The sequence below is a fragment of the Maniola hyperantus genome, chromosome 21, assembly GCF_902806685.2.
Source record: "Maniola hyperantus chromosome 21, iAphHyp1.2, whole genome shotgun sequence".
NCBI lineage: Eukaryota > Metazoa > Arthropoda > Insecta > Lepidoptera > Nymphalidae > Maniola > Maniola hyperantus.
Genome location: NC_048556.1, coordinates 6,962,854 through 7,100,597, shown reverse-complemented (window position 1 = coordinate 7,100,597; position 137,744 = coordinate 6,962,854). Strand labels below are relative to the sequence as shown.

General features: G+C 37.3%; 2 protein-coding genes across 5 annotated transcripts; both read left to right on the top strand.

Moving 5' to 3' along the window:
• Window positions 1–18,740: 18,740 nt before the first annotated feature.
• Window positions 18,741–76,849, top strand: Sema5c (Semaphorin 5c). 4 transcript variants are annotated; one of them, XM_034980283.2, is made up of 20 exons: window positions 18,741–19,186; window positions 31,698–31,815; window positions 41,611–41,713; window positions 61,982–62,189; window positions 65,200–65,354; window positions 65,803–65,962; window positions 67,150–67,349; window positions 67,872–68,033; window positions 68,472–68,769; window positions 69,315–69,525; window positions 69,836–69,991; window positions 70,559–70,762; window positions 71,283–71,522; window positions 71,827–71,903; window positions 72,291–72,510; window positions 73,109–73,267; window positions 73,902–74,051; window positions 74,840–74,962; window positions 75,534–75,676; window positions 76,144–76,849. In XM_034980283.2, exons 2-20 carry the CDS (start codon window positions 31,719–31,721, stop codon window positions 76,375–76,377), a joined length of 3,300 nt encoding a protein of 1,099 aa, XP_034836174.1. In that variant the 5' UTR covers window positions 18,741–19,186; window positions 31,698–31,718; the 3' UTR covers window positions 76,378–76,849. The 4 variants fall into 4 exon arrangements, with proteins under 4 accessions (XP_034836174.1, XP_069361744.1, XP_069361745.1 ...); XM_069505643.1 differs by lacking the exon at window positions 18,741–19,186 and adding an exon at window positions 29,807–30,057; XM_069505644.1 differs by lacking the exon at window positions 18,741–19,186 and adding an exon at window positions 29,807–30,113.
• Window positions 76,850–93,959: 17,110 nt separating this feature from the next.
• Window positions 93,960–126,701, top strand: LOC117992561 (atrial natriuretic peptide receptor 2-like). The gene is made up of 8 exons (XM_034980285.2): window positions 93,960–94,142; window positions 117,794–117,930; window positions 121,865–122,009; window positions 122,598–122,747; window positions 123,408–123,600; window positions 124,522–124,696; window positions 125,532–125,722; window positions 125,890–126,701. The coding sequence occupies exons 2-8, from the start codon at window positions 117,795–117,797 to the stop codon at window positions 126,403–126,405; spliced, it is 1,506 nt and encodes a 501-aa protein (XP_034836176.1). The 5' UTR covers window positions 93,960–94,142; window position 117,794; the 3' UTR covers window positions 126,406–126,701.
• Window positions 126,702–137,744: the final 11,043 nt, after the last annotated feature.

The window sequence follows — 137,744 nt, the reverse complement described above, 5'->3', positions numbered from 1 at the left end:
TAAGTATGGATTTTATTTTATTTTTATAGTTCACCAACTCTTAGAGTACAACGTTTTACCTCGTTAATGAAACTGGAAATCGTTAATGAACGAGTTACGAATCGTTATTTGTTTTTTTCTGTACACATTCACAAGCCTCATGTAATGTCTAATTATTATTGGAGAATGGAAAGTAGGTATGTACATACACAGATGCTACATAGAGACAAGGGGAATGGGTGGATTGTTTCTGCAAATAAAGAATCTTGAATCTTGAATTATTTGTTGTAGATACTACCTACGGATAAAGTTCGCTTCCCTTTATGTAGGTACAGAATTACAGGACGAAGGTACGAAGGACTTGCCCTACCTTATAAGATAACGTTTAAAATAATTAATTAGTATAGGTAAATAAGATCTCTTCATTTCTAATTTTTCACCATCACCCTGAGTGAGTGAGTGAATATCAGTTAAGCTTGGCGAACAGTAAACCCGAACACACACACGCACTCACAGTATAGTCACTTACTGTTCGAAGCCTTCAATACAGGTAAGTACTTGAGGTATTTTAACAAAAATATGGCGTATAGTTTCCCGAATCAGTAACTATAGCTCTTTACCGATTAGGGTAAAATTTCGGTATTGCATAGAGCTCATTCTTTCGAGTACTTCATTATTACTACGGTACTACTACGGTATCACCTCGAAAAAATGAACTCGCCATTATTGTTAAGTGTTCTCCATATAAAAAGTTTAAATCACTTGTGGCTGAAGTTATAAGAAATTTTATACATCGTATCGAAAGACGAAACTGGCTACTGCTCCATATATTTATTTACTAAACGACAAAAAGCTAATGTCTCGGCTTTAAAGCATTTATACCTATATGTAGTGTGTACTGGGTAGGTACATATTCGTGCCTACGTATTTACGTATCGTATGAATCATTTTGATTCGTTTTTATAACACCTCTTTGACCAGGCTTTGGTAAGTGGAGTGGAATTTCTGGCAATCAGTTTTTCAAATCGAAATCGTTCTTGCGGTGTAGGAAAAGCAAGACAAGAAGGTAAGACAGGTTTACCTACTTATACTTAACCGCAAACTTCTTGGTTTTTATATTACCAGCAAGGAGATGAGGTGTCGGGTTTATTACAGCCTTTGTATTCCCAACTGTGAAAATCTATAGGCTATCAAGCTTTGACCAAATTTGTTTTCTACGCTGGAACGATAAGATTTGATAAGTACAATCGTGCAAGATTACATATGTACTTTTTAATATTTTCGATTTACATGGCAACCATTTAGAAATTTTTATTATTTGTTGTTATAGCGGCAATAGGCATTCTGTGAAAATTTCATTTCTCTACCTATTACGGTTCACGAGATATAGCCCGCTGACAGACAGACGGACGAACAGCGGAGGCTTAGAAATAGGGTCCCGTCGGCACCATTCAGGTCCGAACGGAACCTTAAAAAGCATTTAAGTAGCAGCCCGGGTGACGTCTTTATGGCTTTTGCAACGCTTTGTGGATAAAAAATTGTGGGTATTCTTACTCCCAGTGGGAGAATACTGAATTACTGAATACGTCTACCAAATCTACCAATAATAAAATTGGAAAATGATAATTATATTATATAATATAATAATATGCTATCGATGGGCTTATGGCTTTATTTATATAATAATATTAAGAATTACCTATTATCTAAGTCCTAAGATTTGAATAAATTATTTAACCTTTTTATTTTAAGGTTTGCAAAAATATGCGGATTAAACCGCGGGCATCAGCTATAAAAATAGCGAAAGGTGTGTTTGTCTAACGTTAAGTAAAGTTTCACAGGCCTTTGTATGTCAGAAAACATCTTACATTCGCGCGGTGCAAATTAAGTACAGCGCCATCTAGTAGTACATAAACAGTATTCATTTATATTGGTATGTATAGTTAGATTTGAACGTAAAATAACAAAATTCATTGGTAAATGCGTCTCTTCACATTAAAATTAAATAAATTGGGAATATTTGTCAGTGTTTTGCACAGATCCACGAATTTAATCTCGAGTCTGTTGAATTTTAAGCACGTCTTCCATAATTTATATGGTTTCGTTACTTCGTACACGATAGCTATTATAGGTTTAGTCCGCGACAGGTTGAGATGGCTATCGGGGTACGAGGCGGGGGGACGCCCCGCACGCCCGCACATCATTCGCGCTCGCCCGCACCAGGTTAGCGCGGAGGCTGTGCGAGTTTGCGGGGCATTCCCTCCCCGATTGTCATCTCGATCTGTCGCGTACTATAGGTACCACTACCAAGGTTTACTGTATAGGTATCTATGGTTTTTGTTACTGTGTTGAATGCTAAGCATGTTTTAGTAGTGATTTGTTTGGTAATGATTTTATTGTTAGAGCTAGGTATAGAGCTAGGTATACACAGACAGACAGACAGGCAACAAAGTGATCCTACAAGGGTTCCGTTTTTCCTTTTGAGGTACAGAACCTTAAAAAACCGCTTTAGTATTCCACCAGAATTTAACCAGTAGGTAGCTCTCTGGTTTAAGGTAACCCTTAAACCAATGAGTCAACCTAAGAGTTCAACTTTAAACAAATTTGTTAGTCGTTTAAAGGTTAAAAAAGTACTAAGTACTTAAGTACTTATTTCTTTTCTTATCGCCTCACAATCCACACAATAATATTATGTAACCTGCGTGGGCCACACAATTCTGCTTCCCTAAAAATATATATAAAATAGTAGAGCTGACACACAGGCATTTCCGGAACCAATTTTATATAGACTTCTTTAGATTTTCACAAACCTATTGGATAGCAAGTTTCAAAGAACACGTGTGGTCACCTAAGCTGTGATTTTATAGCTTTACCTAAAGCACAGTGAGTAATATTAGCCATTAATTACTGTATTCCAGTTAAATGTAACGATGGCCAACGTAGGCGCCGCGAGTTAATCTTAAGATTTATTGCCTGCCAGTGCAAAGCAACACGATCTTGCCTTCCGATGCGGGGAGATGCTATTACAGCGACGCCCTTCTGCTAAAGTATGGGACCACTAGGTCTCAAAATATAATTATGTAAGAGTCACCGGAGGATCCGTGAACTTTTGTCAAAGTGTTGCGTCGTGGCGACCGAATATGCTTAATTTAATACCTAAAATCATAAATACGAAACAAAATGGAAACGTGTCCAACGCGCTGCACCGAGAACTAGTGATACTAGGAACTGTACGATGGTGAAACCTTGCTTGAAGAAGCTTGGCGGTCATCATACGAAAAGCTTCTCTATCTAAAGCCACCTCTTTTAACTTCCGTAACTAAGCCCTGTCCACTTCTTTATATCGTCCAACCATTTGCGTCTTTGTCAACCTGGAGCCTTCTTTTCAATACTTGAGAATGAGAATTAGGCTTCAATTCATTTATGCAAAAATATAATATTGAAATAATAATACTGCGGGCAATTGCAGTAATTGCTTGTACAGTATGGTATAATAATATTGTAAATTGATCGCTTGAAAAGAGCAACCACCGAGTTTCTTGCTGGTTCTTCTCGGTAGGAACGGCATTTCGAACCAGTGGTAAATTAAACTAGTTGACGATTCAAAAACACTTGTAAAAGTTTACTGGAACAAAAATATATTCTATTCTATTCTACTCTATTAATTGAAACATTTTAAGCGACTACGTGGAAGAGTTCCTAAAAGAAAGCTGCGCTGGTCTACTCCTAGTCATGTCACTTGATGGCTGCCAGACCAGATTCTGTGTCGACGGTTATATTGGAGGCTTTTATAAGATTTTGAAATTTAGCATAATCGCATTTGGCGTGGATGGATGGTTTATTGCTTGCGAGTAAGTATATCAAAGGTTTGATCTTTTTACAACTTTATTGATTCTTATACTCAGGCAACTGTGGTGGTACAGTAGCTTCATAATGGCTCATAGGCTAGATGTCGTGAGTTCGATCCACAGTTGAGTAGGAAACCCCACCGGTAAATAGGTACAAACCGGTAAAAAAATGGGCCTAAAACCCCACTTTGAAAGCCTAAGCCTAAAGCTTCAATGACTCCACGATTTACGAGGATGGACTAAAATCCAAAACATTGTAGGTTCTTACCTACGTATTTTGAGCAGGCAAATAAGTAGGTGCTTAGAATATAGTCGTATCATATGACGTATATATGGAGAACATTGTTTGAAATTAATTGAAGTAGGCAGAAGTTGAATCTAAATCAAATCTTTGATACTATTTTTGCCACGGTCTAGAATTATAATATGAGCTTAGCTTAGGTCACGCTCGAACCAAATTAAAACGATTTATAGGCTAGGTACCTACCTGTTTTAATCGTTAGCAATCTACTTAACCTTTTTAAATGCTAAGGATGATTTAAACATTATAATAATGAGCTAGACATCCGTTTCCCGCTGCTTCGCGAATCTAGACTTAGGCATATTGATTTTTTACCCAACATAAAATACCTACTACCTGGTAGGTATACTTAGTACGCGACAGGTCGAGATGACAATCGGGGTATGAGGCGGGGAACGCGACGCCCCTCACACCCGCACGTCACTCCCGTTCGTCCGCACTGGGTTAGCGCGGGGGCTGTGCGGGTGTGCGGGGTGTTCCCTCCCCGATGGCTATGTCGACCTGTCGCGTAATTATATCTTGATTTTTAGCGAGCCGACTACGCAATGCGAGGGTCTAGTTACAATTTAAGTACTTATTTGATTTCCAATCAAAATTAAATTGGATGTTAACACTACCAATAAAAAGGAAAGATAATTAGTCGTTTAACACCTTTAGTTTCTTTTATTCCTTTTAAAAGTTTTGAGTGATAAAAACGTTAAGACGCGGGTGGAGTAGTGCATGCATTCAGATGGTTCCGTAAGTAGTTTTTTTTTAATTTATAGACTAGCAATTGGCTGCAATCAAACCTGCTGGCAAGTGATGATGCAGACTAACGTGGAACGCGTTTGCCCAGAGCGCTTGCTCTCGAATATTAAAATAGGAGTGGAAAACTGAAGCTGGAAGTGCCATCAATATCCTAGCGGTATGAATTAAGTACGAGAAAGTTTCAGGAAGTAAATCGTTCCTTACGTGTGAATTTTCTCCTCTAAAACAAAAAATGTTTACACCTATTTCCGTTATATTAGTCTTTGAAACCATCAAACCGATGTGACTCGAAAAACGGTTTCATTAGAAAGGCAACAATGCGACCAAAAAAGACATTAGCCAATTTTTTTTAGCGTAGTAGCACACGCTGAGTATCCGTTAGTATGTAGATATCATCATTATTATGATCAACCCATCGCCGGCTCACTACAGAGAATGGGTCTTCTCTCAGAAAGAGAGAAGACCCGTGTGAAGAGTTTTGGCCATAGTCTACCACACTAGCCAAGTGCGGATTAGCAGAGTTCACACCCCTTTGAGAATATTATGGAGAACTCTCAGGCATGCAGGTTTCCTCACGATGTTTTCATTCACCGTTAGAACAAGTGATATTTAATTATTTAAAATGCACATAAGTAACTTCGAAAAGTTAGAGATGCGTGCCCGGCATCGAACCCCCGAGCTGATTAAGAAGCGAACGTCCTAACTACTAGGCTATCAAAGCTTCACTACTTATACGTATACTTACTTAATTTTAATCATTTTAGTTCAGGATATCAGCACCAATGGCTCCACGGCATAAGATCAGAGACCGCGAGTCGCGACCCTGGGTTCATAGGTTTGTATCCCGACCTCGGCTATTGTCGTGCCCACTTGTAAAGCCTTTGCGGTTAATATGAGGTTAAAGAGAAATATTAGTTATGCTTTACAAGCTTGTTCCTTGTGAGGCAGCTTCTTGTTGGGCGTTTTGATTAGTTATGTGTTATAGGGTTGTCAGGAGCTACAATTAATATTCTACATGTACCTACCTACTAGAGCTAGGAAATAAATTGAAATTTCAAATTAAGTAGGTTATTTTAATATCTTACGTTATAAGTAAGCTTAGTTTTTCGTGTTCCTCTAGGTAACTAACTAGTCTAGATACGCAGATGAACGGAAATTTTATAGTCGAAACTCTAAAGACATGGTCTCCTAAGAATTTTATGAGCACTAAAAATACGTAGTTAGGTATAGAGATAATTTGGAAGAGGGAAATATTTTCAGAACGTGACTTTCACTAGTACCCTACCTAGGTATTGTGTATTTTTGAAAATCGAATGGTAAACTTTTGAGCAACTCGTAATTTTGAGCAAGTCAAGTACCTACCTAAGGAGAATGCTCAGCATTTTATTACAAAACAAAATGTGTAAAAATGTTGAACTAAAGTTCAATAGGTATAGCCATATCCCCGTGGATTTAGGTTTTTAATCCGTGGGAACGCTTTGATTTTCTGAGACAAAAAGTAGCCTACAAATAAATAAACAAATAAACAATCTTTTATTTCAGATTGAGTCCATATTTTTACAAACATTATTTATTAGAGTTAGTGTGTTAGTAACAATATTTCTTTATAATTATGTTAGTACTAATTGAATAAATAAAATGGCCATTTTATTTACCGTGGTTCTACCTACCGTCCGTACCGACCTATGTCCGTTTCTAGGATACTAGCTATCTGTGTACCAAATTTCGTCAAGATCAGTAGAACAGCTGATGGATCGTCAGACAAACAGACAGACAGACACACTACGCATTTATGATATTAGGTATGGATATTAAAACATTTCTACTTGTAAATATTTGGACACAAGGTTTATCGCTATGCCCAGGGATCTCTAAATAAACGTAGTAATTAACACATCAGCCCACGGATATGCACGGAGATCACGGCCGCACGCGTGATCCCCTCACTTCCTTATACGAGTAACAAGTTTAAATACGTTTGCTTAAATACTTACAAGCTGATGCCCGCGACTTCGTCCGCGTGGATTTAGGTTTTTAAAAATCTCGCGGGAACTCTATGATTTTCCGGGATGAAAAGTAGCCTATGTCCTTCCCCGGGATCGGTCGGTAGTCCAATAGACTCGGAAGCCTTTAATAATAATAATATAAGTAATAATAAATTATTTATTGATCAAAAACTACCAGTGAAAGAACTTTCAGAATCGGATCATTTATTTAGTTCCGGAGATTAGGTACTCTCTACATCTAAACTTTCCTCTTTGTAATGTTTAATTAATTCAATTTGTGACAATATATTCTTTGATTTTCCACTTGGAGAGCTTATGTAAGCTTGAGCAATTACATGTGGAAGCATAAATGTACCCGGAAAACATCGATTTCGAAGGTACTATTTGTTTAATTCTTCATAATTATTTACTGCATTTCCTATTTTTTTTAACATTTTGGTTTCACACAGTTCGATCCACCCGGGATTTCTTTACTCCAAAAGATAAAATATACCTACTTAACCATCTCCTTACGAGGTAGTAAGTTTTAGGGGATGATAGTTCATAAAAATATAATCATAACCTTGCACTTGGCGCTTGATGGCAACCCTACTTTCCAGACAAGTAACATTTGCCAACTCCTAAAAATTAATTAAAAGCGCATTTAACTTTCTCGTGTAAATACAAGCTATAACTATTTATTACCTACGTATTCTGAGACAAGACTAAATATTTTGTAGTATACTAATTACTAACTGATTTGCCCGGCTTTGCTCGGGCGAAATTTGACATAGTATTATATCTATATACTACCCATAAGTATTATACCTACTACCCATAAGTATTATAAATGCGAATGTGTGTTTGTTTGTTTGCCTTTCTATGACGCCGCAACCGAGTAACGGATCGATGTGATTTTTTCATGGATATTAAAGACCTGGAGAGTGACTTAGGCTATATTTCTTATCCCGAAAAATTAAACAGTTCCCACCGGATTTTCACAAACTTAAATGCATGCGGACGAAGTTGCAGGCGTCAGCAAGTGTATAAGTTGCTTTGCCTAAGTCTACCACGCTGGCCAAGTGCGGATTGGCGGACTTCACACACCCTTGAGAACATTATGGAGAACTCAGACATGTAGGTCTCCTCACCATGTTTTCCTTCACTGTCAAAACAGGTGATACCTACAGCTCATAGCTCCGAAAAGTTAAAAGTGCGTGCCCGGGGTCGAACCCCGGACCTCCCAACTAGTGGGCCAACATGTCTTAACCACCAGGCTATTAACGCTGAAGTCAGTGCATTAGTTTTCATCTCAAATGTTCTTTGAAGTGTACTAATGCTCAGCTGTAATACTGGATTACCGCTACATGCTAATGACGAACTGTACAAACTACTACAAGTCCGCGATAGGTTGAGATGGCAATCGAGGTATGAGGCGGGGGGACGCCCCGCGCACTTGCATGTCACCCGCGCTCGCCAGCACCGGGTTTGCGCAGGAGCTGTGCGGGTGTGCGGGGCGTTCCCTCCCCGATTGCCATTTCAACCTGTCGCGTACTATACAAAGCTTACGGTCACGGAGCGCAGTTTACCTATTAACATATTAAGTTCTTCCATTTGCTTAATGCAACTGTGTACCTACTTAGTTACTGTAGCGATGGGCACGAATTTTCATTTGATGATGTTTTTTTCACAGCGAAATCCACAGGCGATATTTCATGAAAATTGATTTTTCAATTTTCGCACTTACAATCGTTTGCTACATTAATTTAACTAGGAATTATGATCAAGATCAATAGCGCTGATTATTGACGCAGGTTGATTTTCACGAAAAATGAATTTTAGCACTCATGATCGGAAGTGCGAAAATTCGATTTTTCTTGAAACATAGCATAAAATTGCTATACTTACATTAATAAACTAGAATATGTTTTCTTTCCATTTTCTAACAGGCAGTGAGGTATCTACTTGTCTTCTCGCTCGCAGGCTCTTTAGCTCGGATCGTAGACCGTGCGACCACGAAACAATAAAGCGGGATTAAATGTAATAATTTTCAAACTTTATGAGATTTTGCTTCGTGATTTTTCAGTCTACCTATTCCCCACCCCGTTTGCCATCTCGACCTGTTGTAAGTATAGTAATTGCGTTAAATATGAAAAGGCTTTTCACGTGATTTTTCACATGATTTTTGTGAAATAGTCCAATCTGTGAATTAGTTCACCTCTGTTGTTAGACCACGATACTTATAAAGCTGACTGCAGACAGCAATAACTACTTATCGAGTTACTTGACGACTTTCCCAGTTTTAAAATCGTTTCCAAACTGATGGTAAATTGGTAGTTCCCATGATATCTCATGTTCGAATTATTAAGTTAAACCGTTAAAAATATAAATTAACGGAGATGTAACACTGTCAATCTATCGATACGAATATTACTAATGCGAAAGTATATTTGTCTATCTGCCTGTTACCTTTTCACCAGTAAGCTCATCTTGTTGATAGCTTGCATAGAATTGCTAGCAGTATTATCATAATACCTATTCGTACAAGGCACTGGAATAGCTTACACCCTGGAGACGGACATAAGATACTTTTTCTCCTGGAAAATCAAAGTTAACTTATCACACTTACTAAAATGCGGAAGCGTGCTTGTTTATGCTTCAATCACTCCACAACGGAGCACAACGGATTGACCTGATTTTTGAATGAATTTACTTACCTATAGCTTAAACCGTTGTAGTAACGTAAAAAAGGCAAATTAAGTAAGGCTCTCAAGTGACTTTTATCCCTCAAGATCAAAGAGTTAAAAAAAACCTGAATCCACGCGGATGAAGTCGCGGACATCATCTAGGTTTTATAAATCTTATCACCAATATTAGCTACTATCGAGAAAGTAACCTTATCTTTTTACTAACTACTTAATGACCTCGTAGACGCCTCGGAAATGACTCTACCAAGCTATTTTCATGAGCTTTAACACCGAGTGAAATTAAAACGTAAACATGTTCTTTCCTTTTTGCTTATATCTCAGAATTTAAATGCAGATTACGAATGCTATTAAAATATGATATTTAAAATCATTGCAGTCTTGACGGCCCACTCGATATGGTAAGCTCGCGACTTTCTACAAGTCGCCAGTTTATCAAGAACCATGTTCACAACCGGAACTACAAAACAACATTAGGCTCGAGATATTTTTTGTTACAACCAGCGACACCTCGAGAGGTCAAGGTTTTCTGGTGCCGTGTTATTTTCTCCTCGCTTCTGTTAGCCTTAGGCGCAAGTTTTATTGGTCTGTTCTGTGGGTGCTTTTAGAATCGCTCTCTTTGTACAGATAAGTACAGAATCTAGCACCGCTACGCTAACGTCTTTATACGAAATATCTACGTGCATTACAAGCTTTTAAGTCCATTAATTTTAGCCATTGCCCATTTCACTGTATCTTTCTAATTATATGCAATACCCATTATATCTAATAATTACTTATGTAAAACATCTCGTATACCTACTCAGTATTAAGTATGCAATGAGAATTAATTTTCCAATTAGAAGGCATTAATATGAGAAATAGGCGAGGTCGGGGGTTCGATCCCGGGTACGCACCTCTAACTTTTCGGAGTTATGTGCGTTTTATGTAATTAAATAAAATATCACTTGCTTTAACGGTGAAGCAAAACATCGTGAGGAAACCTGCATGCCTGAGAGTTCTCCATAATGTTCTCAAAGGTGTGTGAAGTCTACCAATCCGCACATAGCCAGCGTGCTAGACTATGGCCAAAACGATGGGTTGATCATGATGAATGAGAAATAGTACCTAGCCTGGATAGGATCATCTCTGATATTTTCCCCTTTTTAAATTTTTTTATTTTGTAAAGACTGAACGTTTAACCTAGGGAAGGTCATATTTTATTATCTAGAATCAAGATATCCAGGCAGATAAGGTATAACTGATATGATGTAATACATATTGCACTCAGGCAGATTTGCGTCATCAGTTAATTCCGGATGATCCAAGTTAAGTCTAACAAACACAACGCCAATATGGTACTTATATTTTATCTTTTTTTATGGATATTACAATCACTAAACAGACGCCGTGTGCTTTGACTGAAATACTTTTATGGGCCCAAATCTCAAATGTGGATCATTTTAAAGCCCATAGAGGATGATAGTACTTGACGCCTCCATTGCTCAACGGTTAAGTATCTGAATGAAATACGAAAGGTTCAAATCCTACCTTAGTACTCGTTTCACTATACTATCAATTTATTCCTAGCATAAGCTTTTAAGATTGTTTGTAGGGAGTAATCTCCGGAACTACTGAACCGATTTTTAAAGTTTAATTTTTTCTATTTTTCTGTAAAAATCTTAATGCGGTTCACAGAATACATCTACTTACCAAGTTTCAACAGTATAGCTCTTATAGTTTCGGAAAAAAGTGGATGTGACATACATCCAGATAGACAGACAGACATGACGAATCTATAAGGGTTCCGTTTTTTCCATTCGGCTACGGAACCCTAAAAAATGGAGATCCCTACAAAATTGTAATAAGCTACCCGTGTGAAGCCAGGGCGGGTCGCTAGTCATTTATAAAACGTAGCAAAATATTTATAGCCTATTTAAGACTGAAATAGCTCTGACGCCTACGGTGCTACCACATTTAGGAATTGGGTCTAATATCATAGCCTGTGACACCGGCCTTACCAAACACGGTAGGCAGTTTATCTGATATGCTCTTATGTTAGATCACTGATTTGAGTGATAAGTAACGTACTCTGATAAGCGGCATGGCTAGCGAGATAAGAGGTTTTGTGCAATTTAGTACCTACAGCTACAAGTTGGTAATAGGTATATATATATAAAAAGGAAAAGGTGACTGACTGACTGACTGACTGCCTGATCTATAAACGCTCAGCTCAAACTTAGAGCCTCAATAGCTCAACGGGTAAAGGAGTGGAACTGGAAGGAGGACTGAAAACCGAAAGGTTGACGGTTCAAACCCCGCCCGTTGCACTATTGTCGTACCTACTCCTAACACAAGCTTGACGCTTAGTTGGAGAGGAATGGGGAATATTAGTCATTTAACATGGCTAATATTCTTTAAAAAAAAAACTACTGGACGGATCGCGCTAAAATATGGCATGCAGATACCTATTATGACGTAGGCATCCGCTAAGAAAGGAATTTAGAAAGTTCAACTCCTAATTGGGGGAATAGGGGTTTGAAATTTGTGTAGTCCACGCGGACGAAGTCGCAAGCATAAGCTAGTATTATAATTAATTAATGTATAGTTATCTTATCATCTTGTTGTTTTAGGCGATATTTTGATAGGCGTGATAAGACAATTCTGATAAGTATTATGACTGACTGAGAACAGTAGGTAAATAGTAATGTGATTCATGCTATAAACAAAATAGGGGCCTGAAAAACAATTAAGAATGCACCGCACCAGCTTAAACGATGGAATTCCTTTCTTTTCGATGGATTTCTGCCCACTAAACCCCCTCGGTGGCCATCCATTTTTAACCGACTTCCAAAAAGGAGGTGTTTCTCAATTCGGCCCGTTTCTTTTTTTTTTGCAATAAGTACTTATATAAAAAAATATTTTTCTATAATGTTTAAGTATAGCTTAACTCTATTTGAGCTTAAATTTTTTTTACGACGTAACTACCCAATCACATGAAAATATTATATGAGCCGATTTCGACAGTTCTTTTTTATATTATGGTAAGGCAAGAGTCCCTTATTTAAATTTGGGGAAGACGGAACGGAACTTTCGCATCTATCTGAAATGTAATAGTTCCTTACGTACCAGTTGCAAGGATTTTCATCTTACGAGTGTCGAGTAGGTGAAATAGCCTAAGATTAACTGTTGATAAAATCATTAGTTTTTATGCTAGAAATAACACAAAGTAGTTAGTTTTATTTTTAACAAAATAGCGGCTAACGATGAGAATCATTGAGGTATCTTGTCTAATTACCTAGATTCTAGGTGTGCTCTTAGTTAAAATGCCTACCGCTGTGATCTAACATGCTTCGATATAAATACACACTTACTATCTCATAAATCTACATCGGATTTTGACCTAGTTTCTGGCTATGTGGAAAACTGCGTAGGTAGAGAGCTACCAAATATTGACATGAATTCCAGATTTATAGAGTCAAGATACTTGAAATGAAAAACAAGAAAATTAGCAGCCTTAGAAGAACAACCACTGTCTTTGTTATTTTCAACGATGTTCCTGGAAAAAAATATCCTATTTCAGTTTATTTACTCGTAGATAGATACATAAAATTATACTTTTCTGCCTTTTTCTGAAAGTTGAATCTGCTTTTTTTGAAGCAGTGAGTGATCTTGACTATGTGGTAGACAATAGGGGGGTGTGGGAGGTGGGTAAGATGGACGGAGGTCGGGTAGATGTGGGGAAAGATAGATTAGCAGGAAGCTGCCTCCCCTATCTCCTCTATATGAGAGCGAGGTCAGAGAAGGCGGGGGGAGGTCAAGGCCCCCCTATAGGTCCTACCTTCCCCCATCTCTCATCTCTCCCCATATCCCCCCTCTCCCCCACATGAGTAGGTAGATATGTGACAAGAAGCTCATTCCCAAAAAATGGTTGGTCCTTTAAGAGTCCCCGCAGACCACAAACTTTTTATCGGCCGATAAAAAGTTTGTGGTCTGCGGGGACTTCAATTTGTTTACTTGCTTATATGTGTACACTGCGTACATTATTCACTAATTAGAAGTGTGCTTGATAGCCTTTCCTAGACGCGGTTCTTTATCGGTAACACTCTCATATCAGACTTGACCTAATTTAGTTGTTTTGCTTTATCTATCAAGTTTACTTGTTAAAGTATCCAAAGAATCATTTAACTTCCAACTGGTTCTATTATTTTGTTTGAATCTTTTTTTATTTAACGTACAAACATACAATTTAAGTCTTCATAACAATGAAATAATTAATTAATACGAAAAAGATGTTGACCATTAATTAGATAGCTTATTGAACGAGCGAAGCGAGGTTTCTGAGTCTGCGAAATTGCACTTGTCCGTCTGGCCGTCTGTCAGAGCTTTATAACTTCTGAATTACTGAACGTAATTACTCCAAAAAACATAATATTATGAGACACTGATGGCCTTCAGCCGAATATCGCATAAAAAATATAAAAAGCTTTATTTAAGGGGGGCTCTCATACGAAATGGGCGGCTTAAAAGCGAAGATTGAATTCGACGCTATACCATATTAAAGCCATCTATTATAGATTTTTAGTGATAGAGCGCCATCTATTAAATAGATTTCTGGAAAAATCAGTTATGCTTCTTGCCCAGCTTTCATAAATTCAGTTATATCCTGTCAAAATTTCAACTCTCTATCTATTACGGTTTTCGAGATAGGTACAGCCGCTGACAGATTGACGGAAGGACGGACTTTGTAATAGGGTCCCGTTGGCACCCTTCGGGTACAGAACCTTAAAAAATACTAGAACAAGTAGGTACCTACCTATACTTGCAGTTTGCACCTTCAGTGCATTTACTAATATGGCAAGACAAGAGGCGAGTTTCCACGACTGACCCCAATCTGTACCAAAGGGATACTCACGCACTAAGGCGAAAGAAAGCTTTACTGAATTTAAGTAAGATTACGCAATACTTTATTATATTGAAACAACAATCTTATTCTGAATTTATTATTATACTGATTTAATACGGTGCAGGGCCCTTAACTTTACTATAAGGGTGTTCTTAGTTTGAAAAAACTGAAGCCAATAAATAGCTCGAGGAAAAATGCATGCTAGTCATGTTTATCACGGATAATATTAAAATAAACCGGCCAAGTGCGAGTCAGACACTTGCACAGAGGGTTCCGTACTATATAAGAAGTAAAACGGCAAGAACACTTTTGTTAACGAACCGCAAAACTAACTTTTTTTTGTTAAAGTTTATTGTTAATATCAAAAACTATGCTGGCTGGAAATTATTGTAGAATCACCAACCTATTTTTTTTTTTTTTTTTTTTTTTTTTTTAATACAATAAAACTTAAAGCTAGCCTTATCTAATTACTATATAAATCATGACCGCGTGGAATGGTGCCAAGAATACTGGCTGCATTTCCGCGCTGGACAGCCAGGCTGATCCGCTGCGCAAAAAATGAGCCAGCCCTTCTGTCACCAGTTGAGGCTATTAATCGCGGTGAAATGTCTCGTAAAAAATTTTTAGCACTAAGACTCCATGGCCCCAGGGTCTCCACGGCAAACGGCACAAAAATGTAACTCTCTATAAGAGAGGCATACTTGCGCCGCTTGCCGTTTTCAGCTGTTTCTGCTGCGGCTCCCGGTCTTGATGCTGTCTTCCTGATATGACACGGGGCCAATGTGTCAACGCAAGTTGCGTCCCACATTAGCGCCCGTCCCCGTTCCCAGGGAACCAGCGTCAATCCATCAGGTCTCTTGCCATCATCCCGACTAATCCCTGCCGGCTCAATGAGCGCAGGAATATTTATGGTGGCAAGAGCTCTTTTAATTGTATCGTTAAGAGAGCCATGCCTAAACAGCCTACCGGAGCTCCTTTGGCAAGAGAGTCCGTGGATTCCAAATTTATCAACCTCTTTTCCACACGGACATCTGTGCTGATGGCACAGTGGTGTTCCCAATCTGAGACCTAGAGCCACACGAAAACTTTCGTTATCCAACCTATTTATATAATTTGTAGTTCGTATATTGCAATAAATAAATTCTAATTCTTACTTAAATGTGGACGACGGATCTACTTCATAAGTTTTTAAACTGAATGGGTGATGCACACAACTTCCTCTGCGTGGATTTACCTTTTTTAAAAATATCATGGGAACTCTTTAATTTTTCGAGTTAAGAAATAGCCTATGTGTTATTTCAGCGTTTAATCTATCTCCATTCCATATTTTACAATATTATTTTGGGATTCTGTGCTTCGCGAAAAAGGACATGCTGTATATGCGAATGGTTGGTCTTACATAAAATTAAGCTATTTAATACTGGTTCAAAATAAATTGTATTAAGTATTTATGATTTCCTTTTGTTTTTGGTACTGGGTTTAATCAGCAGGTAGGTAACTGTAACACAAATTTGTTTTTATTATTCCGGTAAGTCAAGGTTGTCGGTCAAGGTTATCAAGCACATGCCAATATGAAGGTAGGGGCAATATTAATGTTTATAATATTTTCGTAAATCGAAAAACTATTTTTAAAATAAAAATGGAATGTGTATGTTGGATAGTACACATACATCGTTATTCGTAATCTACTTAGCTAAACAAATTTTTAAATTTAGTGGGCACCTCGAGAGGTTTCTTCTAATTTTAGAGAATTTTAGGTTGACTTTTCTTAATTTAGACATTTAGTGCATGCAAGAGAATAACTTTTGCTCTCTAAAATCTAAATCGAACAGTTTAGTGATGTCAAATTCAATTTTGAGTCAGACCTGTCATTTAAGTGTGTTTTTAGAATAGCACATCTCTAAGTCTAATATAAGAGATTTTAAATTTAGAAAAACGCCTTTAGAATCGCTACCAATACGCATCGAATTCTGTGACCTATTTTTTTTTATTCAGTAAAACAAGATACAATGTTCTACCGTGATAGCCTATAGTGGTCCAGACGTTCACCGCCTATTTGGGAGATCGGGGGGTTCGATACCCGGGCACCTCTAACTTTTCGGTGCGTTTTAATCAATTAATATCCCTTACTACTACAAACAATAGATAAATAAATCATCCACTGCGCAAGTTCAAGGTTATAGCCTGGTATCTCATTGCAAGCTGTGGCAATCACTATGTAGGTCTGCATTAGGTAATATGTATTTCTATCTTTTTGTGTAGTTTTAAGTTTATTATTTGTAACCTGTTGAATGTCCTTTAAATAAAAAATAAATAAAAAATATCTACCAGAGCGGAGATGGGATGCGACGTGTAGGTACCTATTTATTTGGCAGATTAATCAGATTTAATGACGTGCTAATTTTTTCACGTCACGTGGAATAACATTATAATTCAGTGCCCTTAATTACTTTTTTCTGAGACCAATATTTAGTGCGTAGTGTTAGACGGATAAAAACTAGGTGATTGTATTATCTATGGCGTTGCTCTGCGGAGTAGCGAATCTATGGGAAACGTCACTCTGAAATGGCGCGTTAAAAAGTGGTGTTTGCTTTTGTGTTGATATAAATAATAATTACTATGTGAACAGTGAATAAAAGCCTTCTAAAGTATATCAAAGTGGTTTTCATTCTAATAGTAGGTACCTACTATGTACTAGGTAGGTACACAGAATCCAACCCGGAGCCTTATTAAGAGAAGAGCTAGCAATCGACATGCCCAATCAACAGAACACGAAAACATTGCTTTATTTTCTTTGCACGGAGTTGACCATCTACGACCTCGACTCAAATTACAATTATTTTATTTCGTAAGATACGGCAGAAGCCTTACTATTTTTGTATATTAATTAAGTAGGTAATGTGCATAAATTATTAAGCATGATACTATCTGGAAAAACGTATTTTTAGCATCCATCGAATACTGCAGTAAGAGTTCACCGTTTAAAATTTAAAGCTATAAGGCAATGTATTTTACACAACTGCGTGTATTCTTTTGCTTAAGATCATGCAATAGGTGTTGACGGAGGTAAGCTAAGCGGTCGGTGGCCGCAAGGACGTTGGTGCGCGGGCGGTGTACGTTCAAACTTCATGATTTTTATTGTAGTGTGCGTGAATCTCGTAAGCTTTCGTGGTCTGGCGGGGATTGACGCTGGGATTTAATGTTGCTAGTATAAGAAATTTTGCTCTATTTAATGGAAGTATAAGTCCCGCAAATTGCTATTGCGCTGGAACCATGTCTCATTAACATCGAAATGACGTCATTTTGACGTCAGCAGAAATAAAAGTATACCCTCAGCTCGAAACTTCAGTCTAGTGCTGACGTCACTAAAATGGTGGCCACGCGCATCAGTAATTGACGGAACTTATTAAGAAAACATTTTTTTTTCATTTTGAATACATAGCTGTATACCAGGAAATGCATCATTTATGCAATTAGCAATAGCTAATTTGCTAGTAATTCATAAAAAGTTTCCAAAGATTTCATTGGATTGAAGTAGGTACCTACTTAATAATATTTCAGTAGGCCTTAGAATAATTTATTAATCTAAGCAGTAGGCACAACTCGAGTTGTAAATGGAAATTATTTTGTAAAGTTTAGGTTAAGATCTAATTAAGATTTATTAAGTATACGTAGAAAATAATGAAAGAAAAGGAGGAAAAGCAACGATGAGTTAAAATGCACAAATGAATCTACCGGGTGACAAAAGTCCGGCAACTGGATACCTGGTTTTGAAGAATTTTTTCTTCTGTAAAAAAGGGTTAGGTCTGAACTCGGAACTGAATTTGGAAAATATTGTCTCAATGATATGTGCTACTAATGGTTTATTATAGACTGTCCTAAAATGACCGTAGATAGGTAGAAGTCTATATAAATACTTAGCTCAGTTTGTGGATTTTACTGACAACAACCCTGGAAACTGGCCGCCATTCTTTGAAGCACGCAATGGTGTCCCAATGCCAATATCGATTTAGTCTAGATCGCATAATATGTGTCACACACACAAACGTACGAAGTATCTTTATTTTTTTAAGTTCCTACAATAAATTAACTATATGAGCTTTGCCAATCTGGATTTTATAATATCTTTTACTTTATTTTATTTTTACTGAATTAGGTAAAATACAGTTAAAAAACTTACATTTACACGTTATCTTTAATTTGTTATCATTTTATCCATGGAATCTGTTGACGAAACGCTTGCAGCACTATCGCACGCCTCTAGGCTCTACTGCGCAATGCGCATTTTCATTCACGCACACTGCTACGTAATGCGTTGAGCGTGTTGCTGTGTTGTTCGTAGCCGCTCCGTAAACTTTGTTTTTTTTTCAACTTCTCAGCGAGCCAACCACTTGCTCGGTCGTCTTTTACCTGCGTGTGCCTGTGGCTTAAAATTTATAAACTGTTTTATATTTCCTATCCTCTAAACTTAGTGCAAATACTTACACAGTTTTAAACGCGAAGTGAAACCTCGGAAAGACCAGATGTTATAACGAGCGGCATAACCTCGTTCAGTGTCAACAAAATAAAATAAACAGTGGTAACAAGTTGCTGTTTCCTAACAAAAAGTATTGTGATGAATTAAACAATGATCTAAACTGGTAATCCAGGACGAGAATGGGCTTCGTTCGATATAGGAACGTGATTATTATCAAGCGAAGAGTTTCTACTTCAGCTTCACCCACATAACGTTTATGGTAAGCAAAAAGTTTCGTGTTTTGTTTCGTAACAACCAACTTTTTTGCGAGGCGGTACCTACTCGTTAACTTTTTGTTTCATGTAGCGATGCAGCCGTTTTTTTTTAATTTTGTATCGTATTACTGGCTTGTATGAATGTTATTGCGTACAGGTTGGGATTTGCGAACCCATGCGCCCAACTTGTGAGGTTCTACTCTTCTTTTTGATTTATGGCCCTTTGTACCTACTGTTTTATAGGGTCTGCGTCCTGCAGCAAGAAGTATGTTTGACTTTGCCAGTTTTTTATTCTAATGTTTAGTTAACTGCTAAGACATGAAACATGACGTAAATATTGGGTACTTTCTAAAGATAATGTGGGTGGATGGAAACAATATTTTCTTTTTCTTAAAAATATAGAAATATCTTTAAAAATAGTTTTATCCATCCCTAGCCTTATGACCACCCAAGCCCCCTGCCAAGTTTATTAAAGCCAAGATTTCTTTTTCTTAGCGTATTTTTGCAACCTATCCCAGTCCTAAGCTTGGCTTGCTATGTTGTTGCTCAAAAATTATTTATTATAATTAATTACAAGTCTTATTAAGCGCAAATTCGATCCCTTATGAAACTTTTGAAGCTGTCTGCTGTAGGTATAGTGGGTGTATACTGTATAATAGCAATGAAGAAGCTGTATCAAAACTGTTTTAGAACTGTAATTATTGGAAACCTTGATATTGGCACAAAATGACAGTACCTATAAGTAGGTAGTATTTTTATAAATCCCGTTTAAAATCCAGAAGCTTATGCATATCCCTTAATTCAGGTTTTATACAGTTTGAGCTATAGGTATAGTCACACTAATCACACTATCACACTAATAATATTAAAAAGGCGAAAGTTTGTGTGTATGTTTGTTAGTCTTTCACACAACAATCTACTAAACAGTTATGTTATCTAATTAATGTTAAAAATATCTTCTGACACTCATACGTCATACGTCATTACGTCATATTTTATAATTAGTTTAAAATCATTACTCTTTTACGTGTAACAAAACTCTGTAACAACACAAATTGTAGTTGAATAAGTTTCAAACTATTTAGATAAGTACCTGTCTACCTATACTATCAGAGAGTCCCAAATTCCAATCATTAGTTTGACCTTATCTAAATTGCAGCGTGGCCCAGTAATGACTGTATTGCATTCATTACCTAAGTACCTATAACCTACATACCTACTTACTTAAAAAATAAGAAATGTAATATTCCTTATGTAGGTATAACAATAATTTCAAAGTCAAAGTCATTTTAGGTAGAGAGTTGAAATTTTCGCAGAATGTGTATTTCTATTGCCGCTATAACAAAAAATAATAAAAATTTCAAAATGACCGCAGTGAACATAAAAAAAAATTGCCCGGCTTGCACTTGACTAACTTTTTAGTTAAGTAGTTCACGACGTTCAGTCCCTATAGTTAGTTCACGGTCCCACCTTTTATTATTCTACTATTTCACATCAATATTACTCACACAAGACAACCTATTTACAGTCAGAGAGACTCAATCATTAGTTTGGCCTCATCTTAATTGCAGCGTAGCCTGGTGATGACTCTGAATTGCGTTCATTACGCAATTTTTTACAAGAACAATAATTTGGATTTAAGTCCCTATAGTTAGTTCACGATCCCACCTTTTATCATTCTACACTTTCACATCAATATTACTCACACAAGACAACCTATTTACAATCAGAGAGACTCAATCATTAGTTTGGCCTCATCTAAATTGCAGCGTGGCCTGGTAATGACTGTGTATTGTATTCATTGCGGGCAATTTGCATGTGTTTGAACCGTCTACTTGTGAGACTCGAGGAACGATCCTAACATGCTATTGTATTGTTAAATGAAGACATTATTGTACTGATCCTCTGCTTGCTTTTGTCTTGTCTTTATTTATAACCTTTATAACTTACACAGCTATTGGTAATTCCAAGTAGAAATTAGTTACGCAGCTCATTCCGAAAATTTTCTTATAATTAACTCACTAATTCCTTAGGTAAGTAATATCACAAAACTTTTGTTTAAATACCTATTCTAGCTTCACGTAATAAGGTGTTAATTAATAAACTATTTTATAAAGATGATAATGATTTCACTGACTCTTGTTGATTACTTACTCACAGACTGCCTGTCTACCTTTTCTCGACCGAGGCAAATTGCATCCTCCATCAAGGCAGAACGTTAGAGTTCTACACATTCCAAAGTCTAGATCTCAAGAGTCTTCTAACTGCTGCGCATAAGAGCTAAACAGCTGCAGACAAACAATAGCTGCATCGTCACTAAGCGCGGGACTCTTGCAAAGCATTGTTTAAAGTGTGGCAGGTTTTGATGTGCCTCGGCTTTCGACCACTGAGCAGTGGAAGAGCATGCATTTTTCTCTGCTCAGTGACAAAAAATATAAATGACGTAGATATTTTTTATATCGGTATTTTCAGGGATTCGGATCGGATCAGTGCGTGATCGCTCTACTCAGATATTTTTTTCTGACAAATGAAATATATACTTTAACCCTCTAACAAATAAACCTGGAATAGCGGTGGCACTGTTTTGTCTTTCTCTGTCATCAGTAATTTGACATTTGAAGGAAAAAGACAAAACAGAGTATAACTATTCCACCGCTATTCCAGGTTTATTTGTTAGAGGGTAAAATTTTAGACAGAAAATAGTTTATAATTTGAAGCCATAACGCGGCAGTTAAGTTGGCTAGCTCGTCAATCGAAAATCCTGTTTTCTTGAGCTTTCCAAGCAGTAGTTAGACACATAGTTTAGAACTATATTTTCCTAAAGCAGTTCTATATTTTGAACCTTGCCTTGAACTGCAGGAATACCGGTTTTACTGAGTGCTTGATCTTTACAGTCCTAACATTTATGGTATACACTCTTTATGGAGACAAATGTGTACATACGTGTTACATAAGTATGTACTTCACTAATCTTATGAATAGTTTTATTTCTGCAAGTAGGTATAACGTTGTTGGTTTCCCCTGAAGCGATGAATATCTATTCAGTGATAGTTCCATTCCATACCGCGATACCTCGTGTTCTCAGGATTTGTTCTGCATTCTGAGCTCGTGTTAAATTTTACAGTCGAATTTGGAACGAACTGGCGTTTAAACCATTTTATTTTCCATCAACTCAATATCGTTGATTCCAATCACAATTATCTTGTAACCTGTTAATGCGTATTACTTATCTCAATTTTAATGTTAGTATAAGTAGGTATACCTTTACCTACCCAAGCGGTATGAGACTATCAAAACTTATATCAAAACGTTTGAACAGGTTTTATTAACGCACAGCACGCACACGAAGTAGCGTCCTTTTTCTCTCAGTATGAATGACCCTTCCTGTAGTAAAGAGTCCTATACCCGACAGTTTTATAACAGGTTGAAGTCTTATAGGGAGTTTTTATAGCGGGAGAGGCGTGGACTGTATGTTGATATAATAAGTACCTATCTCATTTTATTGCTCGCGTTATAAACTTTGATTGCGTCCATGATCTTATCCAGACCAGCTTTGATCGCTGGGTTCAACGTACCTATTCTGAGTACAGTAGCTCCTTGATGGTTTACTTCTATGAGTCCATTGTTCCGTCCACTATGACTATAGGTAATGGTTGCTTTCAGGCGATATTATGTGCGTTCATTGTGACCGACATGCTGGCAGGCACGTAGCGTTTGTTTTATACAGTGATGTGAAAAAATGTTAAAGTAAATGTTTCGCACATCATACGACCATCCGATAACGATACCACGATACTTCCCATATCGGTATCAAATTCTCAACCAAACCGATATGAGACACTTAAGTAGATAATTATCATGTAAGTTCGTATCGTATCGTAATCGTAAAGTATCATTAAATTACTATCAATTAATAATTTGTTCTATTTATCCAGCAGTAACTTTCTGTCCATCTCATCATCATCTCTCAAGTTTCTCTACCCATCGCCCTAGAAATAGAATATTATCGAAGCTCGTGAAAACTGTTCGAAATTGCATTTTGTTGGCCTAAGTTGTGTAGAACGATTAATTTGTTACGTTTTATGTGCATCGATATTTATTCGAGTAATTATCTATCAAGTATTATATGTACCTATATCGAGAGTACGTTCCATGCCGCATCGCATTGGATAGGTATATATATATTTGAAAATTTATATTTGCTAATTACAAGTACCTGGTCACATATTTTGTAAATAGTTAGTACCTACCAGGCTTTCATAACTTGAAAGGCGTAGGTATAATGCCTTATAATTATTATCACGTTCGCATCTACCTACTTGTTTGATTTTGCGTGGTTTTTTCTACTGATTTTCTCAAATAATTCTAGGTAGGTAGTTGAATGTTTAGTAATACGTATACGTACTAAACAGTAAACAATGCTGTTCTATAATTATGTAACAGTAGTTGTCAAATTAAGGCTTTAACATTCAGAGAATGGAAACATTCAGTGTTGATTGAACGATCTTCGAAAGCCACGAAACGGGATTGAGGCTGTTTGTTGTGGTTCAGCTACGACTTCTGTGTATTTTATTTTAGTCTCTAGGTTTGAACTCTGAATTTTCCTAACTCATCTGATCCGAGTCCGTGAAAATACGTCCTTTTCTGTTTTGTATGGTGGCGTAGATATTTCTTATATCCGTATTTTCACGGATTCGGATCGGATGAGTGCGTGATCGCTGTAACTCTCCGATTTTCGGCACAGTTAGTGGTGGTGGGTACTTCTTGACTTTAGAGGCTTTGCACCGGTAACTTATTACAATGGGCATAATATTATATTGAAAAGTGTCATTTAAACGTGTTATTTTAATAGTAAAATTTAAAATAACCTGAAAGATGCGAGCGCGATCAGTTATGTAGAAAATGTTCATAATTTCTTTATGTGGAGGATAAAGCCAGTGTCTACATATAATGGTCTTATACAACGGCGTCTTCGCCAATAAAATCAAGAATGATATACGGGTTTATTGTGTCAATAGCTTATTGTGATATCACCACCATAAGTGGTCCGTTCCGTAGTCGTGTTAATTAACTTTCTGAAAGCACTGCGGGCGGATTGACATGCTGGGATTGTTTTTAATTGATAATATATTTTTTAATAAATGTAGGTACTGATTTCGTGTCAGATGTATAATGATTATATATCTAAATATATAAAAGGAAAAGCTGACTGACTGATCTATCAACACACAGTTCAAACTAAGTACCTACCTACTGGACGGATGTTGCTGAAATTTAGCATGCAGATAGTTATATAGACGTATTATGGGTCTCTTGATGGAATGGCACAGTAGGTAGCCTAACATCGGAACATTAAAACTATTAGATAGCTTTTTAACCGACTTCAAAAAAAGGAGGAGGTTCTCAATTCGTCGGAATCTTTTAACTTATAAGTTGCCTTATATGAAATAGCAAACTAACTAAATAGGACACATATTTTATTATATTTTATAGTATTTTATTCTTGCCTGTAGCGTGTAATTACTTACGTACACGAGTGGTTATATTATCAGCTTATCAGTTAAGAAGTTTTACTACCATTTGAGTAAACATACCTACCTACTTATAGGTACGTCTTATTTCTTATCAATACGGGTCAATCGGCTTGATGCGACTTAGTTATCAGTAATTGAAAGTGTTTCGGAAATATTTGTACTTGTATCAACGCATAATAATTATGGTGTTTTTTACCCAATCCAAAAGAGGCGAGGTTATTGGTTTTAAATTTTTATGTCACACTTAAGTCGTAGATTTCTTCGATTTTATGCTTTTTCAGGGTTCCGTACCTCAAAAAGAAAAATGAACCCTTATATAGAATCACTCGTTGTCTGTCTGTCTGTCTGTCAGTCTGTCGCGTCTGTCATGCTCATGAAAACCTATAGGGTACCGTTCCCGTTGACCTAGAATCATGAAATTTGGCAGGTAGGTAGGTCTTATAGCATCTAAAGGAATAAATCCGAAAACCGTGAATTTGTGGTTACATTACAAAAAAATACTTAACTAAAATGTGTTCATGAACAAATTATTATTATTTTCAATTTTCAAAGTAAGATAAAGATAACTATACCAAGTGAGGTACCATGTGAAAGGGTTTTATCTGTAGGTACATTTTTTTTAAACAGTTTTTTTATGTATTTAGTTTTTGATTTATCGTGCAAAATGTCGCAAAAAATACTCGAGTACGGAACCCTCCGTGCGCTGGTCTGACTCGCACTTAGCCAGTTTTTTTGATAATCTGCTCACTTAACTATGAAGACTTAAGAATTTGATTATTTTAAATTGAATTTTAAAACATGAAAAATTTGACGCATTTTTTTCACCCAAAATTTGCGCTAGCGATTTGTGAGCGTATACTTAACATCAGTTTCGTAATTTATATCGTAAGATTGAAAGATATGTTAGTTTAACTATAAGTAGTGTTTATTAACAATGTTTATCACTATAATTTTTGAGTTTAATCTCTGATTAATGCGTTAGATTACAAAACGCACATTACGACAGGATACGCATTAATTAATAACTTCCCTCCTTTCTAAATGCCATAGCTCCCGTAAAGTCGAAAGTCGTAGGCTATTTCAATGCGGTTAGGTAACGTTTCCCAAAAGGTCAGTGATCCCTAATCATCATCATCATACCAGCCTGCGGACGTCCACTATTGAAAAAAGGCCTTCCCTAGTAAGCACCACTACACCGTGTCTTCACTTTTCAGCCTTCCTTATCCAGCCGCTTCCCGCCACCCCCTTATGTATATCGCCAGTCCACTGTGCAGGAAAGTGCCCCACGGGTTACGCTACGCTTACTAGTACGCGGGCTCCACAGGACTTTCCGGTTCCAACTTCCAACGGCTATCGCCCTTACAACAAGCATGACCTGCTCACTACCACTTCAACTTGCTGATGGTTTCTTATATTCGCAGGGGAGTAGTCTTGGTTCTCCTGAGGATTTCCTCGTTCCGGATCTTATCTTTCAGTGAAAATCCTAACAAAGCTCTCTCCATAGTCTGCTGTGCGACATTGAATTTAATCCCTAATCGCTATGTGATTTATAAGTAGTAGGTATACCATAGTAATGTAAGTCAAAAAGCGATATTCTTTTACTTAATAAGATTATGCTTCTCGATTGAGAATATTCATTTTCAGTCATAGAGTCAGGAGAGTCGTTTAATACCCACAATATAACTTATTTCCTTAGCCGGACTCATCGCGATTAAGCGCAGGGCTGTCAACAAACCGTTACATGGCAGTGGCACTTACTTTAAAATTACACCTCGTTAATATACTTGTAGCCTTGGCGTTTTTCTATGAGATAACAAAGTGATTAATAGTTATTCAGTCTACTGCAATAAACTGCAGAAAACAGTCGTTCCTTCAAAATGCCACAACTCCTGTAAAGTGTAAAGCCTTAAGTAGCCAGATATTTTAACGCGATCAAGTTACATTTCTCGAAGTAGCAATGACATCGCGATTATTAAACTCAGGGTTGCCACCACTCTACCTGTTTAGAATAAACCTTTTATCGAAGGCTTTGAAATATTTAGTTTGTAAACCGAACGCGCTAAACGAAGAATGTTTAAGCATTTACGTTTTTTGTATGTCGTCTGTTGAACTCTGTACGTTCGTTGAGGAAAAAAGAGCTACGGGGGGATTCGCTAACTGAATGCTGAATAATATCACCGAGCTCATTTGACATTGGATGGTTCTACATTGCTGCTTCACTGATTGAGATTAAAATATTTTTCTTGGAAAACCTTCAGTGGATTAAAAATAAATTATGTCAAACGAGCTCTGTGGATGTGTCAACCCTACCTCAGTGGTTCCAAAGGTTTTCAACGCAATTAGGTTAAAAAGCACTTTATCTCTGTAAACACTCGGCGTCGATACACGGGTAAATAATCTTAGGCAATCAGCCCGCAGTATCGAAATAGATCACGCTATCGGCAATATCAATAAAGCTTCCGAACCCGACACACCTGTAGCTACTAGAGTGTTGAACTGGATTTGCGGACGCGCTATTACACATCTCATAAATAATATTTAATATTTTATGTGTTTACAGTAAATAAAGCATGCCTTAAGTGGGTAGAATTTCTGGAAATCATTTCTTTTGGGGTCTAGTCTCTTGGCAGGCTTGTCAGTTGTTAGCAACACGGTCTTGAAACGCACACATGTACACACACGTCTAAAGAGCACGCACGCACGCACCCTCCCTCGGCCGCCGCGCAATTTTGTCCGTACGTACGTACACAGGTGCGCACGCACGTATGCACGCTCGCACGGATGAATACACACACGTACACACACATGCACGCGCACAGACACACACACGCATACACACACACGTACTTACAACACACACGTACTTACAACACACACGCAACACATAGCATGCTAACTTTATTAATAAAAGCCGAATGTCATGTGTGGTGTACGCACTGTTCGAAGATTCCGGTCGTTGCTTAAAATCCTGCAATCCCGTTATTTCGCTGCATACACATGGAATAAGACTAAGGCCACACGATGCGTTTCCGGTGCGTTGTGGCTCCGCGCCGCACCCGTGGATTTCAGTATTGGGCACACGGGCACTGCGTTACCGCTCCAGCAGAAAGTATGGCGTTGCGCCTCACCACCCCTCCCCGTCTCGTCTCTCTGGTCCCAAGTCCGTTGCGAGTGCGTTGCGGTGCCGCACGACGCGACGTCGTAACGCATCGTGTGGTATGGTACCGCAATTCTATAACGCATCGTGTGGCTTCTCTTATAGTTTTATTTATCTACACATTAAAGTGGCTGCCTCGGTGTGTATCTAAATCAGTTGGTGCTTGATATGTAGAGCAAACCTATTAAGAGTACTTGAGGTATAATGTAATACGCAGGCGATTTTATATACATAGTTACCTTCTTAACTAGTGTTTATTTATATACGATCATGATTGTATCACAAAATCAAATAATAATCACATGACTAGTTACGTCCACGGTTCTTTAGTTAGACAGATGCAAAATGCTTTGTGCCAATAAACAAACTACTAAATTGTTATACATACCATTTTCTTATTACTTATTAAGAAAAAGTTTCCGGTGCGAGGTCGCCATTCCAGCACCTCGGGACCCCAACGTCTATCGGGTTTTCCTATATGAACTATGTGCTCTGCCCATGGTCTGTAATAGTTAAAAATATCTCCCCAATTACCGTTTTCAAAATAACATCCTGTATATGCTATGTGGCTGGATGAGGAAGGCTGAGGACCGGGTGTGGTGGCGCTCTTTAGGGAAGGCCTATGTCCAACAGTGGAAGTCCACAGGCTGATGACGATGATGATGATGATGATAGGCTATGTATTATTCCATATGTATCCAGCGGCACCCTGCGACTCGTCTGATGTCGTCCGTCCATCTAGTGGGGGGCCGGGGGCCTTCCATCACTGTGTCTTCCGGTGCGAGGTCGCCATTCCAGCAACTTGGGACCCCAACGTCTATGGCTACAATGTATTGTTGCAACAAGAATACCATTAACTCAGCCAATCACGACGAATGCGATTGTAATAATGATTGATGCAGTTTTTCCGCAATTGATTAGCAGATTATCTTTTCAAAGTAGGTTGAATACTGATTCTCTACCTGAATGCAGTACCCAACAATGATCATAATTTATAACCAGTCGTGAGAAACATCATTTTATTGCTAACTACCAGTACCTACTCGGGCGGGTCCATATCCGTTACACAAAGATCATAACAATCAATCACATCACAAGTGAAACCGTAGGAAACCCTACCTACAGTCTCACTATAATAGATACCTGTGACCTTACGTACTGATATCAAGAATACTTATAATATTACCATATGGAGTAAGCATAGTGCATTCAATATTAACAGGCGTGTTTCCACATGAGACCGTTATTAGCAATAGTCGTGGCGGGTGAATTCAAAAGTATGAACACTGGTTGGTTTGCAACAAAATATATAAGGTTGAACCGGCTCCTTTAAAAATGAATGGGCTCTATGAGTGTTTGGTTTACTACCAATATTATTTACGTTCAAGTGGAAACACGCCAGTTAATATTGAATGCACTATACTTATTAGTATACAATATTTTGTAAATGCGAAAGTGTTCGTCTATCTATTTCTCTGTTACCTTTTCGAGGGCTATATTCCCACGACTTCGTCCGCGTGGACTACACAGCCAGGCCGAAAAATTAAAGTTCCCGCGAATTTTTAAAACTCTACACCCACTGACGAAGTCACGGGCGTCAACTAGCTTCTAGTTAATTCTAGTAGGTAGGTATATGGGTATTGACTACCTACAGTATAAGTTTGTTAACTTTGGACCACAATGTAACCTTGCTGTAACAAATTGTAGCTAAATACACTCGGCCGTCGACACACACGTTGCTGTTCAAAATATTATCACGATCAAATCAAAATGCGATAGCAGGTGCGAGACCCTGAGGTAAACATCGTAACTCTCAGTATTGGAGATGACACAATCAGTCAAGAGTAGTTCTGAAAACCCTTAGAAAGCTAAGAACCTCACTCAATGATGATTGCGACTGATAATAAACGTTATAAATTACGAAGAAACTTTTCCCCACTTCATTAAAGGGAGCGATTAAGTCGTATTAATTTGTCGCAGCAATAACATTCAATCACACAGTCGGAATTCGTCGACAATATTGATTGCTTTATAGTGATGTGAAAATGTTATTTGTTTTTACAATCAGTTATTGATTATTTTCTTCCCACTACCTTCGTAAGGTCGTCAGTCGGTTGGAGTCGTCCCACACTGCGCTTGCTAATACGTGGTCTCCACTCCAGCACGTCTGTCCTAGCGGCCATCGGTACTGCAGCAGACGTGGCCTGCACACTGCCACTTCAACTGGCTAATTCGTTTGTTGTAAATAGTGTTGTAACTAAGCATGTAGTAGGATTAAAACGCTTGGCTTCCCGAATTTTTCGCATCACTAGTTAGCAAGTTACAGTTATAATACCAGATGATTGGATTTTTTGCGTTGCAAATCCGGTCGTAATAATACCACATAAGTATAATTTATTAGACTATACTACCTGCCAAACGACATATAAAATACTTGCAATCTGCTAAAATACTTTTTTAGGGCTCCGTACCCAAAGGGTGCAAACGGGATCCTATTACTAAGCCTCCGATGTCCGTCCGTCGTCAGTCCGTCCGTGTCCGTCCGTCCGTCTTTCTGTCAGCGGGCTGTATCTCGTGAACCGTAATTGTTAGAGAGTTTAATTTTTTACGCAATGTGTATTTTATTGCCGCTATAACAACAATTAATATTTTTTTTGAAATTGCTTCAATAAAAATTTAGAAAAATTAAAGTGTTATTGCTTGTACCATGGTACGGAACCCTTCGTGTGTGAGTCCAACGCGCACTTGACCAATTTTTTACATGCTGTTTTTTTCTATTGATTTTTTATACTAGGTAAGTACCTACTTGGTTCGCGTGGATTTAGGTTTATAAAAGTTCCGTGGGAACTCTTTGGCTTTCCGGTGGGCGGCTTGGAGGTCTTCACGAGCTTCATCATTCAGAAATACATATGGCGTCCAATAGGCTGTGTTTTTCTTGGACGATCCAAGTAACTAAAGTGCTCTTCTCACAGCACCTTAGCAAACGTCGGTAGGTTCGTACAATATTGCTTCGATATAACACTAAAATTACTACATATCAGTAAGATAAATAAGTCAGCTGTCTGAAGATGAGGCAAAAAAGACAAAAAAAAACTATATTTTTCATTTCATATAGATAGGGCAATGTTGATCATTATCTAACTGTCATCAGACCCCAACAGTATCTCTTGTAAAAACTAAAAAGGGACAAACGCACGTAATGATATCGCCTGTTGGCGTTAAAAATGTTGAAATAAAACATCATTTTAACTTTAAGTATAGTTTAAGTACAGATAAAACAGCGGCAGATAGATAGATAAATGAACTTGAAGATTGACAGTAGCGTGATAACATGGGAACAACTTATTTAATTAAACATTTTGACATGCCTTTTCTACTGTAGAGAATTTATATCCTAATCGAAATAACTGAGTAGGTAATTATTATTTTTTAGCAGAGACAGACGAATAAATGCCCATTTATTTGACACAGCCGTAATATATTTACGATGCAAAATTACTGTCCCCCAGTTTGCTGCAATTTTTTTGAAATTTACTCAGGCTTTCTTGAAATTAATGTACTTACCACCCTAGTTTGACAACTAGGTACATCGTGACGATGGCAATTACTTCTGATTGGCTAACTTTATTCTACTATATTGGCTAAAATGGACAGTTTGCAGCAAAAATACCATTTTAGCCAATCACAACAAACTCAGCCAACAAATACGATTTTTGCATTTGGATAATGAGAGCTATTGTCCTGCTTTGTAGTTGTTACAAAGTCTTTAATGGAAGATAGCATTTTAGATTTGCATTACTTTTATTTTTACTCTCTTTGTTCCAGAGCACATAGCCGTCAAACAGGATGTTCGGGATATACAAAGTCGCGGCGATCATATTCCTCGGCGCACTCAGCAAAGGTGAACTACCAGAGGATGACTTTAGGATAATCAACAGACAAGGTAAGGCAGTACCTATCTCTTTGGGCTGGACGCCAATAGGTTACTTTAGAGCCAGCGCGTGCCAGACCTTCGTTATTTTATATAAGCTGAAAGTTTCTCTGCCTATTGTTGCACTGGGAGGAACGTTTGTTTGTATCATGGTGGGTTTGGGAGATAACAAGTAATAAATGTGTAAAAAATCTTACGTCTATAAGTCTAATTTTTTTATAATTTCTTCGGAATAATATTAGAAATCACGTCATGCATTGCCAGACACTTAATATCATGGCAACCCCCCGACAGACACCCTTAAAGTTTAAAAGTTTAAGGGTGTCTGGCAGGGGGATTGCCACGACACTAAGTGTCTGGCAATGGCGTTATCCAGAAACCATATAGGTAGGTGTACATATCAAATTTTACCCGAGCGAAGCCGGACGTATCAGCTATTTTGAAATAAAAACAACAAAAGAAGTGAAAACAACTGTTTTTAGGGCGACCTCGTCATTAACTTGGCAGTATTCATACATAAACGAATGCGTCTTGTATTCGTGAAGCGTTTTCGTTAAGTAACTAAATCAGTTCTTTTCCTTCACCTCTAAAGAACGTGTTACAAATCCAAGGTTTATGTTACCTAAAGTAAATCTCAAGGTAACTAAGTAAACCTATTACTTTTTATTTTGGGATAGGTAAACCTAATGCCTACTCCGATCTCTGCCTTGGTGTTTCCAAACCTACCTACATTTATGAAACTAATCGCTAAGCACTACTTACTTATCTAAATAAAAAGGAAAAGGTGACTGACTGACTGACTGATCTATCAACGCACAGTTCTAACTACTGGACGGATCGGGCTCGGATCGGAAATTTGGCATGCAGATAGCTATTATGACGTAGGCATCCGCTAAGAAAGGAATTTAGAAAATTCCACCCCTAAGGGGGTGAAATAGGCGTTTGAAAGTAGTGTGGACAAAGTCGCTAGCATAAGCTAGTTTGATATAATTTTGTTTATAACTCTGCCCGAGTTCAATTCTATGGCTAAATAGTTTATACAAAAAACTGCCTGTCTTGACTAGGTATACCTGAGTATAGCAACAGCCAACTACCGATTCCGAAAACTAGAACTGGTTCTAGTTTTTGTGTGTAGTTATTCAGCTTCTATACGGAGTTTTTGCTCAGTGATTGAAGTCATTAAATCTCAATATAACTTAGCCGGAACTGGGTTGTAAAAAATATACGGTATATATCTAACTACGTACGTATATAAAAATAAACAAAATAATGTGTGGTATCTGTAGGTAAAATCCTCAGTAAAATCACTGAATCATTTTGAATTATCAATTATTATTCTTTAGGATTTGAAAAATCTTTTGCATAGAGGTCAAAAATTACCTAGGTCAGAATCCTTCTTCGTCTAAAAGGTCTAAAGTTATAGTTTTGAGTTTTTCAGAGTTTTTGAATTGCAAAGTGCAAAAGTCTTTATTGGTACTATTTCGATTACTTTTTAGACTTTAATCTACAAGACCTCGCTTTCGAAATTAGATATTGAATAGTGAGCCAATCTTAGAACCAAGGCTTCCTACATTAAACTATTTAACTTAAAATATTCTTTATTGTACATCAAATTAACCTAAGTAGGTATTAGTGATTGATATTTCGGATTCTTTATAAAAATAACTAACAGCCCGATGGACAAGATGGATGAATCTAATAAGAGTTCCTTCTTTTACCACTGAACCCTAAAAACTGGGTAAAAGAAGCACGTCTACAGCCTTTTTTGTTGACAGACAGACGATCGTTATCGATGTTTCCTCGAGCGTTACACAAAATATTTTAGCATGTCATTTACCGAAATTTAAAAAAAGATAGTAGAAGGCATTATTCGACTATCAAATTGAGACTAATGTTTTATTAATGATCAAAAATAGAGAGGTAAAAAACCACAAAAGAATTTAGATATATGTATACCTATCATCATCATAATCAACCAATAGACGTCCACTGTGACATATAGGTCTCATGTTTGAACTTCCACATGCCACGGTTTGACGCCACCTGAATCCAGTGGCTCCTTGCGACTCGCTTGATATCGTCTGTCCACTCAGTGGAGAGTCTTCCAACGCTGCGCTTTCCGGTGCGAGGTCGCCATCCCAGCACCTTGGGACCCCAACGTCTATCGGTTTTTCGCACTATGTGCCCTGCTCTTTGCCACTTCAATTTAGCAATGTCGGTTACTCTGGTTAGACTACGAATCTCCTCATTTCTGATTTGATCGCGTAGCTCCATCGCCCGCTGACTGACTCTGAGCTTTCTTATGAGGCCCATATTTAGCGATCATGTCTCGGATCCATATGCAACTGCCAACACGCACAGTTCGATGACTTAGGTATTCAAGCACTGTGGAATTTCGGACGAAGACATCTCGAAGCTTCTCGAACGCTGCCAAGCCGAGATGGATTCGGCGGCTATCCTCTTTCTCGTTATTGGCCTATACATACAACTAAGTACCAAATCACCATACGTAATGCTAGTATGTAAATTCTCTTTAGGTATTACATTTAAAAGCTCTAATAAATAAAATCTGCCGTTTGGACAGGCTTTAAACGCGGTTTAGGTTAGATTAAGTCTGTAAATTATTTATCGATCCTATTAATTAAGGTGGTACTTTATAAATGTAATCAATTTATTTTACTTAAATTTAATTAAATTAGCATTTTACATCAATTAGGAAAAAAAGCTGGTATTGCATCAAGATTCAATATGGACTAAGAGTCAGCGCGTTTGACTTTGACGTAAGATTTATACACCTCTATTACCTGTTATCTCCCAAAGCCACGAAGATCCAAACAAACGTCTTAACAAACGTTCCTCCCTGTGTTGGGGACAAAACACAGAAACTGTCAGCTTTTATAAAATAACGAAGGTCTGGCACGAGTTGGCTCTCTCTCTAATAGATATCTACGGCTAGCATATTATTAGCTTTAAGATTTCATATGTTCGTCTAACTAGCCAATCTAGTTGTTATTAAAATTAGAGAGCGTCTATCAAGTCGATATCATTTTTTTACATGCAGTCAGAACTTTCACATTATGCATAATATGAATATCTCTTAGTGCCAAAATGCTAGGTCTTAAAACTCTTAACACGCATTACGTAATACGTGGTCTGTGGTCAATGTACTCATGAATCTAATTTGTGCCTTTTGAATAATTTGTGCTTTGAAAGTTTGAAATAGACTTAAAGGCTTGGATCACACGAAGCGCAATGACTGCGATGCGCGATGGCAACTGCACTGCTTGACGTCACAAAACATGCGTCTACTTACGTACGATTTGTAATACAAGGGGCTGTATGAAGCGCTTGAAGACTCGGACGTCTGACTGAATCAGAAAGTGTTGGGGACTTGATGTAGCAAGCGCCCAGGGTGCGTGGCGCGTTTTTTTACATTTTAACAGAAATAAATAGGAAGGCGCTTGACTGCTATCACACCAAAGTAGGTGATGACTGATGATGCAGCATAAGGTGAAGCGCGTTTGTCTAGATTCTAGAAGAGAAGAGTGAGTAGGCACCTTTTAGCCTCTAGAAGTTGCCTACTCACTCTTTACTTCACATTGTATTTCACTGTATTTCGTTTCATAGCGCCATACATTTTATCTTCATGGCACTCCTTCCGCGAGCCCGTGTCACTTGTTATAGCAACTTCAAGCCACAAGCCCACGAGTAGATATCCACAGGCGCATTAAGGAGTGTGAAGTGAACGCCTTCATACAGTTTATAAAAGTATTACAACTTCAAGGAACGCTAGACGCGTTTTCGACGCGCCTTGTGTATCCAAGCCTTAAAATTTTCCGGCGGGACAGAATGAGGAAATACAATGCAGCGTGTCTAAACGATTCTCGATGGTCAAGCTTAGATAAATGAAGCTTTTTCTATTGGAACATCTTTTATTCTAACGGTATTTTCGACATTTGGACATGAAGTTTAGTGTATCATGTGCAATTTGATTTTTTGATTTTATGGCAGCCGTATGGCAGCCGAAAATTGTCAACCGGTTGGTTAATAGGGGATTCTCCATCAGTCGCTCCATACAAACGTAGTTTAGTTCTCATTTGAATATTTGAAACAATTTGGAGTTAGGTATTCGTGAAAATGTGTGGTAGTAGCGTAGATAGTAGTAGATATAGGTAGTATTACAGGAACGTTTATCTTCCATCTCTCTCTCTCTCTCTCCTCTCATATGATACAACTAAGATATTATGTGTGAGATATTATGTCTAAGATATGTGTGTATGTGCATGTGTGTATGCATATATGTGTGTTTATACATATATGTGTATGTATATGTATTGTCTGTTCTTTGTTTTTTTTAATATAGTAGGTAATATTATTTATTTATAATCTTTTTTTAATGATATAAGTAGGCATGATGTAATGCGCAGACGTAGGTAGGACTACGTAGGTAGGTAGACTGTTAGGTATATATATATATATATATATATATATATATATATATATATATATATATATATAACAGTTTACGCGAGTGCCGTCGCTCGTCACCGTACGTTACGTACCTACCTAATACTAGGTACGTAGTACTATTATATTCTGTGCTAATACGTATATTTCTCAAGTCACGTGACCATGTGAGCTCGGGCGACCTGGTAGTATAGTATGCTGTACCGGAATATTAGGAGTTGTAATTTTAATCGGTTTGTTTTAGTTAATTTGCAATTACGACGCTTAAAACAATCGATTGGCAAACCAATCCAACCAATATAACCAATATTTGTTTTACGATCCAAACAAATATTGAAAACCCAACTCATATTATGCGCACAACGGAAAAGTTGTTAAAGCAAATATATGTTCTAAATACAACTAAATGAACGGCAAATAATGTAAGCCAATTTGATTGGCAAATATTTCATGTTTAGCATGCCTTACGACTATTGCAAACGACCGATAAATATTAATCGGTACTATAAAAGTTGGAAATAGAAGTCAGGGGGGCTACTACGGAACTTGTGATTACCTATTGTAGTTGGCTGAATTTATGGTATTCTTGCTGCAACTTTGTATTTTAGAGACAATAGGGACCAATACCGTTGTCCCCGTTAAACAAAAACGACAACGGGGACAACGGGATACGTTTTTAATAATTTTATTTAAATCCCGATGTCCCCGTTAAACGGAAACGACAACGGGGACAGCGGGATAAGTTTTTAATAATTTTATTCAAATCCCGATGTCCCCGTTAACGGGGATACGGCTAACGGGGACAACGGGACTACATCCCAAGTGGATTCACCTAATCAGAATTAATTGTGATCTCCACATTCTAGCTGTCAAACAGACTAAACTGGCACTATTCCTCAAGACATAATATTAGATAGACATTAAGAGTGTTGTCTCTGTCACTCATACCTATGTGACGGCTCTGTCAGTCTCAACGACAGAGACAATGCTCTACAAAAAGCTATCTCTTTCGAAAGGTCGATGTACAATATTTCATGTCGGGTAGTGTAACTACTTTAGAGCGGATTTTCCAGTCTAGTGATGAGATGTAGTCTACCGATTTAGATAGTAGCGTTGAATTAGCGTATTTAATAATCTGTCGCCGTCTAAAAACGGCTGTCGGATTAAAATCGATCAGAGACAAAAAAGCGGGTGTCTGCGTCAGGCATAATTTATAATCTTCTAAATGCTGGAACGACCTCGATAAAACTAGTAAAGCGCGGTTAGTGATTATGACAAGAATCTTAAGAGCGTTTGAGAAATCTCTCGAGTCGTGAACATTATTGAAATTACGTCTCTATCCCGGCGGTCTTGCTAAATAATCTTGACTATGCCGTTTTATAGAATGATTGTGATGTAATCTACCTACTGTTTTTTCATTTACATCCTTTTTTGGGTTTCGTATCTTCACAAAAAAAGGAACTCTAATACTTCATAGGATCAGGGACATCGTTGTCTGTTTGTCCGGCGTGTCTGTCCCGTGTTACCCGTCAAGGGAAATAACTTATAGGGCACTACGTCCCGTTGACCTAGAATGTCTTATAGCACAAGTAACTAACCAAAGGGAAAAATTTGAAAACCGTGAAGTTGTGGTTACATCACTGTACGATAGTACGGAACCCACGTTGCGCGAGCCTGACTCGCACTTGGCCGGTTTTTTATTATTATTTAGATACAAATTAGCCCTTGACAGCAATCTCACCTGGAGGTAAGTGATGATGCAGTCTAAGATGGAAGCGGGCTAACCTGGAAGGGGTATGGCAGTTTTTATTAAACCCATACCCCTTTGGTTTCTACACGGCATCGTACCGGAATGCTAAAACGCTTGGCGGCACGGTTTTGCCGGTAGGGTAGTAACTAGCCACAACCGAAGCCTCCCACCAGACAAATATACCTATACCTAATAGGTATATTGGGCGGTTTCAACAGTAAAGTTAACTCTACAGTATCTGCGTGAGGAAGTTGAGGGACCTCGCGAATGTATTGCAGGATTTCGTTTGTAGAACTTGCAACACCTACATACTAGCCCGACCATATCTACAACGGTTATAAATACACTTCATTAGAACTTATTTCCAACATGCGAGACCTCATAAACATATCTTTGAGCAGCACTAACTTGTTCTTCTTACATGTTATCACCATCTAAATAAGACTTCGGGTTAGTTCCAATTATACAAGTAAGAATTTCTTAAGAGACATCACTCTCGTGAATGTCTCCATTTATAAGCTACAAAGTAGTTAGCTCACTTAATTAAGTAAAATATACTGTCGACACATTGTTGTACACAAAAGCGACGCACTGTCTACGGCGCTCAAGATATTCTTTCACCTAGGTAAACCTAAACTTACGCAGATGAAGGTGCAGGCATTAACTAGTCTGTATACCTAATAGGTATATTGGGTTGGTTCAACAGTAAAGTTAAATTCTACAGTATCTGCGTGAGGAAGTTGAGGGACCTCGCGAATGTATCGCAGGATGTCGTATGTAGAACTTGCAACACCTACATACTAGACCGGCCATATCTACAACGGTTATAAATACACTTCATTAGAACTTGTTTCCATCATGCGAGACCTCATAAACTTATCCTGGAGCAGCACTAACTTGTTACTCTTATCATCATCAGCATGATCAACCCATCGCCGGCTCACTACGGAACACGGGACTCCTCTCAGAGTGAGAAGGGTTTTGACCATAGTATACCACGCTGGCCATGTGCGGATTGGTAGACTTCACACACCTTTAAGAACATTATGGAGAACTCTCAGGCATGCAGGTTTCCTCACGATGACTTATTGTTAACTTACTTAAAATGTAATCGATTAAAAGATAACACAATAGATTCTCTAAGATACACAAAAGCGACGCAACACGGCGCTCAAGATATTATTCTTTCACATATTATTATTATGCGTACAAAATGACTTTTCATGCGCCATTTTAACTTTATGTGTGACCCGCCGCGCCTTCGCACTGGTAGCTTATTACAACTTTCGCAAGGATCTCTAATTAAAAAAAAATATAGCCTATGTCACTCTGGAATAATGTAGCCTTTCCACTGGTGAAAGAATATTCAAAACCGGTTCAGTAGTTCCAGAGATTACTTCCTACAAACAAACTTACAAACTTTACCTCTTTATAATATTAGTATAGAAGTATAGATATAATGCCTTCCGCCTCAGGAAAGTCCAAAAGTCATTTGTGGGTATGGGTATTTTATATTATGGCCTTTTATATTAAAATCCCGCAAACTATTTTGGACTTACCTTTGCACAAGTTTAAAAAGTCTATTAAAAATATGCTCCTGAAAAAAGCATATTACACAATTGAAGATTATCTAAATTCTAAATGATAAAAGAGCGTGGATTTGACCTGCAGCTCGTTCCAGCAACGCACAAGACTGCAAATACTATTTTATACATGGCATAATCTTGTACCTATATCAAATATTTGAAAAGAGCAACCGCCGAGTTTCTTGCTGGTTCTTCTCGGTAGGAAAGGCATTCCGAACCAGTGGTAGATGCATCCGACTATTCGAAAGTACTTGTAAAAGTTTATTCGAATAAAAAAGATTTTTATTTATTTATTTATTATTTAATACTAGCACAGTTTTACGATAATACAAATATGAAAACTGTAATATTAGTATAGATTAGTATAGATATAAATACCTCTGAGTTCTGCTAGTGAGATCGACGCCTAATAGATGTCTAAGTATATTATCGTCTCGTAAAGTTTTTTTTATTTCGTATGACATCTGGCTTAGTAGCTGGCTTTGTTAGCTCCATTTTTTTACATTTATATTATACTAGCTTATGCTCGCGACTTCGTCCGCGTGGACTACAAAATTTCAAAACCCTATTTCACCCCCTTAGGAGTTGAATTTTCAAAAATCCTTTCTTAGCGGACGCCTACGTCATAATAGCTATCTGCATGCCAAATTTCAGCCCGATCCGTCCAGTAGTTTGAGCTGTGCGTTGATAGATCAGTCAGTCAGTCAGTCAGTCATTCAGTCAGTCAGTCAGTCAGTCAGTCACCTTTTCCTTTTATATAGATAGATTCTAATCAATTCTAATATTAATTTAATCCGCTTCATACTGTGTATATTGTTATGGGTTGTATTTTCATTGCCTGAAATAAAAATTATTTATTATTATTATTATTTAGTAGGTACTAAATAGCCTCTTTAGGTGCTAAGCTCATTTTTTACGCCTAGTAATCTTAGTCATTCGCACGGAAATGTTCTACACATTCTTGGTACAATTCCACGCCGACATGATTTATAAAATAATTAGCTTAGGTTTTAACTAGTAATTAAACGAAGTTGGATATAACTACGTTTTATAGTAGGTACACGTAATGCTCACGGCTAAATGGATTATCGTACTGTGCCTACCCATAGTATGAGTTGGCTTGTCTCGACAACGTTGATAGATTTTTATTGTAAACTGGACGTAAACAGAATAATGTTACTATATTAGACTAAAACTGTAGATTATTTAGAATATTTATGGTAACTAAACTAATATATTTAAAACATACTCTAATAAGCATTATTTACATGTAACTTTCGTAATTAAGTATTAATAATCTGTGGTTGAAGTAGTTGGTAGCATATAAACTAATACTGTATTAAGTTTTGTAGTCGTACACTCTGTAATTATATCTACTCATATTAATTTCATAAAGTGCATTTCCAGTAGGGCGCTAGCTGTAGAATTATAGACTAAAGTGGAAGGCTCGATCTTCTGTTCGAGTTTCACTTTATACTATCCCGATATTCGAAACGATTAAACGTTGTCGAGAAATGTACACTCGTCTTAAGGTTACTGGTATCCGTTATTTGATATTTCTAGTATTTCTTATCTAAGATGCCTTCAAGGCAAGATGGGATAATCATTAATACTGAGTGCAAAATTACTTTATTTCTTAAACAAGTGCAGATGTCAGATGGTAATCGCAATTCCTTATTAGCAGAGTGGTTGAATATCGGCAAAATTGTATATCAAAACCTTTATCTATAGGGGTAGTGATTATTAATCAGTTTTTATTTATAAACTAAGCCTATCAGTAACGGTTTAATATCGATACCCTGACTTTAAATCAAGAACATGAATGGGCGATGCCACCGAACGTTGGCATCTATGCATTCGTTGGTGTTCGTCAGCATAGTGTGGATGCACCAATAGTTGTTGAAGAATAAAATAAATTGCACCTATTCTTTAAAGTCGTAGTTTTATTTTAGGAAAAAAATATTTTAATGTAATGAAAATAATGCGTTATCTCGTACCTTCCAGACCTGTTGGCGTCAGATAGCGATATCTTTGAAGATAAGGACGGCAAATCATTTTCGCAACTGCTGTTTGACGTGGCAAGGGACCAGGTGATAGTGGGTGCAAGGTGAGTACAGATTCAATATTTTATTCATTATGCTATTCCTTTTAGAGAGAGAGCCAGCGCGAGCCAGACCTTCGTTATTTTATAAAACCTGAAAGTTTATCTGCGTATTGTCTCTAACACTGGGAGGAACTTACTTTAAAGAAATTGTACACAAATCATAACTTTTATGTTTACACTGAAGAATTCTTTGGATGGTACTTTAAAACAATTCATCTATTCACATTAAACTGTTACAAACCAATTTTTTTTATAAGTACAACTTCAAAATCCTAAAGGGTCAAAATCAGACTGCGTCTTTAATTTTTGTAGGTATTTGAAGAGCCAAAGGAAACTTTAGAGTTAAAGCAAAACTAGTACAGAGATTTCATGATAATCTATATCTAAGTACCTATTTGTCGTGTTGGCTATAAGTGTAGCGATCTTGTCGAACATTACTTACAGTCTGCTTTCTTCCAGTTTCAGTGCTGATATGATATCGTCAGCCCATCGGGCTTTTTCTCCCAGATCACAACGGTCTGCCTTGGTTTACATTATGTTATCTTGTGCCATGTTTATCCGAAGATCTAAGTGTCCCAAGTTTACTTTTCTTTCATTTCTTAAATTCCCGGAAACAGACTCGTAAAACGTATTATCACTTGATCAGTCCGCTTCCTCAATGTTCTGTTCCAAAAAGCACTTACGTATTTCGCACTTATCTTAATTATGAGCTTGGCAATTCGTATGAACTGCGAATCCAGTGTTGATTGAAGGTATAGTCGGATGATATACCTCGGGTTTAAATTTTTTTGAAAGCATTATTTCTCGAGTATAGCTCAAGAGCTATGCTTGGAGTTTCTCTACGTGATCAAATCAGTGATAAGGAAATCCGTAGGAGAACTAGAGTAGCCGACATAGCTCAACCGGTTGCGAAGCTGAGGTGGCAATGGGCAGGGCACGTAGTTCGTAAAACCGATAGGCGTTAGGTTCTCAAGGTGCTGGAATGGCGACCTCGCACCGGAGGGTGCAGCGTTGGAAGACCCCCACTGGGTGGACGGACGACATCAGACGAGTCGCAGGGAGGCGCTGGGATTCAGGTGGCGTGGCGTGTGGAAGTCCTTACAAGAGCCCTATGTCCAGCAGTGGACGTCTATCGGTTGATAATGATGATAATGGTTTCTCGAGTTCTTCCACAGGATCACCTACTAGTAAATAGTGAAAAATTAGTGAAATGAAAATGGGCATTATCGAATATACGACCCTAAAACATAGAGAATAAACAGTTCCATTTCACTCTGATGTTAAACGTATTGTTATATGTAAAGAAACTTATATATAAACTTTAGAAACCATCAATGTTTTGGAGATTTACAAAGTGCGAACACATACTAGTGGTAATTACAGAGTCCGTGTCAGTGACAAGGTGACTTTAGGGTCAAGAATTTAAAATTAATTCGGAGATCTCAAAGAAATAACTCGATTGCGGTAAAGCTGTTTATGTAGGTATAACTTGTCGGCAATTACTCGCGTATAATATAGTGTTTATCACGTCGTCAGTTGATTGTGTCTTCAACTTTTTTTATTTTTATACTTTCACTCGTTGAAGGAAATTACGAATCTTCTCTGTTTATTATAAGTTATTTTTATTTGATGCGGCTTGATGATTTTTACTTTTTATTACGGAGTCTGTTATAAAATGTAATTTAGTTTTCAATTTCATTGTACGAGTTATAAATTAAATTTACACATACCTACCTACATACTTGTTAACCGTTCGTTGGTCTGCGGAAAAACTTTATCTTTTATTTGACTGACTATATATCTATATCTTGGGATTAAAAAAAACCGGTCGAGTGCGAGTCGGACTCGCACACGAAGGGGTTCCGTTCCGTACCATCGTACAAGACAGGTAAACACTTATGTAGAACACTGCAAGTCTCCGCCATCTACATGTGATTTAGTAATTTATTTTTTGTGAACACATTTGATTTTTTTTGTGATGTAACCACAAAATACACCGTTTTCGGATTTTTTTCCTTTACTTGTGCTATAAGACCTACTACCCGGCAAGAAATATTGTACATCGACCTTTAGAAAGAAATAGCGGTTTCGTAGAGCGCGTGAGTTGTCTCATTCGTTGAGACTGACAAAACGTCACATAGGTATGAGTGACAGAGACAACGTGAAGTGAAATAAGGGTTCCTTTTATCCTTTTGAGGTACGGAACCCAAAAAATACTTATTATTATTATCTCGTTTTTAAAATGACTTTTGCCAGATTTCAACAGAGGTTGGTCGTTGCAGAAGCAACGAACCGACGAACTTACTTTCGAATTTACAGTACATTTATTAGTGAGAATTTTATATTATTATGGATTTAGCTCAAAGAGACATTTACAGCCGAAGATAAATTGTTCTTTATAATATACAGCCTCATCGTACGTTTATGGAAGGGAACATCTCAATCCAAAAGCGATTATTCAGACAACTTCTCTTGCGCAGCAGCTATGGTTTTGTATGTGGGAGTTTCCATGTTCGATTCCCGGTTATGTCTATTTTGGAAGTCAATATTTTGGCTGTGGTTAGTTACCAACCTGCAGTAAACCACATTTGGCCAGTGTAGTAGACTATGGCCTAAATTATTCTCATTCTAAGAGGAGATGCTGCTCAGTTGTGGGCCGGCGATCGATGGGTTGATAATATAATGATGATAGGTTTATAAATAATATCTATCCCGGCTGTACTCACGTGTCTAGTCGACGTTAGCCCGACTAGTTTCGAACCCATCCGGGGTCCTTTTTCAAGGGAGTCAGTTCACGCACGCGCCGCGGCTGTGACACTAGTCACTAGTGTGTGAAACTAGTCGGGCTAACGTCGACTAGACACGTGAGTACAGCCGGGATAGATATTATTTATAATGGAAATTACTCACGGTAGTTTAAACGCTAAGATGATAGGTTTAATAAGCTTATCCCTTCGCGTGCCTTCGCTTCCATGCAGCAGTTATGCGCTCCCTCGTCATGGAATTAAAAAAAAGCTTATTGTGAATGTGTCTTACTTCTCACGACATCGATATAGCATTTTATCTGGAAGTATACGGTATGAGGATCTATGGGTATGAGGAACCTACTGAATGAATGAAATGCTCTCTTTCTCATTGAATAGTCCATTGACTGACTTACGACCGTGTTTCTTAATGCATAAATGAATTCTACTGTTTTTATAGGATAGTGGTAAATTAGCGGGTCTAAGGCGTAACACACTTACAGAAAAGAGTGGGGCTGAGACGCAGCGTCTTATTTGATAACTTCTTAAATCAATTTTATTCACTTTACCATAGCGATGGCCACTTAAACTAACGCAAGGCGCCCCCTTTCAGATTTCTTGTTTTATTTATTTCGACTGCAGCCTGAGTATAAGAATTCTAACCAATTGATAGAATTCGATCGTCGAAATACTTTAGTGTCAAGGTAAAATGAACCTTATGTCATCGGTGGTACTAAATTTTTGATTTTAAATCCCAGGGAGATTGAATACAGAACCGATTCTAATGGAATGGATAGACGATTCTAATGGACGCCGACCCATTACGCACGGTCGACTAGTCGCCCGGCAACTCAGTCGGCGGCGACCGTTAGGATCTTTAATTGTATAATATATGCAAGTCGTCGTGAGTATACGCACGCAGTCGCAACTTCTATATAAATCACAGATTGTAACGATAAACCGTCACCGTGGTCCGAGCCTCACAGGAGGCGCACTTAGAAAGACGTTGCCCCCGACCTCTCAAATAATTTCTACGAGCCCTAGGGCTCACCCCCAGGCGGAGTTTCCCGCTCGCCACCCTCCCTGATGACGCTGCAGCGGCCAGTAGAGCCTACGGAGCATAGTCAATCCGAAACAATACACACAAAAGTTCGCCATCAACTAATCGCCCGGTGACTCAGTCGGCGGCGACCATGATTATCATCTCCGTGTGCATACACGCGACAACTTCTAGATAAATGACCGATTGTCACGGTCGCCGTCGACTGAGTCGCCGGGCTACTAGTCGACCGTGCGTAATGGCTCTTAGCCCTTATATCTACATCAAGCACATCATGACATGTTTTGGTTACGTAGATAATCGTAGTACAAATAAATTAAAATGATGTTATGTGGGTTAGATAAAGTCATTCGATAATTCTGTTTATCCAGAGCTTACACTAACATTAAACGGAAAAAAAACGATTTTTTTAGTCGTTCACCTGTTTGTCGAGTTGATATAAGAAGATAGAGTTTGTTATCAGTGAAACAGGTTCATAACGGATTCATTCCGTTCAGTACTTAAAGGCTTGGATAATTTCAACGCGTGATGTATGATTACATTATATAGATGTAGGTGTTTAAACTATCGTGAGTGATTTCCATTAACGTAGGTAAGAAGTTTCGATTCCATCCGAGGTCCTTTTTCACAGGGGCAAACAAACAAATAAATTTTCCTTTTTATAATAGGTATTAGTAAGTATACAAAAACTTCAGTCTTTTAATCGTTTTTTTTACTTTTTTGACTATTTTCTACACGATAAGAGCATTAACTATTTGGCAAACATCTTTGAACAAAAGTTACGTTCAAAATTAAAAAAATTCTACCGTAAAAAATATACAAGTAATAATCTCCCAAATCCTTTCGCATGAAAAGTACCATTATTATAAAAAAAACATTATTTTTTCATGATTGGTGGAAGAGAGTTCCAACTTCCAATAAACCATTTCATAACTCATTAAAATCTGGAACTGACATAAATCTTACCCTCATAACATTAAAACTCATAAAAGAATTTTTATTAAAAAGTTACTGTACATTTATGAACGTACCTATAGTAAGGGCACGTAAAAACAGAAGATTTCTTGAAGGATAAAATATTTTTAGTAATTAAGTTTTAAGCCCTAAGCAATAGCATAAAGAACGCGACACGTTATTAGCATGTTAGGCTGCTCCACAGAATTCAAAATCGGTACAGAAGTGGTAAAAGAAATGCAAGCTTGTCGCAGCACGGAAATAATATTATGTCGAGTAAAACTTCAGTGCACGTTAGTGTAAAACAAGATATAGGTATGTATGCATTGTTTTCGTCCAATGCGCAGTCAAACGCCTTATGTTCATACTAGCTTATGCTCGCGACTTCGTTAGCGTGGACTACACAAATTTCTCAATTTTATATATTCTCAAAGGTATGTGAATTCTGCCAATGCGCACTAATTGGCACGCGTGGTGGACTATGGCCTAAACCCTTCTGGTTCTGAGAGGAGACCCACGCTCAGTAGTGGGCTGATAATGGGTTGATGATGATGATGAACCTAAGCATAGATTTTAGGCCATCAGCACCACCGCTCATGCTTTTATATGTAGTAGGTATCACTTACCATTCCATTTATAAGAGACTCGCATTGAATAGTAAAAGCTATCATAAAGTTGTGGGCAGATTTTATTTGAAATTGCGCCTACATAAATTTGTATCGATTCAATATCAGTATCGGTCTAGTTTGGTTAAAAACCAATAAAATAAATGCCTGTTTAAGATTCGTATTTCACTTTGACAGGTAATGTGTTTGTTTACAAGAGTGAATTTTTGTTTTTTTGTTTTTATGCTATGTTATGCAGTTATGCACGCCTTGCAATTTCACATTTTATTTTATTTATGTGTATCTAAGGTACCAACTTCAATATTAGTACTATAAACGCGAATGTACGTTTGTTGGTTTGTCCTTCTTTCACGCAGTAATGGCAATAATTATTATAGACTGTGAACTGGAAACATCTATCTCGATCATAATCTCGATTGACAAGTTCACTTTATGCTATTTTGTAGTCCGTACCACTTGTTTGTACCTTAGGCTGTAGATTAGGTGCTGGTAAGTTTTGAAAGCTTCTTTCTTCCTGGCTGTCGCCGATGGTTGGAGTGGAATCTTGAGTTTTTCCTTTATTTTGTGTGTTGAAAATTTATGTATGCAAAGGCCGCTAACGTTACGTGTCGGAGATTGCAGTGTTCTCCGCAAATCAAGATGTATCTAGTTTGGAATAAAAATTTGAAAAACACATGCAGTATTAAGGTTTCACCTATACTGGCAAGTGACAGTCGTATCACTATTTAGCTGAAGAAAACAAGTTATTCCTTTACTTTGTAAAGTTAAATTTGAGATAATACTAAGTATATATCTTAGAAAATATCGTTCCTAAATTTCCTTAACCTTACGACCATAATCTAAATTCGCGGGACAAAGCTAGTAGACCTAAATCAATAAATCCCACGCCCAACTTTCTCTGTTTCTATGTTCCGAGAAGTGTGGGTTATAATGTGTTTAGTTGCATAAGTTTGGTATATTTTTGGCTATTTTTGACTTTTTGGTTAATTAGAACGAGACCTTCGTACATTAACTAACCTGGCTTTGTATGTAAATTGATTGATTAGGCTCAGTACGTCAATTTTAAATCAAAGGTCACGATTAGTACGATTACCAAAATTTAAGATAAGTTTTTAAAGTCACTAGTAGATTTCTTGTGGGATTTCTAAATAATATTATACCACGTTATTGGGGCCGATTCTCTAGTACACAATCTCTAAACTAAACTAAATTAACAGGTCTAAATATAATGCTATCCTTTTCCGCAAGCAACATTATGAAAGGGATAGCAATAGATTTAGACGTGCCATTTTAGTTTAGTTTAGAGATTGTGTACAATGGAATTAGCCACAATATGCCTCTTGTCTCTAGGAAGCTGACCCATACTAACTAGATGTCTTCTGCCGATCTAGTAGTTGTTTGTCTACCGACACGACGCCACGGATACTCCGAAGATTCCGACGCTTCGTCGGTTTGGTCACTATTCATTCATTTTATGACATAGACATCATTAAAACATTTATATCGCTACTTTCTGATTTTCCTTCGACCTGTGTCATCTTCTTAATCTAATGTATATGTAGCTTATCCTTAACTTAAAATGAAATCCCGAAGAGCAAAGTCCAAACTAATTTCTAGCCTTTTGAAATTCAGACTTATTTCACTTATTTTTAAGGCCTGAACATTTTTCGACACACTTCATCGTTTCTTCGATATTAGTTATTACTAAGAATTATCCTACTGGATATGGTATGGAATTTAAAAAGTAACTATAATGGAATAATGAACGGGTATTGTCTAAAATGGCACATTGCATCAGAAAAATCTTTTGACCCGAGAATTCTTAAGTAAACAGTCGCCGGAGCTAATCGGAACAAAGCTCGGTATAACGGGATCTGTTAGCACTAATGCATACTAACCACTTGCAAGAATTGAATCAGCGATTGCTATCTTGCTTCGTATGGTGTGAATGTTGGTTAATTAGTGCGGTTACTGCAAATTGCACCTATGCATCTAGTACCTATGTTGTAACTGTGGAGTTCAAAATGTTGTATTTTAGCGTTGGTGAAGGACATCTAGTCATCGCCTCAATGTATGGATCGTCGATTGGGCTCCACGGTCTTGGGTCACCGCCTGTGTCCAACCAAAACGGTTCACTGCGACTAGTAGTAGGTATGAGTTTTAAGAGTTTTCGAAAAAACAGTTCGAGTTCCTCTATCTATATAACTAGGCCCAGTGACTTTAAAAGAATCGCTAGAAAAATAGTTAAAAATCCTTTTAAAGAAGAAGAAGACTCGCGCTAGGAATATGGGGCCTTGAGACGAGAACTCCGGTCTTTTTGGGCAAAAAATTCAACTCAACAACAAGATCCTTTATCTTTGGTTTCTTAAAACTAATTTTGAAACTTTTGTGTTGACTTTAGACCCTATGACGTATCTTTTATAATATTTTGATAAGAATTGAAAACAGATTTTACTGTCTTATAGCAGTTATATCTTAGGTAGGTGTGTAGCTATTCGTTTCACGAATAAACTGCTTCATAGTGGGCTCTTCCTTATTCCTGTCGTTTGTAAACAAGTAAGTACTTGACTAAATACATGTTAAGTATTCTAATAGCACGTCTCGTTAGGTAACCTAACGAGAGTAGTTGAAAACGCCTGCTTAGAATTCAATCATGAGCTAACTTTCACAAGATTAGCTCGCTAATTAAATCATTATATGTAATCAAATAGCGGACATGAGTTTACTTGTTATGTTATACGACGAAATGTTTGCTTTAGAATTTAGGTGTTACAATAACACTTATAGTTGACTACCTAGTCGGTCGCCCGATGTAAGACATCATGTGACGGTCCCATATTATATCCAACTAATAAAATTGATGGTTCTAAATTAAATTAGGATTGTCTGTCCTTTTCTTGTCACATTGGTAAGAGGGGAATGAGAATACCTACTCTAAAATTTAGTTACGCTCAGAATCGGTAGGCAAAAATAGTTACAAATAGCTTCTTAGATAGCTCTACAATCTACATCTACAACACATGTGTGATTTGTGATACTACTTGGATGATCTCATAGATAATCAACAATTCTATGTAATAATATATGATTATTAACTGGTATCATATTATATGTACGATGGCTTAAACACGTAATAATATAATCACGTCGACTTAACCAAATGTTCAAATTAACTATCTCAATGATTATGATTAATTATATCAAAAAAACCTGTTGTCTATGCTAATCCGTGGGCGCAAATGTATCTTTGTGTAATGTGTTACGAAACCTGCTTTAGTATGCAATGTTAATATACAACGCTATAGTGTAGCTATAGACCATAAGCCCCACGCAAAATATACGCTCGTCTGCTCGACGAACAAGCTTCATGAACTTTAAAGTACAGTAATGCTAGGTGTTGTGTCTATATACATTCGAATTTGCGTGAATACTAACGCAATAATACCAAGCAATTCTAACATCTGTCTGGTGGGAGGCTTCGGCCGTGGCTAGTTACCACCCCACCGGCAAAGACGTGCCGCCAAGCGATTTAGCGTTCCGGTACGATGCCGTCTAGAAACCAAAGGGGTATGGGTTTAATAAAAACTGCCATACCCCTTCCAGGTTAGCCCGCTATCATCTTAGTCTGCATCATCACTTACCATCAGGTGAGATTGCAGTCAAGGGCTAACTTGTATCTGAATTAAAAAAAAAATAGTTAGACAGGCTCGTTGTAGATGTTGTGAGTGTGAATCGAGACTTGTTGCAATACAGCTTGTTAACCTTACTACGTATTGTTGATCATATTATAACCAGATGCTAATAAAATATACATATTATTAGTTATTACATATAGCATAGCCAAATCGAGGTTAAGTTAGATACGTTTACAGATAAATTATAAGAATCTATATTATCACAAACTATTAAATTCTTGTGATTTTATTTGCAAAACTGATAAGTATGGTAATGTAAATGTGAACGGTATGACTTTTCAAACAGCAAAAAAAATAAAGGTTGTTAGACCTGTCGTTGTACCTAAGTTACAAAAACTGCTAGATTTCTGTTGGTAAACAGTGTTGTTAATGCTTTTAAGGAGGCGGGTGTAAATGTAGGTAGATTATGTTTATGTAGAATATGCAAAAAGTTACATAAGAATGTACCTATCTGAAGCCCACGATTTTTTCTTAATATCTCTAATAGCTAAGACCAAAAGCAGTCGATAGATATTGGAGACTGTAAAATAGTGTCAATTTACAGAGTCGCCTCATTGCCAATGCTTGTTTGGTTAAAAACTTCTCCTTTCTTGTAGTAGGACAGGTTCTTTAGGGTTACACTAGTTTGAAAAGCTGTTCATAATAGTGCTAAAGTAAAATTTCCAAACGAGTCATTATAATTTTAGGTCTTTAATGAATCATCAAAATACGGGTAGGTACTATCATAATATTAGGTATATCTTTTGGAGGTACAGTAGAAACTTGATTATCCGGCCCTCAGTTATACGGATTCGCGATTATCCGAACTACCAACCGAAAATTGTTCGGCCAAGTGCGAGTCAGACTCGCGCACTGAGGGTTCCCATACTCGGGTATTTTCTCCGCCATTTTGTACGATAAATCAAAAACTATTATGCATAAAAATAAATAAAAAACTGTTTTAGAATGTACAAGCAAAGGCCTTTCATATGATACCCCACTTGGTATAGTTATCTTACTTTGAAAATTGAAAATGCTATTATAGTGAACAACATAATATGCACAAAAGCCGCTTTTCTTCATACATTCGATTATCCGGATTTTCGATTATCCGAATCCCTAACGACAACAATTAGTCCGGTTAATCGAGTTTCCACTGTAGTTTGTTCCTGATGCTATGTATTGTAGGAATGCCTTTGTTAAAGTAGATCGTTGCGATTTGGTGTTATTGGTATTTAAAGAAATCGCTAGAAGTCCATAGAAAGATTTCAGTACATATTATATTACAGACTTAAATGAAATACCTATGATTAGGTAGCATATTCCAACGACCAATGCGTACTTACGAAGCCTTAAATCTTGTACGAAATTCCGTGTTAATAGGCGGCAATCGTCAAAGGACCTTAATGTCTGTTGGTCATATCATGTACAATTTACTGTGTAACCTGTAGTTACGGAACATTTAAGCAGCTATTAAAACACCGTGTTTGTTCAACTGCCTCCCGGTTCCACATTAAAAGGCGTGTAAATGGAAGCCTGGTTTATTTTGGTCATTTTTAGGGTTCCGTACCTCAAAAGGAAAAATAGGATCACTTTGTTGTCTGTCTGTCGGTCTGTCAAGAAACCTACAGGGTACTTCCCGTTGATCTAGAATCATGAAATTTGGCAGGTAGGTAGGTCTTATAGCAGAAACAAAGGGAAAAATCTGAAAACCGTGAATTTGTGGTTACATCACACAAAAAATTGTGGTTATGAATATGAACTGATAACTAGTATTTTCAATTTTCGAAATAAGATAATTATATCAAGTGAGGTATCATATGAAAGGGTTTCACCTGTGCATTCTAAAACAGATTTTTATGCATTATAGTTTTTGAATTATCGTGCAAAATGTCGAAAAAATACGACTGTAGTACGGAACCCTCAGTGCGCGAGCCTGACTCGCACTTGGGCGGTTTTTTTTATTTGAACGCGAATAGACTAGAATTTTTTTTACTTATGTCGTTATCCTCCTCATGTTGTATAGTTTTTACTTTTTATTGTAATAGCCAGTGTGCCTAATCGTTTTTATGAGTAAAGCCCCGTGACCTATAAAATGATCCCATGGCGAACTCCAAAACCAAAGCCACGGCGAAGGCCAAAACGGCTCATAGAAAGAAGTTGTAATGCAGGGAATACGAGACCAATGTCCAGACTCCAGCAGCGGATGTCTGTCAGCAAAGTGATGAAAACTTTATAAAATTCCTTCCAAATCTCTATGACTCCTCCTAGACTTGAAGCTGCTGCATCACCGCGTCGCTACATATTATTGCGAACATGAGTTGCATCCAGCACAATCAGTGCAACAACGATTTATCGATGCTAGAGCCTCAAGAAAGCTTTGACCAGGGCCCTCATTCCCACTGGGCACTCTGGGCACGTGCCCAGGGCCCACGATCGATAGGTCTGCTATATGTGACATCTAAGCATAAAAGGACGCCTATTGTACTGTGGAAGAGGACTGTTTTAATTTTGATAGAGTTAGTAGGTACACCACGTTTACAAAAGATTTTTCATGCTGATATTTATCTTGCGGTCGATCGGTGTAACTATTTAGACGGTTCGGCTTTTACTTCTTGTAATACTTGGTCAGCATAGTACTATCAGCTAGATTCTAGGCCCTAGGGCACGCTTCTTGGAATTATCAGTATCAAAAGTACCGGGAATTCTCGAGTCGTCTGAAATCTGAACAGATATATTCAGTATCAGTCCCAGTTCTCAAGTACTATCGTATATGTAACTAGCTTATGCTCGCGACTTCGTCCGCGTGGACTACACAAAATTTCGAATCCCTATTTCACCCCCTCAAGAGTTGAATTTTCAAAAATCCTTTCTTAGCGGATGCCTACTTCATAATAGCTATCTGCATGCCAAATTTCAGCTCGATCCGTCCAGTAGTTTGAGCTGTGCGTTGATAGATCAGTCAGTCAGTCAGTCACCTTTTTCTTTTATATATTTAGAAGATGTATCGCCATATTTATTTGGCCAAGATCGACACAAACGATACGGTAGTTGGCTGGTTTTTCTACTTGCTATACCATAAACCCAAAAAAGGGTTGGGTGGAAAAAGTAACAATTTAGATCGTTTCTTTTCGTAGTATCCAAGAAAGCAATTGAGAGAGCTATCATTACCTATCCCTTACAAGTTTTTATGTGATTCCATTACTACTGATCTGCTGGTTTCTCTAAAATGTCTTTTGTGATTATTTAGAAAGTGTATCGAATTCTCTCACACAAGAAGTAAAGAGTTGTTGTGTTCACCTCACCACAACAAGATTGCCTTTTATTTTGTACTTGCTAGTAACTTTAGCTAGGCTTTGAATTATTTATATCACCTTTTGCGTAGGTAGTTCTTTCTACATTGTTAAATAAAAAGCTGACTCATTTTGCTGGGCTATACTCGCATACCTTCCTGGCGCAGTGGTGAGCATTGTGATCCTAATAGTGTGAGGATTCCCGGCAAGGAAAATTGGGAATTTTATAATTTCTAAATTTTCTATGGTCTGGTCTGGTGGGAAGGCTTCAGTCGTGGCTAGTTACCCTACCGGCAAAGCGATGCCGCCAAGTGATTTAGTGTACGATGCTGTGTAGAAACCAAGGGAGTAGGTATGTATGGGTTTGATAAAAACTGCCATATCAACTCCTTCCAGGTTAGCCCGCTTCCATCTTAGACTGCATCAACACTTAGGTACTACCAAGTGAGATTGCAGTCAAGGGCGAACTTGTATCTGATAAAAAAACGGGCCAAGTGCGAGTTTGCTTGCTTATTGATAAGAAGGGTTTCCTACGGAATTTCCAAAAACTTAAATCCACGCGGACTAAGTTGTAGCGAAAGCTAGTAATAAATAAAAGCATGATTTAAAAAAAATTAATAAAATAATAAAATGTAAATTTTCTACAAACCACTCAGTAAATTTGGTTCCAGTCAATATTTTAGTACAGGCTTCACCAAGCTATCTTAACGCGGAAGATATATTATATGAGCTAGTTGTATATTCCGGTTTCGCGATGCAAGCTAACGTATGACTGGCCCTTACTTGATATAATGCTGTCATTTATCATCCTCTCCTTTAGGATAATCTTAATTTATATATATGTAACCGGTAAAATGCTTAATCCTACTTAACATATTAATTGACTGTAAAGTAGTTAAACGAGTGTGCTCTAGTTACTTGCACACAACTTTGTGTTCGTAGAATTACAGGTGGAAAGGATTCCTAGATTAAAATAGCCTATCACTTCTTGTAAATATTCTATTTTACTTTGTTCTTCCTCGAATGCCCCGTAAGAATCAGATGGATCCATGGGTTGGCTACCATGAATGCTCATCATTTCCTCCCAACTCTTAATAAGTTCAAAGTTTTTATAAAACGAAAACTTATTGAAATCCTATTACAGTGTCAAAGGTGTATACATGGGTTATGCGTATAAATAACAAGAAAGCTTGGGAATGAGTTGCTCTAAAACTTTGATAGTATAGTTCTAATAAATTTTGAATGATACTGTGAACTGGTGATATTGAAAAGAATACTCGACTGAGTTAGTTGTGGGCTTCTTCTTAGACCAGGGTGCTTTTGGAACCCTAGTAGTTCCTATTAACCTACTTTACCCATATCGTACCCTGCCTATACCTATTGTAGTTTCAATAGTTTGCATATTTTGGTGATAATTTTTGATTGATTTGACAATAGATAGAATGAGATTTTTTTAAGTATCCGGGTATTATTAGGTGCGTTTAAGTATCTGTTTTATATTAATTATACTAGCTGCCCCGGCGAACTTCGTTTTTCCTAACAGTCGATTCAATTTTTTTAAATTTTTCTCTCCGTAAGAACCATCCTCGTACTTCAAGGAATATTATAAAAAAAGAATTAGGTAGCGAAATCGGTTCAGCTGTTCTCGAGATTTGCGATCAGCAACACATTTAGCGATTCATTTTTACATATAGAGATTAGATACGTATAAAGTAGTTGTAGCAGATGCTATATACTGATTATACTAATAAATGTATATTCCAGATAAATTGTAATGTTGTGCAAAACCAAATTACATGCAATTATATCTGCCGAGCCAATAAAACCGATCGATTTGTAGATTTCTGTACACTATTAATCGAAACCGATTATCTACTCAATAAAGTTAAAATAGTTATTACAGTCGAGCAATTGTAATTCCGCTTGTATTATGAAACGAACTTGGTACAATACGATTTACACAAAGGCTGACCCCCTTGCCCTTACAATTCCTATAATGTAGGGGTTGCCAAACTTTTCGGAATGAACACCGGATTTGTTAGGTATACAATTACCAGCTAACTAATGCTCGCGACTTCGTCCGCGTGGTTTTAAATTTTAAAAATCTCGTGGGAACTCTTTAATTTTTCAGAGCCTATGTCACTTCCCAGGTCTTTAACTATACTTTGTAAAAATCCCGTCTATTCGCTGTTGTTCCGTTGCAACATGATTGAAGGACAAACCAACAAACAAACACACATTCGCATTCAATTTTCGCAAATTTTCATTTAATTTTCATTTATGGCTTGAATCTTTGGTATATTCGGTACCTGTCAATGCGTGACGGTGTGTCCAGTATCCACAGGGTAAAATAAAGGCACCAAATCTTGCCAGAAGCTCCTATGAGATGGACGGGCCAAATAAAGACTTAGATGGAAGCACATATTAAGTGGATTAGTAATGGAGACGGATTTTCAAGAAAGCCACAATTTAAATGTCGAACTGAAAAACCTAACAAGGCAGGCTCGTACATGATTCCTAGTTGAGTTGATTTAAGAACTGATTTTCGATAGGTATGCTCGATAGATAGTCACTTCTAGACTACCTATTGACATGCAACGATTTTATTGTGTGCAAACATCGTTCGAAATAGCGACGCATTGATATAATATAAGTATATGTATCTACATGCCGTCAGAACCACTTGCGGACTAGATTTAATGCGCGGGCCGCACTTTGACAGCCTCTGGTTCGAAAATAACGGATTGATAGTTTCCTAGGACTATACAGTTACTCCGTATCGCACTGAAATGTCATAGCACTTAGTACCTACACGAGATGATATTACATACCGAGCTAGATTAGAGTGGGCTTGCGAACTGATTTTGCAAGAGTTAGGGCTAGTGGTGAACCACAAAATGTGAAATCGGCGGCAGGCGGTAGGTAGAGTTTCATATTGTATCGTTATCGTGTCAGATTTCTATGGCAATGCATTCGGGTATTTCTTATGTCAGATAATGTCTGTCGATGTCCCTGGCGCATTGGTAAGCGCCGTGGTCTTATTAGTGGGAGGTCCCGGGTTCGATTCCTGGCAGGGGTTTGGAATTTTATAATTTCAAAATTTCTGCTGCTGCTGGTGGGAGGCTTCGGCCGTGGCTATTTACCACCCTAACGGCAAAGTCGTGCTACCAAAGGTTTAACCAAAAGTTTAACCAAAGGTTTAATAAAAACTGCCGTACCTATCCCTTCCATTTTAGCCCGCTTTCATCTTAGACTGCATAATCGCTTACCACCAGGTGAGATTGCAGTCAAGGGCTAACGTGTTTCTGAATTTAAAAAAAAATAACAATCCGAAAAACGGCTACACAGGTATTTAAAATTGAAACTTGCGTATGATTTCAGTTTATCCTGTACTTGAACAAAAAATATTAAAATTAGATAAATATAATATATAAATAAAGAAACGAAATTATTTCATTTTTAATGGGCATCGACGACAGGGTCTTCTCCGGTTGACCGAAGGCCAAGCGGGGGTACGGGCCTCGAGGCGTAGCCTCCTTACCCGGGTAGGGCGCGGGGTATTCATGTTACCCCGGTGTTGGTCTTCTAGCCGGAATTTCACCGGCTAGGGCCCGCCATCTTGGCTTGGGGCCTCGTGGCTGGTTGGTTAATGGGCATCAGTATTTTTGAAATAACTTCACAATAATGTTAATAGATGACGCTGTTATTGGATAGTGGAATTATGGGATACCGCGAGGTCTTAGTTCGAGGCGAACCACTAGGTATTTTAAACATTTCAGCAAACCAGTGACATATTGAGGTTGAATTAAATAGATTAACGCTTGAAATACGGAGTGGAAATAATTGAAACGTTTATTAATTTTATTTTGCCGTCGATAACAGCAGCTGTGACAATATTATTTAGCCAGTAGTGCTGACATTTTGCAACGCCCTTGATTTCTGAGTGCGTGTCGATGTTATTTTTTTTTAATAAAACACGAACAGATAGGTATAAATTATATTCTTTAATATAAAAAATAAAAATGTGTTTCAACTTACCAAGTAATGCTACTTTAATCCATTTAAAAAATAACAAGTTCAAAAAGCGGACTATAATATTATTATTATGAAGCTTAAAGTTTGAAACAAACAACGCGCGATGGTAACTGCACGGTAGGAAAACACTGAACGCGCGCGTACTCGAGGAACAGTGTATGCGGTGATATCTTAATGGTTAGACGTCGGCCTCATTGGTGCGATCCCGGAGACACTCGTCAAACTTTTAGGAGTTAAATGCTTTTAAAGTAATTTATCACTTGCTTTAACGGTGAAGAAAAACATCGCGATCGTGAGGAAACGTGCATGCCTGGGAAACATGTTCAATCAATGTTCTCAAAGATGTGTGAAGTCTGCCAATCCGCCCGGCGCACGTGTCCAGTGTGGTAGGCTATGACTAGATCTTTCTCGTTCTGAGAGAGACTCGTATCAGTAGTGGGTTGGCAATGGGATGATAATGTTGATGGTAATGCGCGAAGCACGTTAGATAGGTATACCTTCTATAGCGCGCGAAGACGATGCTTCGATGATGCGTGAACGTCTTCATAGTACATTCTTCCTTGTTTTACCGTCATAGGTACTATGCTTGTGTTTCAGGCTTAAAAAACACATTATAAAATATAAACATGTGACACTTTCCGGATGAAATAATTGTAGGTACAGTTTTTTTATCTACTACCATTAAAAAACCAATGAACCCGTATTTAAGTATTAGTTGCAAGTTTTTAAGGTGCTAATCTGTCATGATATTATCTTTAGTTGGTTTTTTGCTTACAATTTTATCCATTAGTTAAATTACACGCAATTAGTCGGGTATTAGACTATCAATCTGACAATCTAATAGTCTAAACTTCAATCCGTTATATTAGATTGAGGATTGACAACATATCAAAAGGATTTAAATATTTTCAATCAATCCATGGCACATTTAGCTATACAGAAGTGGCAAGTGGCAAGTGCTGACACATATTATTACACATACATCGTAGGTATGTTTTATTTTTATTTTTAAGGTTCCATACTTCAAAACCGTGAATTTTTGGTTACATATCACACAAAAAAAATTAAATTGTGGTCATGAACTAATAATTAGTATTTTCAATTTTTTAAGTAAGATAACTATATCAAGTATTGTATCATATGGAAGGTCTTCACCTGTGCATTCTAAAACAGATTTTTATTTATTTTTATGCGTCATAGTTTTAGAATTATCGTGCAAATTGTCGAAAAAATACGACTGTTTTTTTAAACATTTTTAAAATCCTTATTTTACGCAGACGAAGTTGCGGGCATCATAATATACTTTCTATATAAATCGTAGCCATCACAATTCACACTAAGAAATATACCAACAAAGATATAAAACGAACGTCAAAAATTTATTATATCAGATTGATCGTCTAATAGCCGCCTTAAAGCAAATGTACCTTTAAGTACTTAGATATAATAATGTGAGATAATAATATACAAATTGCGGATAATACATACATTATTCGGTTTCAAGTTTCTCAAGAGTGGATGTAACACGAGAATAATCACACTTGAGAACATAAACGAGTACCTATATTGTTTCGTATATTTTCGATAACCATTTGTTTTGTTTACATGGGACAGTGTCAATTTTTAACCCAAATGCAAAAAATAAGCTTCATATTTTTGTCGAATTTGGATCAATTTTTTAGGTGTAATTACAATTACAAGCAAATCATATTCTTGGCACCATTCCGCGGGCATGATTTGTATAGTAATTAGATAAGGCTTTAGTTAAAGCTTTAAGTTTTATTGCAATATTTTCACATTAAAAAAACAAAAAACAAAAAAAAAATCAAGGATTATTTTTTACTAGCTGATGCCCGCGACTTAGGCTAGCAGACAGACAGGCAGACAGACAGACAGACAGACACACTTTCGCATTTATAATATTAGTATGGATTTCTTTAAAACTGACTTGCATTCATCTTGCATTGTTTCGGTGAAGAACGGGCGTAAATTATCTATTCGAATAAGGTTTCATTATAATTGAGTTTCAAAATACGTTTACGATGGACAATACCCATATTTCTTTTTATTCGTGACCGTACGGACATGTTGTGCAAAGATGTCCCAATATGTGAGAGTGATTCCGTATAAGGACGATTAAAAATCCTTATAAGGATGACCGAGAGTAGTGGGCACTGGCCAGGCTCATAAGGTTGTAAATCAAGAATTTTACGCTCTTGTTCCCGTTTTCAACATTATGTAAAGCTCGCCACGAATCCTGGTCGTCACGCTTCCTGTTTGACCAGGGCTTTAGATTTAATAGTGTGTGTGCTGTGCTATAAACTGGTGGATAATCTGGAAGAAATAAATGTCAATGACAATCTTTGAGTCTTGTTTAAAATAGCTTGCCTTATGTAAGTAGGTATTACTATTTACGATATTAATATTATGGCAGTGAGCTCTTAAGAGCCATAAGAGTAAAACACTACGTAAAATAAAAAATATTTTTATTGTGATAGTATTATCAGAATACATTATATCGACCTACATCATAACTCATACGTACGTGCAGCGTTACCTCAGACTTTAGTGAAGAATAAAATTCAATACGGGGTTGTTTAATTTTTATTATTATTTGTTAACTCCGTAATAATTCCGTATGCTTATACACTGTTGTACTAACTATAATAGGTCCAATTAAATTTATTTCTGTATAATACCTATTAAACTTTTATTTGTTTAGTTTTGATTTCAAATAAACTAAATTCTTTTATTTAAAGACGAAAGTAAGTACACTAAAAATATAAATAATAAAATATATTATCATGAGATACAGCCCGCGGACAGACAGACGGACGGACAGCGGAACCCTAGAAATGTTTCCTATTTTCTAGTGGTTCCGAATCCTAGAATATTTAAATTTATGGGTACTTACAGTGTACTTGAGCTAGTAGCTGGTAGTAAGTAGAAACAAGTAAGGTGATACTTGTTTGTTTGTAAAGTGCGCACGTAAAGCATTGTAAGTTTTCTGTACCTATATCTTGCAATGCCAACGATTTCAAGCATGTGTGCGTTTTGCTATATTAATTTGTGTTAGTTATATAAATGCTACGTCCAGAAAAAGAGCGGAGCGGAGAAGAGAGCGAGATGTACCTATCTACTTGAATAGACCAATCAGATTAATGATAGATGTGTTGTTGTTGGCATTTCTCCTTAAATGGCGGTCTAGTAACTATAGTACGCGACAGGTCGAATGGCAAACGGGGTGGGGACGTCCCGCACACCCGCACAACTCCCGCGCTAACCTGGTGCGGGATAGCGTGGGTGACGTCCGGGTTCGCGGGGCGTCCCCCCGCCTCATATTTATTAGCATCTCCCGATTACCATCCAACCTGTACCATACTATAGTTTTACATAGAAGGTTGAACTAAGTTGATTCCCAGTTCCGTTGGTTGAACACGTCTTAGCTCGTAACGTAACCATTTCAGGAACGTACTTTTTCAATTTTTGTTTGAAATATCCTCGTAACTTTTGGTTATTTGTCCTTGATAGATTTGAGCTGCATTTTGTAAGTTCTAGAATAGCTAGATCGTGTCATAATTAGCACATTCTAAGTAATATAACATTAAGTATATCTATTTGGCTGCTTTTCTAGCATTAGGTAGCATGCAACTGGAATTCTTTGAAACACTAAAAAAGTTTGGAGCATTCATCATGCTTCTGCAAAGCTGAAGCTCCCTTTTATAATATGAGCCACTTTAAGAAGATAATATTTTCTTCACGCAATCGGAACCTCGAATCAGTTTCCTCTTGTTTTTAAGAAGGCATTTTCAAATTTCCATTTGAAAAGTCTCAATAGCCGAATTATTAGTTGTTCAACAAACTTTAATGAATATTTTGTTCCAGGGATGCCCTCTACCGCCTCTCCCTTCGTGGCCTCAGGCCGTTGGAGCGTGCGGACTGGCTTGCTCCTCCAGAAAAGGCGCAGCTGTGCCAAGACAAGGGCCAGACCGAGGAGGACTGTCACAACTATATCAAAGTCCTGCTCGCATACGGACACAAGCTGTTTGCGTGCGGGACTAATGCTTTCAGCCCTATTTGCAGCTGGAGAGAGGTAATGATTCATCATCATCATCATGATCACCGGCTCACTACAGAGTTCGGGTCTCCTCTCAGAGTGAGAAGAGTTTTGGTCATAGTCTACCACGCTGGCCATGTGCGGATTGGTAGACTTCACACACCTTTGAGAACATTATGGAGAACTCTCAGGCATGCAGGTTTCCTCACGATGTTTTCCTTCACCGCTAAATCAAGTGATATTTAATTAATTAAAACGCACATAACTCCGAAAAGTTAGAGGTCCCGGGATCGAACACCTGACCTCCGATTAGAAGGCGGACGTCCTAACCACTAGGCTATCACGGCTAGGTACGTACTAATTACCTACTATAATTATAATTCTCAATTCCAACGCTGCAATTTCCGGTGCGATGTCGCTATTCTAACACCTTGGGACCCCAACGTCTAGCGGTTGTTTGAACGATGTGCCCTGCCTATTGCCACTTTAGCTTCGCAACCCGTTGAAATATTGGTTACTCAGGTTCTCCTACGGATCTCCTCAATTCTGATTTGATCACATAGAGAAATTCTAGGCATAGCTCTCGCCATCGCACACTGAGAGACTCTGAACTTTAGGTGAACTAGGTGGACAGACGGCATCAAACTAGTCGCAGAGAGCCGCTGGATTGAAGACCGTGGCATGTGGAAGTCCCTATAAAAGACTTATATCCTGCAGTGGACGTCTATTGGTTGATAATGATCATGGTGATGTTGATGAATTCTCAACTTTCTGTAATGGATCTTAAGTTTATGGGATCTCGCGCACTAGTAGTCCAAGTCCAATACTACTGGCCGCAATAGACCAGACATTCTATGAAGAGCATTACATGAATATGTCATTCAATGTTCTCAGCGTACATATTCAAAATCCTTTAATCTTTTATCGTTTTGTATTTTGTGTCTTGTTTCCTGTAACTTTATTTGTATTTAAATTTATTATTAATCATCTAGTTAGTGTAAGTGGCACTGCCGTTCTAATAAGATATAAAAATAATAAATAAAATAAATGAAACTATTCATGATTCTATCGCGCACTAGGTCGCTTTGGCCTAAGCCCATTTTTATATAATTTACGCAGAGGGAAAAATGTTTCAAAACTACAGTATTCACAAAGTAGAACTAGGTAGTAATCATTTCTTACAGATTTTTTTGTGAACTGTGATGGAATAACTTTTCAATAGAAAGTCCCTTTAGTTGCCTATGTGTCATTAAAGTTGTCGCCTTCATTTTAACAACATAATTAAACAAAAGTTCGATTGGGAAAACTTGCTATACGCGTTTCGTAGGTACCGAAACAATTAGTGTGACCAGTTAATTAACCTTAATTAAACAAGTGTGTTAAAGAATTCAGGTTACGGGTAATTTATCGATGAAGGAGCTACTGCTATTACGTTGAATAATTAAAAAGCTTTAAAATAAGTACATAAAACATATTAATTAAAGTGCACATAAATATTGTGATCGAGCCTTGAACTATAGTAATAATTGTATTTCACAAAAATACAATTAAATCAAAATACATATATGTACAAACAAAAAATTTGCAATCCAAAAAATTAAAATTGACGTGACAAGTGTCATGCAATAAATACACTTTGCACTTTATACCTACCTACTGATGTAAAGTGGTTCAACAAAACGTATCACCACCACGCAACATTATGTAGACCTTAATAGTTGAGACACGTCATAAGGATGATTTATGATTTATTTATTCATTTGCTTTCATGGTTACATGAAGCCCCGTTAGGGCATTGCAAAGTTAGGTACATTAACAATACATACATGCTAAATATATAATTATTATACAATTACATGCAAACTACGTGTTACATTATTTTATAATAGATTTTATCATGTAATTATATAGGGCATTCATTTTGAATCGAAATTATTTTTATTTATTGATCGCACTAATTAATTAAGTTTGTTATAATGTCAATTAGTTTCTTCTTTGTTAATAATTTAGTAATATTAAGTAGGTACGTTAATATAAAATAGTTTCGATTATCAGTAAGAATGTCATATTAAACTTAAATTAACAGGTTATAGTAAGTACAACATAGTCTGAAGCATGGATTTAGAAGTAATAATTCTTATAACTTACATAAGTATTAGTAGGTATTTAAAAATTCTTTGGTCTAAAGTCTAAACATACAAATAGGATATGCAAATATAGTGTCGGTCGTGCAATTGATATTGCTAGGGTTTACGAGTATTTTCTTCTTTTGATAAGTAAAACAAGATTATAATGGTCTATTTAGGTACTTACCTCATTTTTAAACGTTCTCTTATAACTTCACCGTCAAGAGGACACACGTTCTGTGAAAAGTTTCTGCCAAGTATCTTGGTTTTCCCCCACAGGTTTCTAATGTCAGCTAGAGGGCCTTCCGCCTTTGTTTGACAGCTCAGTGTGATGTTCAGCTCTGATTGGCTGACACTCCCTTGCGATTGGCTAAAATAATGTATTTTACAGCAAGAATCGAATAAGTTCAGCCAATCACAACAATTGAGATTACAGCAACGACTGATGCAGCTTTCCTATAATCGACCAGCTGATAAATTTAAAAATTTACTCCGCAGTCACACAAAACACGTTTACCAACCTGACAGCTTTGAAAATCGGCCATTGTGCAAAACGGTGGCATGCTTGTTATTGGCCTTATGGCTGCGACCAATGACCGTTTTCATGTTTCCAATCCAATCCAATCCATCAGCCTGTTTGTGTCCACAGCTGGACATAGGCCTTTCCAAGAGCGCGCCACCAAACACGGTCCTCCGTCTTCCTCATCCATCCGCTCCCCACCACCTTAATCGGGAATAGCAGGGCTGCCGGGAACTGGAGGCCTTTATCTGTTGGCGCTGCTCATTAGAAGTATTTCCCATATTGACCACGCTGGGCGGCATGTTTCATTAGCACGAAATCTTAAAAGGTGATTCAACTCTCCTGCCTGGGCAAGTCTCCTGGATTTCCCCTATATAACATCTACCTCTGTTCTTTTCAGATCGAGTCCCTAAGTTTGGTGTCGGAATGGGTGTCGGGTGTCGCGAACTGCCCTCACAACCCCCACTCAAACGTGACTGCTATATTTGCAAGCAGTGGAGAGTATTATGCTGGGACGCCGACGGATTTCACCAGCTCAGACACTGCTATATGCAGGTTTGTACAAATTTTGACTATTGTTATAATATTGTATACGCCCAAAGATTCAAAACATAGTACCTACTATTCATGTTTTCCATAAAGTTCATCATATATCAATCCAAATTGCCCCTGCCGGGAATCGAACCTAGGACTTTCCACTTACAAGACCACAGGACTCACCACTGCACCAGGGAGGTCTTACCAGGTCTGCTCCAGAATGCCTCTTCCCCAACGACCATTGGTTCTGCGACAGATAACACCGGAATTCATAGTCAAGTTTGAGGCTTCTTTAGAGGACGATTCAGACGACATGTGTCCATACACACCTTAATGCATTGCATACAATATTATGTTGAATATTGTACATATCGTTTGAATCGTCCTCCAAAAAGCCCCTGTCTTGACTATGAATTCTATCGTTACTGTCCATAAGCTTGTAACTGTAAATTTTGGGTATTTTTAGGAGTCGCGGTGCATCTCCTCGAAAGTCAGAGATGCTTCGCACAACACAGTATGATTTCAATTGGTTGAATGAACCTCAATTCGTGGGCAGTTTCGAAGATGAAAGCTTTATATACTTCGTCTTCAGAGAAATTGCTGTGGAATACTTGAACTGTGGAAAGGTGAGCCTAAACTCTGTAAAAATAAGTAAACTTACGTAATTTTTACACTAGCAACCCGCCCCGGTTTCAGACGATTTCTCTTAATTTTTACTAAAAAAAATTACTATGCTTACATAATAGGTACTAGCTGATGCTCGCAACATGGTCCGCGTGGATTTAGATTTTCAAAAAAATTCATTCTCATCATGTAAAAAATCAGGTGAATCAGTTGTTCCACTGCGGCATGATTGAAGGAGAAACCAACAAATAAACATAATTTTACATTTTATAATATAATAGGTAGTGATGTTCTCTGAGAACTGGGGCGGATCGCTAGTTTAATAAAAAGTATAGATCATTATGTTTTAAAGAAATGGTGTTCACATTATAAAAGTCGATAAATATGTTAATAAATAATATCCGTGGGAAAGAGAGAAAGGCATTTCTCTCTGGCCTCCAAATTACGCAATACAATAATATTAAAGTTAATGCTGTCAGATACAAGTTCCAGTTTTGTTATGGCTAGTTTTTTCGCATGGAACCAGTGTAAGTTTTAGCGTTGATATTATGTAGTCAGCATTCTTGGTACCATTCCATGTGGTCATGATATTTAATACTAGTGTACTTACTAATTAGCAAAAAATGTTACCTGATAAAACGTAATATTTAATTAGTTCGAAATATTCGTAGTATGAGTATGTATCTACAAACAGCATTTTTTTATTGAGAGTAAATTTCGGGTCAAGATTTAGTTAAAATTAAAGTAATTTTGTCACTCATAAACATCTGCAGCATCCTTTAGGTAGGTACCAACGAACAAAATTGCAGTGCAAAAACAGCTGGAGCAGCATATGAACACCCAATTATAAAGGTGGGATTCCGTAGCGCGCTAAACGCAATGCATAGGTATCTACTTAAGTAGGTACCTAGGTAAAAGGTATGCGTTAAATTCAGTGTGAATATCACTGAAAGAAAGATATGGCTCATACCGCAGCAAACTGCTATCTTCGAAATAGGAGATGGAAGCCTAGTTCTGGAGTATCCACTCTAGCTGATTGCGACCCTTACCTACCAAGGAATTGGCATTCGTTTATCCGTCCCTTTTAAATTCACATATCTCTTGCTCTCACCTGATAAAATATTAGTTCAAAGTCTTGCTGAGCTTTACCACGATGATTTACAGAGTATGATTTTATTTTATTTTCTAGACAATATACTCGCGTATAGCACGTGTCTGCAAGAACGACTCAGGTGGTCACATGGTGATGAAAGACAACTGGAGTACATTCCTCAAGGCTCGCCTCAAGTGCCCCGTACCAGGAGATCTACCGTTTTACTATGACGAAGTACAGAGCGTCGAGTATTTGGCCCAGGAGAAAATACTGGTCGCTGTGTTCACGACTCCCACGTAAGTCTTATAAAATTCCTTGTAGTTATACATAAATATAATAAGTAGGTATAGGTTCTCTTCTTCAAACAAAAAATCTTCTATTTCTCTATCAGTTTCTCTGATTCTTTTACCAACAAAAATCGATGATAACTACTAAGGTGACACAAATTTTTGATGTCTTCTGTCCACCTAGTGGGAGGTTTCCCATCGCCGCGCTTTCCCGTGCGAGGTCGCCATTCCAGCACGTTGGGACCCCAACGTTTTCAAACTATGTGCCCTGCCCATTGCCACTTCAGCTTTGCAACGCGTTGAACTATGTCGGTTACTCTAGTTCTCCTACAGATTTCTAATTTGATCACGTAGAGAAACTCCAAGCATAGCTCTCTCCATCGCCCGCTGATTAACTCTGAGCTTTCTTATGATGCCCATAGTTAGCGACCATGTCTCGGATCCATATGTCATCACTGGCAACACGTACTGTTCCAAACACTGAATTTTGGACGAAAATATTGAGTATGCTTAATTTTGCATTTTCAACAGTAACAGCATAGCCGGCAGTGCAGTGTGCATCTACAACATGTCGGACATCCACATGGCGTTCGAAGGCCCATACAAAGTCCAGGACTCCCCGATGTCCACTTGGGAGCCTCGCTCGCCGTCGCGTCAATCCAGGGAACACTTTAGATGCAATAGTGATACTAGGTTAGTATTCTTTTCAGCCAATTTTAAAATAGACGAGCTAAAAAACGAGGATAGAAAAACTGGAGTTTTATCCCTTTCCTATAAATTATTTAGAAATTTCCTTGAAGTGTAGGTAAAAAAACTACTTATCATAAAAATTATAAACTTCAGGAGATTTTTTCTTTCTTTCTGCAATAGCTATTATTTGCCGCAGTGTAATCAGGTACCTCAAAAAAATTTACCCTTTTCTTACTAATCTATTTCAAAACTAGCTGAGGTAATTTATTTATTTAAAAAAATAAATTACCTACGTTACATGTACAAGGAACTGTGCTCATGCTTCTAGACCCTTAACCTGTGTCTTTCAGTCAGTGTTGAACTAGACTAGGCAAATCATCAGTATAATAATGCAGGGGCCAAACACAACTATATAACGATATTAAAAACGATTATTTTCAGATCTCATCAAACCATAGAATACCATAACTACCATCTAATGTACGAATCAATTCAACCGATATCGGGCGAACCCGTATACAAAGCTACGCTAGAACGGTTCACGCACGTAACCGTCGATGTTACCAACACTAAAAACGTGGTCAAACAGCTGGTAGTGTTTGTGGCAACACAGAAGAATGACATTATGAAGTTGGCAATACTGCCGAGGCATGAGGGCGCTTGTGTTGTGGAGACTTGGAGATTGAGAGATGCGAAGGAGGAATTTAATATACAGACGATGCAGTTTGTTAAGGATACTGTAAGTTTTTTTGTTGCAAATTACCCAGATCATCTTTAGTTAAGTGTACTGGGAATACGGGTTAAACAAAAACTGCTATACCCCTTATCTAAACTGCGTCCATCTTAACCTGCAGCATCATTTACCACCAGGGGAAATCGCAGTTAAGGGCTAGCATGTAATCGATAAAAAGCAAAGTACTGAGTAATATATTATGTACCTAGATGACCCGTTCTTCGATGGATTTCTTGAAAAGCAGCATAGGGGTCATTTCGAACCTTTTGGTCAATATTGATGCCTTTAAAAAAAAGAGTGAATAGGCTCAACCTTAAACTGCATCTTCAAGCGCAAGCCCCATAAAAATAACTTGTAACTAATTGAGTTAACCAGTTGATTTTTACCCTGGACCGACAACCAGGGCACACAAGTAAAAATCGCTATTTGTACCTACTCATGTGACCAGGAGTTGTAATCCACGATTTTAAAATTCTATTCGTTTTAATAAATTTTTCTTCATTTGAAACCCAAAGGCAAACATAACATAATCATGATTTTGTTTTCTACAGATGTCCATCTACATAGGCAGCGATAAAGGGGTCTTGAGAATAGGCAGCGAAAGATGTTCTCGATATAAGACGAGATCAAGTTGTGTGGGTGCCGTGGACCCACATTGCGGCTGGGACGACGCGCGCGAGCTGTGTGTGAGAGCGGCCGCTCATATACACGAGACTTACTTCATTCAGTCCACTGCTAGCTGTCCTACTGTTAGCACGCCCGGTAAGTGGTACCGTCTACCGAGTATAGTACAATACACTGGCGAGACCTAAATGGGACACAGACTAAATATACAGAAAGACAGATGGGATAGGTCAAATGAATAGGCAATGTACAGACAAAATAATAGGCAGGATACAGATAAGACACAGACAAGACATAAACTAGATAAGGCCAGGCAGGTTGAACGCTGGCAAAAACGAAGACAGGTGATAGTACTGACGATTACTGATATGATAACAAAAAAAAACGCGAAAAACAAAAATTTCTTATAATTTTTAAAAATTGCAAATAACTACTTAATTTGTTCCAGTTGACGGCGGCTGGTCGTCATGGTCAGATTGGGAACAATGCATGCAGGACGGCACTCCGCAAGCAGTTTACGGCGACGACAAACCCGACATGTGCATGTGTAGAACACGCCGCTGTGACAACCCTAGACCCGCGAATGGAGGACAAAATTGTCAAGGTAATCTTAGTTTTAACCCTTATAGCACAAGGTACAATTTGACTGAAAAACTCGAATTGCCAATCAAATAGATGAGTCTTTACTTCCGTTTCAGTCTCTCTCGGGTGGAATTTCTAAAAATATTAGTGGGGGTCTACGTTAGAAGGAAAACCATGCAGAATTTCGAGAAATTCTAAAAATATTTCATTAGTGGGGGTCTACGTTAGAAGGAAAACCATGCAGAATTTCGAGATTCCATGCGTAGTGGTTTGAGCTATAAGTAATTTTATATATTAGTATGTGAGTTTCTCCTTTTAATACAGTTAAGTGTGTTATTTTGGAAGCGGCCCAGCATGGAAGTGCAGCAAAAATTTCAAGCAAGTCATACAGCGCTCCTAGGATTGTGTTGAATTTAAGATAATATTACATTCAAAGATTGAAATAAATTTCATATATAGGTCAAGACTCAGGAATTGAACCCGCACTTTTTTGAAAAAATATTTTCAGACTACCGCACTAAAATCTCTAAAATATTTTTTGAGAAAAAGGGCGGGTAAAATTATGTTCTGATGTCACTAATATTTTCAGGTGCAAGTATATCAGTTGCCAACTGTACGGTACACGGCGGTTGGTCACCCTGGTCAGGATGGTCAGAATGCTCAGCGTCGTGCGGCATCGCCGTCAAGTCGCGTCGCAGATCCTGTACATCGCCTGAACCCAAGTTTGGTGGAAGAGTTTGCGTCGGATTCGATGTACAGGATATGTACTGCGCTAATCTGCCACCTTGTCCTGGTAAGTGCAATGTTTAGCTACGTAAATAATTCATTATAGAACCCTGTCTAACCTGAATGCCCCTTTCCAAAAATATTGCGGAGCTTTGCTCATCAATTTCGAGGCAGGGTAACGGCTTTGGTTAGCAGTATAGTTTAGGAGTCACGCCGAAATATAGATTCAGCGATTCTAGTCATTTGCGATGCTGAGAAAAACTTAGAGCGGAAAAGCACACTTTGATCATATTTTGATGAGGTGTACTGTTAATTTACTGTAGGTAGTTAGATACTACAGAAGATAAACTATAGTTATATTTTAGCCAGCAGACTGCGGATGGTCTAGAATCTCTTATTTTTGTGAGCAAAAAAACCCAAGGGAACTTTGCCTCATGGCAGGAAATAGTGACGCTGTTCTCAGTTAGACGGAACCGCTTTGAATTGGCTTGTTTTGTGGTAGGACGTACTTTTCTCTTGACATCTTCGTCTTATCGTTTCTTTTCCTCTCCAAGTCTAAAAATATCTTACTTAATCTTCTATCACAGATCCCGCATTAGCACCAGTAGACGGATCATGGTCTGCCTGGGGCACTTGGTCGCCATGTACCGGTACGGGTTGTGGTGCCGGCGCAGGGATGAAAGAGAGGCGGCGAGTGTGTGGCAGCCCTGCGCCCAAACACGGCGGCGCGGACTGTGATGGGCCCAGGTCGGAGCGACAACCGTGCGACTTGCGGCAGTGCGAGCTGAGGAAGGCCACTGCTTGGACGCCTTGGGTTCAGATACCGAGTGAGTTCAAAGCACAGAAAATAACAAAAATAAAATTATTATATATTTGGTATATTCTTATATTAGGTACAGCCGAATATAAGAATAATTTATAATAGTATAGATATAGTTAGTTAAGTATATTACCTTTATATATTTGTAGTACGCCACAGGTCGAGATGGCAATCGGGGTGGGGACTCCCCGCATGAAATAACTGTAACCTTCCAGACTATTGGCACTATGTTATACGAGTTTAACTGGCATTTAATTCTTAAAAAATTATCTCTTACCATTGAATCCAAAATCATCTATTTCTTGTTACAGGCAATTCTTCAGATGGAAGTTACATGGAAAAGAGATTCAAGTTTTTGTGTAAAGCACCAACACAGGAGCAAATTAGGGTAAGCTTAAATTAAAGCAAGAATCTTTTGTGAAATTTTCCTAGCACGAAAAACCTCACCAGATTGAAAACGTATAATGAATCGTAAGAGACATGACGTGATATTACAAAACTTGACTAAATTTATTTTTTCTTTTCCTTATCATTGAGCCCGTGTGAAGTCAGAACTTTGACTTTCTAAATTAAGTCCACATTTTAGAGCTTACTGATTTTAATTAGAAATACGGAACCCTAAGAAGAAGAAAGAAAGGAAAACGTTCATTAATCAAATTGTGTCACACAATGTCACATGTTATAACTTATACAGAGTTGGCTATCCCGGCCGGTGTTTCCTCCACTTTATGAATGGAGCTTGAATTGGTTTTAATTAGGATTTTTTTACATTCAGTTATCGTTAGCACGAGAAGAAGAAAGGTATTGCAATGCAAGGGGGACCTGTAGTAGCACGCCCCCTGAGGAAGATGCGGCCTGGGAGCCCTGGGGGCCTTGGGGAGCCTGCTCGGCTGCGTGCGGCGGCGGCCAACAATCCCGCATGCGACGCTGTCGAAGGCCCCCTTGTGAGGGGCCTGCGGATATGTTACGGGCTTGCAATACACATGCGTGTGTTGGTGAGTATACCTTGCACGACATGTAGATTGCGATACTGCGATATAAATATTGAATAACACCAAATTATTGTTCTAAGAGTTTGTCTGAATGTCCTTTGGTTTAAGATTTCCCCGCACTATCCCAGTTGAAAAACGTTTTATTTTTGTGATCCATACTGAAAAGAAAAACGGAATATTTTATTACTGATTTTATGGACTGAATGATTGGATTATAGGTTGAGCCTCCTTAGACAATCTATGCTCATCTATCGTTTGAATGACGATGTCGTGCATGATAAAATATGTATTGGTACTTTTAGATAATTTATCAACAATTTACCGATAGGATTACTATTATAGACTACTGGAACTATTACTATTGTGTTCTCAGGTTTATCGTCAAACAAATAGTCCAGTCTGTTCAAATCCAATTAAATTACATGTCGAATCAAGTTGCAAAATGGCAGTTTACGTAGGTCATAGATTAAGAATTAAAATACACAAGCCCGGCTGATATCTGTTTTTGTACAATGCACAATCATACACTCGTGTTCAGATTATACCTACTACTTAATTTGCGTGCATATACGGCCTTAAAAGTCCTGTTTGGTTGTACCAGGTGAATGGTCATGTTGGAGCGAATGGAGCGAGTGTAGCGGCGGCTGCGAAGAAGCCTCCACCGGGCATCGAAGTCGCACCCGCATGTGTCTCTCGCCGGAAGGCTGCGCTGATGCTGGCGCGGCGCTAGAGAGGCGTATCTGCGTTAATACTTGTGCAGGTAACTAACAAAAATATTATGAAAAATGCATAGAGGCAGTGTTAACTCAAAATAATGTTAGGCCGGCGCTACACTGCGCGGAAATTCCATGGTCGATGTTCCACTACGGAACGTCAGTGTTACATTTTTTTCTATATTATTTCATATTTTTACCGGGCACACTATGCGGGTAACTGATCTTCCGCATAGTGTTACCCATAACAGTAAGTTATCTTTATCTATACAATATATAAAAGGAAAAGCTGACTGACTGACTGATTCATCAACGCACAGCTCAAACTACTGAACGGATCGGGCTGAAATTTGGCATAATTACACAGATATATTCTATTATGACGTAGGCATTCGCTAAGAAAGGGCATTTGAAAATTCAATTCTAAGGGGATAAAAATAAGTTTGAAATTTGTATAGTCCACGCGGACAAAGTCGCGAGCATAAGATAGTATACTATAAGCTGAGTTGATTCCTAGTTGCATCGTAGGTATATTTACGTAACCACATAAGTATATCATGATAGTTACTTTGGAGATGAAGGGTGCATTTCTAACGGTTGAGTTTTTGTTGCCATTGTAAAGTTCTAACCAATATCTGACACATTAGGTATCATTCTTAATTTTTTTTTTCTTTTTTAAAGAAACCGAAGTCGGCTGGGGGCCATGGGGCGAATGGGGTGAATGCGAGAGCGGGGAAAGAGTTAGACGACGCAGTTGCGAGGCTGGCGCGTGTGTCGGCGCGCAGCTACAAGTGGCCAGATGTGCGACAGATGACGCCGAGATGGACAATGGTAAGATACTAACTGGTGGAAACCAAGTGGGCTGGAGGCCAAGGGGCAAGTAGAGAAATGTGAGAACAGGTAAGGGGTTACACGCTGCAGTTGCGTGACCAATATGTTTGTAGGGGCGTTGTTAGAAGTGACCATAATGCGCGACCAGGATAACTGCCGGTCGATTTCGTAAAACCTGTGTCAATCATTATTACAATATCAATTGTTGTGATTGGCTGAATTTGTGCGATTCTTGTTGCAACAATGCAATAGTAAGCGAGAATCAACCAATCAGAGGTGATTGCGATCGTGACATTGTAGCTGTCATTCTACCGCAATCGAGCACCAGATGACTACTAGCTATATTTTATTAGAGCGGAAAAGTGTATATGAAATTGCACCCCACTGAGCATAACACCAGTTCAGAGGATTATCAGATGAACGATCGGACCTGCTCCTCAACTAAGTGTCCCGTCGTTGCTACTTAGAATTTCTATAGGTGGTGCTCTGTAGAGATAAAGCTTTAGCGTGATTGTAAATCGATCACGTGACGATCTCAATCACGTTAATAGAGTTTGATCGCTAAGCGCTAACATTCTTAGGCTGAGATCTAAAGAGCGCACTTTGCTCAGACTTTGCTCAGACTTAAGATATTGAGTTAAAACGAGACAGATTTATGTGATAGATATGCATCTGTCTCGTTTTAACTCTGTCTCAAGTCTAAGCAAAGTTAGAGTGCGCTTTGTAGATTTCACCCTATTAGATAAGACCCTTCGTATTGTACCCATAACCAGGAAATTTTGTTGTAGAATTACACGCGATGCCGGCTTACAGTCAAAATGTGGAGATGGCTTCGTTCGTCACAATGTCTAACCACGAGTCGCTGAGCCTTGCCGGCATTATCGGCTGTGTGGTAACTGCGTTCGTTGTGGGTAAGAAACTCCTTACTTGCACATTCTTTAGCTCTTTTGTCTTTGAGCAGTGACGATGGTGCGATATAGCTTCTACCTATCAAAATTACAGTTTTGGATTTTGAGGCGTATAAAACGTACTTATAAAAGCATGAAATATGAACGCCACAGCGTCAATACGCCGCTGTGGCGCAACAACGATTTAGAAGTTTTTGTCGGTATCACATTAGCGACAAACTTAAAATTACCGACAAAAGTGCACTTTGATCTTAATATTTATATAAAATATAATAGGTAAATTATGTTTATAAAAATATTGTCCTTTTTAGAGTTCCGTACTTCCAGAGAAAAAAGGAACGCTTATAGGATCACTTCGTTGTCTGTCTGTCAGTCTGTTTTGTCTGTCAAGACTCGTCAAGGGAATAAAAACCTATAGGGTACTTCCCGTTGACCTAGAATCAAGAAATTTGACAGGTAGCAAACGTGAATCTGTGGTTACATCCCAAAAAAGTGTTAATCCTTTTACAATGGTATAGAACCCTTCGTGTTTTTAAACTTCACTTTCCTGAAGTTGATAATTATTTTTGCTTAGGTTGTCTGGTATGCCTGGCCGCGGTTATCGGCTGCCAAAGACGAGGTCCTCTGCCGTGGAACCGCCAGCCGCGCGTGCCGTCCAGCCCGCACTATATCACTGCCAAGCAGAACAGTTACGTCACTGTGCCTCTGAAGGAAGTGGTAAGCAGATACTAAATTCCTATCCTATTCGGGGGGTTGGGGGTTCGACTCTGCCACTCGAGGGGCACCTCAAACTTTTTGGAGTTATGTGCGTTTTAAGTAGCACTTGCTTTAACGTGAAAAGAAATCGCGAGAATACCTGTAGGTATAAGTACTTCAGAGTTTTCCATACTCCTCTCACTCTCAGAATGAGAAGGGTTTGGGAATAATCTACTACGTTGGACAAGTGCAGATTGGTAGATTTCACACACCTCAAGATTAAGATCGCTTCAAAGCGATAAGGCCGCCATTTGTTGTTATTTTTGTTGTTTCACCTCTGAGGTTATAGAAAACTCTCAGGCATGCAGTGTCCTCGATGTCATATTACTAAGCTTGAAAGTTCCGTCGCTTAGGTGGAGGAAGTTCAAGCGTTGCATTGAGTGATAATTTGTACTAAAGTCATTAAAATAATAATCTTTTTCCCCCAGCCGCGTAAAGCAAAACGCCAGCCCTCATTCTCGGGCATCGGCAACACCAGTGGGATTCTTCTATCAAAGAGCAACAACCTCTCCAACGCGAACCATAACAACGCGATGACAACACCGAAGCTGTACCCTAAGGCGATCGCGAATGAGTACGACTCTATGGGCACGCTGCGAAGACATTCCAACCAGCCAAATAACAAGACCAACCTTGACGTTGAGGAAGACAAGTTTTATTGAAGTTAATTAGTGCGGTATGTTATGAAAATTATCGGGCAAAGTTGTAATTAGCTCTCAAAGAGCCAACATTACAATTCCCAGTGCATACTGATTGTGTCAGTCTATCCTTAAGTGCCCTTATTATCATATCAAAATTTGACCCTCTATGGGCAAATTCCAAGGACTTTTCCACGAGCCAAACAAAAAGACGATTAAGTGCCCTTGATATTATATCAAATTTTGACCCTCTATGGGCAAATTTCAAGGACTTTTCTACGAGCCAAAACAAAAAGACGATCCGTGATATTGAAGAAGACAAGTTTAGTTTTATTGAAGCTAAATAATGTGTTATGTTATAAATATCAAGCAGTAGTGTGTTATATAAAAAAGATCAGGTTTGATATCGATATCAAACTTTTAAGTGTCTATAAGTTACAAGAACTTCCCAAGCAGCCAAACAACAAGACGAACCTTGATATTGAATATGACAAGTTTGTTTGAAGCTAAGTAGTGTGTTATGTTATAAAAATTATCGAGCAAATTTGCATTTTGGCTTTCAAAGTGCCTGGCAAGAGTTTCCAACCAACTAAACAACAAGACGAACCTTGAAAATGAGGAAGACAATTTTAGTTTTATAGAAGCTAAATAGTGTGTTATGTTATAAAAACTATTATCAGGCAAAGTTGCATTTTGGCTCTCAAAGAGCCTGACAAGACTTTCCAACCAAATAAACAACAAGACGGACTTTAATATTGAGGAAGACAAGCTTAGTTTTATTGAAGCTGAATAATGTGTTATGTTATAAAAAATAATGGGCAAAGCCAAAATTATAATTCCCAGTGTTAGTTTAGTGATATTTTATTGTGTCGTATATCCTTCAGCGTCCTTGGTATCGATATCAAACTATCGATATCTCTTGCAAAAGGAAAAAACTCCCGAAATTAAAAAATATATTTAAAAAAACTTACTAAGACATTCCAACCAACCAAAACAACGAATCTTGATACCAAAATTATCATCAGGAAAATCCGAAATTTATTTTGACCTTCAAAGCCCATAATGATCATTGCGTACATTTAAGTAAATCTTGAAAATGAATATGCTTAGGCTATCGTGAAAAGGGCGACTTTATAACCAATAAAATCATAATATTCTGACCAGCCTAATAAAAGACAAACCTTATTATAAAGGCTTATTGCGACTGCGAGCAATACAATTTGAATACAATTATTGAATCTATATGTACCTATAAGTTATAATTTTCAAGCACAGTTATAATATTGACCCTAATAATATACCTACCCCATTATCCCTTTATAGAACTGTTTAGCACACAGTCGAAGCACGATAGATGCAATTCAATCACGTTATGAACGCGATTCAGTTGCAGTACGGCATGCATATCCATTTGGGCCTTTAGTACTTAATAGTAGATATTTAAAACAATAATATAGTATATGTTTTATCAATTAACTCATCGTGTTATCAATAATTTTATTCTAGGTGAAATATTTATGGTAAATAAATCAAATCTCGGATAATGGTGGATTTATTTTACACAGGATAATATTATGTGCCTGAATAATGTAGTATGACATTGTGGCTAATTCCGTTGTACACAATCTCTAAACTAACCTAAAATGGCACGTCTAAATCTATTGCTATCCCTTTCATAATGTTGCTTGCGCAAAAGGATAGCACTAGATTTAGACCTGTTAAATTTAGTTTAGTTTAGAGATTGTGTACAAGAGAATCGGCCCCATTGTCTGAAGTGGCTGTTTATGCAAAACAACAAGACAAGTCGATAAGGTTAAAGTGTCCTAAAAACCTATGTAGGTAAATATCAAACATTTATGTAAACAAATAAATAAATAATTAAATTAAATTGCAAGACCGTATTGAATCGATGCCCTATCCGGGTACAAAAGTATTGACAAATGGCTTGGCCGCGGCATGGCGCAGCGTAACATAAATCATGCCTAATTCCCATGAGATACATATAGGAAATGGATCTTTATGCGTATCTTATAACTCATGAAGAGTGAAGGGACTTTGGATTTCGTATTTCCTGATAAAATTAATTCCTTTTGTCCAATATAATTCAGTTAGAGAAGTTTGGTGATTGATCCTCTTAGGGTACCTATCGGTCATAAAAGTGTTTTATATGCAAATGTGGATATCCCTTAGGGCCGGTTGCATCAACATAATATTTAAAGGAAGTCATACTTAGGTAACATTAAATATGGCGCTAACAAACTGTTAGTGAAAATAGCGTTGAATTTTTAGCGCTAACACTTGTAAAAAAGTAAGATTTACGTTAAAGAGTGCTCGAAACATTGATTATATTTGAAAGTTTTATTATTTTTCATATTACGCACCCCGATATCTGATGGGATAGCGTAAAATATGACCATGCTTCTTTGAACCATTATTATTCATTAGATAATTAATGTAGGTATGAAATTGCGCCATATTTCGCCAAAACAAAGATTTTCTTCTTTATTTCCTACTGTGTTCACAAAATTCAGATCATTAATAACCCTTAGGGGGTAAATGGCAACTTCGACCTAATAGTTAGACTGGAACGATTAATTGCTAAAGTTTGAACATGTTTTCCCATGGAATAAAATAAGAACAAAATCTTTGGCGTAAAATTTTATTTGTTTACTTTGAGTTATATGGACTACTAGCTTATGCTCGCGACTTCGTCCGTGTACTACACAAATTTCAAACCTCTATTTCACGCCTTTTAGAGGTTGCATTTTCAAAAACCCTGAGGGAACCTGCATGCCTCCATAATGTTTTCAAAGGTGTGTGAAGTCTGCCAATCCGCACTTGGCCAGTGTGGTAGACAATGGCCAAAATCCTATTCAGGCTATTTGTTTTTATTCTGGAAGATCAATGAGGCCAAAAAGGGATTTCAAAAACCTAAATCCACGGCAATGAAGTCGCGGCATCTAGTACTTACCTTATGACAAAAACATGCCTTCTATGTGTGAAGTCTAATATACACTCTTCCTTTGGTAATCTTTTGTACAAAATGTGTATCCTCGAGGGAGTATTGACCCTCATTGTATTCAATTCCAGACCACTTTATTCGCTAATCTCCGCTTTCATGAATACGCATGACGCTTTAATAAAGATGTATTTAGATTTCTCTTTTGTCTCTGTGTTAATTTAGAACCGTTTAAAATAAACGGACCGTATTGTAATGTGAAGATCGTCTGTGGTTGCTTTTTTAAAATACGTGTAATTAAAACCCGAAGCTTTAGGCATGACTTATTTTACGCGAAGATCGTCGAATTAGCGAAAATGTTATCTATGCATAAAATTGTTTTTGTAACAAAGATCTCTATCTAAAATATAACGAAATCGAGCATCCAACAATTTCAATAAGACCGATTTTAAATAGAATTTGCTAAAGCATTGCTAATTTGATAAAAAAAATCCGCTTGCTTTCATTTGATAAAATTAAACCGTTAAAGCCGGAGATTCTGTGTGAATTTTCCTTCACGACCTCGTTTATTCCTTTTGTCTCGTTTCTTTTTGTTTCAATTCGAATTGAAACACCTAATGGTCCTTGTTGGGAACGAGCTTTCAGCTTGTTAGGTTTAAGCCCTGGTCGCACGAAACGCGCCACGGCGTTTAATTATGTTGTCTGTATGAAGGATAGTTACTTACACTGCGGTGCCGCGCTGTTGTCATCGTGCCCAGCAGCCCTGGCGCTGTTCCTTCACACAGTTCCTTGTATTACAAAGTTTTCTATTCCTCCGTAGAACATAGGGCTGCTGCAGTAAGTTTTCATGTCCTCCTGTCCGTGTATTGGTTCTATGAGAGTTCTACCATTTTAAGGTTTGCTTTAATGGACTTACCTACTCCAGGTTTTTGGTTGGTCGATCAGTTCTCTTTCAACCGACAGGCTGGCATTGCAACGCACTTTTGCAGAGTTTCCGCCACTCCTCGGAGTTCTTCATCGAAGTTGTGATTGGGTGAATTTATGGTATTGCTGCTGTTAGAATGGATTGTAGCCAACAGTGAGAGAGAGTCGTATGATATTGTCACATGTATTGAAATTAAAATTTAGAATGTAGCTGGCATTTTATCGCAACCAATCCCTCGAACTACTTCTTTGTGCGCCGAGAATTTTTGACTAATTGACTTACTCCCGGCACGGCTGTCTATTATACTCGTACATGCCTAGCTGTGTCATGGCGTCAGTCCGACGCCGCGCCGTTGCTGTCACACGTCTCTGACGCCGCGCGTTGTATCTGTTGGGCTTTAAATGTATTCGAAGCACTATAATCAGAAGTAGGTACCTAGTTGTAATAATGTAATTAAAAAAGGAAAAATCTTTTGAAGTATTATTGTGATAGTATAATTGAAATATTTTGTTTTGTTTATTTTGATTTATTTCTTTCTAAATGACGTTAAGTAAGTATTTAACTTAATTAAAGCTGGTAACACATTACAGGATGAGCTGCAAGCAAATAGTTTTTTTGATACTTACTGGATATTCTGCAATGATGATTATGGTGCATTTTCAGCACTGAAAAACGTTTGCATTTAATAATGTGAGATTAGCTTAAAATAGCTATTCCAAGCTAACTCTATACCTACATCATTTGCAACGTGAGTGAATGTGGGCAGTTCATATTTAATTAATATAGTTCCATCTACGAAAGTCTAAACTCTAAAATTCCACACTCTCGGCGGGAATTTAACAAGAATGCGGTTCGCTGGACTCGTGTGCTTGCCCTGAGTATAAAATATCAAAGAGCAACGAGGATCCATAATTTGCTTTTACTCTTGTTCTTGCCTAATCTATAAGTCCCTCGCTGAGTAAGGATAAAATAAAATAAGTTTAAATTACTTAACGCCATTTTTTTTCAATTAATTAAAGAATCCAGTGCCATGGTTAAAACATTGTAAAAATAGTATTGTAGATTTTTATTATAATAGAATTATTAATTTGAATGTACTTTATTGTAGAATATTGTTCTTTGATGGAAGTTTATCAAAATATGTGCCATGTAAATAAGAATAGATGAATTCTTCTACAATATAAAATATAATAGTGCTTTTCATATTTTTTTATGTATTTTTATTACAAGTACAAATATGGGTGCCTTGGCGAAATATGTAATACTAAGATTTTATATACAATGAATCAATTATTTCTACAGTGATTTATAATGATTTCTATTTTTTTTATTTTTGTTGAATCAATTTCAACATTATCGCTTGGCTCATGTTGAGTCGTTATTGTTGTTATAGTGTAGATTAATAGCATTTTGTATTTTTATATTGTTAATTATTATAATTCTTAAATAAAAAAGTATTAAGTACAGATTGTTATAAGTAATATTTCAATACATATCTTCCATTGTTTTCCATTTACGTTCGGAAAATAAATAAGAATAATAGTATGTTTGCGTTTATAAACAATTATAAACAATTGGTAACAAAGTTTTGTTCAGAAAATTATAAATAGGAATGTATTTATCTTACACTACGCCATAGAAGTCCGAATTCTTCTATATTCGAATCTCTTGACGTCCTTTTCTAGACATCGTAAATATTAAGTACGTACCAAATGAGTAGTCGAGCAAGTCCTAAATCAAGAATTAATTAATAAAATTGCAGTTAAATTACTTAAGTAAGATACAATAATAACGGATAAATAAGTCGTTTCTACAATTTCTAATTTGAAATTAGTTTTTTCACTTTTACAAAAATTATATAATATAATTTAATGTTGAGTGTCATATCGTAGCACAGACCACCAGGGGTGGTCTGTGTATCGTAGGTACTAAACAGCAAAGAGATTAAAATGGATATTTTGGTTGCGTAATTATTCTATGGCCGTTAATGTTGTGAGTTTGGAATTGCACGCATTACATGCATGCATGCATGCAGCGTTGAGCGTAATACATATTAACTTGATAGGAAAATGTACTGCATTGAATTGCAATGTGGAAAATGTGTTGTTAATGTCCCGTCAGACTAAGCGTTTTTATAATCAGTGCCTACATATCTAAATTAATTTTATGACTTGAGATAACGTTTCGTATTACCGATTTTTATTTCTCAAACTTCTTTGTTAGAGGTGTTGGCTGTAAATGTACTTATAGTGGACTCGATATCTAATTTTGTTTGTTTATAAAAGATTTTGGACTCAGATAAAATATGATTTTTGAATATAATGCATAAATTTTAAGTTCTCATGCGCCATTTTAACTTTTTGTGACAACTGTCATGTAAAGTACGATTTTAGTCCTTATTATAAAGGTGAGTCGTAATTTTGACATGACAGTTGACATTTTACAGCTAAAATGGCGTATGAGTTCTCATTTTGTATCGAGTACCGCCTATACACTTGGTGTAGAAGTCCCGCAAATTGCTAATACGCGTGGTCGCCATTTTAGTGACGTCAGCACTAGACTGAAGTTTCGAGCTGATGGTATATTTTAATTTCGGCTGAAATGACGTCATTTCGATGTTAATGAGACATGGTTCCAGCGCAATAGCAATTTGTGGGACTTATAATTTGCAAAGCAATTTCTAAAAAATTTAGGTAAGTCTTAAGGTGCCTTAACTATTTTGTGTACAAGATATTTTGAATGTTATGGTTGCATGATTCTATAGGTATTCCTATGAGGCTTTCTCATCAAAAACTCACCGATTCTAAGCGTAAGAGATTAATTTACTTGTGATTGTTATATCGGTAGATAAAATTCTTTATTGTTTCATTCCTTTCTATGCTATACAAATGTTAATTTGGATGCTGTAAATTGTTATAATGCTAACTACTTAACAATAAAGACTGTCATAATGATTTTTCGTTTTATTTTATTTGCTCAATAAATGCTCATGATGGTTCATCATCATCATGATTAACCCATATGGGTTACTACAGAGAACGGTTCTCCTCACAGTATGGGAAGGGTTTTGGTCATAGTCTACCACGCTGGCCATGTGCAGATTGGTAGACCTTTGAGAACATTATGGAGAACTCTCAGGCATGCAGGTTTCCTCACGATGTTTTCCTTCACCGGTAAAGCAAGTGATATTTAAAGTTGTTATTCTAAGTTAATTAATTAAAACGCACATAACTCCGAAAAGTTAGAGGTGCGTGCCCGGGATCGAACCCCGACCTACGATTAGAAGGCTGACCTAACCACTAGGCTATCACAGCTTCATAGAAAGTACAGTGAAATATTATTACTTATAAAATGTTCCCCGTAGCCCAGTTTTCGCCCCGAAATGAGCCAATAATATAAGTAGGTATACATTGTACTAGTAATACCAAAAATGGGCTTCCCAAGACGGTTCTTAAAGCTTTCAAGTTTTCTCACAGCACGAAGCATTAGCGCAAAGCGTCGACGGCCATTAATAAAACAAATAAATTTATATTCTACTCAAAACCAGAGAGTTGTATATTACTAGACCACCAAAGCCCCACAAAATCGACTTAAACTGAGGCCTCATAAGTAAGATTGTGTTATGTACTCTGTCATTTAGTGTAGACTGAAAAGAGGCTTCTCCAGTACTAAAATATTATAGGTTTACCCACAGTTAACGTTAACTAGAAATGTTATTGCACTCGCAGCAATGATCGGTGTCCAATACATCAGCCAGTATTTTTTCACTCAGCAAACGCGTACCTACTGGAGCTGCTTATTATTTATTTTTACTTTTTATTTTGATTTGTCTATATCGTAATTGGTAAGCAACAAGCAAAAAATTGATTAATACAAAATGATATAATTGTTTACCAACTAACTAAATGTTTATCAATCGGAATGTGCTTTGAGTGTGCACATTCTGAGTCTTACAATTTATAATAAATAAATAAATAAACGTTTATTTCAGACCATTCATAGATCCATAGATTGTTAGTATGTTAGTATGTTAGTTACAATTTTTCCTTAATTAGTAAGTTAGTATTGTTAGTTCATTAGTGGGTAGGTTACAATTAATTTTAATGTATAAAACGAGTAGGTACATACCACGATTAATTTTTGTTCTTATTTGTCGATATTTCAACCCAATTGCACGGGTCGTGGTCACGACGGGACCCGTGCAATTGGGTTGAAATATCGACAAATAAAAACAAAAATTAATCGTGGTATGTACCCGTTTTATACATTCAAACATGTCGTTAAACCACGAACCAAAGACCCAATAATAACTTCACTATTATAAATTGTAAGATTCAGAACACCTACTGTTAGGGCACGATATACTAAAACCACTACTATCCACAGCAATTCGTTTGACTCTTCAGGTGGTGCTTTTGTGACGCTGATGTTTATAGTTTGCTGCTCTATGGTCTAACTCATTGTTAAAATAAACAAAGTGAAGGTTTGTACTCTTTTCTTCTTTTAAGTGCTCAATTTTTAACACTCCCTGAGTGCTTCAATCAAACGTTACACTTAACGGTTAACTGTTACCTACAGTTTAAAAATTTACTGAAGTTTAATACAGATCTTACGTACTTAAGCGGATAGACTGCTTCTTTAACTTAAGTGGTGCATAAAGAATGAGTCTTAAAAGAAAAAACTTAGGTGGATTATTTATTTTTTTAAGTATAAAAAGAACATTTCATCATCATCAACCGATAGACGTCCACTGCTGGACATAGGTCTCTTGTAGGAACTTCCACACGCCACGGTCTTGCGCCGCCTGAATCCAGCGGCTCCCTGCGACTCGTCTGATGTCGTTCGTCCACCTAGCGTCTTCCGGTGCGAGGTCGCTATTCTAGCACCTTGGGACCCCAACGTCTATCGGTTTTACGAACTATGTGCCCTGCCCATTGCCACTTCAGCTTCACAACCCGTTGAGCTATGTCGGTTACTCTAGTTCTCCTACGGATCTCCCTGATTTGGTCACGTAGAGAAACTCCAAGGTAGGTAGGTATAATTTTCTAAAAGTAACTTCAAAGTTTTTGTTGTTGTTGTTGTGATTCTTTGACTTTTTACTTGGACACCCCCTAGTTAGAAGAAAGCGACAAAAGCGGCTATACCTACCACCCTACAGGTATAGGTATACCCTATTATGTTCGCGTGCAAAATCCCCGAAGTTCACTTCACAAAGCGTAGTTAAGGAAAGTGTTCCTCGGGGGATACACGTTGCTACGTACTAACTTGTGGTATTACTTTTGTAACCTAGTTTCAATTTAATGATCTTAGATGTCTACCAACTCGCTTCGAGCAGGTACATATAGTACTCAACAGGTCGAGATAGCAACCGGAGTGGAGACGCCCCACAAACTAGCACAGACAGATCCCGCGCTAACCCGGTGCGGGCGAGCGCGTGTGACGTGCGGGTGTTCGGAGCGCCGCGGCCGCCTTATACTCCGATTTCCATCTCAACCTGTGGCGAACTATACCTACTGCAAAGCTGCTGCCTTCTCGCATCGCACCCGTCCGCTTTGTATTCACGTCAAAGTCACTGTCATCAGTAGTTTCGTCTTTTCGTCCGTGTGGCTTTAGGTTTTTTAAAATCCCGACGGAGCTCTTAGACTGTCCAGGATAAAAGCATCCTACTTCCCGTCTTCAGAATGCATGTTATCAGTGTGCTAAGTTTCGTCAAAATTGGCTTAGTGGTTTAGCCATGAAAAGTATTTGTATCCAAGCCTTATTTAAAACTAACTGATGCCCTGTCATACTTTGTCATAGTGAACTCCACGGACTTATAGTCACTCGTCTGAGCATGCCCTTATCGGGACTGACGGATAAATGTGACGTGACATACGTTCTATCTACTAACCTATCTTTTTAGATAGGTAGGTAGATAATATGTATATGTCCTAAATGTACTTAAGTACAATATAGGTCATACTTCCAATAGAGTTATAATACTCGCATTGGAAAAGCATTCGGTGAATAGCTTTAGTGGTCCTTTGCGTTATGAGGCAGTTATGTTGGAAAATGAGTGATTATGTGAGTGATATAATAATACGACACGAAAATAAGTCTGTCTGGCCTATAATAATTGTAAAGGCTGACTGCATCGCTTCATGCTAAACATTTTGCCAGTGTGGTAGACTATGGCCAAACGCTTTTTCATACTGGGAGGAAACCCGTCCGCCGCCGTGAGCAGGCGATGGGTTGATGATGGTAATGATCTCCTCTCCATCACTTACTCTATCCTCTACTCTATCATCTCCCCTCTCTCTTTCTCTCGCTCTCTCTCCTCTATTAACTCTGTCCTCTTCAGTTGACCTAACCAGCGGATTTTTGCCGAACTGTTCTCTCCAAATAAATTGGTTTCTGTGGTTTCTACTAAGTACCAGCTCAATCTCTTTTTTTTCTCTAAAAATAACTACTTAGCTTTCAAGTTAAATATTTTTGTCACCATACTTATAAGTTCATCCTAACAACTTTCCGAGAAAAAGTCTTAACATAAGTGTCTGTCGTTTAAATGGATCCTCTTTTTAAAAGGAACACGAAACTCATTACAGTTAATAACTTTTAGTTGTTAATTCCACAGCGATAATTATATTTTACAGCAGTTTAGCGCGGGTGAATGATCCTTGTAACAGTGGGACCATGACTTTGTTACACAAGCGACAGTACGGTTGAAAAATTTTACGTAATTTATTTTTTATTTTTTCAAGCGTCAAGCTTGTGCTAGGAGTAGGTACGACAATAATTATAGTGCAACGCACTGGCGGGGTTTGAACCTTCGACCTTTCAGTTTTCAGTCCACTCCTTAACCCGTTGAGCTATTGAGACTCTTTAAATTTAAGTACCTCTTTTAAATTTTAAGTACCTCTGGTCTTATTTATGGCCTACAATACTTGAGATAATGCAAGTTATCTATCAGTAAAATAATTTTCAAAAGCCGATTATTGGTTCCGGAGATTACCCCTACATCTAAACCTACAAACTTACTCTTTATAATATTAGTGTAGAAGTATAGGTATAGATTGATTTTGCACAACGTCGCTTGTCGATCCGCTTCTCGCAAAACCAAAAGTCGTGGCCTTCCAATAAAACGAAAGGACAGAAACCTTCAGGGGGATGTTATAATTACCCACTACTTCGTCTGCGTCGAGTTTAAATTGCTATTGCAATTTTTCTGCATTTCTACTTCAAGAAAAGACTAGATAGAAGGATGGTAAACAATTAAAAGATTTAACGTATTTTAATCGACTTAAAAAAGGAGGAGGTTCTCAATTCGACGGAATCTTTTTTAATCATAACGCTAGGTTACCTACTGTTAAAAAGTATCTACCTACGTTTAACAGAAAATTATTAAAATTATTTTGTAATTCACAAAGACAATGACAAATATTGGTATTGCAAATTTTAACGGTATTTGGGCGTTTGTGTACTCATCCTCCTCATTCTCCGAAGTGGCCATCATACAAATACGTAGATTCGATTCGTATTTTTTTTCACGGATCCGTAAAAACACGGATGAGTGCACAAACGCCGTTTGGATCCTTTTGCTATATCATCATGGTCCACGGCACACTACTGAGCACAGATCTCACCTCAGAATGAGAAGGGGTTGGCCGTAGTCTACCACGCTAGGCAAGTGCAAATTGGGGGCCTTGCGCTGCCTGAATCCAGCGGCTCCATGTGACTTGTCTGATGTCGACTAGGCTATCACCGATAATAAAAGGTAAATAACGTCTTTACACACGCTGATCATACATTTTGCAGATCACTGTTCCTAGATTTATAACTAGCGTTTAAGGTTTTTGAACCTGCAAAGCAAAGTCGAGCGAGTCCTGGCCGGTTGCCAATCAACTGTGACCCGGACGTCGGCTAGACTAGGCGAAATAAACGCGTCAAGTAACAAGTACCTTTGACACTTGGTTCTTTATTGAATTCCTCATTGCTGAGCATCGTGAGTCGTGCCCCCTTTTTTAGGGTTCTGCATTTCCAGGAAAAAAAGAAACCCATGTAGTTCTTGTCTGTCTGTCAATCTCATCAAGGGAATCAAACGGGTATTTCTCGTTGACGAAGAATCATGATATTTGGCAGGTAGCAATGTCTTAAAGCACAAGTAAAGGGAAAATTCCGAAAACCGTGAATTTGTGGTTACATCACAATAAATAATAGTAAAAGTTTTATTTCTAATACAAATAGTGTACGGTGCAGCCAGGTAGTCTACAATTTTTAAAAAACCCAGTCAAGTGCAAACCGGACACGCACACGAAGGGTTCTGTACCATCGTACACTATTATCTGTGTCGATTATCGATCTAGATCTTCAATCAATCGCAATCGATTTATTCGCGCGTTATTAGGTTTACCAGTTGTAATATAGGTCTACAGTCTACACACAATTAATTAAAAAAAAAATCTTTTAAGTTTTTTTTATTTGCGTGTTAATTGCTTACTCTACAATTATGGCACCCATAGCTCTACGACCTACGCGGCTCTACGCTATATTCTTATAACAATACACTGTTCCTAGTCTCCCGCGCGTCGGGTTAATAACCTCACGGAAGAAAGTACAAGTAGGTAAGTACCTATTATAAAATGATAGGTACCCAAAGTTTCGATGTTAACCTAAATTGGGCTGATAATTTATGGCTATCTTATTTTGATTCCCAACAGAGCAGGAATGTTACAGGTTTACTAGTTACTACAGTTATTTATTTGCATTATATTACATATCTACAAATTTGCTTGGAGATTTTCATATGTCATATTTAATTCTGTGTTCATATTATTGCCATTGCCATCCAAAGTTTATTATCCTACTAGTGATTGCATGGATGTAGTAGACCGGACAGGCTTCATGGGCTACTTTATATTAATTACTAGATGATGCCCGCGACTTCGTTCGCGTGGATTAGGTTTAAAAAAAATATATTTAGGAAACATGAACATCCACAATTATACTTACTTAAACTATCGACGATCCGCGGCTTTGCTCGATGAAAATAAAATTCCCCTTTAATCCCAAATGAATTTTGAAAAATCCGGCTTTATTCCTTGTCTAAATTATCGAGGTTATATACAAAATACCAGTTTTCTATGTGCAAGGTTTTAGGCTGGGCGTTGATATGAGTCAGTCAGTTTGAGTGAGTCAGGTAGGTATTTTCTTTTTATATATTTAGATATAAAATTTTAGCCTCTCCTTACTCGGGAAAATAGGTAGTTACCATAAGGTAATGTTTTTCCAATATCTATTGCTGTATTACAAGTAGTGCGACCTATATACATTCTCATACAAACCAAATGTTTATAGTTCACTTCCATTTCTCTATTGCCATGCTTTCGTAGCTTCCGTCGAGCTTTGTAGCTGCTTAAGTCTAGTTTAAGCCTTATCATCAACTTTAGTGATGTTCGGGTTCCCAAATTCCCAATCAAACAATATAAGATAGGTACCGGCTTATCTGAACTTACGTAACGTAGCACCCCGTTCACACAGCGTCAAGTTTTCAATTTCTATTTAAATTTATTTATTATTAAATCGGACAACAATTGATCCATTATGTGTTAGTAACAATAAATACTTAATAACTACGTTAATACTTAAACACTAAGGAGTTAGTAACAAGTAGTGTCGGAGCCACTTTTTATAGGATCCTGCAAAATTGGATAGTGTATTCACACGGCCGTCCAGCGTCGTCAGCGCCGGTGATCTTCCCGCCCGCGTCCGCCACCCGTCTGATTCAAGGATTCTGGTTTTTGGCGAGATTCTCGATCCGAGCACATCCGAGCTTGTGTGAACACAAAGTATTGAAGTATTGTTACTTACCACTAAATCAGATCCGGTATTTTTACTACGATCGGACCAATTTGTAGTAGCAAAATTAGACATTTAGCAAACGCGGGATCCGTTTTTTTGCCGGATCCTGCAATCGTATGCTATGTGTGAACAAGCGCACGGCGTGCATTGGAATATGTTGCCACTAAATCGGATCCTACAAAATACAGTTCCACAAAGAATCGGATGTGCCAGTGTGAACGGGCCGTAAGTTGGGAAGCAGGATTTGGAGGCTGTGATTGCAGTTCCTACAACTCTAACGATAAAGCCAAACTGCTAAAGGACTTAAGCCGTGTATTCATTAGAGTCAAACCGCGGTTGGCTTCCGCAGATGTTCCGAAGTCAAATGATGTTCGTCGTTTTTCTTCCACACTATGTAGTCGTCAGCTATTGCAAGACATGTATGAAGTCAGGCGAGGTCACGCGATTTCTTTGGAGGCACTTGTCGCGGGTGATTTATCCCCTAATGAATTTACGGTCTCACAATAATTGTCGGCCTGTCTGCCAGCTTTTCACGGCCCATTCGTTTAATTGATTTTGACGGAATTTGATATAGAGATAGCTTGTAACCCGGGGAAGGATATAGGCTACTTTTTGTCCCGGAAAACCTCACGGGATTATTGAGTATTCTACTTAGATGAAGTCGCGGGCATTATCTATTTGGTACAGATATAGCTTGCATTCTGAAGACAGACATAGAAAAACAAAGGCTTTCAATGGAATTTTTGAAAAACCTGAATCCACACAGATGAGCTCACGGGCATTATCTAGTTTAAATTAATCAATCTCAGTCAATAGATCTAGGCATACCTACTTAATAAAAACGGAAAAAAATTAATACGAATAATGCAATTCAGCGAAGCTTTTTATAAGGATAAAGGAACAGAATGTGAAGGGCTTGTTCGGTAATAGCCCATTACGAGCAGGTGGCTTTGCCAAATTTGGAATTTGAACCACTTACAGCCTTATCCTCATACAGTTACTTGAGCTTTTTATACTCGGAACTCGATTTTTTATATAACACTAGCAAATAACCACGACTACGTCTGTGTCCAGATATAATTTTTTTTAAATCGCGAGGGAAATCTATGAATTTCCGAGATAAACAGTATCATTATGTCCCCTTTGGGATGAAAGCTATTTTTGTGCAGTTTCACAGACGAAACTAAGCGGATGGGCTGAGAAAATGGAACAGACCTACAGATAGACAGTTATTAACTACGAGTAAAATCATAGAGAAACTAAATTCCATAGAGCTTTTCTATCTATCTATTGCTAAAATAACACGTAAATTAGAAGAAATTAGCCTCAGTGATTAGTTCATTTTGATTACTCTTGAATGAATGAATAATTACTTTGCCACATACGTAATTACCTACGGAGTTTCCTTGAGGGATAATATCCGAAACGAGGAGATCCGCAGGAGAACCAAGGTCACTGACATAGCCCAAACTATTAGCAAGCTGAAGTAGCAGTGGGCAGGTCGTGCCTGTCGTAGAGGCGACGGCCGTTGGAGAAGGAAAGTCCTTGAGTGTAGACCGCGTTTAAGCAAGCGTAGTGTGGGACGCCCTCCAGCACGATGGATCGACGGTATAAAGAGGCTGGCGGGAAATGGCTGGATGAGGAAGGCTTGAGGACCGGGTGTGGTGGCGCTCTTTAGGGAAGGCCTATATCCAATAGTGGACGTCCACAGGCTGATGATGATGATGATGATGATACGAAATTATGTCTAAAGTAGTGCTCTTGTAAGGGTAACATTATAGATCTGTATATAACCAAGAGCTCCAGATATTGGCTTCGTGACCTTTAAAGGTTTTGGTCTAGCATGAGATTAACTACAATCTTGTTTGATTAAACCGTTATGAATGGCTTGAATATATAGTTAATTATAAAGTTTAGTCATATCATGCTGTCTCTGTGTCACCAAACATAATATACGAACTTGGGACACCTTGTTAAGACTTCGGTTAAAGTTAAATTATATGAATATCTGGATTCTAGTGTTAGGTATAATAATATTATGTCGTAGGTGAATTATATTAAGGTCAAGTGCTGTTTTATATTTTAAGCATTTTCTGAGGTACTGGATTAATACGGCTCTTACAGCCGCACTCAGAATCGCTAATCGTTACTTAAGATTGAGTTAAAACGAGACAGATTTATGTGAGAGATATAGCTCTGTCTCGTTTAACTAAATTAAGTATGATTCTCTGAGTACGGCTGTTAACTCTTAGGTTCAGTTGCATGATAAGTGGTTAGAGTTACGTTACGGTTACATTTGAACAGTGATCGTCAATAAAAGAAAAAGCAGCACAAGTCGGGGTTTGTTAACTTTGGACCATACATTTAATCTTAATAGTTACGAATACTAAATTATGCAGCCATTTGGGTTTTATTCAAAGTTTAACGGTAACCGTAAAACTTTGAATAAAACCGTAACTTTATCCGCTTGACATGCAATTGGATCTTTTGACATACAAATTACATGGTTAAGTGTTAAACCTTACAAAATTGAAAGGCAGGTAGGGCTTATACCCTACCTCCTAGCATGATTTATTAATAAGCCAATGCTCGGAATGCGTTCCAATGATGCCTCTTATTATACGACTCACAATTTTTTTTTTAAAGAATATTAGCCATGTTAAATGACTAATATTCCCCTTTCCTCTCCAACTAAGCGTCAGGCTTGTGCTAGGAGTAGGTACGACAATAGTGCAACGGGCGGGGTTTGAACCGTCGACCTTTCGGTTTTCAGTCCACTCCTTTACCGGTTGAGCTATTGAGGCACTAATCTAATCTAATTTAACTAAATCTGTTTTTTTTAATCAGTGTTTTTGTGTAAGTTGGCCTAGATATATCAAATTTCTAATCACACCCAATAATAAGAATATTGAGTTTTTTTTTACATAAAAAATGTCGAGGACGTCTGCTAATCTTGAAACGTAGCGAAAATGTCAGAACCAGTTAGCGGCATAAATTCAATTCTATCCAATAAGTACGCTTCCAAGCCCTCCCTAGGCGAAATGTGACAAAAATAGAATTGCAAAAATGGTTTTAGCTTGAATTATACAAACCTGCTCTTTTACTTTTAAATGAAAATATCTTAAGATTTTTCAGAGACAGAAGACAAAATTAAAATAACTTCCTACCAATTTTAATTTTGCGATTTCTTTACGTAAGAAAAGCTTTTTTATACAGTTTTATTTGCATTCACTTTCATATTTTTGTTTTAAATCTTGCAAAGATATTATTATTTTTACCGAAACAATTTGTATGGAACTTTGTAATTTGGTTGACAGTGTAATAATATTATTACCTACATGCATGCTGTAGTAAACTAAGCTGCTTTATAAATTTATGTTTAAGTACAAGTTTATCAACTCCGAGTTTCACTTCCTCAATCCTATTTTAATATTCCTTTAACTGTAAATTTATGACCAAAAACTGACCTTTAATGTTTCGTAAATCATCCAGTTACGATCTCTGGTTAGCTTTGCATTTTGCAACTTTTAGTTTCAACGGTCAGGAAATGGACTGAAATCCTAAAGATTGTACGAGTTCAAACTCCATCCGTTGCATTACGACTAAAAATCGTCAAAAACCAAAATTAAGTGATTTACTTTGTCGCCCCTACTAAGTAATATCGCTCGTGTCTCTCAAAACTCAGACACGCACTCAAATCAAAACAATCCCTAAAGTTCAAACACATAATTTGACACGGAACGAAGAAATGGGAATATCATTATAAAATTGCGTATTCAAACACATCATAAATACACCATAATGCGAGTAAATCATGGGACCGTAAACTGTACCTCCGACCGAGGCGTGAAGCCTCATTGATCACAGTTCCTTGCGAACCTCCGTAGGCCGGGCGCTTCTACGACAGTCTCGCTACGCCTGTAGCACGCTACGCTCGTAGCTGTTTCCGTAGGAAATTAATACACGCTACACGAATAAAATATACTAACTCTATTACAAGTATTTTACAAGGTGTAAAGTGGTTTGTGTGTTAAGTGACTTTTTGTGCTTTGTCGTGGAATTCTCAACGTAAGTTGTAGATGATTTGTGTTGTTCTTAGTAAGTCGCACGTTGGCATCTAGAATGTGGACGGAACGTGGATGTTCATTATTTTAACTACTTTGCACCTAATTTACATGGTCGTCGTTAACTTTAAGTTATTTTCAGCTTTGATATTACAAAAAAAAAATGTTTTTCAATAACTATGTTGTTTATTTTAATAATATAAGTGGATTGTTTGTAATTATAGACCATTTAGAGTTTTCAATTTAATGTTAATACTTAAATAAAACGCGTACATATAACTAGTATAGAAAACAAAACGAAATACTCAATCACAAAGGCGCATTAAACGAAATTAAAGTTTTAATGAAAATACAATAGCAAAAGCAGTAGGCAAAAATACTTTCTCGTGTACCTTTATTTTTTTGAACGTATAATTTTCATTAAGGTACGTAATGAAACGATTAGAACCATTTAATCTTAGTGAGTAAAAAAACATTGGTATTTTATATAAAAAAGAGAAATGTTTTCCCTAGTGGCTTATAAGCCTAATAGTAGAGATATTACGGTTTTTTGGAGCAGAAAAAGATGTATTGTTTGCCTATTAAGATTAGTAGTACTAAAATAAACTTCGCTTTGGGATTAAGAAAATGCAGAGTAAATAGAATTTAAGAACAGGTTAGCCAATGAAGGAGATTTACTGGTAAATAAATTGATATAATTTACTATGTTTCTGCTTGCGATTATATCCGAATGGACCTAGGTTTTTTAAATATCCGCCTTTGTTTTCGCGCAACAAAAAGTATCCTATGTCGTTGTCCAGCAGAGCTTAAGTTTTGTGCCACATTTCTTTGAAAATATTTGAGAAGCTAAAGCGTAAAAAAGTAACAAACAAAATACCTATCAGGAATAAATACTAAGTTTCCTTTGTCATATGGATAAAACGTGCCGATTCTTGCTAAAAATACTATATTGTAGTGTAATGTGATGGTCTACTTACTAATTAGTGTTTAATGGTGATAATTATGGTGTTGGATGAAAAAAGGTAAAATCTAAATACCTTTGAAAATCGTCAAGATTCAACGCCATATACCAGCCAACTTTTTGTATCAACATGGTAGATCTAAGCACAATATTACAATTATCTTTTAGAGAACTTTGTCTATTTTAGTATACGATAAAGGATTGTAAAATATAAAAAATACGAGTCTACAAACGTCATAACATGTAACTTTATGAGTTTAAAAAGTATTTATTACTTTTCAGCTTGCTACATCATATCCAATTTCACAGGACTATTATAAGTTTGAAAACTTTGAGAGTTTTCTTCTGGCGTTGATGGGAGTTATAAAATTATTTTATAGTTATTGACAGCTATAGATTGGTCTTAGCACAATGTAACTTTCACCAAACGCCGTCGTCGGCTGTATTCCCACGGAGAGATTTTATGTCAAGCGGTCGTTAAAACTTAATTTCATGCTTCGAAAATTGTTGATTTCCACGATAAAATACGGCCACTTTCGTAGAGTTATTATAAGAAAATTAATTAAGTACGACGAGTTATATTTTTATTTCTTTACAATAAAAGAGGAATATATTTAGTATTTTAGACAATAGTATATCACAATTAAAAATTGGTTAACTCTACTATTACCTGCAATTTACTAATTTAGCGACTGTTTACGGCTTCGCTGGGCGAGGAAATAATTAATCTTAAATGTTCTTTATTCTCTATCCTGTGGAAATTTCGAAAAACCCTGCCTGCCTGCACACTAGGTTCAAGGCGTTTGTAAATCAATTAGAGAGTGAGTTAGGTATTTTCTTTTATTGACATTCTGAAAGCTTAGATACATATTATAGTTTCAGAAACAAAATTAAATTGAATTAACAATTTTTTGTGAAATGTACTGCTTTTATTTATAAACAGACCTACCTAAAAAGAAAATCCGTATATATAGATTCAAATAGCAATGGATTGGAAGTTGAACCGTATTCATTTTTCAACAAAATAGTTAAGAAAATAATGTTTCCAACTAGACAATATATGGAGTCAGTAATCTAACCTATAGACAAATGCGTTTTAAATTGAACTTGATATAAAACAAGCCCTAGCTTTCAGACTAGAATGGAATTGTGCATCGGTTTCGTCGCAGCAAACATTAAATTTTGGTGCGTTCGACGAACTCTTCGTTTCTATTATAGCGATAAAATAAAATAAAAATATTTTTTATTCAATTAAACTTTTACAAGTATTTTTGAATCGGCAGACATTGAATGATAGGTATATTTAGTGAATAAATTATTTAATATTACACCCAAATAAGAGCAGATAGCATAGTTGAAACGGTGATTAACAGCGATCACGCACTAATCGGACACGAATCCGTGAAAATACGGATATAAAAAATATCTACGACATACGCCGTGACGGCAGTTACGCACTATCAGAACCGAGTCCATGAAAAAACGTTCCTTTTGGTTTCTATGGTAGCTTATGACATATGTCGTAGATAATCGGTGCATTGCGTAATCGCCGTAAGGCTTCAGCCTTCTATTCTGATTTCTATTCGTCATGCACCTTTTTGGAGTGATGTGTGTTTCAAGCATGTTTCAAGCAAGCAATAAAATGTCACTTGCTTTTAACATAATAATTTCTTAGTGGATGTCTACGTCATAGTTTGAGCTGTGCGTTGAGAGATCAGTCAGTCAGTCAGTCAGTTGGCTTTTCCTTTTTTTATTTAAGATAAAGATGATGCCCGCGACTTCATCTGCGTGGAGTTAGGTTTTCAAAATCACGTGGGAACTCTTTGATTTTCCGGTATAAAAAGCCTATGTCCTTCCCCGGTATGTAAGCTAACTCTGTACCAAATTTCATCAAAATCCGTTAAACTTTTGGGCCGTGAAAAGCTAGCAGACAGACAGACCCACTTTCGCATTTATAATATTAGAATGGATGGGGTGTTCGGATATTAAGATTAGGATTTATTATTAAAGTTAGTTAATTAAATCTCCGCGGGCTAATATTATTTCAGCAATAGTCAATATCGGCGGGACATAAAGTGTAGTTATGTATTTATTACTTGCCGAGGTGTCGCTGTATGAAGGTCGTCGTGACGGAAGGAAAGCTTGAACAAAGGCACGCCGACCGACTATAAATGAGCTGCGAAACATTTCCGAGGCGGTAGTGAAGGATTATTCTAAGGAAATATACTTACAGTAGGGTAAAGGCGGGATAGATGCCCCACTTTTTGAAAAAGCATACTAATTTTAAAAAATAATAATATAATTTGAATGATCCCTGTTAGTATAGCTAGTTTAATCTTTCATGTAACGTTACGACTAGTTTTTATGGACCTAACAATTACTGGTTTTGCAGAAATTGAATTTTTGTAGACCCATTTTTTTGGGGATAGCTGCCTTTTGATGGGATAGATTCCCCGCCATGAAAATGCCAAGGAGGATAGGGGCCATATTGTGAAAAATAAGTAAAATATGAAATTATTAAAATGTTTTATTTATAATCTTTGAACATAATTCTAAAATGAGTCTCACAACCATATTAAAACTAAAGAAACCTTTCCAGCAAAAATAATTCAACTGTTCACTTTTAACCTTCCCTACGTAATTTCATTGATTCCCATGTTGTTTTGGTCTATTTCTGAGAACTGTATTTCTTAAATATATAGTAGGTCCAGAAGAACATAAAAATATTTAAAAATACGCTGACATAGTATAATATGTAAAAGGCAGGCGGAATAGATGCCCCTAAGGGGCGCGTTGATAGATCAGTCAGTCAGTCAGTCAGTTAGTCAGTCAGTCACTTTTTCCTTTTATATATTTAGATGATGCGTTCTGCTCGTTTCTAATCTAGCTTTCAAAAGCTTTATTCCAAGCATTTTCTAAAGAATACTTAGATGGAAAAGTTATGTGATTTTTAAACCTACCTTCTGAGCACTTACCCGAGCATTTTAAAAAAAAAATATATGGTTGGAAATTATGTGAAGCTATGTGAACCTATCTTTCGCGTCGCGTATCTTTATTTGGCATGCGACCAAGTGTGTCTGACTTTTATTCGCTTCCGATCAAGTTTATATCGAACTGGCTGTTCTTGGATAGGTTTCTTCCGCTGAATTGTCGCGATTTTTTGTTTATGTAGCGCTATCTACCGAAAAGTCACCCGTCTTTGGACATACAACTTTCATGTGGTCGCCAATCTTCCCGGTGTTGGGTGAACCTGTTCTAAGATTTTCCCACAAGCTTGGTGATGTCGTCAGATCAACGGGGTCGTGGTCCTATTCCTGTAGCAAACGGGTCTAGAGGTCATGTGGTTCTAAATCGGACATCAGTCGCTTACATGGATCGTATTTACGAATAAGTTTAAAAGTACGGTGGAACTCAGGCCTTAAAGTTTTTCCAACGTAAATTTTATCTTATTTGTCTCACCATAGTTATTTAGTTGGGCAGAAAAATTAATTTTGTGACCAAAAAATCTTGAGAAATGTAATACGTGTTTATGCGTCGTCAAAATGAAGAAATAATTAAGTAAGTTTTTCAAAAAAGGTCTAAAAAGTCACAAAACCGTATGCGATTAATAAGAGTACTTCACCGTTTCAGAGCATCATGGCTATTTATACTCTACAACCATAAACTTTAAAGGCTTAGAAATCAATTTTCAATGTTTGTATAGCAAGTACTAAGACGTAAGTAAGGCGCCCACAGACCGAGCAGAGTGCCGCCAAGCTCAGCTTCTTTTTTTATCAATCTAAGGTTTTTGATGACTTCCGATGATTTTTTTATGATGGTAATGAGTGCTATCAAGCGTCGGTGCACTCTAGCAGTTTAGTACGACGCGCGATGGGCCAACTGAGTCTCACCCATAATATTATAACCGTCCTCTAGCCGCCACTCGGGGTGCCACGCATCTACAATCCACATATGCTACTTGTCGCGCTAGGGAGCGTGGTGGCGGGCTCCAGATCATCTCCCTACGGCTCCTGCAGATCTTCAGTTTGGGGAACTAATGATGTCCTATCCCAAGGATGATGAAAAAAAAAGCGGTTTCCACACTGAGGGTATAGCATTCATCCAATGTCAAGATACATGTGTGTGCGTAGAGCCGTAGTTTGTATAGTCCGTGCTACACTTAAGTCGACGATATAGCGTGACGGGTAGCTAGGTATTTATTGAGAAATTGTCGCATTGCTGTGAAGGTCAATACGGTCTTATAACGAAGTCACGCCAGCTTTTGTACGGAAGTTCTTCGAGCAAAATACCTATTACATTATTCAAATATCGTGCCTAAGATTGTATATCGTTATACGTACAAAAAGTTGTTGTGTGTGATTTTAATAACGTTTTTAGGAACGTACTAAACGAGGAACCCTAGTTTCGTCCAGTCAGTCTGTCCGTCAGTCTTTGTATCACGGTCATTTTAAAAATAAACTTTTACACCGTCAAGTTTATAGCAACTAGGTAGCATGGCTACGAAAATTCACATTATGCGTATTCTGTCACGCAATGTTTACATTATTCATTCGTTTTCTTACAGACTTAATACTTTATACCTTACCTTGCGAAAATTGCGTGTTCAGAAGGCAAAGGTACGGCATAACTTTATAGATTATCTACCTATACTTATCTAAATTTGAGCATCTAAATTAAATTGGACTTTAAGTTCTTTAAAAATCTCTTGTTTTGTTTGTTTTTGCAAAGTGTTTGTTTGTTTGCTAGATTAAATGTTTTTGCACAAATAGAATTTCTCGACATCGTTAACATAAGTAGTAGGGTATTGAGTAGATTACTTCTCAATCGTTTTTGTTTTCGATTTCGATTGTTCAATCACAATTTGCCAGAAATTCGGGACCTGATAGAGATAGATTGTGTTCGACTCATCCGGGGCTTTGCTAGTAATTAATTTTACGAATTGATTTATAGGATTTTCCACTCGTTCTCCATATCCACTTCCAACATAGAGAGGTTGACAGTTTTACTGTTAAATTGTGCGGTATTTATGTACTTACCTATACGTTTCTGGTATTTTAAGTAGGTAATAGTTATCTAAATATATAAAAGGAAAAGGTGACGGACTGACTGATTTATCAACGCACAGCACAAACTATTGGACGGATTGGACTGAAATTTGGCATGCAGACAGCTATTATGACGTAGGCGGATGCCGACGTCATAATAAAAGGGTTTTTGGAAATTCAACCTCAGAGGGTGAAATAGGGGTTTGAAATGTGTGTAGTCCACGCGGACGAAGTAGCGAGCATAAGCTAGTTAAGTTATAATTCAGTGCCTTTTAATATAAAATAGAACACTTTTTCCATCGTTCTGCTTTACATCTAAAAAGTAATAAATAAAATATTCGTTTGTTTGGTTATGTTTCTCTTGGTTTAAGAAAACAAATCAACGAAATTTGTGTAGTCCACGCAGACGAAGTCGCGGGCATAAGCTAGTACTAAATAAAACTCTCATCTGCGGAAGAGAATTAATTTATTAATAAGAGATCTTTGACAAAAGAGCCAGCAAAGTTTGTTTGAATAAAACATAATAGAGTTTGAAATGATGAAGTCTTTCGCGATGTCTCAGTAAGAAGATAAATAATTCAATAGCGTTATGAAACTAAAAGGATTATTTCTCGATTTGCTCTTTAATACCTTTTTTTTTTTTTTTTTTTTTTTTTTTCTTAGGAGGGGAAAATCCTCATGGACATAGTGCCGGACTCCTACCGACTAAAAACCCCTCCTTTCTCTAAGCAGTAATGTTCCCGCCTTGTTGGCCTACCATTACTGCCGCGGACTAACTCATCTTCCTCCTCTTTCGTCTTTCTCCTTACTTTCCATTATACCTTCCATGTATTTCTGAACTATCTGCCACTTCTTTTTCTCTTCCAGCATTGTGCTTATGAGGCTCTCCACTCCAAACTCTCCTCCCAGCTCGGCTACGACATTCCTTCTTTCTTCCTGAAACTGAGGACAATGGAACAGTGTATGTTCTGCATCGTCTATCGGTTCTATGCAGTACATACACTTACTGCTGTTTCTCTTTTTTATGCGCTCTGTATACTGCATAAACACCCCATGTCCTGTGAAGCACTGTGTCATTCGAAACGTCAGTATTCCGTGTTTCCTGGATACCCAGCTATTTATATTTTTAATCAGTCTATGCGTCCATCGTCCATTTGTAGACTGGTCCCATTCCTCTTGCCATCTAACCAGGGTCCTATCTCTGATGGCTTTTCTTTCTTCTGGTAATTTCAGTCCATAGCTCTCAGATCTTTCCCTCGCCAAGAGATGAGCTGGGATTAAATTCGCCAGTACGAGGGCAGCATCGGTGGATGTTGTTTTATAGGCGCAGCAGGTTCTCAACGCCATCATACGCTGGGTGCTCAACACTGTCCTCCTGTGTGTTCCCTTGTCCATGGCTGTTACCCATATAGGAGCCGCATACATTATGGTGGACTGCATTGCAAGAGCAAGAGTCCTTCTTTTCCGCGAATTCGGTCCACGTGTATTTGGGAGTATTGAGGTGAGTGCCTTAATGGTTTTTTGTGCCTTTTCACACACCAGATTTATGTGTCTACCGAAATTCAGCCGCGAGTCCAGAGTCACTCCTAGGTAAGTAACGGTTGGGGTGGGTTTTAAATGTGTATTGCCGCACGTAAAGATGTTATCCGCGCTTAGTCTCCTGTTGAAAATAATAGCAACCGTTTTTTTCTGGAGCGATTTCTAAATGGTTGTGGGTCATCCATAACATTATGCTATGCAGAGCTTCATCCCCTTTCCTAGCTAGATCTTCCGCATTATTGGCTGTCACTGACACTGCTAAGTCATCTGCATAGCAAATTAGCTTAACACCTTCCGGAACTTCTACCAACATAACGTCGTCATACAATATATTCCATAGGGTTGGACCAAGGACTGATCCTTGGGGAACACCTCCTCCTATTTCGACTCGAACTCCTTTCTTTAATTGAATAGCTCTTTGATCTAGGTAGTCTATTATGCTATTTATTAAGTATTTGTTTATGTTCTTCATTTTCAGCTTAGCTATTATTTTCGACCAGGATGCAGTGTTGAACGCGTTTCGAACATCAACCAGAATTAAACCATTCCATTTATTTTCTTTTTTTGCTTGACTTGCGATACTAATAACTTGCCTTATTGCGTCTATTGTCGTTCTTCCCTTTCTAAAGCCATACTGATTTTCTTGGAGTCCTCCGTTTCTATCGATTTCCTGTATGAGTCTAGTGTTGAGAAGTCTTTCGTATGTCTTAGCTAGAACATTGATCAGGCATATCGGTCTATATTTATTAGGCTCGCTTGGCGACTTTTTTGGTTTGTCATCATAAGGACGAGTTTTGAGAGCTTCCAGCTCTTAGGAAACTTTCCGTTCTCTAGGAGTCCGTTAAATAGCTGGGTAAAATAGAGTGGAAATTTCAATATTACCTGTTTTATAACTTCCGGTGGTATTGAGTCTGGGCCTGGGGCTTTCCCTTTCTTTACTCTATCTGCAGCATCCTTTATATCCTTCTCTAAGAACCTTAAGCCTTCCAAATCTTCATATTCTCTATCTATATACTCCCGTTTCAGTTCTTCGTGTTTTGATACTATAAAAAGATCACTAAAAACTTTCTTTTTCTCTTCTAAAGATAGGGATGTTTTAGGATTAGGTAGCTGAAGTTGGCTTTTGACTATTTTATATTATTTTATATATATATTAAAAAAAAAAAAAAAAATATAAAATTGCTCTTTAATACCTGCTAGTAATAACGCTTACGGATTAAGATGGGACTTAAAACTAAAAATATACCTACTTAAGCCCTTATCTTACCTACCTATAACTTTATATATATATATATATATATATATATATATATATATATAACTAGACTAGACTAGTTGGATAAAACTGAATACTGATAATAGCAATAGAAATATAAATTCTTTATTTGCATAATGTGTGTTACAAAAGATGACAATTATTATAAACATTCAACATATTAGCCGTAGCGGCGTACATATGTTGTGTAGTAGGTAGGTTATAGGTATACAATACTGAGGAACTTTTCAGACGACAAATAAGCCTTGAAAATTTTGAGAGAGTAGGGTAGGGAATATTTGGTCTACCTTGTATATAGAAATTTAAGGAGAACTCAGAATAACTAAAATATTGTTGCGGTCTTGACGGGTCACTGATTAATGCCATAAAGACAACTTTGTGGGCAAAGTGAATAGTTGATGACCTAACCGACCTGGGTTATACTCGAGAATTCCTAGTCAATGGTAGGTATATAGTACATATTATTAGTTAAGTAGCTAATTATTCGATACAATCACAACTATAGGTACCTACAACTTTGTGGGCAAAGTGAATAGTGAAACCTAACCGACATGGCTTATACTCAAGAATTCCTAGTCAATGGTAGGTATATAGTTAATTATTCAATACATTCACTTTATTATATTATGAACAGGTTTGAAAAACTGCGTTTTATTTAGTAGGTACAACGTGAAAATAATTTTCTTTACTTGTCTGTATGTGTGTTCAGGCTCATTTTCGAAATTTCTGCACCTGATGAACTGATTTTCCTAGACAAGTAAAGAGGATTATTAATTGGCCTATCCGAGGAAAACAAAGGGTCCCCGCGGGATTTGAAAACAACCACGAGAACGAAGTTGGGAATAAAAGTTAAGGAAAATTAGCCCCGTCATGTTTATGGCACGGTAAAAAATACCTAACCGCTACAGAAAATTTAATTTTGTATAATGAGTTGAGTAATTTACGGTCAACCTCACATCACGGAAAATTGGAAAATTCGTTCGCCCCGAAGTTGAAACATCCGTTTATAAATTAATTTGGCGAGGTTTAATGAGAATGGTGAGGCTGTGACAAACAAACCGCGCGCGGCATCGCGCTGTTACAGCCCCATACTCAGCTCCTGGAGATGTAATACTAAGAGCTTTGTAAAACCATTTGTGAATGCCAAAAAGAATCGCGCGATAGCTTCTGCATACGTAAGACTTGACGTTGAACTCCAGTTTGGCATACTTCAAACACCATGTTGGTATAACCCACAAACAACATATTGTGTAGTTTACTAGTAGGTACCTACTTAATACAAGTTTTTGACAAACCTATTCGGTTTTCGGCAAAATGCAAACGAAGCGTTCCTTACCATCGTATGACAGCCATTTTAATTTTTTTATTACTTATTGTTGTTATAGCGGCAGTAGAAATACACGTTCTGTGAAAACTTCACCTCTCTACCTATTACGGTTCACGAGAACCCGATACTGCTGATAGAAAGACTGACGGACGGACGGATGGATGGACGGACGGACGGACAGCAGAGTCTTAGTAATAGGATACCGTTGGCACCCTTCGGGTACGGAATGCTGAAAATACCAACAAAACATACTACATTATATTTTGATGACATACATAAAGGTATACCGCAGTGATACAGTTCCTTGTATTAAAAATAAAGAAGTCACGTAGACATCTAGAAAACAAGAAGGGAGAGAATTACGCGCCCAGTCAGTGAGATGGTTTTTCGCGGCAGGACGTTTTACTTAGGTAGAAACATTGAGTACGTATATAACCCAGATCGAGATTGGGGTTGGGACGCCTCGATTGCCATCACATAACCCGCATGACGCACAACCCGCGCCCTTACCCAGTGCGGGTAGCGCGGCTGACGTGCGTGTGCGCGGGACGGCCCCTCGTCTCATACCCCGATCGCCATATCGACCTGTCGTGTACCTACTTACATGTTGTGCTGCTACCGTCGCTCCGCGCTGCTATCACGCGTTTGGTTTGCTTCAATCTTTATATATTCATCGCTATAGAATAGTATTCAATCAGGAAATTAATGTGTACTGACAATGATATCGGATTTTGAGGTTCGGCTAATAAGTATATGGAATGGATTAGGTATAATAGCGGGAAATAATAATAATTCAATGTAACAGTATGGTTTGATTTAATTTAAGTATATTTATTAGATATCTATAATTTTAAAGGAGAATTCGACTGACTGACATACTAATCAACTAAACAAAGTATTTTTATTAGAACTTAAAACCTGGACCTTCAAAAAACCGAAAGAGATCAATCTATATAGGTAGGTACAGATGAGCGTACTCATACATGCACACAAACACACACACACACACACACACACACACATTATTATGGACTAAGAGCCAGCGCGTGCCAAACCTTCGTTATTTTATAAAAGCTGGAAGTTGTGGATAATACGCAGAGAAACTAAAAGCACAAAATAAGAAGCTAGTAAAAGCTTCACAACTGGATCAAATACTTTATTAGTCGAAAGCAAAAAGGCTAGGCTTTTTCAGTTTTATTTTAGTTTAGAATTAGTCCCGGCTGGCTTTTGTATGGATCACAAGTCCTTCCCAACTTTCAACAATGTTGTTTGTTTTGCTTTTTGTTTGAAGAATGGAAAAGTTATCTTATTTGCAGTAAAAGTCATTGTTTTAACTACAATATTTTTTACGACTTCATCTTTTGTAGGGTTTCGTACCCGAAGGGTGCCAACGGGACCCTATTACTAAGACTCCGCTGTCCGTCCGTCCGTCTGTCTGTCAGCGGGTGGTATCTCGTGAACCGTAATAGGTAGAGAGTTGAAATTTTCATACAATATGTATTTCTATTGCCGCTATAACACCAAATAATAAGGATTTCAAAATGACCGTCATGAAAATTAAGAAAGTGTTTTTTCTTGCAACCTTTCTTGGTACCTACAGAATCAGGACTTCGTATGCGAGTTCGACTCGCACTTGACCGATTATTTCATGTTGCGAAAATTTTACACGACGTTGGCTTACCTACTAAGCTTTGGTATAGTTCTCAAACTTTGAAAATTGAAAATATCTACTAATATTTGTTCATGAACACATTTTAATTTTTATTTATGTGATATAACCACAAATTTACGGTTTTCGGATTTATTCCTTTACTTGTGCTATAAGACCTACCAAATTTTATGATTCTAGGCCAACAGGAAGTACCCTATAGGTTTTCTTGACAGACACGACGGACAGACAGACAGACAGACAGTAAATGATCATATAAGGATTCCTTTTTCCCTTTTGAGCTACGGAACCCTAAAAATGAATTTCTCATAGTATTTTACTTCGGAATTTTAGTCTCGCAATCAAATAACATCTACCCCTAGCAGCCACAAGGGTAATATTGATATCGGTCTCAATTTTATTTGTGTTAGAGATTTTCTTTCAATAGATACGCCAGAGTGACGCACTGAGTCCCATTTGATTTTGTTTAGCCATATAAAAAACCTGCCAAGTGCGAGTCAGCCTCGCGCATTGAGGATCCGTACTAGAATCGTATTTCATAGACATTTTGAACGATAAATCAAAAACTATTATGCCTAAAAATAAATAAAAATCTGTTTTAGAATGTACAAGTAAAGCACTTTCATATGATACCCCACTTGGTACCTACTTACCTTACTTTAAAAGTTGGAAATAGTAATATTTTTTCATGAACATTTTTTTTTCTTGTCATGTAACCACATACTCACGGTTTTCGTATTTAGGGTTCCGTACCTCAAAAGGAAAAACGCAACCCTTATAGGATCACTTTGTTGTCTGTCTGTCTGTCTGTCTGTCTGTCGGTCTGTCTGTCAGTCAAGAAACCTACAGGGTACTTCCCGTTGACCTAGAATCACGAAATTTGGCAGGTAGGTAATTCTTATAGCAGACATTCGGAGAAAACCTGAAAACCGTGAATTTAGGGTTAGATCACACAAAAAAATAAATTGTGGTCATGAACTAATAATTAGTATTTTCAATTTTCGAAGTAAGATAACTATATCAAGTGGGGTATCATATGAAAGGGCTTTTCTTTACCTGTGCATTCTAAAACAGATTTTTTTTTATGCATCATAGTTTTTGCATTATCGTGCAAAATGTCGAAAAAATACCACTGTATATATGTACTGTACTATATATGTACTACACTGTATACGGTCCGTATACGGAACCCTCACTTGGCTGGTTTTTTACCCTCATGTCTGCTATAAGACCTACCTATAATTTCATGATTCTAGGCCTACGGGAAGTACCCTATAGGTTTCGTGACAGACAGACAGCAAAGTGATCCTATAATGGTTTTCGTTTGAAAAACTATACCCCTTCTATTGTTCCCCCTTCCAACCCGCTTCAATCTAAGACTGAATAGCTTCTTGCTATCAGGCCCGATCATATTGAAGCTCTAATTATAATTCAATTGCATCCATCAGTTTGCATATGCAACTGCTGAATATAAGTCTTTTTGAGAGGCGCCACCAAACATGTTTTCTTGTCTTTCTCATCCACGCGCTTTCCGCTATCTTCTTGAGGTATTCGATCAGTGAGCTAGATGTATTCCCAATTCCCATCTATTTCTATTGCCGCTATAACAACAAATACCAAAAAACAGAATAAAATAAACATTTAAGGGGTAACATTTTTGCTTGTTTTATAGATACGAAAACGTTCGTGCGCGAGTTCGACTCGCACTTGGTCGGTTTTTTTTTAAATTGCTTCTGAGGTTAAAAGCTTTCTGCGGGTTATCTGAGCGTATGAATAATTCAATGTTTACTTTGGACCAAAGAAATCTTATTTTATTTTTCAAACACTAGCGCACCGGTGAGACCTGGTGTAGTAGTGTTCAAAGCAATTTATTTTCTAGTGAATTGAAGAACTGAGTTTTTGGTACAAGTCAGGTTCTTTTGTCGAAAGAGAAAGTAATCGAGTGAGATGTAATATTTCTTTGCTTTAAATTGTTGTGGTTTTGACTTGATCCAATGATGAAAGGTGCTAGAATGGCGACCTCGCACCGGAAGAAGTAGTGTTGGAAGACCCCCCCCTAGGTGGACGGATGACATCAGACGAGTCGCAGGGAGCCGCTGAATCCAGGCGGCGCAAGACCGTGGCGTGTGGAAGTCCCTACAAGAGACCTATGTCCAGCAGTGGACGTCTATTGGTTGATGATGATGATGATGAATGATGAATGAATTAAAAGAAGGTTGCTGTTAATTGCCCGGTCTCGCGAGTTGGTTACTAGATTGTTTTTTAGTTTCCGAATAGGCAGACTAAAAGAAAGAATATAAGCAGGTCCACAGGAGTACATTCCTCCTACATCGATGGTCCACATGATCCAAGGTTTTAGTCGTTTATCGTTTGTTAAGGTTGATACGATTTTGCTTTGAAGAAATATTTATCTAGATAAAACACCTACATTATTAATACATAATAAAAGAAAAAGAACATACTACTAACTACTCATAATCAATCCTAAATCAGGAAAAAACGGGGTAAAAAGTCAACTAAAAGCTAACTACCTTTTCCATTGTAAATGCAATTACATAATTATGTGTCATTTAATAGCGTTGGAAAAACGGGCCGAATTGAGAACCACCTCCTCTTTGAAAGTCGGTTAAAAACCACGAGAGAGATAATAATTGTGTCGCATTTTTTGTATTCGGGCTGCTGATACCTATTTAGATTTCATTAGCTCCATTTGCAATACTTACATTTCAAACATACAACGTTGTAATAAAATACTGTAGGTAGGTACAGTGAATGTTTATCCAATGAAAACAAAATTGCTAAACTATTAACTCATGCAACTGTATTCATCAGATAGCTCAACATAGAGAGAGCTTTGTATGTTTGTATGAGTAGAAAAATAAACCCTCTATTGAAAAATAAATTCGAATGTAAAAAACACTCGACGCATATTCATCGAGAACGAGTTGTGCAAATAAAAAATGTCGACTGAAAAAATATCGTCCGATGTTAATGAAAGGCAGTCGTTAGGTACATGATTGGATGGCAGAACATGTTATAGGTATAATGTAGGTAGGTATTGTATAATATCCTTGAGTGTTGAGTATACCTATAGAGCGCACATAAAGTTATAATAAAAATGAACTCTATCATAAAGTTATAATGAATGAATCTCTTCGTCTCAATTACTGCGCTGATCTGGGAGACGGATTTCATTGAATTGATCCACTAGATCGCGCGCGGCAGGATCACGATCCAGAGGCGCGGTCCGTATGGAGGTGATTCATGCGCACGTGTTGGAACTCGCACTCCTTGCCACGACTGATTCAGCGAGTATCGTGTTGTGACAGGCACCATAATCGTGAGTTTCTTAAAGCCGGATTGGAGGAATACGATCCACGATCGATGCTCCACGTTCCTGGATCGTGCATCGCAGATCGCCGATCCGAAATGGATCATCCAGTGTAGATCCAGCTAATGCTATAGGAAAACTTACTTAGGTGGTGTTATACAAGCAGTTGCCCTAATTGCGAGCATGTTTAAAACCACTTTTTAAAATGTCGACTTAATACATAATATTTTCTTTTCACTCCGTTCGCGTTTTTGCGGGGCTTAGGTTCAATTAGATTTTCAAAGGCATAATTTTGCAAAAATGTGGAGCGGGATTGAATGGTAAAAAAGGAGCAAAATATTGCGAGAAAATTTATGTTTTTTAATTTCTTTTCAGCTTGTGAATTACTGGCGCCAACGTTGGCAAGAACTATGTAGGTACTTGGTATTTTTGTGACGTCATTCAGCCTATATAGCACTGACGACAAGAATACCAACTCGTTTATATTAGGCTACAGAATAGTCTCGCATAGAGACGTTTAAAAACTACCACTCACGTCTAGTTCTGATGATGTTCTGTCTGTGAGTAGGACTCAGTATAAAAATCTGCTTTGACATTAGTGCAAGACTAGCCTTATTGTGACGTGAAAAATGAATTTGCTAAGTATTTAAGGTTTATGTTAACGAACCCTAAAACAATTGACCGTGCTAAGCGAGTTAAAAGCTAGCGAAGTAAAAAAGAAACATTGACTTTATTGGATAAACGTACTATGAAAAAAGTTCAAAGAATTGTTGTTATAAGTTTTATTTCTATTGCGAAGTCAAGTCAAACGAATAAAGGGCCAAAATAAATAACACTTTTCACGTATTTCCTTTCTTCCGTTGGAATGCGGTCGAGATAAAATTTTCAATCGGATAAAAATTCTTACTGCTTCGAATCTCGAGTAGAATGAAGAATATCAAAGAATGAATAGAGATATTTTATATGATTCTTTGAACTTGTAAGCTACTGCAGAATTTATTGGGTATTTTCACATGATTTCTGCTTTATCTTTCTTCCTTTGTAAGGAAAAGGTAGGTACATGGAAAAAAATACCCAGAGTATATGACCTCAAAACAAATACTTTTATTTGCATTATAGATGCCAAGATAAAATAACTATTTTTGAGCCTGTCCAAATATATTTTAACCGCGACGAAGCAGAAACAATTTCTTACTCAAAATATTGTATTTTTCATTTTGGTTAAGAAATTGTGTGCGTATGTTTTAGTTTGTGTGAATCTGTACTTACCTATTTTGTTCAATTTTCACAACATGTCTTAATTAAAATCAGAGAGCAGGTTCTTAAATAATATGGTTTAAGGTCATCAGAGTGAGCTGTAGTCGTGAAATTTTTCCCTGGATATAATGGAGTACTAAATAGTAGACTTCGATTAGAATCCGTGAAAATACGGGCATAAAGTACCATACAAATAGTTCTATGACTACTTCGGAACTTATTTTCACGGACTCGGATCGGATGAATAACCGCCCAACGAGAAAATTTTTGTCGGAACTCGGAAGGGAAGAATATTCGTTAAATCTTGATGCTTGGTCACTCAAATCAACTTTTTATTATACGTATAATATGCTGTTAACAGAGTAAATAGGTTTACCGTTAAAAGTAGAATACTTAGGTATATTGAGAAAATTAAGCTGTGCAGTGTGCTGCGGCACTTAAATTATTCATCGTTTCCAAGAAAGCTCGCAAAGAGGTTTAAAATTCAAGATAGGGCTCTTTAACTAGTTCCCTATTTACATAATCCGCATAACCTTTACGTGCACATAAAACTAGGCAAAATCTAGTCAAGTGCGAGTCTGATTCGCACTTGAAGGGTTCCGTACCATCGTATGGCCGCTGCACCCGCCATAGAGGAGATATGTACCTATAATATTCATCATATTATATCTGTTTGTATGCTTAGGTATACCTTTTTGAAAGTGTCCTTTCTGTGGCACGGCCTGGCACCGACATGGTGTAACGTGAAAATATATTCTTCACAATTATGGGAGTTGAAAGATCATTCGTGGTTAGCTATACATAATAAATGGTTGACCTTTATAAATAGGACATGTCCGTTCATTGACAGCTTCCAGAGCACTCAATAAATCAAGTGGTGTGGAAATAGAAAGCACCCACCCCGGAACTCTGAATGGAGTGAACATATGATTCATCTTCATCAACTTGCCAATACTGAGGCTGAGAGATTTTTTTTCTTTAGACTCTATATTCTCAGCATCGAAAGGCAATAAACCAACCAAATAGCCATCAAATTTCCACTAGCAATAAAACTTGCTGAAGTCTGTCATGTCAACGTAAATTTCTGCGTGTTTTGCAAGACCAATGATCCATTAGCAAGTTTTCTTGCAGAAGTCACTTTACTGTCATATTAACGATTTTAATATACAAAACTTGAAGAAGTGTAGCTGCAAGTGTTTTAACAGTGCAAAAAGCTGACTTCTACAAAAAATTGCGGAAGTCAGTGCACACTAAAACAAAGTGTTTACAGAGTATAGTTAGTATTCTGTGGTATAAGTAACGTGCAAGTAACGTGCCAGAGCTCTGATGCGGATTAGGTAAACGTATTTTTTCATTTTGATAAGGTAAACTTCAGCTTTTTCTGCAGAGGTCGACGTTTACCCTCTTTTTGTCTTTTTTAATAAAAGAAACAAAGTGTAGCGTAAGCGCTTAAGTTTGTTATTTGTGATAATAAAGTTAAGCGGGTTAGGGGTGTAATTAAACAAGAAAAAACTAAGTAGATCTAAGTCGACTTAACTTTTGAATACTGGGAGTTAATTAAACTTTAGTACAAGCTTGTCTGACCTAAAAAAGGAGAAAAACAACATCAGTAGGCAGTAGTAAGAGAGCTCGTTACAATTTGAGGATGGAGGTTGAGGGAAAAGTTGCAACAATGTAAGTATACGTATTACTAGATGATACCCGCGACTTCATCCGCGTGGATTTAGATTTTTAAAAATCCCGTGGGAAATATTTGATTTTCCGGGATAATCAGCAGCCTATGTTAGGGTATAAGCTAACTCTGTACCAAATCTCATCAAAATTGGTTAAACTGTTGGGCCGTGAAAAGCTAGCAGACAGACAGACAGAAAGGCACACTTTCGCATTTATAATATTAGTATCGAAGTATCGATAAGACAGATTTTAATTTTTCAACTGTATCTTGTTTTAAAACTTGTAAACGGAAAAAGTATTCAGAAGAACAATATCCACACTGCAACTGAAGACTTAAATATTTTTCATTTCAGTTGAAAGTAATCGTTTAAATTCCCACGGAACAAAGGCAGCTCGGGATAGTGTTGTTTATTATGATTTCTAAATTCTCTTGTCTAGACTCTAGACCACGGATAAACGTGAGCTTATCGAGACTCTGACGCTTATGAATCTGAAAGACACAAAAATACTTTCAATATTGTTTACAGCTTAAAACGTGCTTATTCATCGCGTGCGGCTTTTGTCAGAGTTAGGTACAGAGAGATTTAGCACGAAAGTTGTGACTGTATCTTTTTTTTATTTAGTCAGACTTGCCTGCAATCTCACCTGGTGGTAAGTGATGAGAGAGTAAGAGGTGGTAATGAAAGCGGGCTAAGCTGTGGTTTCTACACGTCATCTTGCTGAAACGCTAAATTTGCTTGGCGGCATGGATCACAATATCGCAATCAATCGCAATTGTCGTGGTTGGCTGAATTTGTGTTATTTGCTCAAACTATGCATTTTAGCCAATAGTAAGCGTGTCAGCCAATCAAAGTCATTGGCGAACGTCCTACTCTATCTGTCAAAGCACATAGACTTCATCTGCGTGGATTTGAATTTTTATAAATCCCATGGAAACTCTTCGATCTTCCGGGATAAAAGTAGCCTATATTCATCCCCGGGATGCAAGCTATCTCTGTACCTCGTCAAAATCAGTTAAGCAGATGGGCCTTTAAAAATCTGTCCCGTGAACTTTTTGATTTTGTGGGATATAAAGTATGTCCTTCACCGGGATGCAAGCTGTCTCTGTGCCAAATTCTGTCAAAAGCGGTTAAATGGGTGGGCCGTGAGAAAGCTAGCAGACAGACAGACACACTTTCGCATTTATAGTGTTAGTAAGGATTATTTTATATCTGCAGAGACAATAAGTTCTGTTACAAATTCTTACAGAGTCAGAGCAATCCGTAAAAGTGTTACTTGTTCAAGTCCGTATCCGTTTGAATAGTAAAACAAAAGGGGTAAAAACGTGTTCTTATCGTTATTCCGATGCTTATTTCCTTTTACCGGAACAAATAGCACTTTAAACAGAAAGTAAGATACGGAGAGAATTTTTTATCTAAATATATAAAAGGAAAAGGTGACTGACTGACTAAATGTTAAAGGTTTCTATAACGCCTACTTCTATCGTGGAAAAGAGTGTGGGAAGCTCTGACGAAGCCGTTGGCAACCACTTTGGATCTGATAAAATAATCTGCTTTCATAAGATGATTAATTAATTTTGCTATGATAAATACCCTAAAACTTCTTAAATCAAAATATAAAAAAGGAAAAGGTGACTGACTGACTGACTGACTGATCTATCAACGCACAGCTCAAACTACTGGAGGTATGTATATAGTTATTATGACGTAGGCATCCACTAAGACAGGATTTTTGAAAATTCAACCCCTAAGGGGGTGAAATAGGGGTTTGTTTGTGTAGTCCACGCGGACGATGTCGCGAGCATAAGCTAGTAATTCATTTGGATATGTTGTGGGCAGGCCGTTCGATTGGTAAAGACCTCGATACATAATGAATAATTTTACTTACAAAATTTATCCTTAGGTATGTCACAAACAATATTTTTAAGGGTAAAGTACCTACCTACTAAGTTGATAGTTTCTCAAGGCTGCAGGCCTAAAATTTACTCTCTCGAGATCCAACGAAATGCTCCAGACAACCTCGTCATATTGTCTCGACGTCATTTATCTCGTCGACAAAATAACGATAAAATTACAAAGAATGAAAAAAGCCAATCATGATTTGCGCTGAACAAATTGTGGGAATCTCTTAGAAGCCATGCAAAAATCTAATCAAAAGCGATTTCACTATGAGATAGTTTTGCACAATAGAATAAGAATGTTTCCATTTTCATTGTTCAAGTTAACAGGAACTTAATTTATTACTCGACTAATATACTAAAAGCTATGTTTTGTGCTACGAAAATAGGTTTATTGTAGTCGTGAAGCTTTCGTAGAACGTAACATGATAGGATGTTGTATAATAATAGGTATTATTACAATCTCGTCAATTGCAGAAGTTTAAAGCTGGCCCAGGTAGATTTCAGGAACAACAGGGCTATTTCAAATCAAGAACATCCAAGAACTATGACTTCAAACTTAACTAGGTATTAGGTTTATTCCGTTTATCTACCCTAAAATAGCCACCCTAGCTAGCTAGTGGTCCAGCAGACCACTGCTGGACATAGAATCCAGCGGCTTCCTGCGACTCGTTTTCGTCTGTACACTTAGTAGGGTTAATGGTTTTTTTGCAAGATAGACGATAATCATGCCTTATGAAAAATAATGAGAGGTCTTAGCGCGTTTGCCTAGAATACAAAAAGTAGACAAAAATTACAAACATTTTATATTTCAGCTTCAGAAATACCAGCTTATATCTACTCATCATTATAGTAGACCCAAGCTGCGTCACGTATACTGGTAGGTACTGTAAGTGCTTATTTATAGGTAAGCTATTATTTATAAATGCCAATTTCAAGTACCTACTACAGTCAATCGATTTTATTCGATCGATATCAAAACCTTCTACTTAGTAAACATTGGGTTAGCTTTGCTTTGCTCATAAATATTTTTATACTGGCTAATGCCCGCAACTTCATCCGCATGGATTTAGTTTTTTCAAAATCCCGGGAGAACTCTTTGATTTTCCAGGATAAAAGTGTGCATATTATGTGTTAATCCAGGGTATAATCTATCTCAATCAGAATTTCAGCCAAATCCGCCCAATAGTATTGCAATGAAAGAGTAACAAACTTACACACACACACACACACACTATAGGTATCAACTTTAATAATCATACTCGATTAGACTTTAAATAACAATTCAAAGTTTGTGGAACGCAATGCTCTTGAAATGAATTAGGTAAATGGTTATTTATATATACCTAACCAATACAAAGTATCTAGTTATACCTATCTCATAATACCAAACAATTGAAAGCCTTTGATTTGAAAACAATTCGAATATAATTTTCAATAGTTTTGAATTCAAGCATTCAAGTATTCAGTTTTAACATTATCAAAGGGAATGTCGAATCTTCAACAATTTGAATTCCCCTAAGAACAAACGCCAACAATTGAATATTGAGGGCCCAGGCATGCTTAGGATGTTGCATTGTTTTGAAAGGCTTATTAATTATTATAAGAGCTGTAGAGCTCGGTGTATATAGCTTCAGAACCTTTGTTGAACTTTCCAAGTAAGGTTAAGTATAAATACCTACGTAAAACTTTCATTTAGTATGGACGGGAAAGGGACAAAAACTTTTGTCTATTTTCCGTCCTACCTACTTAAAGTTACACTAGGCCTTAGTGTAGGTAACCATAAGTAGGTATGGTGACTAGGGCTATGTGACTAGACCTAGTGACTATAGGACCACTGAGGTTATGTACACAAATAGTATGTAGTTTCAAAGTTATAAGGACTCAAAGATTTGTATGAAAATTTCTTGAAATAAGAATTGTATAAGCCTGTGTAATCTTGAAACTATACCTATACTTTTTTTTTTCGAAACTCTGACGAATCACAGATACAGATAATAGAAAATGTCTGATTAAGATAACCAGCCCCATGTTTTTATTATGGAAACTTAATCTCAGGGCATAGTTCGCAAGCCCAAATATTTTAATGTATCTAGAACCGCTGAATGCATTGTCCTATCCTGTCACGGCCAGGACGTTCGCTATAATAGGCCATTGTTGCCTGGAAATCCAGGACACTTTGTGCTGTCTAAAACAGCTATAACTGTCGAATTTGTATTAGAAGTCTAGCTAAAGATATTATACCTTATGTATGATGTATGTTCCACCAGACATAGGCGTGGAGACCAGCTCACGCTCCTTTACCATTCCTATACCAGTTCTGATTTACCAGGTGTGCTCATAGCAATGCAGATTTTCATGATGTATAAATGCGGCATTGCACAACACAACATTCGGTACGCATTTCGTCTGCAGTAAAATATCACGTACGAGTATGACATGGCATTGCATAAATCCTTACTAAAATGTTATTATGCTGCATCACACCCTGTACTAACGGCGGTTACGCACTCATCCGGTCCGAGTCCGTGAAAATACGTTCCTTTTTGTTTTGTATGGTAGCTTATGATGACATAATATGTCGTAGATATTTTTTGTATCCGTATTTTCACTGATTCGGATCGGATGAGTGCGTGATCGCTGTATAAAGTAGGTAGGTACTGATATAATATCGCCTATTCGAACGTATTCCTTTGTTCCTCTGACAATTGGATTTAGGAAAAGTCTTCCGCTGCAAATTCGTTTTATGTATTCAGACAGTAGTGCTAGTAGCTGACGTTATAAACATAAAAGGCTTCGTAGGACGCAGTAAAACGTTAGATTCTATCAAGAGAAATACGATTGTGTTGTAGACAAAGAACCGCTTTTCATAAGTACGAACTCTAGATAAGAAGTTTTGAAGCGGTGATCTTCTATTCAGGGGAGTTCGAGGTGCACCTCACCTCTAGCTTCTCTTAAGATTCTGTGTACCTATTGCGTGTACTTTATCCAACACACCCAGTTTCTCCTGTCAACAAAGGTTGCCTGGTGGAGATTGCTCTGAGCAATAAGGTCGCCTTTGCATACAATTTGTTTTTAGATTTTTTTGTGTTTTTGTTTTGGTTATTTAATGTTTTGGGAAGAGTGGCGTGCAGGTCATAGAGGCATAAATGCACTGCTTACCCCAGCTGTAATAGCTCAATGCATATTTTTCTTTATGACCTGCCAGTAAACAGGTTCCTACTTAACTAATGTATACCCTGGCTTCAAACCCTGTGCACGCCACTGTTTGGGACCCACAAGAAAATCAGCATAGTAATATTGGTAAGGGAAGTACTTTGATTCTCTTCAAATATTTAAAACCTAAACTTCGCTTGGCTATAGTAATGTTATCTAACTCGAACTATGTTTCCTATATACCCGTTTCAAACCCTTCAACCCTACAGGTACAGCGTTAGCTTATATCCCGGGGAAGGACATAGGCTACCAAATTTTTATCCCAAAAAATTAAAGAGTTCCCACGGGATTAAAAAAAACCTAAATCCACGCGGACGAAGTCGCGGGCATCAGCTAGTTTATAATAACGGTAGGTACTGATTTAGTACTGATTAATTCTTTTGCATTTGTGTATATGAATAACACTGATACGTATACAATTGAATTATAAAGTTTATGTAAGGTATTCTTTGTTTGCTAACAGAATGTCACTCGTGCCACCTGGTGGTGGAGACTCGCCCAGTCCACGCCGCGCCGTCAGTCCCCTGCTCGAGTCGCGCAGGCCTTTCTGCACTTTAGCATGTGACTACTGCGCTGCCATTTTGGAAGACAAGTTTAAACGTAAGTATCATTAAAATATTATGTAACTATATTATTAGGTATGTGACGGGGCGACACAAACTCGCCACGTCCACGCCGCATTGTCAGTCCCCTGCTTGAGGCCCGCAGACCTCACTGTACGTTAGCATGTGACTACTGTGTCACCATTTTTGAAGACAAGTTTCGACCTATCTATCATTAAATATTATGTAACTATGTTATGTGAATGGGTGATTCGCCTAGTTCACGCCGCACTGTCAGTCCCTTGCTCGAATCCCATAGGTAAGCCAAGCTTGACGTGTCAAACAGCTGTTGATATCCACGAACTCAAAACTCTTGTTTAAATTTATGCTACAAAAAGATTTAAATGTCCTAATAGAAAAGTATCGTGGTTTGATATTTTTTTTTATTTTTGTGTTTGGCATCTCATAGTTGGCATCATCAATACTAAGTACTGACGTTATTAATAATCAGTAGGTATGTTCTAACAAAAAATATGTACAAATATTTTTCGATCGCCCCATTTCATAAAGAATGTCCAAGAAAACACTCAACAGTGATTTTTATTTACTGAGTACTTCTCTACAAAAGTTTCTCCGATCGGGGAATGTCGCATCGCAGAAAATAATATGTACATAAAACTTTTTGATTTATTTCTTCTGCGAGTGTTAAGGAGGAAATTAAAAAGTTTTTGATAGCTGTGTGTGAAACTTATCTAGAAAAACTTCATTTGTTTTTCTTATATCTTATGATTTTCCATCCTCTACATCAACAACTATTTTCTCTTTTATATTGTTATGTTTTGATGTCTATTTATTGCCTTTGAGCCTTTAGGAGATAAGTATTACAATATAGTGAATGCGGTTGCGTTCACTATTTTGTTCACATATCTATTTTCTTAACATGTTATACCCTTACTGAATAAATGTTAGACTGTATAGCTAGTTATGCTATGCATGTTATAACAAAGTAAATGTTATAATAAAAATAATAATCAAATAACATGTCCCATCCAGCCCCTGTTATCGGTGAAAAATCTTTTGCATTTTATAAACTGTAGCGTTGCCAAAAGAGATAAGTGACACTTTCAGAAAAATCTTTTTGCATTTTGGCGGCAAAAAACTGTTACGGTTAAAAGAAAATGTTAGGTTCATGGGTAAGATATTGGCAATTTTGAATAGCGCGTCGTTCATCCTTGCACAATTGTTGTCGGCACTCGTGTGAAGGTTTATAACATAGTCCCAACATTGTACAATAGTTGGCGCGTGAGTCGCATGCCTGGTATAAACTTGTCTCTGATAAAACAGCATATCTATAGCCACTATCTGTAAAAGCTTTCAACTTTTCTTTTATGGGTTCTCTTTATTGTACACAGGATAAAAATATTTGAATAACATCTTTCGGTCTTATTATTAGATTTATCTAGATCATAAATCTTCTCTACATAGTATAAAATAAAGTCGCTTCCCGCGTCTGTATGTATGTATGTATGTATGAACGCGATGATCTTTTAAACTACGCAACGGATTTTAATGCGGTTTTCACCAATACATAGAGCGATTCAAAAGGAAGGTTTATAGCTATAGTGAAATTCTCAAAAAATTAGAGATCCCTAGAGAAATTGAAGTAATGTGAATTAGGTCGGAAAAAAATCCTCTCATTTGAGAGTTTCCGAGGCAATGACACCACATTAGTATCTACGTTGCACCCATGCGAAGGCGGGGCGGGTCGCTAGTTCAAGATAAAAGGTTATCGTCCCTAAATAAGTTTTTATAAATATATCTGCCAAAACTTATAGTAGGTACGCGACAGGTCAAGATCGCAATCCTAGTGGGGACGCCCCGCACACCTGTACAGCTTCCGCCATATACCTTAAAATACCTTAATATCAGAAATACAGTCTTCGTAGCGACCCGCCCCGGCTTCGCATGGGTGCAATGTAGATACTAATGTGGTGTCAGTGAGGAGTGATTCGTCCGACATTTTGTTCAAATATCCTCATATTTCAACAAAATAACACAAACTAATATTAAACTGTATCTATAAACCTTCCTCTTGAATCACTCTATCTATTGGTGAAAACCGCATTAAAATCCGTTGCGTAGTTTAAAAGATCTACGCATTCATACATACATACATACATACAGACAGCAGGAAGCGACTTTATTTTATACTATGTAGAGATTGACACATAATGTACTAGAATATGGATTTTAATTTAATTTTAATCACATTAATTGGGTAAATAAAGCCGACTTTGCCGAAGCTGTGATAGCCTAGTGGTTAGGACGTCCGCCTTCTAATCGGAGGTCGGGGGTTCGATCCCGGGCACGCACCTCTAACTTTTCGGAGTTATGTGCGTTTTAATTATTTAAATATCACTTGCTTTAACGGTGAAGGAAAACATCGTGAGGAAACCTGCATGCCTGAGAGTTCTTCATGATGTTCTCAAAGGTGTGTGAAGTCTACCAATCCGCACAGGGCCAGGTGGTAGACTATGGCCAAAATCCTTCTCATTCTGATAGGAGACCCGTGCTTTGTAGTAACCCATTTTGATGGGTTGATCATGATGATGATGATGAAAGCCGACTTGGGTCAACGTTGTTTCGTCAGCACAATCGATTCATGCTCTGTCGCAATTAGGCCAAATCTTCCTCGGCAATTTCCCAAAATTATTCAGCGAAAAATCGCATTGTAAAGTATTCCATTAATTTCGTAACATCCAAGCACCTTTTGTGTTCATTTTCACAAAACATCACAATGAGGGACGCTTGCGGAACATTAATTATTACAACTTGGGTATATTGTAACCACTCGTCCACACTTTTGCTATTCATAAGCGTGTCTTTGTCGGTGACATGGCCGATATTTGTATTGTTTAGAATAGTTTATTTATATCATCTTTACTGAGACCTACAATCGACATTAACTGTTGCATTTACAGCTAAGAAAAACCGGCCAAGTGCGAGTCACACTCGCGTACTGAGGGTCCCGTACTACAATCGTATTTTATCGACATTTTGCACGATAAATCAAAAACTATTAAGCCTAAAAATAAATAATAATCTGTTTTACAATGTACAAGTAAAGCCATTTCATGTGATACCCCACTTGGTATAACAATTTTACTTTGAAAGTCAAAAATAGCAATATTTGTTCAGGAACCCATTTTAATTTTATTCTTTTGATGTAACCACAAATTCACGATTTACAGATAACCTGACTCGCACTTGGCCGGTTTAATACTTCAATAACCGCCATCGTTCAACTTTCTGCATTTCTAAAAAACGCTGCTCAAACTATCTCGATAAGTTAAAACTTAACTCACTCTAATCTTAAATCTACAAATTATACAGCAACAAAATTTTACACTATGACATCCAAAGTTTTTTGAATTTATTGAGGGCAGTAGGTATAATAATATTATGTGACCCGCGTACTTTTCCAAAGTCTCTATGAAAATGACGAGATTTGATATTCAACTAGCTTCTGCTCGCGGCTTCGCCCGCGTGGCCTACAGGAAACAAATGGCATTTTTTTTTCTTAGCTGACACCTCAAAAAAAAACCTACTTTCCAAATTTCAAGTTAATAATATCAATAATTAAAACTGTCCCATACAAACTTTCATCCCCTATTTTACCACCCTTATGGACGAATTTTCCAAAAATCCTGAAACACGTATTTCTTCATTTGTAACCGAAAACCCAAATACCAATTTTCATGCAAATAACTTGAAAAATGACGGACTTTCATACAAACTTCCATCCCCCATTTAACCCACTTAGGAGTGGAATTTCGAAAATCCTTTCTTCGTGAATACCCACTCTTTACAAAGAATAGACCCTCCAAATTTCATATCTTTAGGACCAGCGGTTAAGGCTGTGCGTTGATATATACGTCAGTCAGTCAGTCAGGACTTTGAATTTTATATATATAGATGAAGGACGTTTGCAGGTAATGCAGACATGCGAAATCGGGGAACGTCACCACTCTCAGTGTCACCGCGTCAGTCTCTCACCGGAGAGCCACCTTGGACACTGCCGGAGGACGACCGACCAGACTTCTCCGCTCTAAAGGAAAACATACATAGGATCAACAAGTAAGTTGGATTTCTAACTATGAGCTTTAAACTATTAGGAGGAAATGTAATTTTACTGATCGATGACCTACCTTTATACTTACTACTAGTTTTTAGAAAAACTTTTTTTATAACTAGTTCTCAATCGTGACTTTGCTAACTTGCGAGTTTACATTTAAATATATTATTTGAGTGAGGAGTTCGATTCTTCATCTGAGAAAATCTTATCAAAATGTATTCGCCGAAACTTAATTGAGACCAACGCAGACAGCGTTCTGGGTTCGTATTTCATTATTATGCGCATTTCGTAAATCTGCGTGGATTTAGGTTTTTAATAATTCCGTGGGAACTCTTTAATTTTCCCGGATAAAATGTAGCCTATATAAAAAGTAGTTCCCCGGGATGTAAGCTAACTCTGTACCAATTTTCATCAAAATCGGTAGAACTATTGGACTGTGAAAAGCTAGCAGACAGACAGACAGACACACTTTCGCATTTATAATATTAGTACCTATGGATATACGGATAATTAGAAATTAGAAGTTTTGTCAAAAAAACGGCAGGATATTTTATAGAATAAAGGATTTTGAAATGTAGGTTTGTTTAAAGGGACTGCGAAACATCAACCCGCCTGGACATGTTACTGACACAAGTTGAACAGTATGCAAATAATTTGGAGGCTCTCGTAGAGGAACGGACGTCAGACTATTTGGAGGAGAAACGAAAATGCGAAGAATTGTTGTACCAGTTACTGCCTAAGTAAGTTCTTATAATTATACTTAACAAGCTTATGCGACCGATTTCGTCCGCGATACATATGTAGTTTATAGTCTGTGTTACTTCTGGGTAAAGTAGTTTCCTGATCGTGAAATAATTATATAAAAATCGGTTTACAGTTTATTTTATTCGTTCATTATTTTATTCATTTATATCATTGACACAAAATTATATACCTATCTAATCTATTAGCTTTATGAAAAATTTACTACCTACTTTGTCAAAACATTTGTACGTCAGGGTTTCCTGACTGGATAATGTTGGCTTAACTCTCTCTTGTAAACACCTTGTCTTCCCATATTCATACAAATAAATTATTTCATTTCATTTAATATCGATTACAAACAAACAAATCTTTCCTCTTTACATATTAATACAGATGAGTATAGATAATAAAACCACTGAGTTTATTGTGGGCTCTTCTCAGACCTGGGCGCGTTTGAAACCCTCGTAGCTTTAGTTTTAACTTTACGTAATTAATAATTATCACATCACTTTTTGATTGTCAGTTATTGTTGGATTTGTAAGATAATAATGTACCTAATACATTATTATCTTACAAATTCATACCTAATACATTATTATCAAAAAGTATACAATTATTTTGACTTTGACTTTACACCCATAATTTCTTTCTATCAGATCAGTGGCCTCACAACTAATAATGGGTCAACCCGTCATGGCGGAGACGTATGACCAAGTGACCATCTACTTCAGCGACATTATCGGCTTCACCCAGCTCTCAGCAGAATCTACTCCTCTTGAAGTTGTTGACTTACTCAACGACTTGTACACGAGTTTCGATTCCATCATTGAAAATTTTGATGTCTATAAGGTAAACAAATAGGGAATTTAAATAGATTTTTAGCTGCACCTACATACCTAAGTATAAGATTCAGATATTGCGATAGATTTGCAATTAGTTACTCCTGCATTCCTATTCAATTCCTCCGTGCCTTGGAGAGTATGTTAAACAGTCGGTTCTGGTTATAACATGTGATAATACATGATTGTAAAACCTTCGACTGGAAATCTCGTTCTCTTAGTCGAATTGTATACGGAAGGATCCAGATACCCTGGGATCATCCCATTATCCCTAGGAGAGTGCTTCCATTATCCTCGCATTATCCATGGATAATGCGAGGATAATGGAAGCACTCTCCTCCTCTCCTGCCATTATGTGACTGAGTTAAAGGGTCACGACCCTCAGCAATGAGGAACGACACAGAATGAGAAACTTCTACTTAGCTAGTAATATTGCGATAGTAGGTAATGTGGATAGCGGAGGATCTATTCATTAAAGGCATTGATCATTATGGGTTAAATAAAACTGTTTGTTTGTTACATAAGAAACAATACGCTTAATAATTCGCTATATCCGCCTAAACAGACTTTGTAGTTTATACACTTCGACATCGAAGTATCCTCAGGAGATGTAGACTCTACAATGCACATTTGCAATACTCTACACTCCTGAGGATGCTCCGGTGTATGGAGATTACTTAGATTTATGTAGTGTTTGGTGGTGCTGCGTTTTGTTTTTGTGCAATTCTTTTTTGCATGCCACGTATACAAAGACCATAAAAGTTGCATATCGCATGCTGCACGTTGTATCTTACAGATTTGTCTATTTAGGCGGATTATAGTGAGTTAAGCTTGTTGTCTCTTGTGTATATAACATGGACTTTCACAAAGTAACGCCTTCTGTCCAACATTTGTTTCTCAGTTAATATTATTTTTCTTGTCTTGACATTAGGTGGAGACAATTGGTGATGCATACATGGTGGTATCTGGGCTACCGATGCGCAATGGCAACCGTCATGCAGCTGAAATAGCTCGGATGTCCCTGGCCCTTCTTAGAGCGGTACGGGTAAAGACTGTTCCTCACAGGCCTGGAGAGAGATTACTCCTTAGAATCGGAATGCATTCAGGTATGTAATTTTTAAGTACAAACAATTTGTTTGTCTCTCTACACTACTGTGTTACGGTGATGCATCAGAAGTCAGTCGAAAACATAAATGAAATAAAACTTATAAAATTAATAAATGTATTGGAGCCTTTAATTATAATACTAAAAAAATTAAGTTTTTATTATTATTTTCAGGTTGAAATAGGTAAAACTAAAATTAATATATTTACCTACGTATAAAAATTAAAAATTTCAAGTTTTGTTAGTTTATTCATTAAAGAGAAAGACTTATCCCTAGAGAAGGAAATTGGTTAACTAATAACCAGTCAATTTGTATGGAAAACTGAAACTGTTCTACTGTTCGAATCATCCACCAGAGGCACTGTTAATTTAATCATACATGGAATTGTACTAGCTGAGTGACGAATTTTCTCGCAAATTTTCACAGGTCGCTCTAACAGAATTTTGAATTCATCTTAGTTATTATTTATCAATGTCACAGCATTTACAGAACGCTGGGTCAGAATACTAAAAGTTCAGTATTGAGTTAGTACCTAAACACTAATAACTAATTTGAGCAAGATCGTGTCTTGTTAGGCTAATTTAAAATGTAATTTGTAGTTTGTCAAATAACTGTTTTTCTAGAAGTACAATAAAATTAAGAAAATAAATGTACATTTATTGTCATTACTGCTTTATATAACATCTTTAAATGGAACAATAATAAATAAATCTATTACAGTTACTAATATTATCTAATCAAAAATAATTTATTTCTCCATGTCCAATTCTAGACAATTTACATTTATTATATGTTGTGTCTGTGTGTTCATATTATCTAATTATGTTGCATAAAGGTCCGGTTGTAGCTGGGGTCGTCGGTTTGAAGATGCCTCGATACTGTCTCTTTGGTGATACAGTTAACACGGCATCGCGAATGGAGTCTCACGGAGAAGCACTGAAAATTCACGTTAGCCCGAAAACTAAAGAAGTTCTTGACCTTTACGATTGCTTTGATCTTGAGTGCCGGGGGGAGATTATAATGAAGGTAAAATTTGCCAAATTTTATTTCAAGTAGGCACTCCTGTTTCATATTTCAACCGAATCTCTCTTTGAGATTTGACTTCTTTGACAACACAAAAAGAAATTCGTTGATATTATAGTAATTTTGAATTTCTTCTATTTTTTACTAAGCACGCTAATCTTTGTCAACAGGGAAAGGGAAAGATGACAACATATTGGTTAATAGGTGAAAAATCAGGGCAGAATGAAAGTAAAACTACTAGCGAAGTACACCATACTGAAAATGCAATTATAAACAACCCAAGTATCACATTCCAAGGACCTGATAGTCCAGCATCTCATTCATTGACACACAGTCAAAGTCCTGAAAGAAATGGCACTAAAGACAACAAGCCACAGGAAATTTTAACAGAAAGGGAACGTATAAAACATGAAATAGCGACTTTTGTAGCTAAAGATCTCATCAACAATATAGATAATGCTGTAAGAGAATTCAGATTATCTCAAACCGCAACCATGGCTGCAGTATTAAATAGTTATAAACCAGTATGTAATGGTAACGAAAAAGGCCTAATTACTCCTACGTATGATAAAGAGCTTGTGATAAATAAAGGAAAAGTGCGAGACGTCGTTAACAGGTTGAACAATACTATGAATAACACGAATGAACCTATAAAGAATAGCAAATGCGAAACTTGTAAAAAGTGAAGACTGAATCTAAGAATGTTCTAGATGTTTGCAGAGAGGAGCTAAATTCACTTTATTTATTTATCCATACTAATATTATAAATGCGAAAGTATGTCTGTCTGTCTGTTTGCTAGCTTTTCACGGCCCAACCATTCAACCAATTTTGACGAAATTCAGTACAGAGATAGCTTGCATCCCGGGGAAGGACATAGGCTACTTTTGATCCCGGAAAATCAAAAAAGTTCCCACAGGATTTTTAGAAACCGAAATCAACGCGGACGAAGTGGCGAGCATCATCTAGTATGAAATATATTATAATATTTTTTTTTTTTTTTTTTTTTTATTAGTTATGTTTTTTTTTTTTTAATACAATAAAACTTAAAGCTAGCCTTATCTAATTACTATATAAATCATGACCGCGTGGAATGGTGCCAAGAATACTGGCTGCATTTCCGCGCTGGACAGCTAGGCTGATCCGCTGCGCAAAAAATGAGCCAGCCCTTCTGTCACCAGTTGAGGCTATTAATCGCGGTGAAATGTCTCGTAAAAAATTTTTAGCACTAAGACTCCATGGCCCCAGGGTCTCCACGGCAAACGGCACAAAAATGTAACTCTCTATAAGAGAGGCATACTTGCGCCGCTTGCCGTTTTCAGCTGTTTCTGCTGCGGCTCCCGGTCTTGATGCTGTCTTCCTGATATGACACGGGGCCAATGTGTCAACGCAAGTTGCGTCCCACATTAGCGCCCGTCCCCGTTCCCAGGGAACCAGCGTCAATCCATCAGGTCTCTTGCCATCATCCCGACTAATCCCTGCCGGCTCAATGAGCGCAGGAATATTTATGGTGGCAAGAGCTCTTTTAATTGTATCGTTAAGAGAGCCATGCCTAAACAGCCTACCGGAGCTCCTTTGGCAAGAGAGTCCGTGGATTCCAAATTTATCAACCTCTTTTCCACACGGACATCTGTGCTGATGGCACAGTGGTGTTCCCAATCTGAGACCTAGAGCCACACGAAAACTTTCGTTATCTAAAAGTGTGCCGAGATTTTTGATGGCAAGGCATGCAGCCAATACCCAGATTCCTTTTCGGATAATGCTAGAAGCCTGGCACGATCTCTGTCACTTGTAAGATTTTGAACCAAATTCGTATGTGTCAGTTGAACCAATGGCAAATCCCAAAGTTTTTGTGTAGTACGTTCCTTCGGGATGTCGACATTGGGACATCTGACCTTCCAACTCTCTAGGGCCTCTGTGGCATAGGTCAATGATGAATTGGATTTGAGAATTTGAGAGCTAAGCTCTTTTATACTATGCACAGAGGACAGAAAAGCCGGAAGAGCTACACTGGAAATTTTCCTCACGCCGATGCCACCGTACTTGACCGGTAAAGTTGCTTGGTTCCAGGAGTGCTCATCAAAAGTTAAATTTAGAATTTGTTCTAGTGTACTTTTAAGGGTGGCATCCATGTTATCGAGTAGTCCATGAAATTTCCAAATTGGGCTCGCGCGGAGAATGTAAATTAATTTAGGTACAAAAAGGCAATATTTTAGGATCGAAAATGCAATGTGAGAATTTAGAGTGCCCAATTTGTCGGTATTAGCCGAAAATGTTCTGACTTTTTGATCCAAGAGTGGTTGTATGGATTCATTATAAAGAGGAGCACCGAGAAGGCAAAGTGAACGTTTATCAAGTATTTTAATATTAGGTGAAATTTCATTGAATAATTCAGAGGCCAATAGAATTCTTTCTTGCGACAGTTTTTCTGTAAAAAACAATTCGCATTTCGAAAAATTAAGTTCTAAACCAATTTTCCCAAACTGTTGCTTAATATGATTAAGATCTTTTAGAACGTCATCCACGTTGCCCCCAATGGTTCCATCATCAAGATACCATATGTTAAATTTAGATGTTAAATTTGAGATATGGTTATGGATCCCTAAGCTGAACAGGGCCGGACCTAAAGGATCCCCCTGCTGAACGCCTACAGAAGACTTAATATCGCTATCTCCAAAGAATAATTTAGAAGCAGAGCTGTAACATTGCCAAACATATGGGTAAATTTCAGGAAGTTGCGTTGAGACTTCTGTCAGCAAAGTTGCCCTGTCCAAAGAATTAAAAGCATTCTTTACATCTACTTTCAGCAGTACCTCAACCTCGCCATTCGTTAAGAAAGTACGAGCCGAATGAACTGCTGCTTCACAACCTCCTTTACTGCCGAATCCAACTTGAATAGGTTGGAATTTATCCTTTAGGGTAGAGACTATGTGACTACACGCTAATTTTGACGCCAAACGGCGAAAAGTACAGCCAACAGCGATGGGACGGATGCCACCATCTTTCTTATTGAAAGCACAAAGCCTCGCGCCATAAAGGAATGGTAGAAAGGATGAATTTACCTCGCCAGATAACATGAAATTACATAGTCTGGTAATGTCGCTCAGTAGCGCCTTGCCGGCGTCCCCAGCAGTAACTCCCACAAGATCCTTAAGATGTTGTGGCGTTATGCCGTCCATGCCACCAGCAGAGCCACTAGAAAACGACATTATCGCAGCGTAAGTTTCTTCATCCTTTATCTGTAAATAAGAAGTGTTAGAAGGTGGATCTGGCAGCACAGAATCGGTATTTGGTAAGGGATGCTTGTCACGTAAGGCTTCCAGCGTTATATCATTGAATGGAGCCAGTGTATCACTAGAAAACAAAATGCGGGCGGCGTTTTTAAGATCCCCATCCATAACCTTGTTTTCCACAATTTTCTTCAAATTGTAATTTTGTGTTCGAAATGAGCAGTCAGGGATTGGAAAAACGCGATCAGCCAAACTATTTTTTTTTAATTTTGTACATAGCGACCCGATTTCTGACTTATTAACATAGAAATGTCTATATGCAAAAAAAAAGAGGTTTTGCCAATCTAAAAGTGAATTTGATAGCACATTTTGGATTGTATGTGATAAGGATCTAGCTAACGATATCCTAGCTCCTCGCGGAATGCGTTTTATTAATGGAATATTTTGACTGTATTTGGATAATAAAATTTCAAATGGTACCTGGTTATCGCTTCCTGATAGGGTTTGATCGCACATCAAATTTGGGCAAGTAAGAGGCCGTGTAGGCGGTCCGTGACAACGTGCGATGTGAATATTAAGGCCTTTGCGACCCTTAAACTGCCTGCCATCGCTACAGTGGGGGCATTCTAGGTATTCACCTTGAGAAGCACTGGGGTTCATACTTCGAAACACGTAAAAATAAAAACACTAAAACACTACACAATAGCGTCTATAAGCGCGCGGAGCCCCGACAGCGGCAACCAGGAGGCCTGCAGAGCAGGCGCTGCCCGTTGAGGCCCCTGAAACAAAAAGTGCTGTTAGTAATTATAATATTAATGTGTATTCCAAGTAGATACTATAATGTAGTGCAAAGCACGTAAAGTAACGGACTAGTCAATAACTTTTTCTTACAAAAAGATAGATCTTTACTAATGTTATAAATAACGTTAGATGTAGTTTTTATTGTGGGTGACCAAAGAACCTACTCCGAATTTTAGAATAAGTATAATTTAGAGTACAATGTAGACGAAATAAAATATATTAAAAATAATCATACGAATGTTAATATACTTGTAAAACGTCGCAAAACAAAAGCGACAGAACAGAAAGCAGTAGTGAGAATTTTTGTGAATATAGAAGATTTCAGATAACTATTGTATTTTACACTAGTCCCTGTAGAATTTTTACTAACTTTTTGTACTTCCTTACCTTTTTAAGTCTTGTGTACATACTTAACATTATTGTGAACTCGAGTGAAGTTGTTTACTTGGCTCACGTGCTATAACTATCAACTCGGCTTTTATCTGTTCTTTAAAGGTTAAAAGTTTATTAATTTACTTGTTTAGAGCATTTATAGCTGTTATTTGTTTGTCGTTAAGTCAGACGGAATATTATAATGTATTAACGTTTTAGTTGAGGTTTCAAAGATTCTAGTCATTGTAGTCGTAGGTGTTTTATTGTGATAACATTGTTACATAGTACAAGATTTTTATAAGAGCTGTGACTCGTTTATTTTAATTTTTAATTATATGTAATTATTTCAAATTCCTTAAAGTTAGAAACAATCTGTCAAATCACAAATACAATATGTGGGTAAATAAATGTTAAAAATATCTGTGTTTTTACTGTTCACAATTCATAAAAGTTGTCATTTTAACAGTGCAGCAAAGTCTGTTATTCAGAAAAAAATTATTTAAATTGGTCTGTGGTTTCAACTTCCATCATTTTCATCATTATGTGGGCAGTGGGAGTACTGTTTTGACGCCTGATGAGCGACTGGCGGCAGTTTCGCTCGGCAAAAAATAAATAAATAATAATACCTATCAAGTGGGAATTTTGAAAATCCTGCATTATTCATTTTCTACAATTTTCTACAACGGGAGTCTTTTGAATTTGCAAAATTTTATCTTTCTAGGCTGGGCTGGGCGTTGTTGAATCAGTCAGTGAGTGAGTGAGGATTTTTCTTTTTGAGTGTACCTATTAAAATTCTAACTCATGTATACTTCATCATGAAAAGGTCAAATCCCCCATAATTAAATTGGATCTTACGCAAGAAATTTCATTATGATCCATTACCACTAAATCTCAATTAATTTCAGGCTTGATGTACGGCTCGCAATAAAACCGATAAGTAATTTTTATATAAGCCGCAAATTTAATTGCATAGAATTAAATTAGCCTTAAATGGCCCATAAACAGGCACATTAGGGCAATGGAGGACGACTGAGGAGCCATTAAAGGCGGGATGGCGTAATCGTCGGCGAATATCTAAATATTTTTCAACAGGGATATTATAACGATATGACAAGCATGTAGCTGTGGTTACGGCTGACGGCATTGAATCCTTATACTAATAATTTTTAATTACCATAAAAAAGCTGTTTAATCAGAACTCAGAATTCGATACTTACACTTTATGCAGTTTAAAAAAAATTGTATTGACGTGTAGTCTACATCTGTCCCTTACAAGATCGTGGCGTATATAGAAGTCTCTACAAGAGACTTATGTTTAGCAGTGGACGTCTATCGGTTGATGATGATGATAATATTTTTCAGGTTAGTGCGCAATAGGTACATGGCGCGGGTCATATCTAAAAAGAAAAAAAGTACTTAGTGTGTTTCTACTTTCGGCCCTATACTTCAACGGCTTTTGCGACGTTTTGTGGATACAAAAACTGCGAACAAACTCGCGCTGGTTGTGGTGGTTGTCGCACTGGTTGTGCTCGGTTTTCAAAGGTTTCAGTCAATTTCTTCATTATGTACCTACACCATAATATCATACATATAGAAGACAATTTTGCCTTTGTGCCATGATAACGAAAATTTTTTTTACAAAAATACAATTTTCCGAGTATGTCTGTCGGAGCAATGTTCAAATGAAATCCAATAACCTACAATGTCGCTCCTGTTTTTCGAACCTAAATGACATTTTTCTGAGCTCTATTCATATTCATGGTTCGCAAGACTAATTCCGTGTGTTGTATGAAAATTGTTTCGGAAAAAGACGAATTCCACTTTGATGTTGTTCTTTTTATTTCAGTCCATTATCATACAACGATTTTCTTTCAGCCATCTTGAATGAATGAATGAATGAAATATGCTTTATTGTATACCAAAAGACAAATACAAGTAAACAAAATAAACAGAAAAAATTAAAAGTAATCTATATTATATATAGAAGGAAAAGCTGACTGATTGACTGGCTAATCTATCAACGCGCAGCTCAAACTACTAGACGGATCCGGCTGAAATTCGGCATGCAGATAGCTTTTATAACATTGACATCCGCTAAGAAAGGATTTTTTTAAATTCAACCTTTAAGGGAGTAAAATAGAAAGTCGAAATTTGTGTAGTCCTCGCGGACAAACTAGCGGGCACAGGTTAGTAGGTACCTATATAAAACTCTTGGGTAACATAAGAATCTGCTAAGCCTTTAAATATTTCTAGTGTAATAATTTAAGTGAAGTTCGTCTGAATTTTATATGCAACTTGGGAGCTCTAAATTTTTAAGTGAACGCAGTTTTTCAATTTATCCTTCATACGAACGAAATGCTAGTGAAATAGCTGTTTCAGCAAAGTGAAGATTGAAATTGATTTTGTTATTGATATTACTTAATCAAATATTTATAATATTATAAACTCTATAGATAAATTGGCTTTATACGACATAATAGGTACGACTAATTTTTCTGGATTCTTCAATCACTAGGTAAGCCCTAGTAAGAAATATTTACAATCTTTAATCATCTCATCAAGCATCTCTTTTCTTACAAAAAAAGAATGAATGAAATCGGACTACGCGTTAATGAATTACAACTCAGTATACATTTTAATTTTCATCTCCTCTCTTAAGGGAACCAAGCTGAATTTCGGGATAAAAACGATGTCCTTCCTCACAGTATTAACTCAAATCATGCGAAAAGTTTCATTGGAATTCATTCAGTAGTTTCAGCGTGATGCGCGGCCATGATACAGGCAGACAGACAAAAAAGAAAAAGAAAAATGGTTTTGGGTGTCGTGTCGATTATAGAGTGCCCTCGAAAAAAAGTTTTATTATAAGTGTAGATCTTTACACCAGTCCAGAAAATTCGAAAGATTCAAAGCAAACATTGTATAAGTACCTAATGCTGAAACGTATTACCGAAACGATGTAAAAGGAAAGGCATGTTTTATTATAACACTATAGATTCGGTCCTTTCGTCCGGATCCAATTGACGTTGTTCGGACTAAGGTCTTAAGATTTATGTGAGCTACTTACTTAAATGAAATCTATAGTAAGTAGGTATGTAGGTATGTTCTGAGGTATTAAGGTTCCACGCAGGTGTATTATACAGGTCGACATTATAGCAATAGGTAGGTACATTATTGTAATGTTTATTTTTCGCACAAATTTGGTAGGTCGCATGCTATTTTATTAATAACGACACGGTAGAAGTACAGTACGCTGCAGAAAATAATGTACATCGACCTTTAGAACGAGGTAGCGGTTTTGTTGAGCACTGCCTCTGTCGTTGAGACCGACAAAACGTCACATAGGTATGAGTGACAGAGACAACGCTCTACAAAGCCGAAATGTCATTCTAAAGGCCGATGTAAATTATTTTCTGCCGCGTACTGACGTCAGAAGTACACACGTGTGTACTTCCATGCGTACCTAGTACAATAATGTAATAAAAAAGGACAAACAAACCTAATTTAATTTAGAACTGTCATACCTCGTGAGCCTACTGTTATTTTTTTGTATACTAACCTAAGTAGCACTAAAATTTAGTATTTAATTTAAAATTTATCCTTCATCCCTTTTTAGCAACAGGTAGGTATAAAGAAAAGATGCAGAGACTCTAAATTTAGTTTAGGGAAAAACATCAAAACCGATGCCATTTCCATTTATTATTTCTGTTCTAAACATTGGTACTCACAGAAAGGCTATTTCAGATGGAAGCATTAAAATTTAAAAAAAAAACTCTTTGGTTTTAAACAGGATAAGAATGTTAAGTATGCATGTGGAAGAAAAAAAGAGGAGAGGACCAAAGAAAAGGTGGGTGTATTGCGTGGAAGAGGATATGCGTGTAAAAGGGGTGGATAATGCGTTGACGAATGACAGAAGTGAGAAGATCAGGAGCCGTCGTGGTTCTATTTAAAATATCAGCCGAAGAAGATTGTTACATAAATTATTATAGGTTCAAAAATTTCGTGCAGTGAATATGACAACCGTTAAAAGTTACGGTCGAAGGGAATCGAAGTTTTCTCGTTAAATAGAAAACTTTGTTCGCTCGTCAACGAAAAATAATAAATTGACCAAGTTTTAGAGATTTCGGCTTCATTTTTTGTGTTGAGAAAATATTTTTGATAACATCTTCGAATATTTTATTATAATCTTTACTTACAATAGAATATTTATTTTAACAGAACTAACAAACAAAATATTTACCAAAAATCTACTACAAACTGACTGACTGACAGACAACACACTGCTTAAACCTAGACGAAGAATGAAATTTTGCATAGGAGTTCTTTAAATAGCGTAGATGAGAAAAGAAAGGATTTTTGAACATTCATTCCCTAAAGGGGTTGAATAGGTAATTAAAAGTTTGTATGGAAGTAAATATCTACAAGTTTTCAAATGATTAAAAATCAATTCCCCATAATATTTGATTGGAAGGTCGGAGAGATAAGTTCTATCTATAACGATGTTTGGCTCACTTCCAAATATCTCAAACGCTTAGCTGTAATGATTTATTAGGCTCACTGAACTTTGTCGTAATTAATTTATCCAGTAAATTATTCATATTGGAATTTAGACTACGAACTTAAAGGAGAAAGGATTGTTTGAATCCTTTCAGCCAGCCTTTGAGAAGATTTGGTACCTACTTGTCTAAAATTTTGGTTTTACTTTATATTTTTTTACAATATTTTTTGATTTGTAAAAAGAATAGATAAGCGTGACATAGAAGGAAAATATGAGCATAGCAGATTTTTTTTTAAATTCAAGTCATAAAGTATACTTACAGGTTACTTGAACTGAAACTCAAAAGAACGAGGTCAAATGCTTCTACCAAATGACCCCTAGAAGTATTAAGGGATATTATGTTACATAAACTCTACTACAGCGAGCCCCTTAAAGGGATTGATTGTGTCGTTTCACCGCTAACCCTAAATATATAAATATATAAATACTGGATGTAATAAGGTATTATAGCCCTATTAAAGATACAAAGAAAGGGTATGGACCTGGCGTAAACGTAAACATAAACATAAACTTCGAAATGATCTTTTGCGGGCTATCTAACAAACATAAGGGCCGTAAGGGCCCCAAGGAATATACCGTCAAATGCTCACCGTGCGTGGAATAGGCTCGCAAAAGTTTAACTACATTGTATGTATAGTACGCGACAGGTCGCGATGGCAAGCGGGGTATGAGGCAGCGGGACGCCCCGCACACCTGCACGTCACCCGCTCTATCCCGCACCGGGTTATCGCGGGGGCTGTGCCGGTGTGCGGGGCGTCAGCACCCCGATTGTCATCTCAACCTGTCGCGTACCTACTATACCTAACATTTTTAGGGTTCCGTAATCCCTACCCGAAGGGTGCCAACGTACCTAACTCTATTACTAAGACTTCGCTCTCTGTTCGTCCATCCATCCGTCCGTTCAAACATCATCTACACTATATAATATTATTTTTAATATAATGACGTACAGTTTGTAAGTTTGTTTGTAGGAGGTAATCTCTGGAACTGCTAAACCGATTTTGAAAATTCTTTCACCATTAGAAAGCTACATTATTCCTGACTGACATAAGCTATATTTTATTTCAAACAAATTAGAGATCTCTACGAAAATTGTAACAATCCACCCCTGCGAAGCCGGGGCTGGTCGCTAGTTTAATATAAAGCTTAAAAAGTTGTTACGATAGTGTTTTTCTATTAGATATTATATAGTAAATAAATAAATAGTAAATAAAGTACTTAATAAAGTAACACGTTGTCATAACAATTTAAAATCATAAAACAGAATATTGGGAGTAAAAGTTTGATTAAGCGTCGTAATATTCGGCGCGTTCATACGAGTTCGACCTTGTCTCCAATATCAATTCGCCCGAACTCTATTAAATTAAATTTGCGGTAAATGTACCTTTCTCATAACATTGGTTGTTGTTAGATAAAATTTAATTAGTCTACATTTATATTTTATTTATAAAGCAATCCCTCGTTGTGTAGGTAATTTGAAAATACCTATGTAGAAGACAAATAAAGAAAAAAATCCGAAAACCGCGAATTTGTGGTTACATCACAAAAAAAACAAAATGTGTTCATGAACAAATAATTGGTATTATCAATTTTTAAAATAAGACAAGTTCTATATCAAGTGGGGTATCATATTTTATAAAAGAACTTTACCTGTACATTCTAAAACAGATTTTTATTTATTTTTATGCATAATAGTTTTTGATTTATCGTTCAAAGTGTCTAAAACCTAGACACAAGTACGGAACCCTCGGTGCGCGAGCCTGATTCGCACTTGGCCGGCTTTTTTCAAGGTGGAACAGATTTTGAAATTTTAAAACCTTCGAGGTTCACGACGATAGGGATCCAAAAATGTAGGGGCTTCGTATTCTGATGCCGAAATTTATTTCAGTGTTTATTACAAATCAATATTATCTTAATGGTAGCCCATTTTCGCAAAATGTTCATAAATTCTGTAACTTTCTTAAAGATTATAATTCCTCTTTCTATTGAATGAAAGAAAGAAAGAAAAACGTTTATTTCAGAAATTATGCCACACATTACAATATCTCTCTATAACTCTTTTTTATAGAGTTATAAGATGTTTTGTCCAGCAGTGGACGTCCATTGGTTGACGATGATGATGATGATAAGATGTTTATAAGAGTTGATTATCCCAGAAAACCGTATGAAAAGCCATACAGTACTGCCTGAAATTAATTGACATAAACATAAAATCAGCGCGGTGAAGAACTTTTAATATAAATTATGATGGAGATTCGTTTAGATTTAATTGTAATTAAACGTCGCGTGTAGGGGATATCTAGCACTTAAAGCTCACTAAGGCATCACCCATCCGCGGGATATCCAGCCCTCAAAGATCACTAAGGCGTCACTCATCCACGGGATATCCAGCCCTCAAAACCTACCAAAGCATTAAGAATTCCGTGGATGAGTGATGCCTTAGTGAGCTTTGAGGGCTGGATACCGTATAATTAAATCTAAACAAATCTCCGTCAACAGCGGTGGGATTCGAACCCACGCCTCTGAAGAGACTGCAACTGGTGTCACAGACTATGTACAACTTGAGACAGCTAAACGTTTACATTGTGTTGCTATTCAAATTGACGTCGTACGTTCGTATGCATTATATTCTCTGGCATATATTAATGGTAATATGTAGTACCAATTCCTGTAATATTATGAGGTAGGTACGCCTAGACTTTACCCGCAACTTCGTCCACGTGATCTATAGAGTTAATCATCCCCGAGTGCTCCACAGTGCTCGGAGATAATATTAGCCAGCTTTCTATCAGTGCCAAAATTTTCAGAATCGAATCAATAGTTCCGGATATTAGGTACCTACCTAACCAAAAAATACAAATATAAATACTTATATAAAACTAAGATAAAGCTTTTATCAATGCGCTAGCAAAGGGTAAGAAGAGGTCGCCACTAGTACTTTAAACATGTATGACGACATTGCAGATTCATGACGTCACTATATTTACAGAGTAGCTACGACACTGTAGGTTTAATTAAAAAGTACATAATAACTAAAATAAATAATATGTTTAGAGAAGAATAGTAATA

Coding starts and splice junctions, on each gene's coding strand:
- Sema5c (XM_034980283.2), top strand. CDS start 31,719: ATGTTCGGGATATACAAAGTCGCGGCGATCATATTCCTCGGCGCACTC. Junction 65,355..65,802: donor TCAGACACTGCTATATGCAG/GTTTGTACAAAT, acceptor GGGTATTTTTAG/GAGTCGCGGTGCATCTCCTC. Junction 71,904..72,290: donor CAACACAGGAGCAAATTAGG/GTAAGCTTAAAT, acceptor TTTTACATTCAG/TTATCGTTAGCACGAGAAGA.
- LOC117992561 (XM_034980285.2), top strand. CDS start 117,795: ATGTCACTCGTGCCACCTGGTGGTGGAGACTCGCCCAGTCCACGCCGC. Junction 122,010..122,597: donor AACATACATAGGATCAACAA/GTAAGTTGGATT, acceptor GTTTGTTTAAAG/GGACTGCGAAACATCAACCC. Junction 125,723..125,889: donor GGGGGGAGATTATAATGAAG/GTAAAATTTGCC, acceptor CTTTGTCAACAG/GGAAAGGGAAAGATGACAAC.